The 117,952-nt window shown below is 39.7% G+C and overlaps 10 protein-coding genes and 1 pseudogene across 10 annotated transcripts; 6 read left to right on the top strand and 5 right to left on the bottom strand.

The window, feature by feature from the left end:
- The first annotated feature begins 28,715 nt into the window (after positions 1–28,715).
- LOC149109492 (G2/M phase-specific E3 ubiquitin-protein ligase-like) lies at positions 28,716–30,849 on the top strand. The gene has a single exon (XM_089294338.1). It carries the CDS (start codon positions 28,828–28,830, stop codon positions 30,103–30,105), a length of 1,278 nt encoding a protein of 425 aa, XP_089150464.1. The 5' UTR covers positions 28,716–28,827; the 3' UTR covers positions 30,106–30,849.
- Positions 30,850–38,051: 7,202 nt separating this feature from the next.
- LOC149109491 (proto-oncogene tyrosine-protein kinase receptor Ret-like) lies at positions 38,052–45,601 on the bottom strand. Its single transcript, XM_089294457.1, has 9 exons — positions 45,361–45,601; positions 44,764–44,874; positions 44,254–44,444; positions 43,875–43,997; positions 42,527–42,597; positions 41,312–41,352; positions 40,802–40,898; positions 39,941–40,040; positions 38,052–39,305 (listed from the first exon to the last, which is right to left on the bottom strand). The coding sequence occupies exons 1-9, from the start codon at positions 45,584–45,586 to the stop codon at positions 39,237–39,239; spliced, it is 1,029 nt and encodes a 342-aa protein (XP_089150583.1). The 5' UTR covers positions 45,587–45,601; the 3' UTR covers positions 38,052–39,236.
- A 6,133-nt stretch (positions 45,602–51,734) lies between these two features.
- Positions 51,735–52,656, top strand: LOC149109490 (uncharacterized). The gene is made up of 2 exons (XM_089294642.1): positions 51,735–52,129; positions 52,215–52,656. Exons 1-2 carry the CDS (start codon positions 51,735–51,737, stop codon positions 52,654–52,656), a joined length of 837 nt encoding a protein of 278 aa, XP_089150768.1.
- Positions 52,657–52,676: 20 nt separating this feature from the next.
- On the top strand, positions 52,677–53,606 carry LOC149109489 (uncharacterized; annotated as a pseudogene).
- A 936-nt stretch (positions 53,607–54,542) lies between these two features.
- LOC149109488 (cell adhesion molecule CEACAM5-like) lies at positions 54,543–57,901 on the bottom strand. The gene is made up of 3 exons (XM_089293719.1): positions 57,868–57,901; positions 56,767–57,045; positions 54,543–54,811 (listed from the first exon to the last, which is right to left on the bottom strand). The coding sequence occupies exons 1-3, from the start codon at positions 57,899–57,901 to the stop codon at positions 54,543–54,545; spliced, it is 582 nt and encodes a 193-aa protein (XP_089149845.1).
- Positions 57,902–58,498: 597 nt separating this feature from the next.
- On the bottom strand, positions 58,499–65,580 carry LOC149109487 (opioid-binding protein/cell adhesion molecule homolog). Its single transcript, XM_089294641.1, has 4 exons — positions 65,186–65,580; positions 62,699–62,938; positions 61,242–61,520; positions 58,499–58,767 (listed from the first exon to the last, which is right to left on the bottom strand). The coding sequence occupies exons 1-4, from the start codon at positions 65,571–65,573 to the stop codon at positions 58,499–58,501; spliced, it is 1,176 nt and encodes a 391-aa protein (XP_089150767.1). The 5' UTR covers positions 65,574–65,580.
- A 17,496-nt stretch (positions 65,581–83,076) lies between these two features.
- On the bottom strand, positions 83,077–90,372 carry LOC149109486 (proto-oncogene tyrosine-protein kinase receptor Ret-like). The gene is made up of 12 exons (XM_089294399.1): positions 90,265–90,372; positions 90,137–90,155; positions 89,749–89,779; positions 88,416–88,719; positions 87,822–87,932; positions 87,298–87,488; positions 86,919–87,041; positions 86,271–86,341; positions 85,878–85,918; positions 85,219–85,315; positions 84,745–84,844; positions 83,077–83,472 (listed from the first exon to the last, which is right to left on the bottom strand). Exons 4-12 carry the CDS (start codon positions 88,642–88,644, stop codon positions 83,404–83,406), a joined length of 1,032 nt encoding a protein of 343 aa, XP_089150525.1. The 5' UTR covers positions 88,645–88,719; positions 89,749–89,779; positions 90,137–90,155; positions 90,265–90,372; the 3' UTR covers positions 83,077–83,403.
- LOC149109484 (uncharacterized) lies at positions 89,740–96,975 on the bottom strand. The gene is made up of 8 exons (XM_089294640.1): positions 96,630–96,975; positions 92,919–93,170; positions 92,246–92,340; positions 91,697–91,767; positions 90,757–90,950; positions 90,265–90,378; positions 90,137–90,155; positions 89,740–89,779 (listed from the first exon to the last, which is right to left on the bottom strand). Exons 1-8 carry the CDS (start codon positions 96,973–96,975, stop codon positions 89,740–89,742), a joined length of 1,131 nt encoding a protein of 376 aa, XP_089150766.1.
- Positions 93,749–96,497, top strand: LOC149109485 (uncharacterized). Its single transcript, XM_089293718.1, has 3 exons — positions 93,749–94,062; positions 94,754–95,429; positions 96,459–96,497. Exons 1-3 carry the CDS (start codon positions 93,749–93,751, stop codon positions 96,495–96,497), a joined length of 1,029 nt encoding a protein of 342 aa, XP_089149844.1.
- Positions 96,976–102,558: 5,583 nt separating the features above from the next.
- On the top strand, positions 102,559–104,361 carry LOC149109483 (uncharacterized). Its single transcript, XM_089294639.1, has 3 exons — positions 102,559–102,693; positions 103,273–103,478; positions 103,609–104,361. Exons 1-3 carry the CDS (start codon positions 102,559–102,561, stop codon positions 104,285–104,287), a joined length of 1,020 nt encoding a protein of 339 aa, XP_089150765.1. The 3' UTR covers positions 104,288–104,361.
- A 629-nt stretch (positions 104,362–104,990) lies between these two features.
- LOC149109482 (uncharacterized) lies at positions 104,991–105,459 on the top strand. The gene has a single exon (XM_089294442.1). It carries the CDS (start codon positions 105,006–105,008, stop codon positions 105,417–105,419), a length of 414 nt encoding a protein of 137 aa, XP_089150568.1. The 5' UTR covers positions 104,991–105,005; the 3' UTR covers positions 105,420–105,459.
- The last annotated feature ends 12,493 nt before the right edge of the window (positions 105,460–117,952 follow it).

The raw sequence follows: 117,952 nt of genomic DNA, 5'->3' as shown, positions 1-117,952 counted from the left end.
GGTATGTTTTGAAAAGTACATGAATACACTAATCTTAATAACAGACTAAGTGATGAGGAAAATAGATTGCAAACACTTTTCCCTTTTTTGATCTATAGAAGAAAACACGTGGACTGAAACTAATTTACACCTAAAGTTTTAACCCACCCATGAGCATGACAAGGGAGAGCAAGCAGCTAATACTTCCAAAAAGAAATGCGCGGTCTACAAACCGAATGACACTAAATTACAAATTACAGCTAGGTGGGTAGATAACTTACTGTACTAGACCTAGCTAGTTTCCTCCGTTATCCCACCCAAATTTGGTGAATTTTTTGTCCCTGAGAAGCCAAACGTTTGGGCACGTACACGATGTTTGCTGACCGTTCAGGTACGTATGACACAAGTAGCTCAGAGCGGCTCAAAGGTCTCGGTTACACAAAGTTTATCCTGAGGTCCAATTATCGAAGCAAACCCTCTAGTTACAAAAAGAGATGGCAAGAACTTAGCAAAGCTATAAACTCTTAACGGACCTCAGCAAAGAAGGAGCGACAAGAAAGCTGGGAAAAATTTCAGGAGACCATGTGCTGCAAAAGTTAGGTTAGATTCTCAATAATAGGGTCGTGGAAGAACGTCCTTCAGCCCAAGCAGTGGTAGACGCTGTGGGGGCAATATATAGTAAAAATAAATGAAAGGGTCGGGGAGGGCGCATTCAATCCATGTGACTGCGGAAGCCAGTTAACACTTGCATTTGAGAAACAGCTAAGAAGAATTAAAATCAGTGCAGATAACATTGGTGGCCACGAGGACCATTATCAGCTGGATTGCAAAAATATAAACAGTATTAGTTCTCAACAACGTTTTGAGCATATTGCGATCCTGACACGTGAAATGTACGTGTTGTATTTTAGTTATTTGAACGCCTGTGTAACATTCATTGTCTATCTAGCTTATAAAATAATTATGCAATCGCTGCTATAAATCAAGTGACATTGTAATTACAATTCGATTTACACTCGGGTCTACCCTGAGTCTACTCTTGGATGTACACTTAAATTTTTCTCAAGAACAGGAATAATGGTACGTTAAAGTGAAGCTTCGTGTGAGTCCTTGGTCTGTCCGAGTTCCGGTTGCCGCAGATCCTGGTATCCACAAATTTTTGACGGATTTCTACCCTCAAGATAACCAAGCGAATTGTTCAGAGTTTAGTTCCCCAAACTGTGTTCACTTGTCGTTGTCCAGTTCCATTTACATTTTCCGTTTCCACGAGTGAAAAGTCGAGCGTCACAAAATCTACAATTACGATATGGACGGATAGCCTGTGTCACAGACAGTCTACACCACCGGTAAAGGCTATATCGTGGGTTTGCACCGCAGGCTATCGCAAGAAAACAAGAACAAAACATGGCATATCGTTAGGAGGCTGCGGAATACCTGGGGAAAGAGCTAGAACGCTAGCGTAACCGAACGGCCAAAAGAAGGAAATTGATCTATATAGTCTGAGTGCCTGGGTGTGGGTAATCCTCAAAAGAACTGTTGTTTTCGATTCACCTCTACGAATTAAATAATTTATAACATAGTGGGCAAAATTACTGAATTCTCATTGACTGAGACAGTTAACAAATTCCATGCATCTGTCCCGTTATTGATCATGAATTTCGTCATAACATTGTCAAAGTAGATGTGGATCCACAAGGCGATAGCCGAGTGGATCCGCAGACTACTTTGAAAATGTTATGACGAAATTCATTGTCTATAACAAGACAGACGCAATAAAAACTGACGTCAATGTGTTTTTTACGATAACAAATTGTCCGCTCTCGTTCGTTACATTGACGCGTCGCAATTATAAATTCATGTGTCTGTCCGCTTATTGACAATGAAAACTTGCCAATGAGTGCGGGAGAATTTCTGCAGTTATCGTAAAAAATACCATCGATACTATAATAACGAAAATAAAGAAGATATCGTTGCTTAAAGAAGTCTGACCTGAAAAGAAAATTTCTCGCCACGACACCAAAAAGATCGCGGTGAAAAATCTAAAACGTTCCGTTGCGAAATAAAGAAAATCACGGACCTCACAACTCGATCACTCGAACTCAACAAAGACGACGAAAAAAACAAATGATTTCCAGAACATTTGGTCGTTGAATTCTAAAATTAATCCAATAATTGTCTTGATTCACTTGTGCACACCAGTCATCGAAATTTCTTAAAGCAATGATCACCAAACGTCAGCGGAGCTACAAGCTAAGCGTGCTTCATAAAAACGCATCTTTCAGTCTGATTCCCAGCCCATTTCCTAACGCAAAGAGTGCGTTTGAGTTTTGGTAGGTTTGGTATGTTAAAAAAGCACAAATTCTTGGAACAGCATTGTGAGCCTGAGCTGTTAGGTAGACGTGAAATTGGCCTTCCTCCAGCAGGGGAAAAAACAAATGAATTGATCGAAAAGCACGTGCATACGAGAGGGTTTGTTTATATATGTATTACGTAATATTAGTTGCAACCGGTCAGTATAAAACACGAACTGCAGTCCGTAGGCCGTATTTAGTCCACAGTGCGCGTTTTGCACCTGAGTTCTCGTTTTATACTCAGTCCGTGATGCTTAGTCTGCTTAGTTTCCATAGAAGGATACATACAGGAAAACTCGATTTTCCTCCATTACCCGATTAGAACTGCGTTCTGCCGCAATAAAGTAGTATATCAAACGCGAAAGACCATGTTTGACCTTATTTACAAACACCGAGAAGAGAGTTGAAAATACGATGCGAAACGAAGACGCTGACCTTCTCAATCGAAAAAAAAAAACTAAGCAGAAAAAGGAGAACTCAAATCGTAAAAATCTTTCCTACCGTAAGTGTCATTGTCAAAGAAAACCGGGCAGTACCAAAAGATCGAGGTCGGCCCTTTACCTTCATCTTTTCACAGTATAAAACCTATCCAAAAAGATTAACAACCGTGACATTTGCCGAGGAAGGCATTCGTTTTTCTTCCAGATGTCACCACATCATGATTTTGGTCTCACAAGCGGTCTAAAATGGCCGAAATTTTGGGCAACTTTAGGTGAGCCTAAAAGATACTACGTACAAATTCCAGAAACTCTTATTTTCGTGCCCAGACTTGTGTGCAGAATTCGAGGCAAAAAAGAAACAGCAGCTTGTATGGGGCAAGTAGAGTAGGCGTACGCCAGGGGCTGTTCAAACTCGAATGTGAAGGCAGCAGGATGATTGCACTATGTTCCAAGTGTTACTATGTTAGCTTATGTTGATGAACAATACAGCCAAAAAAAAGAAGTTCAGCACGAGGGGAATGTCGAAGAGGCGGAATAACATTGCTTGGCAGCGTTCCAAAGCGGCGCTCAATGGCAGTATTGATAGAGCATAAAATAGAGGATTTCGTATGGTTCACGGCAGGATGGCCACTTATGAGCAGCAGAAGCTGAGTTTGAGCGCTTGTTATGATAAACGCTGGGTGCTGCCGGACGGGATTCACACAGAGCCGATTGAGTTTCACACGACATAAGCAGGCGGCAGCTACATGTTTGGCGGCACAACCAACAGTTCTTCGCGGACAAAGCCGCGTTTAAGCCCATCGTGCAAATAATAGATGATAGGCTGGTTCGGCTTGGTTACAGCTCTTTCAAAGACCAGATTGGATCTGTAGCCCTTTTACTCCCACCTTCAAGTTCACCGGCCTTGTAAAGAGACCGAACATTCACGTTGGAGGTGAGCTTTTTTCCGTTTACACCAACAGGCCTTGAGTATAGAGTGGAAGGTTTTGCCGCAACATTTTCCTCTTTTATGGCGACAACAGGCTTTTTCCCTGTCAGGCGAGTGACCTCATTGTTAAGAGCGCTAACAACGTCGGGAAGCCTTTAGACCCGCGCGGTGACCGCTGGCCAGAAGGCAGGAGCATTTCCACGCATTCTGATGACCGAACAAGCGCTCGGCGAGAGTGCGGTTAAGCCGCTCACTGATACCTTGATCTCTGTGAATGTCAGGGCGGCCACGGCGAATATATGTTTTGTGGTTTGCCATTTCTTTGGTCACACTTCCCATGAACTCACGCCCAAGATCAACCTGGAGGCCACGTCAAAAGGCTGCCCTTGTAAATCGATTGGAAAGCCTCAGCTTCTTTGTAACGGCTGGCTACGTCGACAACAGTCAGCGCGTATTTGTACACTTTGCGGCCACGCGGAAACTTCTCATGTGGCAGAAAAAGAAGGTTCGCTTGGTGGACCGCCTTAGGGGACAATACGTCGAATTTTGGGCGAGGAATGTAGCGCGGCGCGGGGAGATAGACCTGCCAGAGAGCGTTTTTGATAAGTCACTGCTTGGCCGTTTCTTCAGGTACTTTCGCAGTGTCCGCTAACTTTTTGATAGCAGCGACGCCTTTCCAGTAGCCCTTGGGCCGTAGTAGACTTTGGAGAGCTTGAAGTCCATTCTACAGCAAGACTCCGAAAATTAAAGTTAAAAAAAAAAACGAAAAGCTGCATAGCCGAGAGCGAGCGCGCTGCCGCCCACAAAAAGCAACTCGCCTTGTTTCTGCAGCTCACTGGGTTGATAAAAGTCAGAGAATTGGGGTGTTATTTGCCTGTCCTGGTGTATCTGGTTATAGAGTTTGAACGCGTAATCGGTGTTCGCGAAGTTCTGCTTCGCCTGTTCTTTGATTTCCCTGTTGGTTTCCAATCAAGAAGCTTGGTGCGGTCACGTGTGTACTTGGCCATAGCAGCCTGATAAGCTTCGAGAGCTTGCCATGCCGCATTTTCTCTTCTAACGCAACTTTCCGCTGCCGCCGGACAAATATTTAGCAAGACAGTTGCCACCGGTGAAAGCAGCGGCGTTAAGAACGGCGCCTCCCATCATCATTGCAATGCTGGCCATCGTGTTTCTCTTTCGGTATAGCAATATGCTATTTTTTTCAATTTGTCGGAAGAATCTTCTGGTCTTCGAGATACTGTTTCCGCGCGACACTGCCAGCCATGACAGCTCTGAACTTTGCATAGTTTATGGCGTTGCTGCTGGGGTCAGCGGTGAAGTTCCCTTTCACCACCTTTTTCGCAATCCATCCGATGCCAGCGGCTAAGCCGGTCAGAGTGGCGGCATCCATGATCGTTTTCACGAGCTTGTTGTCAGACATGTCTGTTCTTCGAACAAGTATGATAGGCGTTTTTATTTTTTCAAATGAAACTTACTGAGGCGCAATGGCGTCGATGACTTCGTCATAAAGCGCCTCTTCTTCAGAAACACAGAATCTTGCCAACTGAACGGTGCAGGGGCGTTTTGAAGTTAACCTAAAGCAGCCCTATTCCAAAAATGGCAGCAGTGCTGATAAAAACTTGTTGGACGTCAACTTTTGGTTTCTTTTTTTTTTTTTCCTCTTTCTTTCCTTTCTTCTTTCATAGGCCTTCTTTGGGAGTTGACTCTGATGTTTAGCATGGCGTCTGTGTCTTTTTTTTAATTTAACCACTTCAGAACGAGACACGTGGTCTTATGCAAACTCCTTGCCACTGGAGTAAACGCTGTGCGCCTCGTTTGCTAGCGTCTTGCCGCCGATCATTTTCTACTCGAGCTAAATGTTGGTCAGCTTGTATTTCAGCTTTGTTGGGTCAGAGCGTTTGACCGCTTGTGAAAGCTTGCGCAAGGGTTATTTCGAATACGGGGTCATTGTAAAGGGCCTGGGAATAGAAAACGCCATGGTCTGCCAGGATATCATAGTCAAGCCTGATGCGATACTTGCTCTGGTAAACTTCGTTCAGTTTGTTTTCAGCGACGACGCCCAAGGTTTTCTTGTCCCCCGCGTTCGAGCGGATCTTGAATAAGTCCTCGCTCTGAATCCCCTCCAGCAGCATGTTGTCTCGCTTTTCCTGAGAAAGGAAAGGTCCTGGAAGATTTTGTAGATGTCGTAACCAAGCGTGCCTTACAGGATAGTGCCCGCAAACTTCACAGCCACCTTGTCAACAAGCATCCACGTGACGTTTAGCACAAGAAAGTTATTCGCGTGCCCTCCAGAAAAGTCGATGTCAAAGCGACGCGCAAGCGAGCCAGGTTGAAGAACCTCGTTCTCATTTAGCTTGGGCACTGAAACATACAGCGTCTCGAAAAAATCAGGGCTTCAACGGGATTCAAACCCGTGACCTCCGCGATGCCAGTGCGATGTTCTACCAGAGCATCGCACCGGTATCGCGGAGGTCATGGGTTCGAATCCAGTTGAAGCCCTGATTTTTTCAGGCTTCTTGTTTCCAATTGCTTAAATTGGAAAACTCACTGCGATGATCGTTCTTCACTTTCTTTTAAACATAAATTAAATTATATATTGTAATGGCGGAAGGTGGTAATGAGAATCCAGACCTTGATTGGAGGCTTGACCACGACGACGATGATGATGATGATGACGATGATGATGATGATGATAAACAAGAGGTTCACATAACCCAACCTTTTCAGCCAGGCGCTGCATCCCCTACTTACCACAGCTGCGAAGAAATAGAAATGCAAACGAGGCAACACAAGCAGACCGGGCTGCCTGCCACTTCTTATGAGAAAACCCCTTTGTTAGGCGCGCAATGTGAAATCTAATGGATGCTTTAACGGGGCAGTTTCCTGAGGCAAGCGCAACAAACCTGGAAGCTTCTCACAGCAAGAGCCGCCGACTACAAATCAACATATCTGGCCTCGGAAAAAAAAAAAAAAAAACTTTATTACCTGATCACCCGAGATAGTTAGACGGGCAAGCAAAAGCTAAACCCTGTACTTCCAAAAGAAATCAAAACCTCTCTTGGTCCAATGGCACAAGAACGTATTGATCAAGAAAATGAGAGCATAAGAAGCGAACGCTAAAATTAAGGGAAGCCGAAAAACAATTAAAACAGGGAGAGACACTTACTGCGGAAAGGGAAAAAAACTCGCAAGAAGTAGAAGAGCTTAGACAACGAATCCAGAGAACTCAAGCCCTAATTGATGGCGTTCAAGAAGAACAAGGGTCCAATCTTGAAAGTGACGCAGAACTGCGCAGGCTGAAGCAACTTAAAAAGAATTATCAAACCGATTTTGAAAACGCAAAAAAAAAAAAAAATTGGCCGCGCTTGAAAAACAAGTAAAACACAAAGAAAAAGAGCAATAAAAGGTCGACAGACTTATAGCAAGCATCGCTGCAAAAGAAAGTGATAGAAACGAACGGCACAAAACCGTTAGATGACCTGAAAGAGCGAGAAAGCGAGCTTCAACACCTCACCCTCAGACAAAGAAGCCGCAGAGCCCAGAGTGGCAGAAAAAAACGAGGAGCTCGGACATTTTGTAAACTCGGGTTTTGGAAAGAGAAAGGGCGCGGCCTCTCTCGAAAAGAATCAAAGAGATCGTAAATAAATATGGCGTGACGTTGACTGCTATTTTTCTCGCCGCGGGAATTACAATCGGGGCTGTCGTTGGCGCTCTCACTCTCGTTGGCGCTCTCGCAACGGCAAGTCTTTGGGAAACGGTCTTAAGAATGCGGGTGTGAAAATTGGTTCTACGCTGCCCGGGCTGATTGGATCGATTATGAGCTTCCTTTTCAAAACAGCCGGACTAGTGGCAAGCTATCTTGCAGAGCACACCTGCAGGCTCTTGATTTTGGCAGCGATATTCTTCCTGTTTGAAAACTACATTGACAAGCGGCGTTAACGCCACGCAATAAACAGCAAAGCCGCGACCCCTATGGCGCCTAAAAGGACAGCTGTTTTGTTTATTTCGTGTTGCAAAGCAGTAGGCTCTATTTTTTGCACCGTTGATTATGCTTGTGTGGGTGCTTAGGGCTCGCACTTTCAGGGCATCGCCTCTTTCGAAGCGTCTTTTGATTCGGCTTGCTTCGAAGAAGCGGTTGCGGCCTTGTGGATGGGGTTTGAAGGGTGGCTGTTTGATGGATTAATTTTTGAGGGCACTCCCTCCGTTGGTTTAAGGCCAGCTTTTTTTGTCAGGATTCGCCTCATTGTTGACCCTAAATTTCATTCCAGAAACTGCCTGTTTCAGTTTATTTTTGTAACCAACTGTGCTTTCTGTGTTTATAATCATTCTCGCAGGCATTAGCCACGTACGGAGGCACACAGCAAGATTAAGGTTAACCTTCGCTTGATCAACCGCTAGCTGGTAGCGCTGCACGCTCTTGGCCAGGTCTGGTTGTCTTTACGGCAGAGTTAGACCGCTATCGAAGATTTCGCGAGAAATTCCACAATTCTCTGTCGTGCTAAAAACAGCAAAGTTGAGTTGTTGAGGCCGATATTTCATGTGTGGGCCGCCGAACCACCATTTTGATTCTGCCGCATTAGTGTGTTTGAGTGTGGTTTTTTGGAATATGTCGCGGAATTTTGTCACGAAGTAGCCGTCTGGGGTCACGTAGATTTTAAGTTCACCGTTAAATATATTTTTAAAGCTTGGGGCTCTTTCTGTGAAATTTACGGCTGGTATTGGCAACGCTGTGTTTGTTTTCTGTCAGAGCTAAAAACGCTCTGCAATGAAGTAGGGCTGTCTTTGAAAAATATTTCTGCGCTGACGTTATTTTTTTCACCAAATTCAATTTGAGCAACGAAATTTTTTCTATCCGCGTTCGGAAACTGCTCCTCAAACCGGGCCCATGCATCCGCCTTCGCAAAGCTTGCTTTCATTTTCACCTCTGGCGTTTGTATCCATTTTTGAAATTTCTTGTAGATTTCCATTTTGAATATGTTATATTTGTAAAATATATCTTCTTTGAAGAAGAAAAATGGTTGTGACTACGATTGTCACGCAAAAGAACGGAGAAACTGTCTTCTTTGACGAGCCGATCTCAAAAGTACATTTCATGAAACTCGTATCTTGCAGCTAGTTTATTCAATTCCTGGCGCACTCTGAAAAACGAAGGTTCAGCTGGGTTGGGAGACGAAAAAAAGGATCCATCTGTGTCAATTTGTAAAATCCACCCAGGGCATTACACTTTAGAGAGTTTGGCGAAAGAAAGACAGATTGTTCGACAAATATAAATATCGCCGATTAGAAACAGGAACAAATCAACCTGTTGGTCAGCTTGTAATAAAACATTTTGGGGCAACACCAATTACCCTTGATCGTGATTTAGCCAATTTGCTTGGTATTGGGCGGAATTTAAAACTTATAACATACGTAAAAGGTCCTCCAACAACATACTTCGTTCTTTGTGATTTGATCGACAAAGAACAAAATTTTTTCAAAAGAAAAAGTCAGACGTCTTAGCTCGGTTTGATGTCAGGGGAAACCATTTCAAAAAGTAAGCTATAATTCTCCTCCGCAACAAAGTTCGTCTCCACAGACGCCTTTGTAAATAGCATTACACTTAGTGTCAACGATGAAAATGGCGAACTCTTTGATTTCAATGGCTTCCCTCTCATCGGGGGAGAGAAGAAAAAAAGAGACGAAAGCCCTTGGTAAGTTTCATCCCCTGTCTCTTTTCTCTTTTAACGCGCGGCTGTTATGAAACCTGAGAATCTCTCCCCTCGATGAAAGTTAAAAGTCCCTGTCCATAAATATGGAAAATTACCCGGCAAGGGTCGAAGATTCGATTTGCTCATATTCTTATGGTAGATAGGCTAGGGCATGACAAAAACTACTGGATAGTTTTTTTGGCAAAATATCCTTTTATTTCAAAGAAATATGCAAATTACCAAATTCCGTTAAAATCATCATTTGACGCACCATTTTATTAAAAAAGTTTCAAAGCCTCGCATGGAAAACCACATCATTCTTCCGTCTTTACAACACTCGAATATTTCGGTGCAATGTTTAAACGTGTACTGGGTTGATTTTAGGGAATGTTGCGATTTTGGGAGTGCAAAAAAATTAAATTTCGAAGACATGTATTTCATTCATTTAAAAAAACTTTGTAAAAATAATTGATTTTTGCCATGTGCGAAACGTTAAACCTTCAAATGGATTAAGCTTCTGGTGGTTGAATGCAGAAGGTATATGGTATACAGATTCCTGTAAAAATTTCTTTGGACAAATGATTGTGAGCGACGCGAGAGCCTTTCAAAGTACGTTAAAAATGCAAAAATTGTCCCTTCTTCGTCCAATTTCAATTTACGGGTTAGACATAAATTTTAGCATGCGCCACATGACTTGGCCTATATTAATTTGAACTAGACACAGAGCTGATAATTTCGAGATCTTCTATCCTTGTTTGCTGTAAAAGGCAGGTTCGGAAGCCGATTTGACGTGTTTCTATAACCATTCGTCACACATAAAGCAGAAGTTTGCTTTTGTTTACACAACGTCCGATGTACATCGCCAACTGTTAACTTATTTAATGGTCGAATACCATGAATCTGTGACCCTCTTTCGACACATGAGATCACCACTGCATCTAAGTCAAAAACGGCTAAGGCATTTGTAGATAGTTGCTTGCTTTGCACTAAACCAAATTGCAAAATACTACGTTTGATCATCGTTTGATCCATTGCTGCTTGAATCCTTTGCTTGCGGCGGTTTCTTCTTTGTTCGTCACTTACTGCTGTCATCCCATTTTAGGGGGTAGGGGTAGGACAATTTGTATCCTAATAAGTAAGGCTCCGTAAGGCTTGGAACCACAGGGAGCACACAATCTTGTTGAGTGGGAAGGGATTAAATTAAGAAATGAAAAGAATGAATAGTTAACCATTGCCCGTGTTGTCATCTTTTACTAGACCACCGCTACCTACATGCCCTGCCTAATACTGTAATGCTAAACTCGTCCCTAGGTCTTTTCGCGCTGTGTAATTAGTTTTAGCTTACATATAACACAGTGGGCTACCCTTGAGGAAATGAAAGATGGCCGCTCAATAAGGGTTGGCCGCTTAATAGAGGTTGGTGTATCTTGAATATTTTTTCACTATCGGGTTATAAATTTCTTAGTGAACATGGAGTCAATTCAGGACAATCATGATAGACGTGTGTTTGAATTATCACTCGTCGCCTTCAATTTCAGACTCTCATCTGCCATCGCCTTTTCCAAAACAAAGTTTTTAAATTTTGGGTGGCCGCTTAATAAGGGTAGAGACAATAGAGAAACCCTTATCGGAACGACCAAATGGTGGCCGCGGCCGCTTAATAGAGGAAACTGGTCAATAAGGATTTTATGTACAGTATTTTACTGACAATAATTTTGGATTGTATTTACAAGGGAGGCAAGTGAGCCACTCCAGACATTTTGAACGCAATCCAAAAATTCGGTCGGTCTCTAAATTTCACAGCTATCAGCCCAAACGACCTCCTAAGATTTCTTTTACAACTTGGCCGAACTTGTTTTCGAACAATTTTACGACAATCGCAGAATTTTAGCTTCTTTTGCAAAGTTTTTTCTCAAATCGCCCTTCGCAACGTGATGGTACCGTTACCTACCGTAATATCCTCGAATTAGCGCCTACCTCGAATAAGCGCCCCTTTTATCGGCCAAAATTTAAAATAAGCGCCCCGCCCCCCCTCGAACAAGCGTCCCCTCCCCTCCCCTCCCTCCATTTTGCGGACGAGTATTGAGACAACAAAGGATGTATAGTTTTCGTCGTGTATTATTAGATTTGTGCATTGTTTCAAATTGTGAACACGTTAAGTTTGGAAAAAATTACAAATAATAACGGTGCCGCGATTTAAAGTTTAGGACAAGCTTTTTATGTAGATAAGCAGCTTATGTTGTTGTTTATGCGCAAATGATGTATTTAAAAAATGATCATGTCAGGATACGATTTGGGAAAAATTAAATAAGCGCGTCCCCCTCGATTAAGCGCCCCAGTCCTCTCCTAAATTTGAATAAGCGCCCCAAGCGCTAGTTCGAGGATTTACGGTAATCCCAAACGCGTCATCCAACGCGCGCTCGCACTTCCCTCCCTCTCCCACACATGCTTTTTTAATTTTTGGCACGACAATTCTTCGCAAACCCCTCCTCGGTTCGCAGTTTTTCTTACGTGTCCGATGTCGCCCGATTTCCACATGGAAACAAAATGTCGAAATTGAGGCCTGAAGCGTTTACGTGAGATTCAGCGATAACAACTGAGAGCTGGGGAAGGATTTTTTTTGTAAAGATTTGTCACGCGAACGAATTCATTTTGCGTAAAATTACCTCTAACTCCTTCTTTCCCAACCCTCTTTCACCTTTTAGACACGGTCCTTTGCCTTTACAATGGCCGGAAATTCCTTCCAGAACCCTGCACCTGCTGCTGGACCACGCGGGGGAACTCCCATATAAAAATGACGGGGTTGCTCGTCACAACTTTAGGAGTTAAAAACGCGGTTTGATGCCTTTTAGGGTGCTTAGTGTCAAAAAGTCCACAGCGGGAGCTTTTACAATACCTTTTAGGGTATTGAGCCGAAAAAATATGACTTGAGATTATGTGTTATGTAAGAATTAGTGCAAATGAATGCATGAAATATCAATTTTGAACTGCGGAGAAAGAGATCAAGACATTATTGATCATCACAGTTATACACACAACTTAAGCAGTTGTGAAATTACGGCCTAATTTTTTTTTTTTTTTTTTTTCAGGCTTTAATTTCACAACTGCTTAAGTTGTGTGTATAACTGCGATGATCAGTCATGTCTCTGTAAGAATCAGTACCTCTAAGGGGAGGGAAAAAGCCACGCCCACAAAACAGGATCCCCGTCTTATATACGGCAGCAGCCCCGTCTTTTATACGGGAATCCTCCCCCCCCCCCCCCCCCACGGGTGCTGAACCTTCTGCCCCGCCCTAAGTTTTGAGCGATGGTTAGGACATATCGTCACATGATGCGAAAACTTTCGCTTTTGGTAAAGCTTCGCTGCTCGGAATAAAATCAGCTCAACTCGGTTAATTTAATAGTAAACTTAAGATTGTTGATATCTTTATTGCATGGAACAATTTCAGTTTTACGCTTTCGATCTTTAGTTTTATAGCTACAAACTCCACCAATATAGCTTTTAAAAGAACAACAGTCCTATATTTTCTGTTACGAACATATCAATGCCTAGCCACTAAGCAAACAAAATACGCCCAGAGTTTGTTTACTAAGCAAATTAGGCCCAGTTCGCACTAAGACGAAAATTTGAGTTTAGCGTTTGCAAAAAAACTGAAATTTTTGTAATCACCAATTTTTTGTTTTCGTAATCCTGTTCGCACATGAAAATGCGAAATTTTTTTAGTGACGGAAGTCAGTTAGTAATTTGATCAATTTACCATCAAGATGTCGTGACATGTCTTAAAGGGGACGGTTTCATACTTGGTGTTTTTTCTCTTTGTTCCCTTTTTCGTGTCTTCTGTGCTTCCAGTAGCTACAGCAGTCGTCTGATCTTCAGTAGATGTTACGGATGTGGATGCTGTGTTCAGCGGATGTGGATGCATCGTGAATCCGCTCGAGTTTGCTGCGATGGAAACTATAAGAAGTACTGCTGTTGCTTAGCGATTTGGAAATCGCAATAACTTTGATTACCCTGATCTTGATCTTGGTAGCATTGCGAGCCATAATAATTGAAGTACCATGGATCGATCTTGCTTCTGTGCGGATCCATCTAGCTCAATTAAAATGGTGGGAAGTCATATGGTCACGTTCGCTTCGTAATCCATATGTTGCGAAATTTGATGACCCAATGACGGATGGATGTCAAGTAACAAAGGATTTTCTCGCCTAACAAAATTTTTACGGCCCCCAAAAGCTAGTCGACGGAATCTTTGAAGTTTCGTTGGGCTTGCAAAAATTTTGGTGGGTTCAAAAAATCGTTCGCACTAGAAATGGCTGCGTGTTTACAGATTTTTTGGCAAATCAAAGAAAATTTCGAGTAGTGCGAACAGGCCCTACTAATTAAATTTAGTCTGTTTTTCTCACGAACAAGACGCCCAAAGACGATTCCGTGGGATGCTTTGGCTAGGGAACGTAGCATTGGAATGAATTGTGAAGTTACAGTAAAGTGCACGATTAAGCAGTTAGATCGGCCATAGAAATCACTGTAGAAAGTCTTGAAAAAACGGTCACTGCGTTTGTAGTGGAAAAAAGGGTAGGTGGAAAATTACTGTGCGAAAGAGGCCTTCTTCCCCCACTCCTCAGCTACTTCTTCTTTCCGGGTGATCTACAAGATGGAACGAGAGTGTGCATGGTGTTGAACTGAAATAATATTGCAACGTGGAAAATGGAATTTGGTTCCTTTTTTTATTATTAATGAGGCCATATCACTTACGTTGAAAACTGCCAGAAAATCTTGAGACATGAATGCTAACTCGACATTTTAATTATTTGAAGACTAAAATATCGTGAAGGGCTGTATTGCCGTCAATGAACGTAACAAATCTACTAAAATATTAACAGGCTAAAGTACTGATTGTCTGTTATATAATTAGAAGCTCTTTTGTGTGAGCGAAGAACTGAAGCACATTAATAAAAAAAAAATGATTTCCTTAGAGGCTCACTTGTGTGAGAGAAAAACGTAACGCAAAGTAATGCAACTAATGTGTGCTTGTTTGTTGGAGATAACGAAAGGATTAAAGCTTCCATGAGAAGCATGAGGAATTCTTCTTAAAAAATCTTTCCCTTTGTATTTATAAATGTGAACAGTGGAACACTGAAAATAAATAAACATCGACCGGAATAAACCTTCTCGGAAACACTATTTACATGCATGCGTTCTGGTAAACAGGTACGCTCAATGTCAGCAAGAATACACAAAACCTTAAACATACACGTGGCATGATTGTCGACTAATGGATTGAACTGTGAAAGTCTCGATAGAGTAAAACTCTCGAGGCTTAAATATGTTCAATTGCAAACCAACAAATATTTGAGCGAATTTTTGAAATGGTTGGCGCCGATGTTTACTGTGATGGACTCCTTGAGTTTTGAATACGCTGATTCAATGAATATCTTGCGTGAATATCGTGCGAATATCATATGAATATCGTATGAATATCGTGTGTCAATGTGTTACTTGTTTAGACTTAGCGTCAGGAACGTAGGTCGAATGAACAAGCAGGTTCGGTTGCTGAACTCGTTGTTTCGTTTGGCAGGCCGAGTGAACAGTGAACTCGTTGGTTCGATCCGTAACACGGAACGGATGATCCGCGAACTCTATGCAATTTTCACTGTTCAATTCAATACACAAAGTCGAAACACTTTCTAAAATGTCTTACCTTCTGTTTATTTCCTGAATACGTAAACGTTGCTTCGAGCTCTACACTGTCTACACAAGCTACTCCTTACCAGAATCGCATAATCCTTCGAAATTAGTTCCAGCTGTGACGTGGATTTCATTGTCAATCAAATTTGTCGTTTTGCGTCGACAATGAAAAGGAACCCCTGGCAAACCTCACCGTGGCCTGCCACAGGCATCCCACGGAATTAGACACGTTGTGATTTCCTATTTTTATTTCAGCTAGTTCTTGCTTCATTGGTCTATAATTTGTTTATGCCGTTTTTTTTTTTTTTGTTTTTTTGTTTTTTTTTATTGTAGTAAGTACAGGCACAGCTTTATCAGTTGTTGTCTGAAACATCAGAAAGTACAACAAACGTGATTTGGACCGAGGCCACGTACACTATAGAATAAGATTATATAAATATACACATATTATCATATATATGAACAGATAAACAATGAATAAATTGCTTCACTTATCCCAAGAATGCTCTATACAAAATAGATCAAAATGTGCATCATATGCCGTGACAGCATTGCATGACGAACAAATAACGGCTGTAAGATTGTGTTGCGCCGACAGCAGAAAAAAATTTTGGGACCACTTTTCCACCGAGCTTTGTAACTGTCCACAAATATGACGGTCGAGACCTGGGTTCCACTTCACTAAAAATGGCGGCGGTTTCAACTCTGAATAGCGCGGTGAAATATGTTTATCCAAATCGACATTTTGTAGGGGGAAAGCGAACAAATATGCTTTACAATGGCAAGAACACATGTGTGCCGAAGCAAGAGATGTTACAGTTATTCTAGAAACTTGAAGAAGATACTGATGTGGTCAAGAAAAAAATATGGTCCCAAAACATGTTGAAACAAGAGCGAGCGATATTTTGGGACCACTTTGGAGTCATGATCAGAAATTCAATTAAGGAGTTAAAGTGCCACTGAAACGAAATTTTCGTACTCTCTTTTATTAGCCCAATTTGTAGTTTCAAACGTGCTTAAAATAATGGTGAACTTTATTTCTGTCAAATCCTAACGAAAAGTGCTTTTTTTAGCTGCTGAAATCGACTTTTTGGAGCAAAACTGTGTCCGGGCTCTGGAACTGAGTTTAAGGATCTTATGACGTCACTGGTTGTATTCACGCAAGAAGCGCTATAGACTCTCTCTTATTTTCATTTGATTTATTCAAGTTTATTCTTCATAATTATTGTCGATACCTGCTAGTTTTCTACCTTGTGATTTCTGTCCAGTCTCGACAGGAAATACATATCATGAACGTTGGAGGGCGCCAAAGAGTGTAGATTCACCAAAATAAACGCTACAGATTAGAACAGCTCAGTTACTTTTCGAACATCTTGAGTACTCGATTGGAGATTTCGAAGACGAGTGTGGCAACTTTTATATTACGTCCTGAAGCCTAAACACGATATTTCGTCGTCTGTTTTCAGCCTGGTTCTGAAATTTGGATTCTCACGTTTATCTAAGGTCTATTACACAAGGTTCGAATATATCCTCGGCAACTTTACTGCAGTAAAGCGCATCAGCCATCCGCACAATCACGAAGTTATTAACGGTCCACAAGCTTTGAGTCGAGCACTTCTTTGCACACAGAGGGCATCTTTTTATGATATTAATAAGTGAGAGTTCTTGTGGTAGACAAAATGTATCTTTGAAAATTGTGATCCACAGCAGGGTTTGCTTTATTGCCGCATACGTATCAGTGTAAACAAAGCGGGAATTTCGCTTCTCTTTTACACGTATCTCCCAATTGCAATATTTCACGGTGATGGATTACTTTGAGTTCTTTAGCGCATACTTATGTCTATGATCTTCATTTAATAGTATCCAAATTCAAAGCAATTCGTTAAAACGTCACTAGTTTACACTCCTTTCGAAGGTTTATTAAACAGAATTTGAACTAATTTGCATATATCACCTTTCGCCGCCGACATTGTCACGTTTCCTGAAAACATACCTGAAGGGTCATGGCAGCTTAGTTTACCTTTATAGTTTAAATTCGCTCCCTCATATAAAAGAAGAGGGTTTCTCAAATTGTTGCTGTTTTGATAACTTGTAGGCTGTAGCAGATACAACTGGACTAAAGGTCACTGTAGCACAATCTCGTCCGCGGTGAAACTCACAAAGCGTCCGCTTTCCTCGAAGCGAAGCGACTCGAAACGCGAAGCGTTGTTGCTGCGATTCGTGCAGCAGCAGTTCGGATAATATTTTAAAAAGCCGCTTTCTCTTGTTTTCATGTCTTTTTTACTTTATGAGTGTAGATATTGTTTAACTGAGTGGTGGTCATTTCACCAAGAGTCCCGATCATTTTGCGATCTAAGAACTCCTGCTCGTTTGCTTGCTTACATAAGATATCCTGCAAATTAAATATCCAATTAAAGAGACTGAAAAGCCCCAGGATCGACTCTCCACCTCTTCATGTCTAAGGCTACTGTTATTATCTGCTCTGCTTTATGTCTGAGATGTCCTTAAGATGTTTTTTGGGGGGCTTCGAACAATATTCTCTTCTCCCATAATCACTCTAAATTTTCAGCGCGGCATGAAAATAATACAACCAGTGACGTCACTAGGCTGTTTTGGCCGCGCCAAGATGGCCGCCAATTTTGGGCTTAACCAGCCAACTTCGAACGGCTGAAAAAGCAGTTTTCGCTTACCGCATGCGAAAAAAAAAGTCTTCAGTGTTTCCAAGTAAGGTTGAAACTTTATTACTAAGCAAAAATCTCACATACGAAAATTTCGTTTCAGTGGCACTTTAAGGTAAGAACTATCGTGTCAGAATCGAGCATTTATTTCAGTAAACTGTCCAATGCAATTAAACCTGCCAGCTGTACATGTTACTGGCGTTTAATACTAATAGATTTAATTAATATAATGCGATTACGCAGTGGCTATTCGTACGGCACCCGTACGGAGACTTGTATTTGCTATTCGTACGGGAGTCAGAAGATTTCATTGAATTTTTCATTGAATATCCATACCCGTCCCAAGGAGGGCTACTGGAAATTCCACACAGAAGGAAGGGGGGTGGTCTCAAAAGCACAAAGGGAAGTATGAACCAAATCTGGAATTTCCACAGAGATTAGGGGGAAGGGTTCAGATCAAATACCCCTCTAAGGGATCAGTATGGATATTCTCTGGAACACATTTTTAGTGGTAAGTACATGTTGTTCATTTTCAAAAACGTAATTATCACCTAGAAAGACAAAAATTACAGCAATATTTAAGTTTAGATGGTTAAAGATTAAGAATAACTTTACATTTTGTTCTACAAACAACAAACATGTCCAAGGATCAGGGGCCTTACTACCTGAACTAAAATGAACCAAGGGTATAGCACCTTTTTAAACCCATTGATTGGAGCTGGTAGCATATTGTTCTTGAGAGATGTGATGTTGTGAGAGATGTTCTTGATGACATGCTTATTGGTGTGAGAGAGCAAACAGAACAAAACTGACTTAATAGGCCACTTTCAATATATTAAAATTTAGCTTGATAGCGAGGCCTAGAGGCCACAAACAAAGGAAATTGAATAACCATGTTTATTCATTTCTTTTGTTTGTGTCCTCTAAGCCTCACTATCAAGCTGAATTCTAAGATATCGAAAGTGGCCTATTGACTCTTCTGTCTTGTTTAACTTGGGTGTATTTCTTATACTTAGCAAAAAATCTTCTGAATTCTAAAATATCCAGGATAAGACTCCTAAACATAGGACAAAAAAGGAAAAAGAGGGGGGAGGGTGGTGGTAATCATATACAACTTCTCAGCTGTTCTTTTAGCCGAAAACTTATCTCTGTTATGTTGGATGCTTTCAAGACCCTTTGAAAACCTTTCTGATGAAAGCCAAGCTTGCAATCACTATGTGCAAAGCAAGTATTGTTTAAATTCTGAATGCCTCGTGGAGTCAGATACATCTTCAATGCAGCCAGTTATTCCAACGGGAGAAGGTGAAACACAAAGAGCCGCTTGAACGAGTGATAAAATTAGCAAGCTAAAACAGGGAGACGTTCTGTATAAATGGAGAACTTTGAGCGCGCGAAATTCCCGCCAGAAATTAAGCTCACGTTACGTCCCGAGCCTAACTTATAGCTATTTGCCATTAAATTGAGATAAACCATTTATCAAATTTCACTCCAAAGTGCACCCAAAATATCGCTCGCTTTTTTGTTAACATGTTTTGGGACCATTTTTTCGTGACCACATCAGTATCTTCTTCAAGTTTCTAGAACAACTGTAACATCTCTTGCTTCGGCACACATGTTTTCTTGCCATTTTGAAGCTTATTTGTTCGCTTTCCCCCAACAAAATGTCGATCTGGATAAACATATTTCACCGCGCTATTCAGAGTTGAAACCGCCGCCATTTTTACTGAAGTGGAACCCAGGTCTCGACCGTCATATTTGTGGACAGTTACAAAGCTCGGTCGAAAAGTGGTCCCAAATTTTTTTTTCTGCGCGCCGACACGCTTATCAGCAATGGTCAGCAATTGATCAAACGTAAATTATCAGCTATGTGTCAATTTCAACTTAATATAGGTCAAGTCATGTGGCGCATTCTAAAATCTATGTCTAACCCGTAAATTGAAATTGGACGACGGAGGATCAAATATTTGCATTTTTAACGTACTTTGAAAAGCTCTCGCGTCGGTCACAATCATTTGCCCAAAGAAGTTTTTACAGGAATCTGTAGACCTTCCTTCTGCGATTCAACCACCAGAAGCCTAATCCATTTGAAGGTTTCGCACATGGTAAAAAATAATTGTATTCACGAAGTACTTTTAAGTGAATGTCTTCGAAATTGAATTCTTTTGCACCCAAAAAGACAACGCAGCATTCCCTAAAATCTACCCACTGCACATTTATACATTGCACAAAAATATTGAGTGTTTTAAAGACAGAAGAATGATGTGGTTTTCCATCCGAGGCTCTCAGATTTGTTTAATAAAATGGTGCGTCAAATGATGATTTTAACGGAATTTGGTAATTTGTATATTTCTTTGGAATAAAGGATATTTTGCCAAGAAAACTATCCAGTAGTTTTTGTCATGCCCTAGCCCATCTACCATAAGAATTTGGGCGAAATCGAATTTTCGATCCTTGCGCGAAATTAAGAATTTGCCTAATTTTTACAGACAGGCACTCTTAAAAGTTAACGACGATAATTAAAACTTGAGACGTAATCGGAGCGTCGTAATTACAAAGTGACAGACGATATAATATTCGGAAGTATAAAATGCCTTCGCTTCAATCAAATCTCTTCTAAACGACTCGAAAAATAAAGGGAAAACAGGTAAATAACGGTACATTTAGTTTCAGTGCTGATATAGTCTTCGGGACCCCTGTCCCGATACTAGCAGTCTTTAATCTTTAATCTTTAATAAGTATACTCCTGAAACAGTGGAACTATACTAGTAGTTGAAAATAACATAATAAAAGCACGTAATAAATAATTACAATATGTATATATACAGTAAAAATTATAAGTTGGTAAGAAATAAAATAAAATAGATTAAGTATAATCTCTTCGAGATAGGTTAGGACGTCTGAATATAAATTATACAAAATATTTAATGGCTGCAAGAGCAATAGTCTTAAAATGATTTATATTAACATTTTCATAAATAGGTAAATTGTTCCATGCTACTATTGTCCTTGGATAAAAGGAAAACTTATAGACATCATTTGATACACGGATTTGTTGGAAAGGACGACTGTTCGGTAATCTGGTGGCCCTTGTTATTTCGTGGACTTCAGGAGGAAGGCTAATACCAACATGTCCCATGCAGTATACATGCATGCCCAACTAAAAAAGTAGTCAGTCCCCTGTAGTTCTGGGATCTTGGATCCTGTTCTCCTTTTGGGTTCCGCTCCTAGTTCGCTTGATAGTTGAGTTGCCGTATAGTTGCCGTAGTTGAGTTGCCTGTATCGCAGGGGTGAACAGAAGTCTTGATGGGTTACGTTCCCGGGGGGAGGGCGGTACTCCCAGAAAAATCGGGTGGGGGTGTGCGGCCCGCTTCCCAAAACCCTTATCGTATTTATAACCAAAATCTGCGATATTCCCTACCCTATTTATGACCTGACCTACAATTCGAAACCCTATTTATGACCTAACCCTCAAATCAAAACCTTGTTTCAGACCTGCGTTTTCTATCGAGTTCTAGTATAAATCAACTAACGTTCTATCACGAATGCCGTTCCTGATTGGCTACGCTACTCACTATCTATTCTGTGATAGATAGTGAGTAGCGTAGCAGTGTGCGCTTGGTTACAAAATGACGGCAGCTTCTTGGCGTTTTCGAAGCGTATTTGAAGAGGATTTAGATAAAGTTTTGAGCGACTAGTAGATTTATACTAAAACAATTAGATTATTCGCTCTCTATTTCTATGCGTGATAGTTGACGAGGGCTGCGCCCTCGTCAGCTATCACGCAATAGAAATGTCGAGCTCATAATCTAATTGGTTAATAGAAACACGATTTTTAACCAATCAGCGCGAGTGAATAGTTAGGGCTGTTTTCTAAACTCTGATAAAACATGGATTTTTGACCAATCAGAGCGCGCACAGGGTCCTATCTATTTAACAAGCTGACGTCAGTTTTTTATGCGTCTGTCCTCTTATTGATGATAAATTGCGTCATAACATTGTCAAAGTGGCTGTGAAACCACAAGCCGCAAGCGAATGCCGTCCGCAGTAAACTTTGACAAAGTTATGACGAAATTTATTATCAATCAGAGGGCAGACGCATAAAACACTGACGTCAATTTGTTTTTTACAACAACAAGACCCCAAAATGGTCAAATGCCGGGAATAAATAGGGGGAAAAGACGCCGTAAACTTGCCGTAAACAAAGAGAAGTGAATTTTATTTAAAATGACGCGAACGTTGTCAATAGCTTTTCTCGCTCTTTGATTGGCTACTTAAAAAAGTTCATAAAATCTCATTGGTTAAAACGTTGACATTTTGACAGCTGAAAGTCGAGCTTGAAAGCTTGCATAGATTAAAATTTTATCCGTCTGTACTGTTATTGATGATAAAAATGAGCCAATCAGTGCGCGACATTTATTGTAAAAAAATTATAATGGGAATTAGGTAGGACCAGCACGCGCTTTATTACAATGAATTGTTCTTCATAGCTTAGCACAATATACATTACAATGCTCACCTGTTACACTGAATGACTCGTATTCTGTATTTCCATTGGTTTAAATCTGATGTAAGCTCGCATTGGTAAACTGCTTCTTCTGTTTCAGTGACTTTGTTTTATTATCAAGGTGGCCAGTTCACTTCCACTAATATCAAAACGTGTTCTGTAATCATTCTTGTTAAATACTATAGGATTACCACCAGTTATCGTTCCAATACCATCGAAGCTGCCATCATTCAATCTTACAGAAAATGTAGTTGTTATCAGTGAACCAGCTGACAGAGTGTAATTCCACCTCAGAGGCACCTGAATACTTCCATTTAGCACCTCAAAATCAACTTTTCTGATGTCAGTTGCATCCGTTTGAGTCCACTGAGAAGGAGGTGCTGTCCATGTTACTGAGGTCGCTAAAAAATAAAATAACACTTAAAAATTTATTTTGTCTCCTCGATTTTTTAACTACACTTTAAAAGCTAGCATTACGAATGACACGCTTCATTGATTATTCTCCGGGATAGCAGTCAGAACGAATCATTACTCCACCTCAGAACATTATTCTGAGCATCCTTTACAAATTCTGTGACCAACGTTTAATTCCATCATGCTCCTAGTACACCGCCAAACGATCGAATAACTTCCACTGAAAAGATAACAACATGACATGACTCTTAGGGTAAGCTCGACAGACGACTTGATATGAGGAACTTGTTCGGATTGAACTACAACAAAAAGTACGTTAGAAACGTTTATTCTACCTCGAGTACCGCCGTATAATTTTAACGCTAAACAAAAACATGAATTTAGTTAAACATGAAAGTTAAAAGAAAAATCGCGAAAGGCAAGATATGTCATCATCGATTCGAAAATACGTAAATGTAGTTTCTTATCTCATGCTTTGCAACGAGCGAAGTACGAGTGATCTACTTTCCATGGGAATAATTCTACTAGCGTTCTATCACGAATGCCGATCTCTTATTGGCTACGCTACTATACTCACTCTTTAGTCTGTTGTAGATAGTGAGTAGTCTAGCGGTGTGCGGATTTTAAAAGAAGTGGCGGTCGCTTCTTTGCGTTTTCCAAGTGTCTGTGGAAGGGATTTTGATAGTTTACTAATCGACCAGTAGATTTATACTAACGCTGCACCTTCGTCAAATATCACGCGATAGAAATCTCAAGTTCACAACTGATCTAATTGTTAAGAAGAATCTTCGATCATTTCCATTCCTCTTAATCTTAAAATCATGGTGAACTTCATGCACCTAATATCCTAAGAACAAGACAGGACACACCTGTCAGTTGCACATGCGTCTAAAAGAATCGATGAACGTTTTTGAAAACAGCATTGAACGTTATCAGACTTCTTGATGTCATATCTGCAAACTTTGCAGGTAAATCTCCATGTCATTGGGAAATGATTAGTTTTTCATACATAGTGACAACGAAAACTCTTAGGCCTCGTCCACACTAGACCACACTACGCTGGGGAAATATCAAAACGTAGCTTTATTTCAGCGGTTAGGCCTGCCGTCAACACTAATCCGTCACGAAAACGGAACTTTTCAAAAACGCTCTTAGCTGCTCTTCAAACCGGAGGACAGTACTGTTGAAATTAGAGGCAACACCCAATTCCAGACCTATGACATTTGTGTTTAGTGAAGACATTGAAGAACCCTTGACCCCTTTGCACTTATTGCGGGGGAGACGTGTATTGGCGATGCCAGAACAAAAAGAAATAGAAGTCAGCCAAGTTGAATGTGAAGACTTTAGAGGCAGAGTAGCCTTGCTTGAGAGATTGAAAGAACATTTCTCGACGCGGTGGGGGAAAGAATATCTTCTTGAATTAAGAAATTCCTACCGACTTGAAATGAAAAAGGACCAGGTTAAACTAGTGATATAGGTGACATTGATATTGGTCACGAGGATGGTCTACAAGGAGGACTCTGCAAACTTTTAGAAGTAGAAAGAATCATCACAGGCGTGGAGAGGTTTTCCGCGGAGCAGTGGTGTAGTCAACCACACGCAAGAAGGGGACATAGTCAATGTTTAAACGTCCACTGCAAGAGCTGCGCACATTGGAACTCGATACCCTTTCTCAAGGGAATTCAACGGCAGACAACTCAAATGTGCCTGCCAGAATGGTCCAGACGGGAAGCAGCGCGTAGAGCAGACAGGGAATGGATAGCATTGATCAAAAATCAATCGGTTTGGGAACACTGCACGTATACCTTTTGAAGTTTATATTTAAAGTTTTAAGTTTTCTCGCTTTAAAAGAAGTGAACTCTAATAATATGTAAGAACAATAAACGTTTCCTTTAAGTGTAAAGAACATTTGCTTCAAGAGTGGTGAACACGCCAGTTACAGATAAGTTTAATTCGACGATTTATGAAAAACTGCTCAACAATGGACAGAGGGGGAGCGAAGTGTCAGAGATTTCCCATAGGGCCATTCGGTCATAGGCCTCTCACGGAGAGAAAAATGTACGCGATCGTTTTGGGTTGTGTGCTTGTTGCTGTTGAGTTAAAATGAACTTTGCTTCTCTCTGTAGTAGCAAAAAACTCAGGATAAAGTTGACAGGAGTTCATTTTAAACAAAGAAAGGGTTTTCTTTCCACTACGTATAAGAGAGTTGCTACTCTACGGAAATCCACAAAAACAAAATTATAGTAATTGTGAGTACAGCCATTGCGAGAAAAAGAGGCATTTTTCTTTTATTATGAGTGTAATTAGGCTTAGAAATGAATTAATGAACAAACAAATTAAAAAAACGAGGAAACAAAAAAGAAAACGCACGATTAAACTAGCAGACCAACAGCCATGTTTTGCGTTTTGAAAACTTCGTAGATTCCTTGCCATGTTCTCCATCAGACTAATCACCTTAATTTGCTCCCTGCTACTAGAAAGGTTTTTAAGTGCAGTAAGAACAACTGAAAGAATACGTTTCCCAAACAGGATGTTCAGAGAAATACAACCGATAAAATAATACTTAATTAAGCACAGCGTAACAGATATGTCGCGAGAAATAGACAACTGCTCATGCGTGACGCTAAAGCACGAACGCCTCCTTTGAGTACAAATGAGAATACAATCAAAGAAGATTAGAAATGAACACAGGGTCTTATTACCACTGTGTGAAACTACACACAGCCTCCCTAGCAGCCATGAAGGAAAAACATGGGAAACCAACCACGTCAGGGCCGCGTTAGAAGCTAACGGCTACCCATTGGCTGTTATTTCTAACATTCTCAATAAGAAGCAACCCTCACCTACAGTTCCTCCACCAGGAGAACTGGTTTCTATGTTTTTCAAATGGGCCGAGCCATCGGATCGTATCAGGGTTTTGCATGCCTCCCTTGCATCAGCGGCCTAACCGAGCCTCTTACGAGATTACTCCGTAACAATGAAATACGCGTGGTCAACAAACCATTCAAAACCCTTCAACAAGAATTCCCGTCTCCGAAGTTCAGACAACCTTCAGATCTCCAATGTAATGTTGTTTATAGAATCCCATGTAAAGACTGTCCTTGGAACTACATAGGAGAAACCGGAAGATGCTTCCAAACCCGAAAAAAGGAACATCAACGAAATTTGAAGAACTATACAAAGGGCTCAAATGTTGCAAACCATGCGTGGCAAAACAACCACTCCATTGACTTCGATAATGCTTGTGTTATTGACAAAGGCAATTAACGCGTTGGAAAAACACTGAATCCTGGCACACAGCTAAAACCGTCGACGCGGAAAATAACTCAAAACCGTTGCCTAGGTAATACTCCATTTTACTGTAATTAATTAGATCGGCCTTATTTACATTTTTATTATTTTTTTTAGCTTTTTTCACACTTCTTTTTGTATTCTATTTTTATAAAATTTTTCGCACCCCTTTTCGTATATATTCCGTTCCGAAAGGTTTAATTTCTTATTCAAATGTAAAATTTAGTCTTGTCGTTTGGGAACACACTTAATAGTATATCGGCACAAGTCGGTTTACGTGATAAACCCAGAGTCATCATTTGAAGGCAGCAGCCCCCACTACTTTTTCTGTTTCTTCTGGCTTTGTTCAAGAGCTGCTTTACGTCCGCGTCCCATGTTTATACTGGTAGCTCACAAATATTTAAATGGCTTAAGCCGGCCGCCCTCTCGGTTTTGGGCATCCGTTTTTTGCATGACTATAAATCGTCGTTTTGCTTACCATTTTACCACATTTTGGGCATTCTTCTTTTGGAATTCTTTGTGTTTCTAATACTTTACAATGGTATTTATTACGAGTGTGAAGAGTGCGACATTGCGTAAACGTTTTGCCACAAGCTTCACAAAGATAATCACGAAAAGACCAAATGCTTGGTGACTTTTTAAATGTTTTGCCGTCAATAAAAGGGTATTTTTTTTTTCCCATCCTCTTCACAGCAGGTCGGTTCTTCGCGACTTATTGATTCAGCCATGCTTTTGTAACAGTCTTCTCTTCAAGACCCCGTTTACATGTACTCCGCAGATGTTTAAATGAGAATTTTGTGCCTCGAGTAGCGAGCCAAACAAATACTGGCAAATTTTGTGCCCCGCTCGCCAGCAAGGTTTTGGTAGTAGGTAGGGGATGGAATGAATACTGGCAAATTTTTGTGTCCCCATTGACCCCGTCTCGGTGGTGAAGCTTCTGAGCCAGCGAGACGGTCTCAAGGGGACACAAAAATTTTCCGGTATTCATTCAATTCCCTACCTACTACTTAAGGTGTCAAACTTAATGATAGCCATACCATTTTACTCTATACGTTGTGACATCTGCCCAACGAACGCCATTCACCAAAATCTCGCATAGAAATTTATTTCTAGACAACTTTGGACTGAAGAGTGCGGATATAAGTTCAACTGAGCCATATTTAACTTATAAAATGGCGTGATTAGTTAAAGAAACACAGTTTTTTTTTCTCAGCGTTCGTTTTGTACCGAGTCTGCAATGTGCCTTTAAAAAAGCTATTAAGAGAATGAGATATGTACATAAAATTGGTAAAAAAAGGAGCATATAGAAATATTACTAGTTTTCAGAATGTTGTTCAGACAGTAAATAAAGTTTCAGATGTTTCGAGAAGTTGAAGGTATTGAGATCTATTAGATGAGTAAGAATATTGTCCCAGAGAATGGTCGCTGTATAAGCAATTGTTTGTTTACCAGAATTGCTACGCACTTTAGAAATGCATAGATTTTGTCTAGATTTTGTCTAGTTTAGAAGATTAGCATATGCAGTAATGGCCGACGGCCACGCGTTCTACCCGCTCCTTCAAAACGACGCTATGGTTACAAAGGAAGAGATCCAGAAACTCTTAAGAGAAGCAATAACACCCCTAGAAGAAAAATTTGACAATTTAAACAATACTTTTAAAAATTTGAAGATGGGAGTCGATTTTTTGAATGAGAAGAGCGACGATGTATTATCGCAGCTTCGCAGACCAACGAGAAGGTACACCTTCAAGCAACGAGCTTGCGACAAGTGCAAAAACATCTTGATAATGTCAAGAAAGAATCCTGTGAAGCGACCATGGGCTTTGAAAACCTCGCGCAGTATCTGAGAACGGACTGTCTTAAGATTTCGGGTATGCATCCCACTGAAAATTGCACCAGCAACGACATCGTTATTGCGGTTGGTCGAGCTATCGATGTCCCGGTTAAACAGGATATATCTACTTCCCACCCTTTACCGTCCTGCAACTCGGATACTCCAACGAGAATCATAGTGAAATTCACTCGGCGTGATACGAGCAAAAGGGTTACATTACGACATATGCTAATCTTGTCTTGTCTTGTCGACATATGCTAGTCTTGTCTAAACTCAACCGTAAACGGAATCGTCGCGCAATTTTGACCATGGAAACTAAAAGAGATCAAGCACTATGGGGTGCCATTTCCGCCAAAATTATTGTTTTATTATTATTAGGCACAATGTTTTATTATTAGGCACCAGTTAATTATTATTAGGCACAATGTTTTATTATTAGGCACCAGTTTATTATTATTAGGCACAATGTTTTATTATTAGGCACAATCTCTTATTATTAGGCACTATTTTATTATTGTTTGGCATTATTTTCTATTATTATTTCATCTTTATTATTAGGCACTGTTTCGTATTATTTTCGTACCTTACTATCTCCAAGTAGTCAGCGGTTTTACACATGAGAACAGCATGGCAGACATTGCGAATGATCAAGGGATAGACATCTTGACTTTGTAGGCCCAGAAAAAGCAAAATGTAGCTGAGTATGTAGAAGCAATTTATCCTCGAAGTATAAAACGATGGCAACTAACACTATTTCCGACTTAAGGCATGAAGTTACCTCCCGATTACAAGAGATTGTTGCTTGTGTTGGTGTGTCTCATGACAGTGACTTAGTGGAGGAGCTTGAAGAAATTCAAAAGCATGTGAATCTCCTTGATTCAGTGACAAGAATACCAGGCAGAAGGCAAGTAAAGCATAGCCGAGGCAACAGAATAAGTCAAGTGAACCTTTACCAAGGGAACAGAGTGAACCGGGGGAACCATTACCAAGGGAACAGAGTGAACAGGGAGAACCATTATCAAGTATCTCTAGCATAATGCCATTGGAAGAAACAGGCAACACTGATTTTTTCTATGGCTCCTTATTTAAGGATGAAATTGCTATAGAATTGGACTCTGATAATGAGCAAGCCTCAGTTGAGGTGGCAAATGTGGAAGTAATAAATGTAACTCCTGTCTTGTCGTTAGAAGACATTTTGTCAGAGTTAGCTGAAGCAGTCAATGAAAACAAAATTTCAAAATTTAATATCTGTAGAAAGGATATCTGGGAGGGCACAAAAAGGGGTTTGACAAGGAAATCGTTTTCTCCCGGTAACAAGATATCCGTGAGATTCAGTGACGATTCTGGGACATCTGAGGGTGCTGTGGATTTGGGAGGGCCAACACGTGAATTTTTAACTCTTGTTGTAGAGCGGCTGGCCAATTCGCAGTTGTTCCGTGGTCCAAAGGAAGCACTGTTCCTGTCATGCAATGCTTCATGTTTAGCAAACTCAGAATACCTGTATGCAGGGAAAATAACTGCTCTGTCCCTTGTCCATGGGGGCCCTGGGCTTTGCTTTTTATCTCCTGTTCAGTATGATGCTTTGATCTATGGTCCAGATAAAGTACAGGTAGCTGTTGAGGATATATATGAACCTGAACTTAAGACCTCTCTGCAACAACTTTCTAGGGCTCAGTCAGTTCAAGAAGGAAATGAAGTTATGTCACGTAATAATCTGGACACGGTTTTGGAATTAGGGGGTACCCTTCAACAAATTAAGTCCATTAAGGACATTGACAACATTGTAAAACGAACAGCTCATTGGCTCACATTGGGGAGGGCGTGGCCAGCCCCGGAACAATTCAAACAGGGTTTATCAGACTTGGGTGTCTTGAAGGCAATTACAAACAATCCTGATGTTTTTCATGAAGCTTTTTGCTACAGTCCAGTCGAATTAGATGCCGATTCATTCAAGAATTTGTTTACTATTCTTCAGAGTGAAGAAGGCTCAAACAACAGAGCATTAGAAAATGTAATTATTTCTCACTGGTGCGACTATTTACAAGATGTAGAAGAAGGGGAAACAACGATCACCTTAAGTGATCTGCTATTTTTTACTTGCGGGTGTAAACAATTACCACCACTACGGGTCGGTTGGGATTTAACTCTTGGGTTCCTTCATGATCCTGACAAAGATGGTAATTTATCCCCCTTTCCCAAGGCCAATACATGTGGGCCTATGTTGCACCTTCCAACTGTTCACAAAACATGTGTCGCATTTAGAGATGCAATGACGTTTGCAATCAGGAACAGCAAAGGGTTTGGCTATGCTTAGGGAAAACAGAATATTGTCTGTGCAGACATTTACATTTTATAGCCATGTATGAAGATTACAAAATTGGGAACCTGTGACTTTTATAATATTATATCAAAATGAAAACATCTTGATAGCAGTAGAATACTGTAATGTTCAAGAGAGGGCCACCCATTTTACATTAAAGTTGCCATACTATTACTTGGGAAACCTGTAAGAGTGGATACAGTTAAGCATAAAGTTCACACTGTTTATCAATATGACTGATTACTGTTTCAGAAAATTGAAGAGCCCTGAGAAAAATGTCCTAAGTGACTTTAATTTTAAGACCATTTTGTTTACAGAATTCTGGGTTTGGGTGGTTAATTGGAGTTGCAGGCACATCCCTGAACCCGAAAATATTGACAAGAAAGTTCTTTTATTGATGCAAAAAAGCAAGATTCGCTTGGGAGTACATTCTTGCTTTGGGCTCTTTAATTATGTTTTTACATATTAATTGAAATATATGCAGTTCTTCCTTGCATGCAAGTTATAAACAACATATATAATACGACCATGCCCAATTTTATAGACCTTTATAGGTTTGCTGTATGGACAAAATTAATAGGAAACGTTATAGGAGAATCCTACACTAAAGTAAGCTTAGTTTCATAGTGCTTATATTAGTCCAATATTATTACTCAGTGGTTGTGTTAAACAAGTTCAAGTTCAACATTTTGTTATTGCAGGGTTACATTTAGGTGAATAAAGAATTTCAATTTAAAATTCTTGTTGTTTTATAGCGTCCATATTAAAAACCAGGAGGGGGGGGGGGGGGGAGGAAAATGAGGGGGGATATGTCTAGCCTTTTTCTGTACTCCAGAAGGGGGATGTTAATTCTCAGAGCAATTTTCAGGGGGATGTTTATTTTTTTAGACATCAAATATATACAGAATAATGGTAATATTTTTAAGTGTGATTTTTGCAAAGTGCATCCATATCAGCTTATAAGGAAGGGCCCAAAATTTTTTTCCAGCCCTTTGGGCCTTAGGTTAAGGTGGAGGCCCAAAGATTTTCCCCACACGAGGGACCCTAGATACGCCACTGATTACAAAGTGAAAGAACAAAGCATGCTTTAACATTAAGTTGGGACTCAAGTTTCCTGACATGAAGCTGTTAGGGGGGATACAAATTTTTTCCAAGCAGGTAAGGGGGGATGCGTAATTTTGTACCGTTTTCAGGGGGGATGTTAAAAATACAGTACTCTATACAATTTCCTCCCCCCTCCTGCTTTTTAATGAATGCAGCCTTAAGGACAGAGTAAACAACCATGTGTGAACAAATTATGTATGAATGGGTGGGAGAAACTTGTGATTTTTCTAATGGAGCTGAAGTCATATAGTAACTATAATTTATGGGCATACAACAGACCATCAAAATAATCATTACTGATTGAACATCAAAGGTGAAGCTGGGTACCCTAGGCTCCTCTCTTGCATGTATGTCTGCCATTGGTTTGAGACACACATTCAGGTATCAGTAAGAAGTCATTCATTTAAACATTCCAGAGTGGATTGTTACTTCAACTTAATGCTGCTCAAGAAATTCCTTGGCAAGTTTGTAAAGTTTAATTTTATCATCTGTTATTGAAGACTCTCGAAGTAACTCAGTTCTTGACTCAAGGTCAGCAACTTGCTCATCTGTCAGAGCTTGAGAAGTAGGTGGAATTTCCACAGTGTCCTCATCAAGGGGAACAGGACCATTCCAATCAATGCCATATTCATCAGTAACATCAACCGGGTCTGTATTGTTTTCTGCAGAATTCAGTGAACCTTTGATCCAAAGTTGAAGAGGTGTGTTGTTGTTGGCTGTAGACAAGGGATGTCTCAGCCAGGCAGCAGACCATTCATGTAAACGATAGTTTATGTGATGAAGGAATGCATAATGAAGGCACCATAAATCACACTCAGATAAAGGGTCAAAGATACCCAGTTCCTCCATCAGAGAAAACAACTCGTAGAAATTTGCCAAAACATCTTCAAACACGTCCCGCCACATTCGCTCAATTCTTTGATTGTGCACACTTTTACCAACCAGAGCTGAGCCTCTCCCTGTTCCTTGAGTACTCAACATATATTTGACAACATCCACATTTTCAGATCCCTGATCACATCTGACTCTTGAGGGCAATCCCCAGTCTTGTACCGCTTTGATAAAAAGTGAGTACACAGTAACCGCTTTGTTGTTTGTGCTGCATGATAAAAAAACTGGGATTCGACTGAAGCCATCCACACAGCCATGGACAACAAAACGCCACTTCACAAGTTTGTGATTTCCATCAAAGTGCCAGAGACCAAGTGGCCTGCTCACATTATACACGCGCCGTTTTATTGCTTTGCAGCGTCTTGCAGCAACTGCAAGAGGGTCCACCCTAGAAAGTGACTCCCTTATCCGACGTCTAGGCAGAAATATACCCCTTGCACCAAAGTACCCAGCCAACATTTTTGACCCACAGCTTGGGTTCCCTCTTTTTATATCCCTCACTATGTCATCCAACTGACTATCCTGCATTTCGGTGTATAAAGCACGTACTGAGAGGCCATGTTCTTGCATTCGTCGTTCTATGGTCCTTGAACTGACGTGCAAAAGGTCTGCAATAGATCGGACACTAAATCTAGCTCTTAGAAGCATCTCAAGTTGTTCCTTCCTGATGTCATAAGCTGGCCTACCAGGAGTACCACTACGAACAACACTTGCTCTTTCCTCATTCTGCTGTAAAAGTGATCGTGCGCTACTCAACAAATTAAACAACTCTTCAGGTATTCTTGTCACTGAATCAAGGAGATTCACATGCTTTTGAATTTCTTCAAGCTCCTCCACTAAGTCACTGTCATGAGACACACCAACACAAGCAACAATCTCTTGTAATCGGGAGGTAACTTCATGCCTTAAGTCGGAAATAGTGTTAGTTGCCATCGTTTTATACTTCGAGGATAAATTGCTTCTACATACTCAGCTACATTTTGCTTTTTCTGGGCCTACAAAGTCAAGATGTCTATCCCTTGATCATTCGCAATGTCTGCCATGCTGTTCTCATGTGTAAAACCGCTGACTACTTGGAGATAGTAAGGTACGAAAATAATACGAAACAGTGCCTAATAATAAAGATGAAATAATAATAGAAAATAATGCCAAACAATAATAAAATAGTGCCTAATAATAAGAGATTGTGCCTAATAATAAAACATTGTGCCTAATAATAATAAACTGGTGCCTAATAATAAAACATTGTGCCTAATAATAATTAACTGGTGCCTAATAATAAAACATTGTGCCTAATAATAATAAAACAATAATTTTGGCGGAAATGGCACCCCATAAAGCACTTAGATCGCGACCGAATTCTGGTCCTGTTTTTCTTACAAATTTCTATGGATATGTTGAATTCAAAGATATTTGTGATATTGATATCTTAGCCAGTGAAAGCCGAAAATATATATAAAGCTTATGTTTCCGCTAGTGTTCTGAGTTCTCTAGTTCTCAAGTGGCGCTGCGTATCGTGTTTACCGGTGCAATAAACGATAGGGTTTTGATCGAACAGAGAGCGCGTAGTATGTCTGTTATTTTATAATAATCAATAAATAATAAATGGACTTCTGACCAATGATGCATTGCAAAGCTCGACAACTCAAAGCAATTAATGTGCAGTTATGTCACTTTTCTTCCATCAAAAGTAGATTGAGATATTAGCAATAATACTTTAGGATATTAGCACTATAATAGGTTTTGTTTGAGCGGAAGAAAAACGTGATATGAACAAAACATACCTCATAAAAGATTTCAGAGTCAATCGACTGTTGATGTACGTCTGGCAAAGTTGAAAGCGATACACTGACGATATGATTTTTACAATTCGATCGACTTTCAACGCGTATTGGCCTTAAATTACATAACCAGATACTATCGATTGACCCACTACGTATCTATATACACAGACAAGTAGAGCTATTACATTTAAAGTCAAACGGTTAAGCTACAGTTAATACCTGTTACGTCCAGTTGAGAAAATAATATTCCATAGGCAAGTAACTTGCACAAATAGTCTTTACAAGCCTGAATCGTCATGTTCGCTGATGTTCATCAAGAAAACAGCAACACGGAAGTGATTGTGTCCCTACGGCAGCCTTTGTTCTCTATATTTAGCTGCAAGAGGAAATGAGAGGCTCCGAAAGATCATCAGTAGCCATTTTGTATCAGGGCATCCAGGAAGCAAAGGCCTGCGTGACAAGCTACTGAATAATAATGCAGCCCGTGACAATGACACATGTAAAGACAAAACAACAACGCAACGTTTCGCACGACTGATCCATGAATTCGTTAGGAACAAAATGCTAAATGGTGAATGAGTTGAGACAGCTTCCACCAAGTTGGTTATAACCTAAAGTAACTTCATTATTTGAAGTCATTAGAGTTTCGATAGGAGCTTCCTTTTTTTCGGCCAGTGATACACAGTTGTTAGTAGACCATTGAAGGAAAAATTCCATGGGGTAAACTCACTACTAAGAATGAAGTGGCTATTTTTGCTATTGTATTAATTTATTTCGGTATAGCGGTTATTTGGAGTTCCAATTCAAAACTATAGCGATAAGGTTTACCTTCGTTATTCAGTTATGATTGATTCTCAGGTATTAACTGACAAAGACGCAAAAGAATACCAAAAACAGCAACTCAGAAGTAGTAGTCTTCTTTCTCCTTATTTAGCAACAAGAGTGCTTGAGACAGTAGTCTTGGCTTCTCCTTTCTTACGCGTTCCTTCTCCATCTGTTTTAAGCCTGCTACCGACGCAAGCTAGAATCAGAGCATCCGAGAAGCAGAGACCTGCGTGAATAACAACTGTCAACAATACAAAAGCACTTAAGGTGGCTCCCTAGTCTATTTACGCACACCCTCCCTATAGAGCGCGAGTTAGAAAATAAAAACTTAGTTAATTTCTCTTAAAGTTTTCCCCGTGAAGATTTACCAGTATGGGTACTGTTAAAATAACGCTTACTTTTTGGATTAAGGCCGTTACCATGGCAACATCTCATCTAATGACAGGCAGATATATTCCTCATTTTAGCCTAAACTCCATAATATTTATACTTCCCTTTGGTGAAATTTTTTCATACTTTGCCAAATCATGGAAATGATATTGCCTGACATTTTGAATTGTTAAAAAGTCAAGGCTGTTCAGACGGTTTTTCCAATATTCTGTAATTTGTCATTCTTCTAAATATATTAGATAAGCTCTGACAGATTTTCACAAAATAGGGTTTTTATAGGAATTGTATGTGGTCACAACTGAGCCAAATTTTAAAAAAATCACCGAAGGAAACGCTTTTTGTGCTCATGTTGACGTCATAAAAATCGAAAAAACACTGACGTTTTCTTTTGAGCGCGCGCAGATTACCTGAGCTTTCGTCCTATGGACGCGTGCAATCGTAAAACTATAGGGAGCCACCTTAACAATGACATACTGATTTCACGAGACTAATCAACAATAATTCTGTCGGAACGTAAATAACCAACAAGAAATGGGACGGGAAAAGGAGGAAGGGTAGGCGATCAAAAAGGAAATCAACAAATGAAGCAAATCAAAAGTAGGAGCGGTCGAGTCAATGGATTTCAGTATTTGCCTGTAATAGTGCGGTCTTTTCACGGGATAAGATTGTTTCCAGTTTTCTAGCCTCGATTTCAGTTCTCCTTGGTGTAGGCGTTCTCCTCTGCCACCGAGGTTTTAGTAAAATGGCTTCAAGGAATGATGCAAATATTGAAAATCATCGATCAAAGATTCCCCCTTGCCACCCATAATTCGCTTATCCAGAAGTATCAGAAGTGTTTTCTACCATGATGTCTAACAAACGTTTATTAATTTCGCGTGAAAATACTTGGACGTCCGAAGAACGGCAAAGCGCTGCTGCACGTTGCTGCACGCGCTACACTCATACTTGGCCGGGCTTTTGGCACAGGCTTTTACGCATTAATTGAGTATAGGAACTTAGTTTGTCTACTAACAATATCAGGATTGTACGTTTCCTGGCGTTTCGTAGCTTGTTCTTTTGCATATGTGGCTCGGCTGTGCTTATCTTACGCATCATTTTTATCATCTTGGGACTTTTAAAAGCTCACCTGTTTCTTGAATTATATTTATTTCAGATGCTACTATTACATGGACCCTTCCTCCTCGACAACGTGGCCCACTGCAAACAAACGACACCTCAGTTCAAACAACGATCCAGCAAGTAATAAACGGTTCATCTGAGGCACGTTTGACATGGAACTTCACTTCAGCCGGTCAAATATTTGATCGCGTGATATTCGAAATAGGTAATGTCCGAATTGACAAGACATCTTCAGGGATAGTTTCTATAGATCCGACAACCAATTAACGTGGCGTTTGTAGTTTAAATGATGGCATTGCATCCCTACTTCTTACTAAATCTGCTGTTTTAATTTAAATTTTTTCAGACCCGCAGCAAAATATTAACCAAGCACCATTTGTCGCACTCATTTTCCATATACGGTCAAACACAGGTGAGTTGGCTGGAGACCTAGATTTAGTGAACCGATTAATCAGAAAGCTAGAAATGCATTATACTAGGTTTTGAATTTACCAAGTATTGATATACTCCACATCGTATACTTACAATATGCGACTTGTTGCCGAGCCAAAAGAGAACATTGGTGTGCGTCAATTTCCAAACCGCATGTGTGAATAGTCACAACCGACCAATCACAGAAAAGAGAGGAAATAATGCAATGAACCAATCAGAATGAAATATAGAAACCCAGGGCGGTGCCAAGTGTAGAAAGTCACGCTAAACTCACCATCTTGATTTTGACCGAAATGTGCTGACAGAAAAACACTGAAAAGGCAGTGTTACTGGAGGATTGTTTTTATGTGCAACATGTCACGCAGTTTTGTTGTACCGCAAGTTCAATCATTTAAAAAAGCAATTGATGGTCTCTTACGCCATAGTTAAATCAGGGGAATGGTTATGAAGGCTGGCTAACTTACAAGGAACGAAACAAGATCCAAGAATAATACTGAAATTAAAGGTCCACGACCGTGTACGGCCTTTTTCTTTGCGCTCATACACTAATTGGTTGGTTCTTTAGACAGAAGTAAACAACTCAGTAGATTCAAGTTTTGAGCACGATTAGGGCCAAATACTGAAGATAAAACTTACAACGAAAAACGCTATTATCGATGTCGTGCTGAACAAAACGAGTTCAACCGTGGATTTGTTGTTTGTTTGTTTGTTTTTTTTTTTGTGCTCACACCGTGATGTGCGAGTGTCTTGGAACCACCTAAGAAGTTGCACGCCAAACAATCGTTGCTTTAAGAACGTCTTATAGTTTATTTGTTGGCCGTGAAAAAATATGACACATGTAAACTTACTTAACATAGCGTTTGCATTAACAGCTTTGTTGTGCAGCCAAGAAATTAATAGCCTGTGAATACAGCGAACGTCTCATCATTTTAGGCCGCTTTCGCGTTTAAAGGATTATTTCAAAGTAGTCAAGCTATGTACATTTTTCAGGGGCAAAGACACGCTTTTTGTAAGGAGGGATTACGTCTCGTACGAAATCAAATAAAGTTTGATCATAAAGCCCTGCAGAATGCATGCGCGTGTCACGTTTAAGAAGGAAAATAACCCTAACCCTAACCCTAACCCTAAGTACAAACTACACTTGTGTAAAATAATACCAACTTTTCCACGTATCTTCTTGTAGGCTTATAGACTTGTAGTCGATGTCGTAGTCTCAATTGCACGTACTGTCTTAGAATATGGGGGTAGCACATTTTGGTCTCACTTACAAAAACGAAATTTGTCAAATAGACCTTATTGGAAAAATTTGAAAATCGCACAGGGAGGACCCGTAACACTTCCCTGGGTACACCCCTGGTTACCACTGCGTCGCAATCCAAAAGTAAATAAAAACGATTCCAATGACATGACTAGTGTAACTGCAATTGAAACAAGTCATTACATAGAGGAGTACTTTTGTTTGCAATATTTGCCTCACAAGCATAAGCGATACATTTTCTGATGGAGCAAAAAAAGCATTACTTTTGAACATTGAAAGAGCACAGCACGATTAACTGTCCCAACGAATGCCTGCTGTATTGAATACTTTTTGTGCGACGCGGGTTTAATAACTCAAAATTTTACAGAGAATATAAGAGCTCATTAGCACTTTTGCTACCAAGAAATTGTGCAGATTTTGAAAGCCAATTTCTTTTCGAATATTAGACCCAACGAGCCAAAACATTTACCAATTACTTAAATTCACAAGCTCTTTAAATGTTTGTAGTCATTTCGTGTGACGTCTTTCTGCGCAAAGTCGTATGTAACCAGGCTTCTTTTAATTACGTACGACGTTCCTATGCACTAAATTGCATGAGAATCTTTAAAAAATTACTTGTAAAAATATATAGTACACACGTATCTTTAGACTGCTGATCAACAGTAATGACCTATTTAAAACTTAGAATGTTAAAAATACAAATCTACTGAGCTTTTGTAAAGCGTTTGGTAGCTTTTTTTTCAAAAGGTCGAATATTTTTCCTTGAAAATACAAGTCTAGAGCCATAACTAATACGGCAACATCAACAAAAGGATGTTTCTATGCCTAAAAATCCTAAGAACCCATAATCTCTGTTAACTCCCAGTATTTTACCAAGAAACTGCCTTACTTGCGTTTTCCTTTTTCGCTTCTTTTATCCTATTTCCTCATTTACATGCCTGTTTACTCTTTCTTTTTAAATGAAAGTTGCGCGAGAGGAATTTTCCAGTGACTTTGAAACGACCTTTTTGCTGCACAACTTCAGCTGGTTCTGCTTGGTTTTGTCAGTTGAGAAAGGTCTCAGTTGCTAAACTTTTTGCACTTAAATTGACAGTGGTATCAGTCACTGAGTGAATTGAAGGCATGAAAATCGATGATGTCACAGCCTATCGAGATACGTAGATACTTGGGAATAAAAAGGGTAACAAGTAAAGCAACTTAACTTAGTAGCTTAAGACTAATGTAATAGTTTATCCATTTTCGAACAAAACACTACTCTAAGAAAACTGATAGCGAGATCAATGAATATTTGCTGCTTGGGCAGTGATGAAACTTCTGCTGGTTTACACGACCAAGTCCTCGGCGTTTGCGTATAACTGCGTGTTGTCGAACATCTTCATGTTGATCAGCCGCTTAAGATGAAAAAATAGTTAAATTATCAGTATGACAAGTTAACTTACAGCTACACCACACAAATAGAGGTAACCAGGTATAGTCTGGTTGAAACATCATTCAGCAGCTGAGTCAGCCTGCGAGTCCAATAATTATGAGCATGCCCTGTGCATTATGTCGATTTCAGAGAAACCTTCTTTACAATCAAAAGCGATACCCTTCCGAAAGTTTGAGACCAAAGTTGAAAGGTTCAAGACTCAAGTCTGGAGTCGATGTGCTACATATAACTGGAGACGTTGCATTTTTTACAACGGTTCCCAAAATACTATCCAAATGCAATTTCCTTTTGAAAAGAAGTGTTATATTACCAGCAGCTGCACGACCATATTGTGTATTTATTTACTGCAATCTTTCACATGCATTTTTGTACCTCAGCCCTAAGTCACCTTCGATGACCTTAAATACTTTGCAATTGGCTACCACTTGTTGGGCCAAAACTGTCACATACTCCGATGAACTCCGCATCAACCACAGGCCGACAGAACTCGCTACTTTAACCATTTAGGAAGCAAATGTAAACGTACATTTCTTTTTTATAGTGGTTCAATAGACGTTCTCGATAAAACGAGTTAAAAACAATGTGCCTTTGTCTTACCTTGTGTTGGTTCTCGATATCCTTAAGCTGGTTTTTCAAATCAGTGAATGTTGGTCTTTTATCCGGGTCATTTTCCCAGCATTTCATCATTATCTGATACTTGGGATAAACAAGAACTTCTGATGGACTGTTTCGATAAATTTCGATGTCACGCGTAGTTCCAAATACCAATCACGTTTGCTTAAATTGCTTTCGGAAAGAATTTCCCTTTTCCCCTTAGCAAGAACGAATGTTATGAAATGTGAGTGTACCCCAAGAGGTACTTCATCACAGCAGTGTTGGGAGGTGCGAATCGTCAGACTCAAAAGGCCACATCAGGCTAAAATTCCCCTCCCCCTTCAACAAACAAAGAAAAAAATATAATAAAACAAATCACTGGCCCAGAACGCAAACCGAAAAAGGTTGTTTTCTTTTGCATAAAAATAACTAATTAAAAAACAAAATATCAAAAGTATTACAGACAGATTTTGCACTAATCTTTTTTTATTCATTACATATATCTTAATCTTTTTGGCAGACAGCAGTCATTTCTAAATCGCTAAGAAAGGAGTCTGCTTGCCATTTGTATGCAGTCTATGTCTGTCCAATCTAGCCCCAGCACTATCATACATGTAGCTGAGTAGTCCTCCCCACCCTACCCTATTAACATGTAGCTTGCACGAGATAGTCAGCTCCAATTCTGAGAGAACGAATAACAGCGATTGCCAACAAGTGCGAGGTTAGGTTCCAATTCGCGATCTACGATTACATAATTGCATAACTGACCATATCTCGACGTATCAAAATTGCGATAACATGTGCACTGCAGCCATCTATAAAGCGCTGCCACTGCTGGTTTGATTTTCAAGATACAAAACTTACAATTTGTCATCCACATGTTGTGGTTTAGGCATTCGTTTTCTCTCCTGAAGCAGGCTTGCAATTTTTCTGCCATCCATTCGTGGGTACGGTGAGCCACCTATAAAAAAGTAACAATGTCTCGCGTTTATCGGTAAAACCAGAGGAACGTTGGACTTTGTTTGTCGGAATCGTGATTGCCGCCTCCATCGCAAACGGAGTAATGGAATGTATTAATGAAATAGGTACGCATTACGCAATCACTTCTTCGATTGTTCAAATCAATTTACAAAAGCCGTTTAAAAAGAGAAAACTATTTATTTTGTATTTCTATGGAATAGTGGGAGAACATTTTCATCTAAAACACGCCTACGTTTCGCGTTTTCGCTGTTTTGTTTGTTTGTTTGTTTGTTTGTTTGTTTTTCTTAAACATCTTCTCCTGTTAAAGTAACTCATTTTCTGGAAAATTTCTGTTTCAGCTTTTCCCGAACTGTGCAGAAAACCCTTGAAAGTAATGTATACTTAAGATGTTACCTATCGTAAAAATCTCGTAAAGGACAACTCCATAGCTCCATCTGTGAATAAATAAAATGAATAACTGAACATTAAGACAATGACAATCACAATTAATATACATCAAATTTGGTTGAATGTGTATTTTCATAGTCACGTTATGCAATTAGGTTTTGGTCTAGTAAATAATAATTATACCATTCATTTCTCAAACAGCAAGCTTCATGGATCGAGCATAAAACTTGCAATCCTCGTTCAATACCGTGATCGTCTGTCGCTTATCGGGATTGGCAAGAATAGGCTTACAGAAGGTTCAGTGGTCTGCGTTTAATCAATGTGTGTTGCATATACAAGATCGCCTCAACAATAAACTGCACACACACAAAAAAAAACAATGAGAGAGCAGAGATGACAGATATTGTTTAAATTTTTACGCTTTTAATACAGTAATTTAATTCATAAATTTTCTTGTTCTTAGGCCATTTCAATTTCAGAGGGAAGAGAAAACAAACAGCGGTTACAAACATGACAAAGAGACAATGTATGACGTAGAAAACTAAATGTAATAACTTGACGTTTCGTATGTTACAACATACATATTCAGAAGTGACGGTTATAACCATAACAAAATATTATGAATTAAAAAAGAAAGCAAGGCACTGGTGACAAGCTAAACAAATAACAGAATTGAGACTTGCAATGTAAAATAAAAGAAACGCTATTGATCAGTGACATAAAGCCCTCACTTAATGAAAACGTTGGCAGTGGGAAGCTGTTTCTTTATTAACCTTTGCCGGAAGTATCAACTACCGGAAGTCTCAATTTTGTTTTTTTGTTTTTTTGCATGTCACCAGTGCCTCGCTTTATTTTTAAATTTTTATTATTTTGTAATAGTTATAACCGTCACTTCTAAAGATGTATGTTGTAACATACAAAACGTCAAGTTAATGCATTCAGTTTTTTGGATCATGCGTTGTCTATCGGTAATGTTTGAAAGCCGCTGTTTGCTTTCGTTTCCTTCTGAAATAGTATCTTAATATTCCATCTGATCCCGCGATTTTTAAATCTTCGCGTCAATCTTGAGATCTTCGTTTTTTCATCAATAATCGTCTAGTCTTCGATTTCTTCAGGAATAGCACCCATAGAAAGGCTATAACTTCGGACATAAAGATAACTGTTGGTAGCTTTCTGTGGTTCTTATGGAACGAATGGCCAATCGTGAGTGGATGTACTTACACATCACTTTTGGTGGTGTAGGTGCCATACAACAGAGCTTCATAAGCAGTCCATTTAACTGGAAGTCGGCCCTAAAGATTAAAGAATTTTCCAAACAATTCAATTTCAGTGTAAGCTAGATTCACATTTCCAGCAGATCCTCGTCAAGGCATAGGCTTGCGTACGCAAACAAATAGCCGCCTGTCTGCGTCTATAATGGTTCCCCTGTGTAAGTTTTAGTGTTGTAACAGCAGCGAGAGTCTCTCGTTCAGTAGCTACAAGTTATAACAAGAGAGGATCATCAAATTGGTCGCCTTGTTAAGTCTGGGTTTTATCCCTTAAATCAAAGTTTAACCATTTTGTGCATTTTTAGTTTCCGTATATTTTTGCAGCCTAATGAAAAGGAGAAGGAAAGACTCCTTGCAGATTCCCACGCGGACCGAGTGCGCCACGTAATCTCATTCTTGCGGCCACATACACTCGCCTTAAGTATGAACGTAAACTTGGGGCTGCCCCAATGGCCTCCAAGCGGAGCCCCATAACCATAAAAAGCTGTGAAAAGATAGTTTTTCTCATGGTAAAAATGGCTAGCGGTGCTGCTCGTGGGCGCGTACGCACGACAACGACGACGGTGACAATGACGTCGTACAACATGGCGGCCATACCCAAGCTAATAGGACATGCGGCCTTGGTTTACAGCGTACACCTTTGATATTGGACATCATTCTCTGGTTAATTGACACCTGTCAAAACAAGGTATCCGCTGACCAGTATCACGTGACCATACTACTGGCTCAAGTTTTGAGCTAATTTTAATTGGATTACGGGCCCAAACCAGGCTAACTTACTGTAATCAGGGCCGGATTGTTCGGAATTGAGTCGGTTAACGCGAACCCAGGATTAAAATTTAACCAAAGAACGTATAAGTATAAGTTTTTCTTGTATATAAATGTTTTTCACTATTTATGTTACGTGTAGTTTGAGATCATTCAAACTTAGAATGCCAAACAATATAAACAGAAAACCTCACCACCAACTTAAAAAAAAAAAATCAAAACTCTGACTTATCCTGGGTTAGCTTAGCTCAGGCTTTAAATAACCCGGCCCAGGAGCTCCGCTTTTAGGTTTGGCTAAATCTGCGCTCTTGGGCCAATAATTTTATCCTACCACGCCAATATTAGTTAGAATATTAGTATGTTGTTGATGCTTTTAAAATAAGAAATGAAGGCCGTTATAAATTTATGCACAGCGAGTGTGGAATTGTGGAACCACAGCCAGCGGGTCGGGTAGCAGCTCTCGAAGGGCTTGGTACTCTTTGACAGGACTAATGAACAAACAACAGAAACAATTCTCTTCTTAGGTTTTCTACCTTTGTCTTTCTTTCGTAAATGTTGTCCTGCTGAACTTCTCTAGCCATTCCAAAGTCCGTCACTTTACACGTTTCTCGTTCACCAACCAACACATTACGAGCTGCCAGGTCTCGGTGGATAATCTGTTATAACGGATATTAAATTACTCAAAACGTCTGAAAATCAGGCGTATAAGCAAAAACAAATAAATAACTCATTACTACAGGGGAAAATCTGCCATTGTTGTAACCTATCAATAATTTGTCTCTTGCACTTCAAATTCAACCTCAAAGAAGTCGTTTCGTTCGTCTCATAATTTCACAATTCCTGTTGAGAAGAGGTTTGTCTCCTTATGTTGGAAAGAGCTGGCAAAAGATCATACTGAGATATGTTACATACAGATTTTGAAGACAGGTAACTCATGCCATCAGCGATTTGCCAAGCAAACTTCATCAACTGTTGTGATGTCAGACTTGTTTGTGGTTTGATATCCGGGTCTTTGTAATAAGTGTCATTCAGTCCACGGCTCTTTCTCAGGTATCCCAGCAGATCTCCATAAGGTACATACTCGATTATCACCAGTAGTGGCTCTACGAAATACATTTAGAAATAACTCTTCCAAACCTTGGACTTAGTTCCTGCTGACCTCGAAAAGGCAGTTTAATCTTAACTTCGTCATGCTAGATTCTTCACACATGACAATAAACAAAATAAATCAGTGATGAAATAATGATGCTTAATGTTAAACATTATATAAACTGAAATTCGACAAAAATAAAGCGCATAAACGATAATACGTGAATTTATCTAATGCAAAATTTAATGAATGGTGTTCTTTGACAGAATTTACCGTCAATCTCCAGTTAAAGGGCACGATATGGCTATTTCAATTTAAATTCAACACTTTACCAGTTTCTGTGACACATCCCAGTAGTTTGATGACGTGAGGATGTGGTTTAAGTTGCTTCATTGTGTCAAGTTCTCTCAGCAAATCACTCCTGTCTGATTCGGGAGAATTGACTGCAAAAGGAAAAAAAAAATGAATTAGGCCAAAAGTATATACTATAGCTGTGTTCCATAGTTGTAACAAGCACTCGCCATGTTATCCCGTGTGACGATTTTTAATCTACGATGTGAACGTCATTATTGCGTCTCAACAGCTCTTTTATGTTTTATTACTGACACTCCAACAACAACAGTGACAATGACTACAGCAACAACAAACACTAAACTAACAAACATTGGTAGATTTAAATGAATTTTCAAAGAAACCACAACTGTAAGTAGCTAACTGTACAGTGTTTTCAGTGAAAGATTGCCGGATCACTGCTCTTCAGCAAATATTTGTTGAAACGGTTGACGAGTCCTAAGCACCAACAAACCATCAAGACACCGACTTGAACGTAGGTTGAAAATGTCGGTCAGCTGAAATATACGGAACTTGGAAATAAATGAAGCATTTTCTAGTTCAGGGGGACTTGGAAGTAACAGCAGAACAAAAATTACATTTAAGCATTTTAACAGCAACTGTCGTCTTTCCAGGCCTGCTTCGAAGTCCCATTGCCGTTCCCTTAGCAACCTGACCAAAAGCACCTTTACCAATTGTCTTTTCTATAGTGACGTATTGCCTTGCAACTTCCCAAGAACGTGTTGATGGATGAAGAGGCGCGTAATCAGCACTTTGAGCAACACGTTTTTCGGAGTTGTCTGTGGTTGCTTCTGTTAAGTCCATGTACTCTGAGCGAGGCTGGGTGGAGTTAGTGGAAACAGGACTATTTGGCTCAACTTCACTCAATGCTATTTCATTCTGATGAACAAGATATGATGAATATTGTTTTCAACTACCTTGACAACTTTTTACATAGTGGTATTGAGTACTAGGACATCTTACAGATAGTTTGATCTTAACCCTTGGATGTAAAAAGGGGAGGGGAGGAGGGATTACAGTCCGTCGAGGTTTTCCGCAATTTTGTGTATGACGCCGGAACTTCCAGTTAGTAGCTGTTCATTTATCCTATGCCAAAATTTTGATGTGTCTGCTGCTGTTTCTCTCGTTGCCATGGCGAAGGCATTTTGGAAGAACGCTCAAGCCAAATTTCACCTTTATTGACTGCAGACTCAGTACTTTTTCACACATCATAACTGTCTTATATCCCATTTGAGGCCGTAACAGCCAAAGAATATCTCATCTTATACAGCAAGTTGAGTGCTATCTACTGAGCTCAAAACGATTTTAGTTCCTTATTATAAAGGAAATCGTTGGAAGAAATGGATTTCCTTGTAAATCAAAGAGATGAAATCTGAACCTGACTGTTAAAGTGCCTGAAATTCCCCAGTATTAAGTTTTATCATGCTGTCCTTCTGCTGCGAGAATGGTGTGAGGTATTTTTAGATGTAATTAGCTGTGAATGTAAAACAAACTTGTGCAATAAAGTAAAACGAAGCAAACTAGTAACCCTGAAATAACAAATAGATTGTCTTACATCATAAACTCCTCTGTTGTCTTCATATTGCCTGAAGATGTAAGAAAGATAACACCGAAAGTCAATTTGGCTAAGTTTTCAGAATCGGCTACCTTATGTCATATTCTTTAAGTCAAAAACCAATGACCTTTTACTCTCGTAATAGTCATCTCCAGAATAAAGGCCGGCATACGGTTCGTTGACACAAAAGTTTGGATAAACATAAACAATTATAATTATTGTTTAGTCTTATTTGATTAGGAATGACTGGACTGCGATCAATCCAGTGCCAAAAGACTCTAACATATTATAAGTAAGTTTTAACAGATACTCTTTCACGACTAGAGTGAGAGGTTTATTAATCAGAGATGTGTTGTCATGTCGTAACTAGAAAGGTACACAGTCTCACCGTTTTGTTCCTGCTTTACCTAAGAAACAAAAGAAGAGACTGTTACATGTATTCTAAGCATTTAGTAAGGAGAAACAGAAACCTGTAAAAAACAAAATAGCTCCTCAAAAAAGAAATTACTTTAATACCTTTCTTGTGCAGCCACAACACGTAGATAATGAGAAGAATTATTATAAGAACAAGAATTCCAATTATAGCTCCAAACAAGGCATCTTTACACGAGCATTCGCATTTTTTATCGCCTATGAAAAAGGAAAGAGAAAGTTCATTTCAAAAGCAACATCATATAGACTGAATCATAATGAACTTCGCTGAGATACATTTGATTCCCAACATCGTACAGTTTGGACAAGATCACTTAAAAACAGAGAGATTTTGTACTCCTGCTTAATAAAGGATATAAAAGTTACAATATTTTACTCTTAGAAACCTGTCTTGCAACAAGTGTTGTGTATGTTCGTCCAAGGGAAAGAAATCTTTCAAAAAAAAAAAATAATAATGCGAATAAAACAATGACCAGTAGCATGGCTCATACTTCCTGTCAAACGGAAACAGAGTATATGAGCTGCTGAAAAGCGAAACATTGAGAAAAAGAAATTAGCTCTTTCGCGTACGTGTTGGTTCTTGTGTACTGATTGGTGAATCGCTAGGTAGCTGGTCATCAGAAATTGCTTGTATGGATCCCGGATCAACTTGGAAGTCACCAAAACCGTCGCCTTCTCCTGATATTTTCAGAACAGAGAGAACGTCGGGGATGTTTACACTTTGAGTGAAATCCAGGGATAAATAAGCAGTCACGCTGCCACACCTAATAACAACAGAAATGAGTCTATTACATTCTAAAGAAACTGTTGGGCTGCGTCCTCGGCAAGAGAAACACAGGTGTCTATTAACTTGAAGTTGATAAAGGTTAATTTATCAGTTGCCACAGTGTGAAAGTGAAGCCGACTATTCTAGCGTTAGCCCTTCGTCCTTGCTCTGACAGAGATAACGCTTGAATGTCAGGTTCACAAACTTGTCGCGGTGATAATCCTTTAACAACTTGATGTTGATTTAAAAAAAAAAAAAAAAAAAAACTATGCGTTTAAAAAAAGGATAAAAAAGACATTCCTCTAGTCCAAAAAAACTTTCGTATTCCTTACAAAAGACTTTCCCTATAATATAACTGAACAATGGCAATAAGAAATTTCCAATTTATGTTATGCCGGTAATCCAAATGATCTGCTATTAATCTGTTATAACTTACATCTCAAAACAGAGGAACTAATGACCAATCAATGAAAATCGCGATTGAAAATCTGGCCATCAATCAATATCAATCAGTAACTGTTAGCTATCAAATTTCCTTAAGAAATAAACTTTAACGGCGATAAACCGAAACGTTGGGGGCTTCCTGGGCTTCCCCTCCTCCATTAACCGCCTTTTATTAATTTTTCCCTCTTTCAGTACTCTTCAAGGGACAATCCTCATTTAACCCGTAACGGTTAACAAAAATGACATAAAAAAAAAGATTTCATACTTGCAGTTTTTCACTTCTACAGTTTTGAATATATTATCAAGAGCGCCTTCACGTTTGATCTGTCCATTGACCTAATAACGTAAACACATTTGACGCTAACAGAAAGGCATATAATTTTATTATTTCAGAACTATGGCTGATTTGGAGGTACACAGCACTCCATTCATCTTACACTGTGAGATATATACGACTTTAACAACCTTATAATTACTTATCAATTATTTGCCAAATCACGATATTCACAACCTCGTCCAATAACTGTTAAATGTTTTTAATGTCACTTCTGTAATGGGGCGAATTGGTAGGGGTCGCTTAATATTTGATAGTGGGCGCTAAATCAAATCATTACGGTATAGTGCAGACACTTCAACGTTTTAGGTATATCAGTGATCAGTTAGTTAAAGCAAAAAGAAATGGCTGCAAGAAAGTTCGAATTTAAGCTGGAGGTCTAAGCAAAAATTCCATATCCAACGAAGTAGCAGCTAATTTGACAATCTGATAAGAAACTCTAAGTAGTAGTTAATTGGTGAGTAAAAGAGATTTACATTTCACTTACCATTTCACCTATCTGTTGGCAGATGTCTGAAGGGTTATCGTCACAGCCCTTGTTTGAAACGGTTAACTTTATTAGAATGGTTTTAGCTCCGTCAACTAAACGGGAAAAGAAGTGCTAATATCACGTTTAAGTATTCAACACAACTAAACCGTCCAATCGCTGAAAAAAGAGAGAAGGAAGGAAGGAGGTAGACAAGGTGGGAGGGAAAGAAGGACGAAACAATGGGTCACAGATGGATGACGCGAAGGACCGACTAATGAACAGAATTCCAAGGAGAGTGCAGAATACAGTACACTGGGCCGCATAAGCTTTGAACATCGCCACTAGTTGTTTTGCTTTTAAAAACAAAACCAATTAAAATACATATCGAATAATGAAAGGAACGGTTTCTCAGTTTACGAGATATGTGAAGAGTAAGGAGCGCTGCTTGACGTATCAAAGTTGCGATCGAATTTGTAACTCGGCGCCATAGAGTCTACAGGAACAATTGAAGAGTTTCCATTCCGCGAAGCTTTAGAACATATTGGGCAAATATGAAAGGCCTCATCCTTTCTCTTTACCTGCTTTAACTTTCCTCTTTAAATGAGATTATCAATAATCAGAGTTAAATGGGAGATCTGCTCTTGGCCAGTAGATGATCGCTGCAGGCATGCGTAGTTGTGCCATTGCTGTGCAATTTCGTCCTCGTAGTTATGCTCTGCCTTGCCTTGTCGCTTTCCCTTTGGTTTGATTAACACCACTTTTTCGCCGATTTATTCCTTTGCTTCTAGTTCAAGAGTGCTCTGGTGTTTCGCTCCGTGTTTCTTTCACTCCTTTGCAGTCTCTTCGGCCGTCATGCTTCCCCAACGTACGAGAAATAGCTAGGAGAGCTCTGTGCCGGATGTGTGTTCGTCTCCAGCGTCCACCGTTTCTGTCTCAACTAATGCCGTTTCGACATCCGTGCTAGCATCTGGTACTCCTGCTAGTGCTTCCATATCGCCAGAAGTTTTAGCCTCTGAGATTCAGGCCATCCAAACTTCGATTTTAGCTATCGCCAAAAAGTCGTTATCTGCTGTGGTCGGCGCTCATTCAGTTTCTCAAGGCCTTTCCGCAATTGCCGCCCAAGATTCTTTCCTTGCTACTCGTACAACACACTTGGACGCATGTGGCTTTCATCAACCTTGGTCTTCATCGGTTCCTGCTGGGTTTTTGCCGTCGCCTTCTTCGTCCAGTACCGTCCTCCAGTACGAGTGGCTACGCAAGCGAACGTATCGACAGGAATGTTTTCGTCTCTTGTTGTACCATCTTTCGTTCTTGTATTTTCCTCGGCTACTTTGTCTTCCATAGCACCTTGTTCTTCGGCGCTTTACAGCCTACCAGCTACAGTTAATTCTGCCTTTGCTTCTCAACCAACTACGGCGGTTCCTTCGCTGACAGCCTTACCTCTTCAACAGCCTTTCGTGGTCGGCCCCGGCTACTCACCAGTACCTTTCAAGGTTGTTTGTCAAATCACTGCGGGAAAGTTCGTGAATCTGGAAGATTTATTAGCAGAAATATTACCATTTCCGAGCAAGAGCTGCAACTTTGGTTCAATGGCCACTTAGTGTTGTCGCACACGCCTAAAAACCGGAAGCGCCCAATTACGGACATCGCTTCGTTGATGGAAGCCTTTTCCATTTTTTATCTCATTCTCTGCTCGTCTTTCCCGCACCGATGGAGAGATCTGACAAGCTACAAGCTTTTAATACTCCGAACATATCGTCAATTTAGCGGGTTTTGCTAGCTGAACTACGACCGGGCCTTCAGGAAGCACACGGCTGCAGAAAACGTCACCGACTGGTCTAAGATGCATATTTAGCTTTTCAACTACCATACAGCTGGCGCTCAAGGTCGCACTCGCCCAGCCTCATCCCGTGTTGTCTCGTCTCAGGCAGAGGCCTCCGGTAATGCTTCTAGTAAAGTCATTTGCCAATCTTGGAATGCTGTCCACTGCACTGCAGTTAATCCACAGTGTCGGTTTCGCTGGGGCAGTCATCGTGCTACTTCTTGTACTTCTTCGCCGTCTTCTCGTGCTCGCTCGCCGGATCCTGAGGAGCCAAAGCGTCGCGAACGCCATTAACTGTCTTGCCCTTGTTGTTCCCCCGTTAAAGACTGAGTTGAATTAATTACTGTTGTCGTTCTTTAGTTGTGTTAGCTTTTTTGATACTATTTGTGCCTCTATCCTTTTTGAACGGATCCTTTGTCGTATTTCTAGTCTACTTTAATACTAGAATTTGTTATTATTACTATTTTCATCCTAGGCTCCTCTTTGACATTGCTCCTCTTTGACATATCCCGATAGGGCAAAGGCAAACTTTGTCCTCCTTCAGGGTGTCAAGGAAGGCTGTAGACTTGGTTGCGATAAACCTCTAACTTTGAAATCAGCTAGAAGAAATAAACTGTCCGCTTACCATCATTCTGGGGTGATCGACGTTTATTTAGCTAACGAGGTCAGGCTAGGCCGTATAGTGGGTTCTTTGATGCCCCACCAGTGCAAAACTTTCACGTAAGCAGTTTTGGGGTGATTCCTAAGAAAGGGCAGCCGCGCAAATGGCGCCTTATTGTAGACCTATCCTCGCCGCAAGGCCACAGCGTCAACGATGGAATCGATCCAGATCCTGGCATCTCCAGTACATCAAAATGGATGACATTATTAAGATGGTTTCTAAATTTGGACCGGGTGCGCTCATGGCTAAATTTGACATTTAATCTGCATACCGGAACATTGCTATTCATCCTTCGGACCGCCATCTATTGGGCCTGAAGTGGCGCAGTGCTTATTACATAGATCTCGCCTTACCATTTGGGCTTCGCTCAGCTCCAGCTATTTTCAACTCAGTTGCAGAATTGGTCGAGTGGATTTTGGTCCATAACTACGGCATTGAGGACTTGTTGCATTATTTAGATGATTTCATCATGGCAGCTCCAGCAAACTCAGTGGTCTGTGCTTCCAACCTTCAAGTAGCCGTAGCAGTGGTTGCCAGATCGGGTGTTCCTTTGCACCCTCAGAAATGCTTGGGTCCAGCCTCCTGCATGGTTCTCCTGGGAATTGAATTAGATACAGCAGCTCAGATTGCACGCCTTCCAGCTGATAAGCTTTTTGCTTTGCAAGAAGCTTTCTCCTATTGGTCAACCCGCAAATGTTGTACTAAAAAAGATCTTCAATCATTGATTGGTCGGTTGCATCATGGTTGCATGGTGGTTTGGCCAGGTCGCACCTTTCTTCTCCGAATGATTGATCTATTGTCCTGTTTCCGCAATGATTCTCATCCAATACGTCTTAACGTGGAGTTTCGAAAGAACTTGGCCTGGTGGGTAAAATGTTTTGGTCAATGCAAATGGAATATCCTTTTTCCTTTTTCCCACCCTTGAGCCTTTGCCTGATTTTTCTGTCAGTTCTGATGCATCTGGTGCTATTGGTTATGGTGCTTTTATGGACAACGAATGGTTCAATGGTCGGTGGTCTACTCTCCAATTTCCACTGTCCATTACTTACAAAGAACTTTTTCCTGTTGTTTTGGCAGCCCATGCTTGGGGTCATGGTTGGTCCCGCAGGCGTATCTTGTTTCACGTCAGTAACGAAGCTGTTGTTCACATTCTTAACTTGCTGACGTCTCCAGACCCAAACATTAAGCATTTGTTGCGTAGCTTACTCAAAGCTGCAGCCTTCTTCAGTTTTACATTTGCTGCGATTCATGTTCCAGGAAGAAATAACGGCATAGCTGACGCCTTGTCTCGCTTCTATTTTCAGGCCTTTCATTCTCAAGCGCCACATGCCAAGAAGTTTCCAATCCGCATCCCTCCTCAGCTCTTAGCCCATCTTTCCGTAGTCATTTAGAAGCTCGCTGCCTTTCGTTCATGTATCAAGGTCTTGCTTCTTCAATGCGCCGCAGCTATTCTTCTGCCCAGGAAACGTTTGTAAATTTCTGCGTCATGATTGGACATCTCAGCCCCTATGGTTCTCCATGCCCAGCCTCGGAATGGACCCTCTGTCTTTTTGCCACGTACCTAACCGGCTCCCTACGACACTATTCTATAAAAGTGTACCTATCTGCGGTGCGTCCTTTTCATGTCGATCAAGGATTCCCTGACCCCTTGGAGAACTGCCTTCGGCTTCAAAGAGTTCTTAGAGGAATCAAGCGTTCTCAGGCTACCCTACCTTCCAGGCCACGCCTACAAGTTTCCAGTAACATTCTTCGCATAATTTACTCTGCCCTCGATCTCAATTCTTTTGACGATGTTATGTTTTGGGCCGCCTGTCTTTTGGCTCATTTTGGTTTTTTGCGGTCTGCCAAGTTCACTGTCCCCAGCTTATCAGCCTTCAACCCGTGCGTCCATTTGTCCGAGTCCGATGTTTTTGCGGACGTTCCTCTCGATCCATGTTGCCTTCAAGTTTTTATCAAAGCTTCTAAAACCGACCCCTTTCGAAAAGTGTGAAACATTTTGATTGGACTGGATTCGCCGCTTTTGTGCACTGTCCAAGCTGTGGTCTCCTACTTGGAACGTCGCGGTCACTGTCCTGGCCCCTTGTTCCTTTTAGAAAATGGTCTTCCACTAACTCGCTCATTGGTAGAAGACAGGTTGAGAGCCATTCTTCTTTCTGCTGGTCTCCCTGGTGATTTTTCCAGCCACAGTTTTCGAATTGGGGCAGCCAAATCCGCAGCGAGGGCCGGTGTTCCAGACCACCTTATCCAGGTCTTAGGCCGGTGGAAAAGTGATGCTTAGAAACAATATATTAGAACCCCACCGGATCTTATAACTCGCGCAGCCAAATCATTGGTTGAATAGTTTGGTTAGTCTCGTTTAATTTAGTTGCATCTGTGAATTTTTCCCTCTTGCTTCCATAAGCGTATTTGCTCGTCGCTTAGTAGCCTGGTTTTTTTGTTTGTTTGTTTGTTAGTTAGTTTGCTTGTTTTTCTTGTTTTTTTGGGGGGGGCTGCTTTCTTTTTCAACGGGGGGCGTTAATTGCTTTTGCCCCATTGCTCTCCCACTGTTAGCATTTGCCTTGCTTGGAGGGGGTGCCTCCCCGCAGTTACGTACTTGGAGATTCATTGTTTGGAGGGTCGACCCCCATGGCTGCCTCCTCCCATCGGTCCTCCGTTTTATAAGTACTTACATCTCTCTTGGAGTTCCTTTATTTTTGGAGGTGACCCGTGGGAGGTTGCCATGGATCCCCCTGTTTATTTGCATTTTGCCCTCACTTGCTCATTGCCTGCTTTGCTGTCAATTGGCACCTACTTTCCATTTTGAATATTGCTTATCGACAAATTAGATGAGATTAGCAATAATCAGAGTTAACGGGGAGATCTGCTCTTGGCCAGCGGATGATCGCTTCGGACTTGCGTAGTTGTGCCGTTGCTGTGCAGTTTCTCCCTCGTGGTTTTGCTCTGCCTTGCCTTGTCGCTTTGCCTTTGGTGTGCCCCATCTTACCCGCCTCTTGATTCATGGAGAGCCCTTGTGTCTAGGTAAGTATACTTATTCTCCACTGAGAATTCAGTGTGACAGGTGCCAGGGGAAGATGACCCGTGGGAGGTTGCCATGGATACCCCCCCCCCCTTTATTTGCAATATTGCCCACATTTGCTCATTGCCTGCTTTGCTGTCAATTGGCACCTACACTCAATTTTGAATATTGCTTATTGACATGTTAACATCCCTAAAAGACAAATGTGTTCCAAGTTGTCCTCGAACCCTAATCAGAAAACAGGAGGTAATTTTTATTGTATTACGTGGATGTTAACTTACCAACAGTGACGCTGACAGCATTGCCTCCTGTGCCAACTGTGTTTACAGGAACACAAGTGTACACTCCATCTGCTTCAACTGTGACATTAAACACACCTGAGGCACTTTTACCAACAGAGTTGCCATTAAAGTAGAAATGATACTCAGCTTCAGGACTGGCGTCTGTTTGGCAATTCAAAATCATAATACTGTCATGAAGTAATGTTGTGTTACTAGGAACTGTAGTGAGGGTTGTTGCATCAGGTGCATCTTGAAAAAGAAAAAACTAACCTTAAAAGACATCATTCATTAATCAATGTTAATGCATCTTGGGATATTTGTTAGATAGTAGTGTAGTCTCACTGGAAAATGCAAGAGTCGTGTTTTGGTCTGTGCAACTCGAACGCAAAAATATCCTGTAACTCGATCATTCAGATTGAAGATCAATAATCCGATAGACAAAATAGTTTCAATTAAATATACGGAGCTGTGTTTTCTTAGTTTAACAAGAGGTTCCACGTAGCCTATACTCATGTGCAAGAGAATACAAGTTATATAAAATAAATACGCAATGCGTACATAGTCATATATATATATATATATATATATATGTATATATCCTTACACATGTTGCTAAAAATGTACTGTTTCAATAATTAATACAAAACACAAGGTGTATTAGACTAACCAAGAAGCAGAAAAAGAAAAAGGAAAAAAAACGTAAACACACAAGTGTTTTATTACCTGACATTGCTCGTCACATTCTTCTTAACTTGACTAGAGCAATTTCAGTTCTCAAAGGACACAAACCTTGTACCAGAATAACTTTAAGTATATTACAGTCCTTTTTGCATTTTCTAAAAGCTAAAGATATAAAAAGTTGTCTGAAATAACACCAAAAACACTTTCTCATGGGAACTCGAGCAAGTAAATTTCAAAGTTCAGAGGACTTGTCAGGTAAAACACAGGTAAAATTTCATCATCAGTTTCACTTCAGCAGTACTTTCAAGTGTTTCATATATTACTTCAAAATTTATTTTCTACATTTGGTGCTGTTAGAAATGATTTCTTTTGAGGAGATATTTAAAAGAGTCGCACAGACGTTTCCAGTAACCTCGGTTAAAAGTTTTAGCCCACTTGTTACTTGAACTTTTGGTGGATTCCTTCTTAACACATAGGCTAGTATACAACAATAACTGAACTGAACAACTTTAATCTGCATTTGATAATGGTGACAAGATAACGCCGAAACGTCAAGTTATAGCACGCATTTTTCTTTCAAAATATTTTTTTTTGTAATCGAGTATCTATTGGAATTTGAGGGGCAAAAGAAACTTGAAACTTTTGTCCTGAAATCCTCGGAGGCATGCTGGAATATTCATATACGGTATATCGAACGTGGCCTATTACCTGTTTTGTTGAATACGTCCATTTACACGAGCAGGAAGCATTTTTTGACCAAAAGGTTAAGTATACAGAGCACGTTCTTAGTAAATGATTCTTCTAAATATGTCCTTGAATCTCCAAAACCCTAATAAATTTGAGACTTGTCATATTGTCAGATAGCGTTTGACATAAACAATGGCTTACCTCCCCAGAAACACTTTCTTGCTGTTCATGTATGCTCACATGCCAGTTCAGAATCTTAACAACGAACTAAAGTACTGATAGGTACTTTCACATCGTATCAAATTGGGGAAAAAGCACAACGTTTGCGAAAAACAGCACCTTCTTGAAGAATCCAATATGGCGGACGGAGCTTCAAAGACCGTGGTAAACGTATGCTCGCATAAATTTGCATGCACAAATGTAACACCAAAACGGAGAAACGGAGCCCAATCCTTAACTCATGCGCCATACTGCGCATAAGTAAATAGGCAGTAGTGTAGTCCTATTGAGAAAATGCCAGAGTTGTTCTGTGCATCTCAAACACAAAAATAAAATGTAATTTGTCGTTTAGAACGCAACAGCAATGAGGATTATTAGGAAATTCATTAAAAAGGCGTATAAGCAAGATATTTCTAATTATAAAGGTGCTGTGTTTGTTTTGTCACAACTACGACAGCGCTCATTAGTTAATTCAACAATATTGATTTCTTTAAGCTCTTATACGGAGAAATCTTGTGAGGAAATGAATCATCCAGTAATACTCGGGATTATAGGAAGATTGTCGAGTGAAGGTAGTCAACTACAGAAAGAGGATAGCAATTATGTTGTACACTTACATAACACTGTAACAGTTATAACTTCTGTAAGTCCATCACCAAAGTCATTGAACGGAGTGCAACGATAATTCACTTGATTCACCCTTTCATTGAAAGACGTTGTGATCACCGAGACGTCACTGCCAGTTGTGTCATTAACAAAACTGTCCTGGTCTTTGTAGAATCGATACTTTGCAGGTGGGTTGGCCTTTGAGATGCACGTGATGCTGAAGGATGTATTAACTACAACTGACCTGTGACTCAAAGAAGTCCTCAGATTTGTGCCTATTGGACGATAGTCTAAAGTCAAAGAGAAAAAATGTAATTGTTACTTATGTACACGTAACTTATGCCATCCTGTAGAAATGTCATGTAGTTCAATTTTATATATTTGAAGTCAATTATACTGTGCGCAAGACTACAGTGTAATCAAAACACTAGATTGTAGCGTTTCGGCTCTGTGAAAATTTGAAAAGGGTTCTATGATCTTATGATGATATTAACCTCTCAACTCGACTAATGGACCTCAACATAGACAGGCTTAATTTTCGGTCAAGGGAAATAAAAACCAGTGCAAAAAGTAGATGGTTAGGAATAACCGAGTTCAGATAAGCAAGTCCAACCGCGTCTCCTCAGTTTTCTACCTAGACGTATGTGACATAGATCGAGGAGCGCTTTTTAGCACTAAAAAGTAAGAAACCAACGCAACAATTTGGAGTGCCTAATCTACAGAGTTCATGTAAATAAATAATAGTGGATTTATAGGGAGGATATGCACAAGCTCTGATCCCTTTAAAAGAATAGGTGGGTATTGCAGACAGAAATCTTCAAGTAGTGATTTTGTTAGAAACCATAGGTTGAATGGTCCCTATTTAAAAGCTTGGATAATGTATAAAGACAAACATTGGCTCACATGTAAAGGCAACACTTTAAAACACCCAAACTGGAAAATATTACATAAATACTCCCCAAAAATAACTAATGTGAAATGACGAGATTTTTTTCCTTTTGTGCGCTTGTTTCGTCCTGTCGATAGTTTGTCGTAAAGAGGGAAATCAAAAGGACTGCTTCGAAAGAATTACAAGGAGTACACTTATGGGGGTGCATAACACTCTAGCTTACTGTCATCTGATCTGTTGCTGTATTTTATAAGCATGCAAAAGTTTCAGAAAGATAATAATAATGTGTCGTGTCATAAAATAATCCTGCGAACTGCAAAACTATACAATAATTAAAATACCTACTATTTGATCATGGGTAAAGGTAAAGTCTGCATACGAACCTAGTAGCCCACCAGGTCGGAGCTTATCCCGGTTTCTGTAGCATGAAGCGACTAGGAGTATTTCTACTCCCCCCTAGATGGGACGCTCGTCCATCGCAGGGTTACCCCCAGCATTAAGTTCGCCGGTACCCATTTATACACCTGGGTGGAGAGAGGCACTGTGAGAGTAAAGTGTCTTGCCCCAGAACACAACGCAATGTCCCCGGCCAGGGCTCGAACCCGGACCGCTCGATCCGGAGACAAGCGCAGTAACCATAAGCCCGCCGCGCCTCCACACTATTTGATCATGACAAGAGTACGACTTTGTGTGAACCTGTCATTAAATTAAGCATCAGTGGGAATTTGAAGTTTTGGGGGATCTTGTGTCTTCTAAAGGGTCAGGACGTATTTAAAGGATAAATTGTTGAAAGCATCACTACTACTTCAATATAACTCTTAACGTCAAATAACTTGTGCTCCATAAATTTCTTGTTAAATCAAAATTTTTGTAGACCTACATTGAACGTTAATGAATGTAACAACACTGTCTGGACTCCCTACGCCATTGTCAGCAGTACACCTGTAGCCTCCTTCATCCTGTTTACCAGAGATGGTCAAAGGAAAGGACACAGAACTGTTGTCAGAAACTCTTGTCCAGGTAATATTTGGTGTTGGATTACCATCCGCTGTACATGCTAGAGTCACTGAGTCACTTTCATTCACTGTGTTATTGCTAGAGATGTTGATGACGGTCGGAGCATCTATGCCAGAGATAAAGACAATAAGGGTGATATCAAAAATATTAATAAATGTGAAGAATGATCATCGCAGTAAATTTTCCAATTTAAGCAATTGGAAAGAAGAAGCCTGAAAAAATCAGGGCTTCAACGGGATTCGAACCCGTGACCTCCGCGATACCGGTGCGATGCTCTACCAAATGAGCTATGAAGCCACACATTGGGAGCGAGGTCAATTAATTGAGTTCATATCTTCCCGTGAGGAGTGAAATGATGAGAAGTATATATGTGAAATAATTCACATTTAAACTGGGGTAGTAGATGAATGGGAAGAATGATCATCGCCCTGATTTTTGCAGGCTTCTTCTTTCCAATTGCTTAAATTGGAAAATTGACTGCGATGATCATTCTTCCCATTCATTTACTACCGCAGTTCAAATATCAATTATTTCATATATACATCACATCAAAAATATCAATACTCGCACAAATTATTTTAAACAATGTGCATCTTTTAAAATTGCTATTTGGAGAACTTGAGAGGATTTCAAATTTGATAATTACTCTTTCTCTGAATGACTTAAAGATAGAAACGTTGTAGACTAGTTTTACAGGTTACAAGCCGTGAGACCAGTGTTATCAAAAGGAAAAGGCAAGCAGAAAAAACTTTTATTAAACATCGTCATAATAATCACATAAAGAGAAACACTAGCGGAAAAGATAAATTATACGTCTGACAATTCACAAGCGTACCAAGGTTTCAGGAGAAACAACAAGATGGTAGGAGTAACGGTATATGAACGTTTTAAAGTATAAAGTGCTATGGAAGCTCTAAAATATGAAGAAACATCGAAAAGATAACACCACAGAGTAAGACCAAAAACGTTCAAATTTTCCAAAATATGGAAAGACGCCTGATCAAAACAGCCCAAAACTTAAGAACAGACCAAAATAAGAGAATAAACATCGATAAGAAAGGACTAATATATCATAACATAGGCCAAGAATAACGAAATAAACATATAGACTGGAAGTGCGAAAAACACTACTGCTGACAGGATGTAACGCAATGTACATGCAATAACTGGAGAAGCACTGGAAATACAAGCTGAGAAGGGTAGATCTATTTACAACGGAAAGCCAAAACAGGAAAACGAAAAGAATTGACAAAATAGTGAAATAAATCTGTCAGACTACAAAGTATCTGAACGAGATTCATATCTACCACAGTACGGACGGCCTGAAGTTGAGAATTTCTTTTTTTGTTCGGAGGGTACAAGTACAAAATCTTCTTTTTGGCAAGCAAAATATGGCTTTGTTTGTAGTATACCTACCTTGATAGGATATTCTTACATCCAAGAATCGTGGCAAAATATATTTTAATCTCCTTAATCTCAAATCTTGTATTGTTAGCGAAACACATTTTTATTACACTAGTAACTTACGACAGTTACGATTTACAGTAAACTAAGCTTGCTGAAGTTTAGTAACGCCAATGCATGTGGCTATGACATCTCCACCAGGCATTTAAATTACCTTTTCAATACGACCGTCTACGAGCTTAAACACCAATTCCTAAACGCGAGCCAACTAGGTGGGTTCTGAAGGTATGCTCTCCCAGAAAATCTTTGATTTCAATTCCTATTAAAGGGAGAGGGAAATTGCATACCGTCCTAAAGCTCACTCTTAAATCATGCATGATACAAAAGTAAGGCATGTACTCCACTTCGTTAAACTTTTAATAGACAAGAGATCAACAAATGTACAAATATTATGTGGTCAAGAGCTTTAGCCATCGTGTCAGTGGATGCATAGCATATTTGCCTGCAGTAGTTTAGTCTTTTCATGGGAACTGATTGTTCTCCAGTCTCAATTTCAATTCCTTCATGTTCGCGTTTTCCGTGTCAGCGCTGTTCCTGCCACTGAGTTTTTACTAAAGTCGGGTCGAAGAATGATTTGAAATTTACGTCGCTTCCTGCATTTTCGCCATGACATTAACATCCAGTTTACCACTATCAGTTTACATTCTTGTCTTCTTTACTAGGAATTTTATCTTTGTGGGAAAGCAGCCGCTCTACGATTAAAAATTCTAAATCAGTCGATGCATTTCGGACTTTAGTTTCCCGACAAGGTAAGTTATCCATTCCAGAAGAAGATCTGCGTAGTTCTTTAAGAAGTTTTTTTTTTTTTTGTATTTATCTAAAGGTAAAGTCCCCAGCCCCTCCTCCAGCGCGGTCACTGCTGAAAAACTTTGGAAACTGTCGTCAGCCAACTAAAACAGTATTGAACTTAACGCTTTAGCAAAAGCGTTTGCAGGCTGCATTGCAATTGTAGCTAACTGCGTAATCACGCAAATGAGTTTATCCAACAGTTCTGACCCTTAGAAGTCAAGTGACGGTGAATTTCTTTGCTGAAGTAAATTACTTTCCTGAGCTGGCTTATATGATATTTTGGTAAAAACATACAACGTGGGATAGCTACAGATACTACATACTTACATAACACAGTCAGAGTTAACCCATCTCTAGGTCCATCACCAAAATCATTAAATGGAGTGCAGCTGTAGTTCACCTGCTTTCTTCTTTCACTCACTGAAGTTGCAATAACTGAGACATCACTTCCAGTTGTGTCATTAACAAAATTGTCCTGGTTTTTGTAGAATCGATACTTTGCAGGTGGGTTGGCCTTTGAGCTGCACGTGATGCTGAAGGATTTATTCAATACAACTGACCTGTCGCTCAAAGAAGTCCTCAGATTTGTGTCTATTGGATGATAGTCTAAACTCAGAGAGAAATAATCATGTAAGTATAACTTATGTTCATGTAACTTATGCCATCCTGTAGTTCAATTATATTTATTTAAAGTTTAACAGTAAGTGTACTGTCATTTCGGTTATTGAACCAAACTAAAAGGGAGAATAGTACAAACAAGACGCCAGGAGAATGATAGTAAAACGACAGAGAGGGAGAAAAAGAACGACTTATGTTTTTTAAGACCAACACAAATAAGCGTAGCAAAAACAGCTTTGGACAAAACTTTTAGAATGAAAAGAATGACGGTTTGTGACCCAAAAAACGGATCTGGCCGCGGGAAGACAGCTCACCCTTAAGCAGCCGCGTTATTAGGAGTAACGGAACATTCAACCAAAAAATTTGGTGAGCAAGCCGACCAGAAACATTATCACGAAACGACGCTTTTGGGACCTACTCATTAAAGGCCGTTGTTTTGGTTAGAGTGTGTAGTTTCGCTGATATCGTCACTCCATAAGTCCTTTTTCAAAGGTGCATGACAAAGATTTTGACATATTTAGCAGAAATATATAATAAGGCAACTTGTCATAAAGCTGCCTAAGAAGAATCTATATAAATGTTAACAAATATTAGGAATCTCCTCTTTACCCCTTTTTCGATAGGATTACATTCTGTTATCTATATTATGTTCCAGACATGACGACGTCAGTTTTGTTTCACTCCAGATAATATTCAAGTAAAACTGTTCCAACATTATTTTTTTCTGTAATTTATTCTAAACTGAGATTAAACTACCCACAACCAGTGGTAATCAGAAATCAAAATGTGTAAAACAAATTAGATTCTATTAAATTGAAATAGGTGTATGACAATATATTCTGGAGCTAAGGTAGGTCCGTAGAGAAAAATTTAGGTCGAGTTATTGAGCTTCAGGTCCCTCTTGATGTTCTTCACTTCAGTTTTGGCCAGGAAGCTACTAAATGGCTGATTTCTTAAACATGCACACGTAATCGATGCCGGATGAAAAAACATTCACCTGTACCTTAAAGAATAAAAAATGGGAAGAACGGAAGTGAAATGTTGTTGTTGTTGTTGTTTGTACCGTAGATCAATGCACTGAAAGTAAATTTTATCAAAAAAACAAAAAGTTATGTTAACTGCTATTTTTATTTTTATGTGTGGATTAAAAAAAACGTTTTACTCACTTTCAACAATAACGTAGACCACTTGGCTTGCTGGATTACCAATACCATCGTCAGCAGTACATCTGTAGCCTCCATCTTGTTTACCAGTGATGGTTAAAGGAAAGGACACAGGACTGTTGTCAGAAACTCTTGTCCAGGCAATGCTTGGTGTTGGCATACCTTTTGCTGAACAGTTGAGTGTCACTTCCTCATTTTCATTCACTGTTTGGTTTCCTGAGATATGAGTGATGTCTGCTGGGTCTAACAGGACAATGTACTGAGGGTTCATCTTATTAAAGGGTAAAGTTATTTTTATTAATTATTTACTTAGTTAATAATCAGCTCTTATTAACCGAGGAGGAGGTCTGTATGGGGGAATCTTGACCGAGGTCGTGAGTACAGACCGAACGCAGTGAGGTCTGTACACACGACCGAGGTCAAGATTCTCCCATACAGACCTACATGTACTAAGCTCGGTTAATAAAATGTTTATTATATGGCAAACAAGAACAATTTAATTCGTTTAATGTAACTGGTTTGTGTTAACTGACATTTTGATTGCAAACGGCGATGAGCAAAGTTTGCTCGTCCTCTTTAATTTTTTTGTATCAGGCTTCTTATTGTTAGAAGAAAATGGACATTAATGATTTTGCATTTTAGCTTGCAATGCTTTCACTGCAAAACATTACGGGTCCAGATGCCGGTCTAGATGGGAAAACCTAGACCGCTTTCAACATCGATTTCAGCCAATCATATTGGTAAATTTGTTAGTACCCAGTCCTTGTGAGACAGAGCCAGATAACAACACTATTTGTAATTTTTGTTTCCACATAAGCCAAAACATGAAAAACATCATTTTTGGAGGTTTTGGGACAAAGGGACGTTAATTCTCTCGCATAACAGAAATGCCGAGAGATTTGGTTAATACTTATTTTCACAGTCTGCCGTTGAGAAACACAAGACAATAGAGAGTTTATGTTCAATTCGGAGTATAACACTCAATCCACTCATTGCTTACATAAAGGACAATGCTTGATGCTATTGCTTGCGTGGAGCTAAGTGTTTGATATCTACGCTTAGATGATCAAGGAGGTCTCAGCCATTGTTTACACCTGAAATAACAGTCTAAATAGATCTAAGGAAAGCTAAAGATACTGGTAAGGATAGTCATGGTTTCCTTCATCGATGTTTCACTTCCAACACTCAAAAACGATTATAATTTCAAATCGATGTCAAAAGTAATAGTTTTCACATCTTCGTCGTGGAGATTCATTTGTCCCTCTCCTTTTAAATAAAATCATTCGTAGGCGGAAGGATCAAAGAAGTGACAATGAGAGGGAGAGAGACATAATAAGAACCATAAGTTCGGCGGACGAGTAGGACTTGGAGCTCAGCTTTTCAATTCTAGTGCTTGCGCTTTCAATAACACCAATCTCGTACATATAGTCCATCGTTCAGCTGGCCAACAACAACGGGGAGGTGTGAAAGATTTGAAAACATAACTGGATTGAAATTTGAAGCAGTATGTACTCAATCTTGACGATTTCCAGAATCTTTGTTAGATGAATGCTACCTCTTTTTTTCAGTTGATGCCATAATAGTGGTATCAGATAAATGCCCAGTCATTGGTAAACAACTTAGGACAACTTTTGTGACACAAACCGTTACCAAAGCAACAGCACAACACATCTTACACCCTTAATTTTAGCTTTAAATGCTTGAAACTCAAAAACGAGTCCGGTAAGCTCGTTTTGTATTAACTAAAGGTTGTTATAGATCGTACTTTTCCGTGGTGACTTGTAAAAAAACAATGAAAGGTAGCGAAACAGGGCGCTACCTTACTATAAGAGGTCTACTAACTCCTTCCCCTTAAGGACAGCGACTAATTAGTGCAAAGGTCTTTTCCGCGATTTAGGACTAGGTGGAAAACGAATATTATAACAAGAGTTATTGCAATTAAAAAAAAAATGATGGGTAAGCGCGCATTTATCAGAGATGATGGTTTTAAAGGCGAAAAATATATGTTTTAATTCAAAAATATTCCAAGAAAAAGTTGCAAAATTGTGGCAGTAGACAAGTTTCTTTGTGTCTCATAGAATTAGTTGTAGATTTATAAATAACCCGGGAAATAATGATGAAGTCTAAATCTGGTGAATGTTTCTGGATAACCAGATAAATGTTATTATGACAACAGTCGAACGTAATTTTGAAGACTACATTTTAACGTTGCGTGATTTGTCTTTTCTTGAAAGTTAGTTAGCTCTGTTACTGTATTTTACTTTCCTAAATAAAGGAGTAGAAACCTGACTCCTTCTAGAATTTCTCACGTATTTGGCTAAAAGCCTTATGCGTAGGACTATTTTTAGTATAGTGCATAAGCTCGCCTCTGATTAAGGCTTTCTTGTCCCTCGCGGGATAAAAACACTCCAAAGGAATGTATGTGGATTAAAGAAAACCAACTACATGTATTTTAATTAATGGCACAAGAATCCTACTGTAAATTCTTACCTGTGACCTCAACTCGTATGTTGTATGCCCAGAAATCCCCATCCACTACCAGCTTGCACTGAAAAGTAGCATTCTCCTGTTCAGTCACCTTGTTTATTGTCAAACTGGAAAACTGACTCGTGCTGTAAATGCTGAAAAGATCTCTGTATTTGCTACTGGGGTTTCCAGAAGGGCCCGGACTGATTACAAGTCCAATGTCATCCTGACTGCTGCCATCACCAATGGAAAACGTGGTCAGTGTTAATGATTGACCGGGTAGCAATGTGTAATTCCACCTTAGAAGCACATTAGTACTTCCATTCCGCACTAGAAAAACAGCAGTTTGAATGTCAGCTAGGCTAGTCCCCGCGTTAGTTTGATTCCAAGCTGGAGGAGGAGCTGTCCACATCAAAATAGCCTCTACAAGAAATTGTACGTTTCAGTGTTAGTATTTGACCTTTATTGATACAAAAGTATGATGCATGATTTAAGCTAGATAATTTCAAGGGTTCGTACGTTGTTCTTGGCTTATTTATCAAATGTGAAACGCCATTATATCCTCTCGGGAATCGCATGGGAGGGAGTTCTTTGTAATGTTTATGTAAAAGCGCTATATTTGTTACATATTCCAAGAATCGAGTAGAACTTAAGATCTTGGGGTCCAACAGTAATCCCCTTTCGATACAATCTATCATTCCTTGTGAAATCAAAATGAAATAATAAAAAACATAAGGCTGTCCCAAACAGTTTGTAAACAAGAAACAAGAGTCTATTTTTAAAAGCCTCTAAACCGGAAGCATTACATCCTTTCCAAGCCTAAGGCAAAATGATGCCCTATTTACTAGTAAGGATCAAGAAACACAAAAACCATACCCTATCCTGCGGTACATGCCGATATAGCCTATATATGGGAGTATCCGCCCCCGGAAAAAATGTTGGGACAACTACTGTCTCCGTTAGCATTTGCTGTCTGAAATATCAGATAGGTGTGAAAATTTGCGCTTTTGTTGGAAGGATTAAAATTCTCGCTTTTGAAGATTACCTATTTTAAAGATTCCTTATGTTAAAAATTCTCCATTCCAAATGTTCCCTATTTTAGAGATTCACCATTTTTAGACTTGTACGTATTAATTTTATCATGATAAAATAATTGCGTTCGACGATAGGAGAACGCATACTAATCGGGTCATTCCCGCGGGTTTATGTCCCGCGATTTTCCGCGATGCCAGATGATTTTAGAGTTTGAACGCCATTTTGGACTGGCTTTGTGGCACACATAGCCTCGGTCTGATGTGATGCCCCCGTTTGAATAATAGTGAGGTCTTACATGAAGTGGTGTCCGTCCATTTCCATGTGCTTTTCTTCGTTCGTTGTTCTACGTAGGAATCGTCGCAGTTTTCCCCAAGGTTAGTGAAGTTGTGTTGATTTATTTGAACTATTACTAGCTAAAATGCCTAAAGGTACTTATCTAAGCACCAGAAAGCTGTGTAGCGCTGTATTTTCTCCGAAACCGCGTGGGTAACATATCGATTTGTGATCTGTGTCGCCCTTCAGGAGTCAGCTGCTTTTCTGGGCCATTGACTTCTCTGTGAAGATGAAGTTGCAAGGCTCAACCGTAATAGCTCGAATAACTCAACACAACTTCATTGACCGTGGGAAAGACAGCAAATATCCCAACGTAGCACAGCAAACGACGAAAAAGAAATGGCCACGCACACCACTCAAGGGTTTTCACTGCAGGGGTGCAAGCTTGCATGTAAACTTAAGTGAAAAACGTTCATGTTTGGAAATAAAGTTTCATGTACTGTTATTCTTTTCTATTGTTATACACAGTACCAGAAACATATTTAACCTTATTAAACGATGCGCCGGCTAGAGTGATGTGACATGTAATGCCAATAAAGGACACAAGAGTTCAACAACACCCTGAAAAATACACAACTTGGAAAACCCTGGAGAGAGAATGACATAAATGGGCTTTAGTATACGCTGCTGTCAAGGGTATGCTTTTCCAGCAGTCTGCTTTGGGTACAGGAACCAGGATCTGGCAAAACAATCAGGGATCTTGATATAAAAAGAACTGGGTTTCTGATTTCTTTTATTAAGTATAGTACGAAATTTTATTTAGTATGAACTATTAATAGAGAAGGTATTTCTGGTACTCAGCCTACAATCAGATGTCCAAATGAGTAATGAGTAATGAGTAATCAATGGATAATCAGTGGCATCAATGAGTAATGAATGGCAGCAATGAGCAATTATTCTCCATAAAATACTTGTTCATTAATATCTAATCATAGATGTTATCGATCACTGATTAGTTATGTCTGGCTTATATAACCAGCCTTATAAATTTCCAGTGACCTGAGATGCTTCACCTGGTCTTCAAAAATATGATATAAGAGGCGAAAAACAACCAAATGATTAGTAGGGAATTCATAAGCTTCCGCATTTAAGGAATTCAATACTCTATAGGCAACAGTTGGAAGGTTAAACTATTTCCGTAACCCTTCGGTAATTGCTGAAAACATCTCTTCTCACCATATTTTTCTCAATAATAAATAAACCGTTGCTCCGCTTTCAAATCGACCACAGGAAACAAAGAAAAGATTTATTCAGGACCTGTTGGAATTTACGCCCAACACGATATTGGTATAAGTATTTTTGGTTTAGCGCGAAAGTAAGAGGGTGCGTACAGTGCAGCTGGCCGATTGTCCCCACTTTCAGTCGACGTAGTTATGTGGCTCGTGCAACAGAAATTCGCACATTGTAGAAATTTTTTAGGAAGTTTTAGAAGTCGTTCAATATAATATCAGGATTAGAATTTTAGATTTAGGATCTTGGACATTTTATTATTGGTTAAAGAAAGAAAGATCGTGGAAAAATATATTAAGTTGTGTACTCGACTAGTTTCGCGCGGCACCAACAATATTGAAGAAATCGTATACATTAGCGATATAAATTTACGATATACTTTCGATCAGTCCGCCGGGAAAATTGATCGACGAATATTGTTCCCTTGCGCCCATGTTACAGCTTGTGATTTCCACGGCTTCGTTGAATCTTTTTTCCTGGATCTCTACACAAGAATCTTCCCGGGCCAAGATCGATGAAGAAAACCACTTCGTGTACGAAGGCGACAGAGCCACCCGGCTGGATCTCCTCGCTGATTGGCCAGAAAAATATTTCTCTGGCCAATCACAGAGACGGAATTCGAACACTTCTGGAAGTGGTTCGGCAAGAATAAGTGCCCAGAGGTCTGCTTTTGGAGAAAACATTCGCCCAAAAATATCGCTCGCCCGAAAATATCGCATCGTCCCGACTAGCAGCCCCTGGGTCTGCAAGTATGGTTGAATTCAGACAAGTCTGCGACATGGTTATGTCCCTATTAGATCGGGGCTTGTCGGGCGACATCTCGCAGTGCTAGACCTCAAAACGTTGTATCGGGGCTTGTCGGCTAGTGAGCAGTGGACCAAGACAGTTTGTCGCCTCAATCAATTAGGAAATGTCATGAGAGTCACGTCAGTGCAATTAGGCGCCATCTTGATATTGGATGACTCGGCCCCAAGCCTCAAAGCGGTTAGTCGCGACAAAAAAATCGGCGAGTGTGCGGCAAGCTGATGGACCGACCAATTTTAACCCGATTTGAACCCGACAAAAAATCCGCAGTTCTAGGACAAAAAATCGGCTAGTGTGCGGTAACCTTAGGTTCTCGATTTCCTCCGCTTGCTCGAGTCCAGTTTACGTTCCTTCCCGAGGAGCGCGGACTCTTTTCTTGAAAAGCAGCTGGTTATCGAGCCTATGTTATAGGGTTATTTTTCAAATCCACTATAGAAAATTTATCAGCGCTTGTTTTGACTTTTGTCACTCTTTTCATGATAATTAGTTTTTATTCTAACTACAAGTTTAACTTGAAAACCACATATGTACACACTGTGGACCAGTCTCTATTGTTAGCTGATTATAACCCACGTGAGTCCGAGTTAAGCAGGCATGACAAACAGGCTACACTATTAAAAAAAATGATAATAAGCAGCCAAGTTTACGCTTTGACGACGAGTAATGGAGACAGACACCGCCTCATGTCACACTGAACGTATGAGTACAGTAAAATTCGAGATTTGTGGGCGTTCTATGAATCTCTCTTTAATATACGAATAACCATTTTTGTCTGAACGAAAGAAGGCGACATAGCAGGATGCCATGGTAGCGGAGCACCATTACCATAGGAACAGAACGACATGCATGCGTAGAAATAGAAAACCTGCATCTCTTTTCTCATGGTCAGCATTTCTAGCGGCATGGATTGCCGACGCAGGCGCAATACGACGACGACGACGTCGCCAACATGGTGGCCATACTCCAGCTAAAGGCTGACCGAGGTCACACAGGTCACCCAAGCGTAATACACATGTATAAGAGTTTGTATGGAGATTAGGGGATGACACTGGAGTCGATCAATGTATGTGTAATTCCCCGAATAAAGACACTCGAACATTCAATGGTGTCATTCCTTCTTATCCTGGGGTGTTTAAAAACAAGATTTGAGCGAATGTTGATAAATTATCCTACGGTGTTATTTACCACAAGAGACAACGTAGGAAACTTTGGCGAGTTTGGCATGTACTCACAATATTACTCGCCGCTGAACTCACGAAAAGGAAGGCCTACAGCTCTCTTTGTGCAATCCAATTAAGCATATATTCCGTTTTCACCGCGTTAGCTGGTTGAAAAGTTAAAATATCAACCGCTCGGCCGACACTGGGAACCTGCTCAAATTATGGTCCCAAGGTTAGAGGGTACGAGAGTTTGGATCCTACAATCGTTCTCTGACTACAGCAGGCTGCTTCAGAGTCGACGGCTTTATAGTAAACTTTTGCAAACTTTTTTTTATAATTTTGGATGATCTTCGACATCGATCAGTTGTTTAGTTTCTGGCCCAAGGAAAACAAATGCTTTTTGTCCTCTATGGTTAACTTATTGAAATTAATTAGGAACGCCACTTTTAGAGTTGGCTACGTTTAAAAACCATCTCAGTCTTTGGAAAATATGATATCATCATACCTTTGTCTTAGTTTCATACGTGATGGAGTAGAGGCTATGAAAACAAATTACAACCTTTTTAGGTGGTGGTCAAGACTAGAAGCTAAGTGTAGTGTGTATTTTTATTGAACGTGCGATATTCGTGAGAATTGTTTCGAACGTAGCTGCGTTGAGATGGGTGTAGAAGGCGTTAAGATGAACTTAGAAGACAGTAAGCTTTAAAATGACGTTATGCTGGTGTAAATGCTGCCGCATTAGTATTACGTACTGGTATACCTACGTACAAGGCGACAGTTTTTCTTGGAACAGGAGTCATGTGTTCACTAGCGAGTCATGCGCTTTATTGTTACAAGAGAGAATAAACTGGGTAAGAGCGTTAATCCCCATATAGGCCTTGTTCTCGAGGTAATCCCTCTAAGGCTATTTTTAGACATATTGTCCTGTCGTCACGGGTAAAATGTCAGCAGGTGCATTGTGTAAATGTTATCATGGAAGATAAAATTCGTGTAGAGCCGCTTGGGCTGTTCACGTGAGGAAAATCTGCGACACAGAATGAGCTCTAAAATGATGTCAAATATGTCAATTAGAAAAGCCTGGTAAAAAGTTAAGCCTAGTTCAGACTAGCGACATAAAAACGTAACGACATAATCGCCTTGTGCCAGAAATGTGAACGTCGACATAATGACATAAGGCTAGGTGAACAATGGAGCAGGAGACACTTGCCGCAATTCTTGCTCAGTCGCCGACATTTTGAAAATAGTGCTGGTGGCAAACTGGGTTCGGCAATTCTTGCGCCGCTCTGATTGGTTCTTTGTTATGTTGTTGTGTCGATAATATTCACACTTGTTTTGTCAGAGACAAAGAAAAGATCATCGTTTTCTTTATGTCGTTGAGTTCATATCGTTATGTTGCTATTATGTTGTTATGCCAGGATGTTCACACTGCCAACATAACGACATAACCAGTGGCAGATCTAAGGGAGGGGCCCGGGCAAGCCGCCCCCCCCCCCCCACCCCCTTATTTTTTTTAGATCACGAAGGAATGTTACACACATATAGATCGGAATATTTGAGCATAATTTGTTTTAGATCGGGATTTTGTAACGCAGCTTTTTCGTGGGTTGGAGCGCGTACTTCATCGATAAATTTAAAAGTGTTCCAGTCTATCAATGCTAATGAAACTTTGGAATAAAATTGTTAACATTATCAGGCATACATAGTTAATTTTTTCAAATAATCTATCCCGCAATTTTTTAAGATTTTCGGAAAAGCGCGTAAAATCGAAAATTGTTTTGAATCTGTTGTGGAAGTGATCTTGAGAAAAAGTCTTGTTCTCAAGGTCAAGGGAACACAAACCAACGAAACTTTCGAATTCACGGTTTCAAAACATAACTTCAAGAAACATTTTGGTGTCTTTTGGAGCAATTTCATTAAAATAGTGTCCTTCCTTCAGTCCATTTAATTTCATTAAACAGAAAGCATGGTTTGAAATGATTTCGCGATTTATTCAAAATCAAACATACGGACTTTTTTTCGTTATAGCATATTCCCCTTGCCATACATCGTAATTTTACAAATTGGTATCAGATTTGCTATAACAGATCTGGTTCTTACAAAATTTATGCTTTATCGATTTTCAATTTTTCGTTTATCGTTTCCATGGAAATATCGATTAAAAAACACATTCAACCAAACTTCAATCTTTTTCCAAAAACTGGTGTAGTTTCCACATCGATCAGAGTAAGGGAAGGTTGGGAAAACGACCATTGAAAATGCTAGGTGTGGTGCAGAAAAAACTGTATCGAACCGCCTTAATAGTGTGACGTAAATGAACTGTTGTTTTTATTTTGAAGGGTCAAAGGTTTGAGATCTGATCATGCATAACGCTTAGTGTATCGTGAAGGCCTCCTTTGAGTCAAAATTAGGAATATGTGTCAAACGAATATGGATCATCTAGATCTCATTATCAGTTCCTCGCGTGAGACATAGTCGGGGATATGTATGGTTATATGAAGGCTTTTCAATTCGTTTTCGATCGATTTACTTACCCATATTAGCTTGAAGCAATTCGGTGAAACGAAATATGCAAAATTCAGAAGTGTGGATGCAGCAAGGCAATCGCGCTGATGCCTTGATAATAATGAAATTGAAGTGAAGTAGATATTTTATCACAAGATTCATTTAAACATCTACATTCCTTTTACGGTTGACTAAACCATTAAATGTGAACTAAATTTAAATCTTGGATAATCATCGGCTATAACAATTCAGGTGCTGTGTGAGCCTTGAGCATTACATCGTTGACGGTTAGAAACTATATTGTGGATAATAACTGGTAATAAATACAATTTGTGGGTAATAACTGAGCCTAGCTATCTGCAATCTGACAGAACATACTGTGGTATACCATCCTTACCTGTTAGGGGAATAAGGACTAGAGCAACTGAAAGGAACCAGACATTATTTGCAGTGACTTCCGCCATTGCTAATATTCGGCCGATAATTTAGATAATTTATTCAATGCCTGAACGTGTGTATGCGCAGAGTTCTAAAAATAACTTTTGTTTAAAAAAAACTACTTCCTTTTGTTCTGTGATGTATGCTGTCAGATCGTTTGACATTTCCCTGAATTTCTTTTGACATAACCACGAGTGTTAAACAACAGCGAGAATTGCTGTAAAAGCGGAAACTGTAAAGCTCTTTTTAAAATTCGTGCTACTGTGTTAACTGATCTTTGGGTAACCGTTTGGCACATTTTTCTGTGTTCGTAGGCTATGCAGACAGTGACAAAAAGTGGTGTAAGAAGTAAGGTGACGTGACTGTTTGTACCAAGTTACTGATGTACAACGCAGTCGCACGACATATTCAATCAAGAGTGTGATGCTGCTATAAAAAGCGAATGCAAATCGTACAAGAATTTTTATTGCCATGCTACCTCTCTATTGCACACGCGGAGATACTAAGATATTGGCGAAAATAATTTCCGCGCGTGCCAAGAAGTGCAGCAGTATGGAGGAAAAGCCCCTGTGCACTTATTCTTAACGAACCAGTTCCAGAAGCGTTTGAATTCCTTACCCGCTGATTGGCCATTAAAATATTTTTCTGGACCAATCAGCGGGTAGGAATTTAAACGCTTCTGGAACTGGTCCGGAAAGATTTAGTGCACAGGGCCTCTCCCGCTAATGATGGAAATTTCCGCCCGCCCGAAAACATCGCGTCGTCCAAACTAACTACCTCTGGGTCTCCGAGGATGAGTTTGCAATGTTCGGCAATTTCCTTCAATATTAGCGTCTACTACAAGATTGTAAGCGGCATATTCGCTCGTTTTAGTCGCTTTGAGTGTCGAGGAAAAGTTAATAAAACACTGAACCCCAGTCAATTGATTTCCTACGCAATTTTCCCTTTCGTCAAAGGTCAACGCTATTTTTATTAGTCGATTCCATATAACACAACAGTTCAAGCTCGATTCCGTATATCTTAAAAGTCGATGCCATCTGTAACAATCTTTGCCATCACCGCTCTCTAAGTTTTGTGAAAATCCCGTGAGTTTATACCGAGTTTGCCTTGTAGGTAATCACGCTTAAGCTGAGGGGAACTCTGGGAATGCTTGCTCATAATGGCGAACGAACATACGGACGTACACTCTCTCAAAGATCTGATCAAATCTGTACAATAAGAGTGACAGGTCTACACGACTCCCTAGCTGGTATTGTGTTACTGAAGGCAAGATTTGTTTGTTTTCCTTTGGTTTTGTAAGAGAGTGCTAGCTTCCTGTTTTCGTACTATACTTCTAAGGGGGTCATTTGAACAAAATTCTCCGGATGGCCTCTCTCACGTGCGTAGGGGTGATCTGAAGTTTTGGATTTTCCCTTCAAAAGCTTTATTAGAAGAGTTTGTTCTGCATACATTAAGTATTCCCTCCTCTTGTGGTATGTTTGTGTAAAGGCTCGTTACGTCTATTTTAACAAGTGTAGTATCCACTGGGACTTTCGTTGTTTCAATGAAATTAAGGAAGTCAGCAGTATCTTTGAGGCATTTTGCGCTATCTAAAGCAGTTTAAGGCCTGAGTCGACAGGAATGTAAAGTTGAATTATTTTTGGGCAGCTGTATCTCTTGTCCTATTTGTTTCACAAAGCTGATTTTTTTTCTGACTATAAAAAGAAACGTCCTCCCTTGCCTTAACATATTATTTTGATGACGTGACATGCAACGCGCTCACTTTGTTAACATTTGGTAAATAGACGAATTGGTAGCGAATTTTTATTGTATCGATCAATAAATAAATGAGCGTTTTCGATACAAATTTAAACTATCTACCTTGCTACGTTTGGAATGATCTTCCTTGATTTCGTTTTTAGAAGATAAAAATGATCAAAAGTCGAATTTTCTTGAAAAAATGACCTTAAAGCCTATTAATTTTTTTTCTGCGAAAAGAGGAACGTTGGATGGAGGATGGAAACAATTGACCTGCATCTGAAACCCGTTCTTTTTTTGATATTTCTAAAACCACCAATTCCTCAAATAATGGCTATTTTCGTCTGTTTTGTTAGAAGGCATCGACCGTTAAAAATAGCATCAACCATTTGCGAAAGAGAAAACTGCGTGCGCGTCATATGATTGCCTGGCTAGCACGGAAGAGAAAATACCCTTAGGTTGGAAAATTAGGAATACTGGAATTCGAAACCGGAACCGGAACATTCGGAATGCACGAAATACCCGGAATCCTCTGAATGACCAAAAAATCAATCAATCTAATGAATAAATAAACGAAAGCCACAAAAATAAATACAAAATTTTCCCACGATAAATAAGGGTAGCTAGCATAGAAAAAGTTCAAACCTTGAAATGCAGGGAACAACGTGAAACTAATAACTACCTATGGAACTGTTCATCACTGACCATGGGAAAAGTCTGTCTGTGAGAAAATTTATTGCACATTGTGATCAAGTTGTTTATTCTCATCAAATTCACAAGATGAAGCGACAAACCAATCACAGCGACTGAAAGTATGAAGGCACAGACTCGGCGCCGGTCACAAAGCCGTAATGCAAAGCGACCAAAACATTTCGCCCTGAACTGAGAAATGAGAGGAAGAGATTTAATATCGGTGGAAGCTAGAAGTATATTAATCAATTCAAAAGTATTCTGACGGGTAAATGCAGGGATTCGTAAGCGGAATCGGTCATCGCGAAAGTAAAACACTGTACGAAACTTTTGCAAGTACTGTAGTGCAAACTTAAAACACTTGGCGAAGTGATTCAACGATTACTTTCCAAAGTGTTGCGGATATAACAAAAGGCAGTCGAAAACTGCGTGTGGATGCCGGTAGTGATAGGGAGATTGAAAGAATTATTAGGAAACTGTAAGTGCAAAAACAACTTTACTTTAGAGTACAGTAAAAAAAAAAAAAAAAAAAAAAAAAAAAAAAGAATACTACCTGCTAAGTAAACATCAACTTTTTTCTTCATAAACTCAAGTACAATGAATTGTAATATTGTAACAGTTTTTGGGTTTTTAATAAAAGCAGCTCAAAATTATACAAGATGTGATGTTCACGTTCAGAGCGGAAAAACGTAATAAGCATGCGCGAGTCTTGGCTGCGCGCCAGTCTCTCAAGTTTGAAAAAATTGCGGGGAATTTCGTCGATCTTGTAAACTAAAGTTTCTTTGCTTTTGTAATTTTCCCGGTAAGCAGCAATATTCTAACGTCACTAATGGAAAGCTGGTGTATTGTTTTCGTGGAGATTCAATTTTTTTCGGACAAATTTAACCTAGAGAAGGTTTCCGAACCCTTTATTTACCCGCGGTACACAAGAAATTTCGATACGAAGACACATTTTCCTTAAACCCACTTTTCATATTGCGTCCATATAAGCCAACAACTGAATATATTAGCGCGGAGCTTCTCAGCAGACAAGGGGGTACTTTTTTTTTAACAGTGAAATGCCGAATTAAATTTATGCTTGCCTAAGTAGAAATAAATCAACCGAGCGATATCCTCGCGTACCTTATTACGTTCCGCCGCTCTTTCCGATCATTGGGAAATCATTGCAGCTTGTATATTATCTGAGCCCGCAAGTAGAGGTAGGAATGCGCAGAAAGCTGTGCAGTTCGTTTTTCTGCTCTGACATGTTCACGCAATACTAGTAGTAATTAAAGATTATGAGAGTGCGCTCGACGCCTTCACCTTTTTTTTTTTTATTAGGGAATAGCTGACTTTAAACTCCTGTCCATTGCTAAAATCAACATTTTTATATCAACAACCGGAGGTTTAGACCAATATAGCAAGAATAATTACAAAGTCCAGTTTTTTTCCAGCGGTTTTCTGGTCCTCTCTATACATGTAAAATACGATTTGTCGATACGATGCGTTACGGCGACAGTTTCTGTCAACTCTAACAAACTAAAATAAATGCATTCGCCTTCACATTGCATGTGTGGTTCCAGAAAAATATCCTTACCTCCCACGGAGGGTTAGGATTATTATTTTTATTTTATTTTTCAAAATGCCTGATTTTGCCGGTGCTGATACCTTAATGACGTTTGAAAAATGCAAGTGTTTGTATGGAATCTAGAACGGACACTTTCTACTTTAAGGGTGGACCATTTGACTTTTGAGGGGGGTGGCGCTGGGTGATTTGGTACATGCTTAAATTTCTTAACCCTTTCATGCACGAGAAGACGTGTGTATGCTTGATATTTTTTCTTCGTGTAACATGCCTTTCTTCGCCTCACTGAATGTGCGTGAGTGTTTTTTGGTAGTGACCTTTCACTCAGACTTCCGTAGGAATGCCTGAGTCATAAAATGCAAGCGTTTTGGTCGTCAAAAAGGGGTCATGGTCCCAGGTGTTCCTAACGTAGACCGCGAAAACTGGGGATAAGAGTGCGACAGTTCGTGTTGTCCCCAAGTTTGTACTAGCTCTTCGTGGACAACGTAATTTACAGAATGTTGTGTTTTGTGAAGAAAATCTTGGAAATAATCACGCTTTACACGTTTATCTCACATACAAAGATGTCGATCGTTTTCGGAACGGTCCACGAATTAAAGTGCTTGAAAGCCTGCCAAATAAGCAATGTTCAGGTTCGCTCTCACGAGATAATTACTTTTAAGGCCATACATGGCCAGGCACCGGACTATATTTGTAATCTTATTCGTGTTAAAAATCCCTCCCGGTATGGTCTACGCTCTAATTCTCACGTTTTATTAGTACCACCATCCATGAAAACGAAGAAAACACTTGGTGACAGGGCATTTACTGCTGCTGCACCATCACTTTGGAACAAATTGCCCTGTACAATAACAGAGGAGGACAATTTTAACCATTTTAAGTCCAAACTGAAGACATTTTTATTTAGAAAAGCGTTTGAATAGCTCTTGATGTTTTCTATACATTTTTACTAGATCCCTTGTTTTTAATATTTTAATTTTTAGCTCGTTACCTTAGCCTAATGTACATAACTATTGTAAATAATTAGTTTAAATTAATCACACTATTCATAGCATATCGTTTAATTTATATTACTCATATGGTTTGTTAGGCGCATTTGATCATATTCACATGTTAATTTGAGCCTTAGAAATAGTAAATATTATTATTATTATTATTATTATTATTATTATTATTATTATGACAAGTGAGCCATTTAGGAGTTCAAACTACGAAACACTGACAAAAACCTACGACTATCGACTTCAAAACAAACTATTATGCCGAGACAAACACCTCAGATGTTGAAAAAATCAAGAATCGTCGCGAACAGAACTTCTAAGATGAACTGAGCAAACAACATGCAATTGGATAAAGAGGATACTCAACGAAGCAACCTGAATAATAAACATTTGAGCGTACCTATTGTGTTGAAATATCCTGATTCTTTTATTTGTTTTTATTGTGTTCAATAAGGTTACTTGTAAAGTACAATCTTACGTTACGAAGCCCGATGAAAGGCTTTTAGAGCGTCTAGTATGGTACAATAATGCTGGCAGAATTTTTTTTCCAAATTCCCCCCCCCCCAAAAAAAAATAATAAATAAATAAATAAATAAATAAATAAATAAATAAATAAATAGATAAAATAAAAGGTCAGATGGTCCACCGGGCTCGATTTCCAGCCGTTTTGTCAGCCCGAGTTCCTTGCCCCACACCACGGCTAGATCACTGGTCTACCCATTGAATTTTTGGACCAATCACAACCAAGCCTGCTCGAATCGAGCAGGTTTCCCTGTGATTGGTCAATTCTGTCACTCGTCTATCTAACATGGCGGATGTCAGTGCTGATGAGTTTCTTGTACTGCAAAGTGTGTTTTAGAGCGCATTCATATCTAGAAATTTAGGGGAACACAACAGGATGCTATTTTAAATTTGTAGAACGGAAAAGATGTTTTAGTGTCACAGCCAACGGCCTCAGAGAAATTCGTGATTTTTCAGTCCTTCCCGATCATCGTCGATGTTGCGTAGATGAGTCCGATTTACTAGTTGTGTTTTGGCTACTCCTTTGTTTAACTCGCTTAAGCAGGACCGAGCCAGGTTCCTTACTTCACCAGGGGACGAACAAAATGACGAAAGCGTTACACCCAAAAGAGGAGTTGAGGGCGGTTATTTCATGTCGTGCTAAGGAACTCGGAGTCGTTCATGGATGTCACCGATGGCGATCCATATTTACAAGTGCAACTTATATAGAAAGGCTTCGGCTGAGTTCCATTAACGAAGCCCATTGTATCCGACACTGATAAGAATTAGAATGATTTGTTTGAAATGTTTGTTGTAGTTGATTCCAAATTAAACTTAAGAAAACGCTGATTGTACTGGATACATGAAATGTGGGTTTGTCAAATCAAGTTCTGACCGCTCACCAAATTCACACTTAAAATAATTGTGTAACACTTTCTGCTGGTTGAAATAAAGGCCCATTGATTTTAATGTTTATATTGTCTTTTGATATTGCAGAGATTCATGTATATAAATAACAAGTACATGTTAGAAATGTACAATTTAGTTTTGGGCCTTAATTTCTTTAACAATACAATCAAAGTTATCCTATACTATTATGGTATTATACAGTATCAATTGAAATTGTTACAATTCTTTTTTTTTTTCTTGTGATTAGGTAGTCCTTTCAGCATTCTTTGTAGCTTTATGTAATTTCTAGTAACTACAGATATCAAACCATTAAGTGGCCCTTCGAAAATAATTCTTTTCACCAAAAAATTGACAGCTGATGAAATTTGTACAGGGGGGTTTCAGCCAACAAAAGAGAGCAAGCATTCTCCAAATATTTTTCAAGAATAAGTGAAATATGTTCTCTTGTTAAAGGGGTCTCCTTTTATTTGTTGAGTTCACCACAAAAGCAGCTAAGGAAACCAAAGACAAGATTATTTTAGCCTTGGAGATGGAAGAGTTTGTCATTTTTTATCAGATTCCCAATCAAAAGAACATTGTATTTTCTGTCCAAGTTGTCGGTGGTGGTGCAAACCTCACCTTTGCCCTTTTGCCTAACTCTGATTATATATTTATTATTCACTGTCAGATGAAACAAGTTGTCTTGCTCAAGCATGTTAAGGCATGGCTTATATCCGGTGCAGAACACCGGAGGAATAAAACCGTTGTTTTAATCCCAGAGGGAGCCAAAAACTTACCGCAAACAAAATTTGGCATCCTTAAACTCCTTAAGGTATAGTTATGGTGATCACGTGATTCGTGACATCACAGGCTTGCTCAAGATGATTTCTAAATAGGCCAAGGATAGCGAGCTATCACGAAAAGCTAACAATAAGAAATTTTTAACCACTTTCTAAGGCAACCATTTCTGTCCTGGATGGATGAACTCCTCAATTATTCAAGGCTATGTATGTGAAAACAGAAGGTCACGTGACCTCTTTTACGTAATAACTTCTAAACTAGTTATTTTAGTCGGCCACTCAAGACAGATTCTTGCAGAGACCATTAGGACAGTTATAAAAATACTAAATTTGACAGTGATTGTGTGTCGTCTAGGCGGCCCATTTACAGTTGTTTTTCCAAAAAAGAAAGCAATTAATTATTGTCACGTGACTTATTTTATCAGATTTTATTAATCTTATATATTAAGGTCGTCGAGATTGGCCAGGCTGCCAGTTCTTCAAAGATTAAACCAAATCCTGGCAGAATAATTACTGCTTTTCGGAACTTATGCAAATTAGGCTTGAGCCATGCCTTAACATGCTTGAGTTGAATGATACAGGGAGATCCGAATAGTATATAATGGAGATGCATCATTCAAGGCAGAATTGATAAACTAAATCAGGAGAACATTCTTAGTGATTTAACCAAAATCAGACGGCAACATAAAAATTTTACTAGCGACAATCACATATGAAATGGCAGTTTATAATCAAGGGGTTAAAGTCATAATCCATTACCGTCCTTCAAGAAAAATTAAAGCATACCACCATAAGAATGGCAGGAGAGGGAGAAGCATACCTGACCTGTGCACTGTAGTAATACTCCATTCCAGTTTCAAGTATTGTTGTGACAATTGGGAATGTACGCACAACAATGCCATAGCAAGGGCTTACTTTGGCATTTTGATGCAGATTTAAAGGACTTGGAGAAATCTGAAATTTGCAAGCCTCATAACTTTTGTAACGTAAGTGAAATGGTGATACATGTACTTTTGTCTACTTTCCTTTAATCGAGTCCTCATCTGTCATACAACGAGGGAGGGGGTTACTTTTATTCATTATTATCCAAGAACCATCTGCTCTAGTGAGCACACCCAAAAGAACAGACAAGTAAGTTTTCCATGCATGTATGGCCGCTGTATTGTGGTGTTTATAGTTTTCGCTGAAACACGGCATTATTTACAGATGCGGACCACCGAGGAAACGCGAGTCTCTCAATATACACCTTTGCCTGAAAGAAGGTTATTTTAGGGCGATTTTTACTTGTAGATCAAACTGATTTTGAATGTTGATTATTTGTAATAGCAATTTTCGATCATTTCAAAAACGTAGGCCTAGAACTAAACCATGAGCTATAGGAGACGAGTTTTATTACCGGCGTGTGTTTACCCGAATATGACACGCAATTTCGTTCACTTTCTGGTCGGATCACTAAAATCGGGATAGGAACTAGCACACAGTGATTTGTGACAATCGTTGCAAAGTCGAGATTCTTGCTGGCTACGATTTCTTGTAGCTTTGAAGCAAGTTTCTGTTTTAGTTTTATGCTCACCCTTCAATTATCCAAAACATTTCCACATAGAACACATCTTTGCAAACAGGTTTAATTTTTTGCGTGGTAACAAACTCCGCCATTTTTGTTCCCGCGCTGCCCGCATGGCGCCCGCATTGTAACTTGCTTAAAAAGCGAATGTCATGTCACGGACAAGCGCTATGGACCAGTGATCCAGCCGTTCATTGGGGGAAGGAGAAACAACCGGACTTCCAAAACGGCTGGAAATCGAGCCTAATGGTCCACCCGTTAATGTTATTCTTCAAAATTGCATTGCGCATCCCTACTACGTACGATTTAGTTCGCGTCATTAGCGCGCGCTCACGAGCGCGTGCATATAAACAACATAGACAAAATGGTGGCTTTTGCTAAACGGCCTTGCTTGCAAGAGACAAATCATGTTTTTTTTTTTTTTTCGCGGAAACGAGTTCCGGGACCCAACGATTTTTTTTTATTATTATTATTTAGATTGAATGCAATGATCACCTTCTTTCTATACAGTGAATATAGACCAATTTCTATTGCAGGGTAAAAAACTATCGCTGAAAAAAAAGTATGAGAAATTTGCTAGTTTTCGGAAAAGATAATGTGTGCTCTCAAGAACACTGCGAGCAAGGGACATATTGAATGACTGTCGGCTATGTATGGGTGCCTTTATCATAAAACGCATATGTAATTGCTTCTTAATATTGATGCAATACATCCATTAATGTTTTCTCACTTAACTTTCTCCCTTTTTTTCTGTTCTCACAAAGCGTTAAGTGCATAGTTCAATATAAACGTTTCTCAAAGCAGACAATTTAAAGAATTTTGGGGCTTATTGAAGGTCCTCATGCTCTTAAACGAATACCGGGACCCCCTTATTTATTTCAAAATTTAAGTTCTCTTGAAATAAGCAGCCGACAGGTAAAGTTTGAAAGAAAATCCTTTGTGAGTTCTATTTCGATGGAATTACGTCATATAATCGCGAATTAAAGTTCACGAAACTATCTCTCGTGTTGGGTTCTGTCGCCAGTACATGTACGATACGCAGTTTGAACGATTTTTGTTTAATTTATCCTACCATGTATTATACACAAGAAGCCTCGCTTGAAAGTATTAAAGAACACGATTTGTTTGGAATTGTTTTATTACTTGTTTACAAAAGTAAAGATTGCTGAAAACTAACACAGACAATTAGTCTTTATACTGTTTATCAACAGTAGCAATTTAAAAAATAGAAATGTAAAAAATGCTAAGCTTTAATCCAACGTGTGGCAAATTCCTTCTGAACATTGAAAATACTTCTTTTAAAGAACAAACATAGAGCTTGACTAACGGGATGACGTGCGATAACATTAGGAATTAAAATGGACTGACATTCTAAGAAACTAAATACAATTACATTTAAAAAAACTAAGTTCTTTATATAAACAGCTATCGTTTCTAGTAACAACAAAGACTAGAAATCCCCTTAAAACCTTGCTTGTACTTTGTCTAATTTTTGCTTCTTTTATTTCCTCATTCACGTTGCCTGTCTATTGCAGGGGCGGATCCAGGATCTTTCTTAGGAGGGGGTGAACCACTAAGGAATAGCGTAACTGACTGGTGAGTTAAACAAATTTTAAAGCAGCACGTCATCTCAGGGAGGTCGGTGCGCACCCCCTGCACCCCCCCCCCCCCCCCCTAGATCCGTCCCTGTATTCGTTTCATTTTTGTTGAAAAAAAAATGCATAACTCCAGCGGAATTTGTTTGCCTTTATCAACTGAGACACTTTTCAACATACACTATCTCTCCTTTTTGTGTGAAATTTGACAGGGCATGTTACAGTAATTTTATGACGTACAAATAACGATGTTATGGCGCCTCGCTTCGGAGTAAAGGGGTAAACTAACGAAACACTCATGTTAACATCTTAGCTTAATTAGTGGCATTAATACTACTGGAAAGGGTATTTTCCATTAAAACACTACTGAACAAAAACAAAGTTATTTATCTTCGCCCGTTCACACCACCAAGTCCTCGACGTTTGCATATAACTGCCTGTCATCGTACATTTTCATATTGATCAGCCGCTACGGAGAGGAGAAAATACCTCTGGTGATTAAGCGTAAAAATTATCACATGAACGGTACACAATCATCAAAAGGTTGAACACCACAACTCTCTAAATACAACAGGCCATGTTGTTCAACAATGGCTAACAAAAAATTCAGCAAATGACTGTGGTTCCTGCTCATGCGTATGACATAGAAATCACGTAAACGAACACGGATGACTCTCTTTCAAGGGACGGTTATGACATCTTTACATCAGGAAAATCAAAGCGATTCATCTCCTGTGTGCCATACAGGTTTATGGAAACCATACAGTGTCCCGATTCTTAGCAGAGTCGATAAAAAAATCTGAAAGTCCTGGATTCCTTACTGAGCTTGCAGAACTGGGCCCAGTTTTTCAAAGGGTGAAAAACGCTATCCACTGGATAAATCGCTATCCTCTGGATAGGTATTGGCAAAACAAATTACAACTAGTAGACTGTTCACTGGGTAGTGACTTATCAGGAGGACAGCGCTGCCCACCCTTTGAACAGCTCCCCTGCTTTTTCGATCGTCCCCGGCCACCCGTTGACCGAGAGCCTGGAGCAGGGCTAGATGGCTATACAACTGTAGTTTAGTCGTCATATTTGTCTTCCTTGTTGGGTAAGAATTTATTCCAGGAAGAAAGTTTGTTCACAGTTTTCTCCAGTCCTCCTCCTCTTGTACCGAAAAGGAAAGGCAGCATAAAAATAGATAGATCGATCATAATGCCCGCGAGGAAAACTTTCTCAAGCAGCTACCTTCGCCACCAACAGTCTCCAGAACTCTAAGGATGATTAACTAGACTCTTACATGTATACTTCTAGGACCAGCAATGTCGAAAGCACGTGTTATTTCCTTTTTCGACAGATTGCCTCTCGAGACACGAGAACGCCTATTGATAAGAAGTAATTGAAGTATCGCCTAGAAACTGCGTTTGCTCATCCTCATTGAACTCAAACTCTAATCCTATACCACAATTTTGTATGTTTAGAGAAACTTTCAATCAACCAAACGCTGAATGAACCTTTACCGTTTTTAAGAAGGACCGTTATATTAGTGGTTAACGGAAACGTCAGCTAGTAAACATTAAAGCGGCGATTGCCATACTCGACGACACATAACTTAACGAGGTTTTGGGGTCAGTGACTCTACCCTGTTCGATGGCACACCAAAAATGTTTGTTCATTTAACTTCCCGTTAGTAACTCTAACCTTTCTTGATGAAAAACATAAAGGTAATCGTTCAATAGGTGCTTTCTACTTGTCTTACCCTGTGTTGGTTCTCCATATCTTTCAGCTGGGTTTTCAAATCAGTGAATGTTGGTCTTGCATCCGGGCCATTTTGCCAGCATTTCAACATTATCTCATGCCTAGGATAAACAAGAACTTAAAATGGATGAAATTATTTTTTCTCATGAAAATTGTCTCCAAAATATCAATTACCACTGCTACTGAATCAGTTTAAGCGTGTAGAGTGCCATTAATCCATCTACAACTACTTCGTTCGAAGTTGACGTGAAATTTCAGAGACTGACCATTACATTTTTGAGCCGAGCGCGGGAAGGATTAAACAATCGTTATGTCATGCAAGAGCTTTTACTTCGATTTTTGACATATTCTTAATTTATTTTGCTTCGCGCACTTTGCCTCTTTTTTTATAATGATCCATCGCTTCCATAGATGTCACAGACGCCAGTAAAAGGGTAATCATTGCCAGTTTAATCTCTCCAAGCGCAAAACTTACAATTTATCATCCACGTGTTGTGGTTTAGGCATTCGGTATCCTTCCTGAAGCAGGCTTGCAATTCTTTTGCCATTCATTCGTGGATACGGTGATCCACCTGAAATCAAAAACAAAAAAACAAACAAAAAAAAACACAGCAGCAACGTCTGGAGTCTACTGATAAAAGCACAAGGACATTCGACAGCGTTTGAAGGAACCTCAACTTAAACAGGGTATTACATAATCAGTCAAATTACGTTCGAAATTTGCCTGTTTCTTACTTAGTCTATGATCAATTGGAACACAGACGTCTGCTACAGATGGCGTCATAACCAGTTTTTGTTTCTCTATAGATTCATTCCATATTGCCGTGTGTCTGTTCAGTAATTGTTCACAGAAGACGTCGAAATGTGGTTAGGATATCAGTGAGACACTCAGCTATCGCCTCGTGTGTATTCCTTCCTCCATGCAATGAATTGTGAACATGCAGAAAAGGAGAAGTTAAGACAGCTGCATAAGCACGATTACAACTCTCGTTTTCGCTGCTTTCTTTTTCTCGTTAACATCTTTTTGTGTTGCAGTAATAATTCAGTTCATGGCAAAGAAAACAGAGTTCTTCTCTAATATTTTTCACAAAACTACCGGTCGAGGATATTTTCTACATAAGATGTCTAATGTACCTATCGTGAAAATCTCGTAAAGGACAACTCCATAACTCCACCTGTTGCAAAATGAAATAAATGATTAATGAACGTTAAAATAACATTTGATGACCTATTTCTTTAACACAAACATTTGAAAAACAAAAGCAGCGCCAGCGGATGTCAAAAATTGCTTGCTTGACCTTCTGCTCACTAAGTAGCCTGTAACCAGACTTGATCTGTAAGTAACTGGAGGATACAGACGAGAGCAATTTATCAGAGGATAAAGAAGACCACCTAGGACAATGAACGTAGTTCTATCGTTAAAGAAACATTTTATTCTAGTAGCCAAAATAGTATTTCAACCATCAACTTTTTATATAAACGTAATGACAAACATAGCGATAACGAGGCGTCACCGAATTTACTTACACATCACTTTTGGTGGTGTACGTTCCATACAACAGCGCTTCATAAGCAGTCCATTTGACTGGAAGACGGCCCTAAAGATTAATGAATTTCATGAAACGATTCAATGTGATTTAGGTCAATTTTGCGCACGCATAGGGTGTGTGCAGACAGATTTCTTGTCTACATGCGCGTATAATTTTCTCTCGGTCAATGGTCTAGTAGTGTAACAGCAACATTCGTACCTTATCCAATAACTATATGTTTTAAACGAATTGGCCGACCTAGGAGGTCTGGGTATCATACTAACCGTAGATCAAATTTTAAGCCTTTCCTTCTCTTCATTTTCGGTCTTCATTTTGCCGGTTTAGTAAAAAAAAAAAAGAAGGCAATAAAGACTCCTGACAGATTCGGACTTGGACCGACAGTCTCCACAAGATCAAAAAGTGAAAACCTTATCATTATTTTGGCAAGAAGTGCGCTGCGTAATGGGACAAACATTCTTTGCCTAGCAGACGATTTGCAAGGAATATTCGTGGTTTACACTTTAACATTAGGAATAGACAAGAGGTAACGATGTAATGCACATAAAGTGTGGCACTGTTGAAGGTTCAGATATCTGATCAAGGAGCTATTTCATTATTTATATTTTATCATTCTTTATTTCCTTACCTTTGTCTTTCTTTCATAAGTGTTCTCCTGCTGAACATCTCTAGCCATTCCAAAGTCTGTTACTTTACACGTTTCTCTTTCACCAACCAACACATTTCGAGCTGCCAGGTCTCGGTGGATAATCTGTTATAAAGGATATCAAATCATTCAAAAATTCTGAAAATCAGACGTATAAGCAAACACAAATAAATAACGTATAAATTACGTAAGAAAATCTGGCATTCTTGTAACCTGTCAATAACTTATCTCTTGCAGTTGAAATTCCACCTTGAAAAAGTCGTTTCGTTCTTTTCATAATTCCACAATTCCTGTTGTGAACAGATTTTTCCCCTAATGCTGGAAAGTGCTGCTAAAAAATTGTAGAAAATATCTAACTTACAGATTTTGAAGACAGGTAACTCATGCCATCAGCGATTTGCCAAGCAAACTTCATCAGCTGTTGTGACGTCAGACTTGTTTGTGGTTTGATATCCGGGTCTTTGTAATAAGTGTCATTCAGTCCACGGCTCTTTCTCAGGTATCCCAGCAGGTCTCCATAAGGTACATACTCGATCAACACCAGTAGTGGCTCTAGGGAATACATTTAGAAATAAATCTTCCAAACCTTGGACTCAGTTCCTGTTGACCTCGAAAAGGCACTTTTATCTTAACTTCGTCGTGCTAGATTCTTTACACATGACAATAAACAAAACTGTTCGAGTAGTATAAATCCACGACGAAATAATGATGCTTAATGTAAAACATTATATAAACTGAAATTCAACAGAAATACAGCGCATAAACGATAGTAGGTGAATTTATCTAGTGTAAAATCTAATGAATGGTGTTCTTTGACAGAACATACCGTCAATCTCTAATTCACGTGCACGATATGGCTATTTCAATTTAAATTCAACACTTCACCAGTTTCTGTGACACATCCCAGTAGTTTGATGACATGAGGATGTGGTTTGAGCTGCTTCATTGTGTCAAGTTCTCTCAGCAAATCTCTCCTGTCTGATTCGGGAGAATTGACTGCAAAAGGAAAAAAAATGAATTAGGCCAAAAGTATACACTATAGCTGTGTTCCATAGTTGTAACAAGCACTCGCCATGTTATCCGGTGTGACGATTTTTAATCGACGATATGAACGTCATTATTGCGTCTCAAAAACTCTTGTATGTTTTATTACTGACACTCCAACAACAACAGCAACAATGACTACAGCAACAACAAACACCAAACTAACAAACATTGGTAGATTTAAATGAATTTCAAAGAAACGATAACTGTAAGTAGGTAACTGTACAGTGTTTTCAGTGAAAGATTGCCGGATCACTGGTGTTCAGCAAATATTTGTTGAAACGGTTGACGAGTACTAAGCACCAGCAAACCATTAAGACACCGACTTGAACGTAGGTTGAAAATGTCGGTCAGCTGAAATATAGGAAACTTGGAAATAAATGAAGAATTTTCTAGTTTAGGGGGACTTGGAAGTAACAGCAGAACAAAATTTACATTTAAGCATTTTAACAGCAACTGTCGTCTTTCCAGGCCTGCCTCGAAGTCCCATTGCCGTTCCCTTGGAAACCTGACCAAAAGCACCTTTACCAATTGTCTTTTCTATAGTGACGTGTTGCCTTGCAACTTCCCAAGAACGTGTTGATGGATGAAGAGGCGCGTAATCAGCACTTTGAACAACATGTTGTTCTTTGGAGTTGTCTGTCGTTGCTTCTGTTAAGTCCATGTATTCTGAGCGAGGCTGGGTGGAGTTAGTGGAAACAGGACTACTTGGCTCAACTTCACTCAATGCTATTTCATTCTGATGAACAAGAGATGATGAATATTGTTTTCAACTACCTAGACAACTTCATATATAGTGGTATTGAGTACAAGGACATTTTACAGATAGTTTGATCTTAACCCTTGGATGTACAAAGGGGAGGGGAGAAGAGATTACCGCCCGTCGAGGTTTTCACAATTTTGGCTGCCTTTAGCTCGTGCTTCGCACAAGCCACAATTGCACAAGATATCACTGTGTTAAAGCGTGATCGGCCGAGAACCTCAAACAGCGCTATTTTTGATTTTAGGAAAGTTTTCTGACATTTCTCGGAGCTCAGCTACCAGGAGCTTGCCATTTTCTCACAATTTCTTGCTTGGCAGCTTGAAATAACTTTCTTTGGTCTACCTTGTGACCTTCAGTAGTAGCATCACAACGTAAATGTTTGTTTCTCTAAACCGCTGATGTATTGTAGGATTATAGTGCTGTTTAGATGGATATCGCTCCTTCTTCATAACATCTCGTCTAATTCATGAAAAAATTCCACAAACACGCAACGATGTTCTTCGCACAATAACACTGATCTAACACTACCATGTCAATGTAAACTATGACTATTTTTTTTTCTCAGAAATCGCACAATTTTCCGTACTTTTGTTATTCATTCCGCAAATTTAGATTCTCTCAAGTCTTCCATGTGTGATCGATATGAAAATAAATTTACATGTGTGGAATTTAATAAAGTTTAAGACACTCACAGAATTATTTGCATCACTTTGCTTGTTTTAATTTTTTGTCTTAAAACGTTGATCCAGAACAGTCCAGCGTACTATTATAAAGAAAATCGTAGGAAGAAATCAATTTGCTTGTACATCAAAGAGACGAAGTCTGAACCTGACTCTTAAAGTGCCTGAAATTCCCCAGTATTACGTTTTATTATGCTGTCCTCCTGCTGCGAGAATGGTGTGAAGTATTTCTAGATGTAATTAGTTGTGAATGTAAAACAAACTTGTGCAATAAAGTAAAACGAAAAAAACTAGTAACCCTGAAACAACAAATAGATTATCTTACATCATATACTCCTCTGTTGTCTTCATATTGCCTGAAAATGTAAGAAAGATAACACCGAAAGTCAATTTGGCTAAGTTTCCATAATCGGATACCTGATGTCATATTCTTTCAGTCAAAAACCAATAACCTTTTAGTCTCGTAATAATCATCTCCAGAATAAAGGCCGGCATACGGTTTGTTTACACAAAAGTCTGGATAAACAGAAACAATTATAATTATTGTTTAGTATTATTTGATTAGGAATGACTGGACTGGGATCAATCCAGTTCCAAAAGTCACTAACATATTACAAAAAGGTTTTACCAGGTACTCTTTCACGACTAAAGTGAGAGGTTTATTAATTAGGGATGTGCCGTTATATCGTAAATAAAAGGGTACACAGTCTTACCGTTTTGTTCCTGCTGCACCTAAGGAACAAAAGAAGAGACTGTTACATGTATTCTAAGCATTTAATGAGGAGACACACAAACCTGTAATAAATAAAACAGCTCCTCAAAAAAGAAATTACTTTATTACCTTTCTTGTGCAGCCACACCACGTAGATAATGAGGAGAATTATTATAAGAACAAGAATTCCAATTATAGCTCCAAACAAGACATCTTTACAAGAGCATTCGCATTTTTTATCGCCTATGAAAAAGGAAAGAGAAAGTCCATTTCAAAAACAACATCATATAGACTGAATCATAAATGAGCTTCGCTGAGATGCATTTGATTCACAACATGGTACAGTTTGGACAAGATCACTTAAAAACAGAGAGATTTTACACTCCTGCTCAGTAAAGGATATAAAAAATAAAATACTTTACTCTCAGAAATCTGTCTTGCAACGAGTGTTGTGTATGTTCGTCCAAGGGTAAGAATTCTTTCCAAACACACTGCGAATAAAAGCTGCCCCAAAGAACAATGACCAGTAGCATGGCTCATACTTCCTGTCAAACGGCAGCAGAGAATATGAGCTGCTGAAAAGCAAAATATTGACAAAAAAAAAATAGCTCTTTCGCGTACTTGTTGGTTGTTGTGTACTGATTGGAGAATCGGTAGGAAGCTGTTCATCAGTAATTGCTTGTATGGATTCTGGATCAATTTGGAAGTCACCAAAACCGTCGCCCTCTGCTGCTATTTTCAGAACAGAGAGAACGTCGAGGATGTTTACACTTTGAGTGAAATCCAAGGATAAATAAGCAGTCACGCTGCCACACCTAATAACAGAAATGAAGCTATCAAGTTACATTGCTTTGAATATGTTTTAGACAAATTCAATGCACAAAGGTAATACATTCTAAAGAATCTGTTGAGCTGCGTCCTCGGCAAGAGAAACACAGGTGTCTATGAACTTGAAGTTGATAAAGGTTAATTTACTGCCATAGTGTGAAAGTGAAACCAACTATTCTAGCGTTAGCCCATCGTCCTTGCTCTGACAAAGAGATAACGAGTGAATGTCAGGTTCACAAACTTGCTGCGGTGATTATCCTTTAATAACTTGATGTTGATAAAACAAAATAACAGCTATGCGTTTAAAAAAAGATAAAAAAGACATTCCGCTAGTCCAAAAACAAAAAAACTTTCGTATTCCTTACAAAAAACGTTCCCTATCATATAACTGAACAATGACAATAAGTAATTTCCAATTTATGTTATGCTGGTAATCCAAATGATCTGCTATTAATCTGTTATAACTTACATCTGAAAACAGAGGAACTAATGACCAATCAATGAAAATCGTGATTGGAAATCACTTCAATCAATATTAATCAGTAACTGTTAGCTATCAAATTTCCTTAAGAAATAAACTTTAACTGCGATAAACCGAAACGTTGGTGGCTTCCTGTGCTTCCCCTCCTCCATTTACCGCATTTTATTTCCCTCTTTTAGCAATTTTCAAGGTACAATCCTCATTTAACCCTTAACGGTTAACAAAAATGACATAAAAAGGAAGATTTCATACTTGCAGTTTTTGACTTCTACAGTTTTGAATATTTTTTCAAGAGCACCTTCACGTTTGATCTGTCCATTGACCTAATAACATAAGCACATTTGACACTAACAGAAAGGCATATAGTTTTATTATTTCAGAACTATGGCGGATTTGGACGTACACAGCACTCCATTCATCTTACACTGTGAGATATTTACGACTTTTACAGCCTTACAATTACTTTTCAATTATTTGCCAAATCACGATATTCTGCTTAACCTTGTCCAATAATTGTTAAATTTCTCTAAAGTCACTTCCATAATGGGGCGAATTAGTAGGGGTCGCTTTATATTCAATAGAGGACGCTAAATCGAATCATGACGGTATAGTGCAGACACGTTTTAGGTATATGATCAGTTAGTTGAAGCAAAAAGAAATGGCTGCAAGAAAGTTCGAATTTAAGCTGGAGGCCTAAGTAAAAATTCCATATCTAACGAAGTAGCAGCTAATTTGAAAATCTGATAAGAAACTCTATGTAGCAGTTTATTGGTGAGTAAAAGAGATTTACATTTTACTTACCATTTCACCTATCTGTTCGCAGGTGTCTGAAGGGTTATCGTCACAGCCCTTGTTTGTAACGGTTAACTTTATTAGAATGGTTTTAGCTCCCACAACTAAACGGAAAAAGAAGTGCTAAGATCACGTTAAAGTATTCAACAGAACTAAACCGTTCCATCGCTGAAAAAAGAGAGAAGAAAGCAAGGAACTAGACAGGGTGGGAGGGAAAGAAGGAAGAAACAAATGGTCACAGATGGATGACGGGGAGGACCGACTAATGAACAGAATTCTAAGAATAGTGTAGAATACAGTGCACTCGGCCGCATAAGCTTTGAACATCGCCATTAGTTGTTTTGCTTTTAAAAACAAAACCAGTTACAATACATATCGAATAATAAAAGGAACGGTTTCTCAGTTTACGAGATATGTAAAGAGTAAGAAGTGCTGCTTGACGCATCAAAGTTGCGATCGAAGTTGTAACTTAAAGCCATAGAGTTCACAAGAACACTTAAAGAGTGTCCATTCCGCAAAGCTTTAGAAGATATTGGGCAAATATGAAAGGCCTCATCGTTCCTCTTTACGTGCTTCAACTTTCCTCTTTAACATGCCTAAAATATAAAAGTGTTCCAAGTTGTCGTCGAACCCTAATCAAAGAAAAGATAATTTTTATTGTATTACATAAATGCTAGCTTACCAACAGTGACGCTGACAGTAGCATTGCCTCCTGTGCCAACTGTGTTTACAGGAACACAAGTGTACACTCCGTCGGCTTCAACTGTGACATTTAACACACCTGAAGCACTGTTACCAACAAACTTGCCATTAAAGTAGAAATGATACTCAGCTCCAGGACTGGCGTCTGTTTTGCAATTCAAAGTCATTATACCGTCATGAAGTAATGTAGTGTTACTAGGAACTGTTGTGAGGGTTGTTGCATCAGGTGCATCTTCAAAAAGATAACATTAACCTTAAAAGACATCATTCATTAATCAATGTTAATGTATTTCGATATATTTGTTAGGTAGTAGTGTAATCTCACTGGAAATTGCAAGAGTCTTGTTTTGGTCTGTGCAACTCGAAAGCAAAAATATACTGTAACTCGATCCTTGAGATTAAAGATCCATAATCTGATAAACAAACTATTTTAAATGATAAAGAGCATTATCGTTTGTCTCACGATGTAGTCACTTGAGATGTAGATCGCGACGTTTCGACTGCTTACTGCTAGTCTTCTTCAGGCGATAAGGTCGACTCATTGCACGGTATCATTTATATCACAAAGGTCGGCTGTGATTGGTGCATTTCGATCCTCCTATTGTTCCATTGTTCTGGCGAGTAGCTGTTCCCTCAGTGGTCCGCTGTTGTACCGTTCTCCTGTTGTTGTGTTTTTTGATCGTGGGCGTCCATGCTCAGGAATTTCAATTCCACTATCCCTGTTGATGTTATTAGGGTGAAGTCTTATGTGAATAGCTTCCTTGACCCTACGTGTGTACCAGTGAGGATCTCAATCAATAAATCGCATGGATGCTTGCTCAGCGACTCTGTGTGCGCCTCTGGTGGGAACTGGCGGCCGAACTAGCATCCATGAGATTCCCGAGGGAAAGAATCAGACTGACGCAGAGAGCTAAGGGAGATACGAAGAAAGAACCCGAATCAACAGCACAGAGCATAACATCTACTCTTTCTGCGGATGACGCTGCAGAGGTACTCGACGAGGTTAAATCCACTATCCAGCGACTCTTTAATACCACCAAAGACCGTCAACAGCGCAATTTTGAGAAAATTTTGCTGGAGAAACAGTTTTCCGTTTCTGCTACAACTTTTGTTGACAAAACGAGGTGGGTTATCAACCTGTCATCCAGGACCCTTAACGAAGCTGAGGTGTCCTTACTGAAGAAAGGTCTAAATTTCGCCGTGACTCCTACAAGCGTCCCAGCCACCGAGATCATCGCCAAGATTGAGTCAGCAGTCAGGCCACTGGATGCAGAGCGAGCAGACACAGTCAGGAGATCTGTCAACACCATCCTTCAACAGGCACAACCACCCACGCCCAACATCACGAAGGAACAGCAGGAGGCTCTTAAAAGCCTAAAAGAGGACAACTCCATCATGGTCCTTCCAGCTGATAAATGTCGCGCCAGCGTAATCCTGGACGCTGACGCATACCACGCAAAAATGTCAGCGTTAATTGATTCCGGACCATACCAGCTGCTCAACAAAGATCCGACAGACCGCTTGACCCGGAATCTGAGAAGCTGCTAACTCTGAAACGGAATGGACACATATCACAGGCGGTTCAACCACCTAGGATCTATGGTTTGCCGAAGATCCATAAGACCGCCACACTGCTTAGGCCAATTGTGTCGTGTGTCAATACCTTTGCATACGACCTGTCTGCTTTCTTGGTTAACTTATTATCTCCTCTTGCAGGTAACTCGAACTTCACAGTGAAAAACTCAACTGACTTCGCCCCCATCATCGCCAGTGAAGAGATCCAAGACCACGAGATCATGGTGTCTTTCGAGCTAGAATCACTGTTTACCAACGTACCGATCGAGGGCGCTGTACAAGCCGCGCTACAAAAAATGGAGAACGACGAAGGCCTGCTGACCGCACGACACTTACACCAGTTCAAATCGCGGACCTCTTGGATTTTGTATTAAGATCTACGTACTTCCAGTACAACGGATCGATTTACGAACAACGAGACGGCGCAGCCATGGGGAGCCCTGTATCCACGGTTATTGCTAATCTCTATATGCTCTACATGGAGATATTGCAAGAACCAGCAATAGAGTCAACACCTTGCAAGCCTAAGATCTGGAAACGCTACGTAAATGATACTTTCAACATCCTGGATCGGGATAGAGTTGCCGACTTCCTGCAACACCTAAACAGTCAACAACGATCAATCCGTTTCATCACGGAGATCGAAAATAACAGCAAGATCGCCATTCTCGACACGTCAGTTTGTAGAGAACCTGATGGCCGCCTTACCACCAGCGTCTACAGGAAACCAACACATACTGATCAGTACCTAGTGTATGATTCACACCACCCTCAGTCAGTAAGGCGCCGTATTGTGAAGTGTCTGTGCGACCGGGCTAAACGTCTCGTGACCAAACCATCAGTAATCGCTGGAGAAAAAAAAAAGAAAAAACATCTGTCATCTGTAGTTGTTTCTAACGGATATCCCTCCTCTTTTGTACAGAAGATCACAAAGGCACGAACAACCCCAAGAAGAGAGCCCGTCGCGGAATTTAAATCCACCGCCGTTTTACCTTATGTCCAAGGAGTTTCGGAGTCTCTCCGCCGCTGCCTAGAACAACAAGGCATTCGCACCGTCTTTAAGTCCGACACGACGCTTCGGTCACACTTAGTGCGACCAAAGGACACCGTCAACCCGGCTAAACAAGGTGTTGTCTACAGGATTCCCTGTGAGTGCGGCAAAGTCTACATCGGGGAAACAGGGAGATCTATGCAGGAGAGGATCAAAGAACACGACAGGATATACGACTCGCCCGTACTCAGACCTCCGCCGTTTCTGAACACACCCACGAGACCGGCCACTATCCTATCTGGAATGAGTTCAAGTTTATTGATCGAGATCCTCACTGGTACACACGTAAGGTCAAGGAAGCTATTCACATAAGACTTCACCCTAATAACATCAACAGGGATAGTGGAATTGAAGTTCCTGAAGCATGGATGCCCACGATCAAAAAACACAACAACAGGAGAACGGTACAACAGCGGACCACTGAGGGAACAGCTACTCGCCAGAACAATGGAACAATAGGAGGATCGAAATGCACCAATCACAGCCGACCTTTGTGATATAAATGATACCGTGCAATGAGTCGACCTTATCGCCTGAAGAAGACTAGCAGTAAGCAGTCGAAACGTAGCGGTCTACATCTCAAGTGACTACATCGTGAGACAAACGATAATACACTTTATTATTGCATCTACCACGATATATAACAAAAACTTTTTCCTCGACGTAAAGTATTTCTATTAAATGGAGTTATGTTTTCTTAGTTTAAATAGGCAGTAGTGTAGTCCTATTGGGAAAATGCCAGAGTTGTTCTGTGTATCTCAAACACAAAAGTAAAGTGTAATTTTTCTTTTAGAACTTTACAGAAATGAAGACTATTAGGAAATTCATTAACAAGGCGTGCAATGTATTAGTAAGATATTTGTAATTATAAAGGTGTTTTGTTTGTTTTGTCAGAACTACGACAGCGCTCACTGGTTAATTCAACAACATTGATTTCTTTAAGATATTATAAGGAGAAATCTTGTGAGGAAATAAATCATCCAGTAATACCCAGGATTATAGGAAGGTTGTTGAGTGACGGTAGTCAACGACAGAAAGAGGATAGCAATTATGTTGTGTACTTACATAACACTGTAACAGTTATAACTTCTGCAGGTCCATCACCAAAGTCATTGAACGGAATGCAACGATAGTTCACCTGCTTCACTCTTTCATTGAAAGACGTTGCGATCACCGAGACGTCACTGCCAGTTGTGTCATTAACAAAATTGTCCTGATCTTTGTAGAATCGATACTTTGCAGGTGGGTTGGCCTTTGAGCTGCAAGTGATGCTGAAGGATGTATTCACTACAACTGACCTGTCGCTCAAAGAAGTCCTCAGATTTGCGTCTATTGGACGATAGTCTAAATTCAAAGAGAAAAATGTGTCACTTATGTACACGTAACTTATGCCATCCTGTAGAAATTTCATGTAGTTCAGTTTTATTAATTTGAAGTTTAACAGTAAGTGCACTTTCATTTTGCTTATATAAACTAACCAAAAGCGAAAATAGTTCAAAGAAGAAGGCCCATAACCAAGAGCAATGAGTCACCATTAAACATAAGAAAAACAATAATTTCGTAATTACATAATCAACATAAGAGCAGGAAATGTAGCTTTTTATCGACTTGGCGCCAGAGGAGAACATCCAGGGACGAGGTCAGTTATACTGCGCGCAAGACTACAGTGTAATCAAAACACCAGATTGTAGCGTTTCGACTCTGTGAAAATGTGAAAAGGGTTGCATGATGTTTTGATGATGTCAACCTTTCATCTCGACCAATGGACCTCGAAATAGACAGGCTTAATTTTAGGTCAAGGGAAACAAAAACCAGTGAAAAAAGGTAGATGGTTAGGAATAACCGAGTTCGAATAAGCGGAGTCCAACCCGTCTCGTTAGTTTTCTTGCTAGACGTATGTGACATAGATCACGGAGGCCTTCTTGCCCCTAAAAAAAATCACAAGTAAGAAACCCAAGCAATAGTTTGGAGTGTTTAGTGTACGGAATTAATGTAAATAAATAATAGTGTATTTATATGCAGGATATGCATCACTTCTGACCCCTCATTAAAAAAAAATAATAAAACGTATGTAAAGTTTGACCTCTTACTATTTAACAATTATTCGCCAAAGGCGAAGTGAATATTCACCAATGTTCAGTGAGCCTAAGGCGAATAATTGTTTTAGTATAAATTTCAGAGGTGAATATCAAGGACTACAAAATAACGGACTACAACATAATAATACTACTTTATTCAAATACAGAGTACAAAGAGTATTTGAAAAGGAGGACCATGAGGTTATCCCTATTTAGGTCCCCTAACTAAAATTACAATCTAAAATTTAAAATTTTAAAATATCTATTACGTAAATAATTAACAATTTAAAATTTAAAAATTTGAAATATCTGCTAAGTAAAGAATTGACAATCTAAAATTTAAAGATTTGAAATATCTATTATGTAAGTAATTAACAGTCCAAAATTTAAAATCTAAAATATCTATGATATCTATGATATTAGGTACTGTGGCATATAATTAATGAATATTCATCCACTTTTTAAGGCTTGATTTGAACCTGTTTGCATTAATGTCGTTGATGTCGTGTCCGAACAAGTGGTTTGGCAAATTATTCCATTCCTTAATAATTCTAACAAAGAAGGAATACTTGAAGGCGTTAATTCTTGCTGATTTCGTTTGGATCTTAAATGGATGGTTAGCTCTAGTACTTTTGCTTCTACAACACTCAAAATAATCGTTGAAGTCTAAACCATTTAATCCGAACACTGTTTTATAACATTCTACTAAGGACAGGTACTCTCGTCGATGCTGAAGTGAGTTCCAATTTAGTAATTTGCATCGTTCTTCGTATGGCATCTCACGGGGTTTTTGCCCAAGAGCAATTCTTGATGCTCTTCGTTGTACTTTTTCAATAGCTAGTAGATCTTTGACTAGGTGCGGTGACCATACAGGACATGCATATTCTAGGATCGGTCTCACCAATGACTTGTAAAGCATAGAGAAAATTTCTTTGTTCTTACTGCCAACTGTACGCTTTAACAAGCCCAGCACTTTGTTTGCTTTGTTCACAATTACGTCCACGTGATTCGACCAGGATAAATCTCTTGACATGTTAACACCTAGGTCTTTATATGAGTCAACAAATCTTAATTCTTTATTTGACAGGTAATAAGGATGTGTACTTTTGTCCTGCTTATGCGTTATTCTCATTACTTCGCATTTCTCAGAGTTGAACTTAACTTGCCAACTCTTTGTCCAGTTTTCTAGAGAATCCAGGTCAGACTGTAGTGCAAACGTATCATCGACAATGTTGAGTTCACGGTAGATAAAAACACAGACGCAATTGTTCGTGTGCATACACGTATGCAGCCGTAGTTTTAATAATAAGCTTACATGTACATCGATTGTCAATCAATGTATTCATCGAGTTCGACAGTAAAACAAACGAGCGAAACACTACGAAAAATAAATTCATCCGGTACCTTTGTTTTGTCGTTGCTGACTTCATTCACAGATGTCATCATCGCCTTAAAATGAGTAGCTTTAGTTTGAAGAAAAATACATTTCGGTCAATCGATCTGACCTGCTGCCGATCAACGCAACCACTGTGTTTACGATACTTGAATCAATCTCGTTCCCAGAGTCTTCGTTCCCTTAACCAGCGGTCGGAAAACGAGAGCTCTGGGAGCAACCATTTTGAAATAACCGAATTCTGGTGATTCTGCCTATCCGGTTTCACTGCGCAGTCTGCATCTATGACGCATGCCTGAAACGGTTGCTCCCAGAGCACTCGTTTTTCGACCGCTGGTCAAGGGGAACGAAGACTCTGGGAACGAGATTGGCCTTGAATACGAGTTCTTGAAAAGATTTTTGGTCCAAGGGCGAAAGCAGTATTTTGAAAATTCTCCATCCTTTCAAATATCCTGGACTTCGAGTGATGTCTTTCGAATAAATGAAAACTTCATTCAGCAACTGTCCGCCATATTTACTTGCCGAGATGGCAAAGAGGGAGAGCTTAGTAGCCAAGCTCTAGCGGGGTGAATAAAGCGTCATATGATGACCTTTCGACCAATCAGAATGTCCAGTTCTTATATTCACCTCTAGAAATTATACTTAAATGTGATATATAGATTTAGGCCAGCCTAAAAACGTAGCTCCTGGGCCGGGTTGTTCAGAACCCGATTAAGCTAACCCAGGATAAGGAAGAATTTTGATCTGAGTTTTGTGACTTTGCGGTGAGATTTTCTGTATAATGTTTGGCCTTCTGTTTTGAGTTTCAATAATCACAAAATACACAAAACAGAAGCAGCGAAAAACATTTGTATAGAAGAAAAAGTTATTAAAAAATTATTATTCGGTTAACTTTTAACCCTAGATTAGCGTTAACCGGCTCCCAAACAACCCGGCCTGCCCTGCTTTCAACAAGTTAACCTGACATGAGCCCGCGATTCAATCGGAAAACCAGCACTTGATCAGCGGTCAACTTCAAAAAAACACGTAACCTCGATGAGCTATAAACTTGAGCCCGCGATATGGTCACGTGGTACAGGTTAGCGGATACCTTGATTTGAGAAGTGTCAATTGGTCATAGCACGTAGGTCAAATATCAAAGAAGTACGACTTTGCATTTAGTGCACCAGTTTTTCTCAGGTTTGTAGTTTAGAAAAGATTTTCCCACCTGGTCAAAGACCAGCTACAGGCGGTTTGGGATCGGTATTTTGGCCAGCTATGCCCCCATGCCGATGGACATGAACGTCGTTTGTCGTTTCGATTCATCTCGTTCCTGTGCTTCAGACAAATCAAGGATCCGGATGGAAACCCCACAGTCCTTGCCAAAATATTTCCAGCTCGTCTGAGCGAAGCCGAATCACTGCAATTGTCTTTTTCTTCTCCCATTTTTCCTTCTTTTACACATCGTTTGTCGTCCGTTTCCGGCGTCACGCATCGTATGATCGTATGAAATAAAAATATACTACGCCGTCGGCTCGTAGCATGACACGGGTTTTAAGACTTGTAAACTTTTTTGGTAAAGCTCAAAACAAAATGGTAAATCAACAGAATACCGGTAACTTAAGAGTCAATGTCAGTAATTTTCAACTGTGGCCGTGCAATAGCGAAAAAACGAAAACTCTGAAAAAAATTCTCACGAAAGCCCTTAGTAAACTACTTCTAAAAATATATATTTTACCTCGATCCGATAAATATTTTGGACGTACGGAGATAAACTTGGTTTCGCAGCTCTCAGACCAGATTTTAGGCGTCTGATACCGAACACCGCTAAGACCTCCTTTGAAAATCAAAACACCTTTTCCACGAAACAGCAAGTAACTAATCAAATAAAGCAGACGATAATACACATTTTGCGTGGTTATTTTCTCAGTTTAAATTAAAACTGAATTTTTGACAAATTTTCCAGTATTTACAATAATTCGAGCGATTTTTCGCTCCCAAAAATTCACAAAATTAAGGGCCTAAAATCATTGACTGGTACCTCGCCTTGTGTATCGAGACTTATTCCACGTGAAAGAGCACTATTTCTTCTTGCAGAATCCATTGTCAAAACCGTGAGCTACTTAAAATAAAATTACTGAGGTCGAAAAATACACGAAGTACTTTCGAGAAATTTGAGCTCTTTGATAGTGGCGTAACAATGTCGAAAGGTGACACAAACATAACGATAATATATTTTCGAAACTCAGCGCTTTAACAATATTTGCTGTCACTCACAAAGTAATGTTTACAAGACTATTTTACGTGATTTGCCATCTCTTTTGAGGAAAAATTAAAGAATTTGGCCGTTTATTTTGATCTCGCGTTCCTAAGTGTACACGGGTCACGTCATGTTTGTCAAGGGTTGAAGGTGAGGCACTCGTTATCAAATCAAATTGAAACATTTTCCAGACAGAAATTGCTCACTAACACACACAGTAATAACTTGAAATGGATGGCTCTTCATACCTTTCGACGGACTTTCTGGACATTGAAGAAATCCTGGACTTAAAAGTCGTAAACCACACCTCCGACGAATTCAAAGCAACGGATTACAGTTGATTGCGTTACAATTCACAAGGAGACCGCTGGTCAAAGAAATATAAGGTCGATCAAGCCAAGGAAATTAAAGAAATATTTTGAAAAAGTATAAATTTTGACACGAGCCGCTACCACTTTAAAAGGTGCATGAAGACGACGTTACTGTTGTAGTTATAATTAATTTTTCGAGGGAAAAAAAACTGTAGGTTTGGCGCGGGTGGGCGGAGAGAAACGAAACGTTTCCTTATATGGTGACAAAGATAATCCTTCACTGTGCAAACTTGGGGTTAGAACATCATCTCATTTATTGAGATATTTACTGGATTAAATGTGCTCTCATTTTGAACCCCTTTTACTTTACCTTATTGGGATTATGATATCGAAAAATACCCGCGTCACTGTGAATTCAGAGTGCTACAGAGTCGTCTGTTACGCTGTGTTAGTTGCTGTTGTTGTTGTTCTGAATTCGTATTGACTTTCAACAAGAGAAATATTGGGGTATCGTGTTTTATCGGGATATCGTGGTTTAAGTATATGTGTTGAATGGCACTGTGTGAATACGCTGCTCAAGTTGGCGGACAATGCGGAGCTAGCGCAGAAAACCCAGGCAGCTCTCAATGTATCTCAATCGCAAAATGTGACAAGCACATAAGAATTCACCGGAGGTCTTTTGGTGCTGGTTTTGCGGATTCAAACGTAAAGACTGAGGCAGGACTTCTCGCCAGGGCAGGTATGCATTAACGTAACTCTTTGGAAATGTGAACTTGGCAGGCTTTCTGTTCAAGTGTAAGGGGATTGGGGGAGGGAGGCGGAGTTAATCATGTACCGATACACCTAAGAGAAGTAATCATAACCCTAATTTGAAACATTGCAGTGGGATAGAATGTTTTTTTAGAGCAAAATTGTGGCACAGTATACTCAGTACTGTAGGGAAGTCAACTTTACGACGTTCAGCAGATCAACCATGCTGCGTGTCTTGTCCTCTTGTGCTGCAACGGTACGAAAATCACTTCACGGGCTCGATTACATAGCGGCAGACGGCGGGAAGGCTTTCGACGAAGTGATTGAAATGGTACTAAAGCTGAGTAATGACGACAGGGTATGAGTAAGCCGCTTGCAGAAGGTGCTGAAGGAAGCAAAGCAGTACATCACAGGCGATTATAAGGTATGGAGGAGGGCGATATTATAACCTCATAGTCCCTGTCCAAACTTTTAGAAAAAATATTTCGAAAGTGTGTAGATATTTGTATGTATTTTGAGGAAGAATTTGAGCGATGAGATAATTAAGCGCAGAAAAATATGCGCAGTCATTACCATGATAGACATGTACATATGCGTTTAACCCTGCCTTGAACACAACGGGCAGGGATTCCGCTTGTGGTGCAGAGGGAGAGGGGTATGTGATGGAAAGCAACTTCCAAAATATTCAAAATCTAAGAAATGTAGGGTTTATTGAAAGTTAGTTTCTCAGCCGGTCAGGCAGCCAGCCAGCCAGTCAGTCAGTCAGTCAGTCAGTCAGTCAGTCAGTCAGTCAGTCAGTAAGGAGGTTATCTTTTTTATTATTATTATCTTGTATGTATCGTTATTATAAGTTTATGCTTTCCGTTGATCTTTGAATGATGCCATGACGATGACGTAATTTGTTAATACCATACACCGACATACCCTCTTACTGCAGGTGCATGGTTCAACTCATGCAACCACACCCGACCACTGTAGCAGTTACGCCCTAAGCGACCCCAAAGACCAAGCTTTTCGATCGGATTGTGCCCACTGTCAGGAAGACAGGTGCCTTTCGTGTGAGATGCTTAAGGGTGCTCTAAAGGAGATTGGAAATGTTGTAGCTGAGTCCCCACTGACGGAAGATGAACGGGATGACATGCAGTATACTTTCCGCCATGGAGTGCAGGCTATAGAGTCTTGGAAAGCGCACCAACTTCGGTCTTTGCAACAAGACAAGGCAAGAACCACTGCTCTAGAAAGTCTGGATGAGTCATCGGTACTAATAACCCAGGACTGGGCTGCTGAAGTGGCTACCACAAAGATACCGGAAGACTCCAGTTGACTGGTTCGGCAAGAGTGGTATCTCGTGGCATGTCAGCGTATTAGTTCGGAGGTTGGCCGGTCAACTGCAGCAGCAGACCTTTGTCCACATTTTAGAAAAGTCCAGTCAGGACGCTGATGCTGTTGTCCGAGTTCTCCAACACACACTGAGGTCACTGAAAGTGGAACATCCCGATATAAAATTTGCGGCACTTAGACAAGACAACGCTGGGTGCTACCACAGTGTGGCGATGCTATCAGCATGCCGTCTAATGGGGACAGCAACTGGAATCCATGTCAAAAGGATCGACTTTAGTGACCCTCAAGGAGGTAAAGGCCCTTGCGACAGGAAAGCCGCTACCATCAAGACTCACGTGCGACAATACATTAACGAAAGCCACGCTGTGCTGACAGCGCACGACTTTAAAGAAGCCATGCTGTGTCATGGAAGGATTAATGGTGTTCGTGTAACCTTAGTCACTGACGTCCTCGAGAAGCCACAACAGGAGATGACAGGCCGCTGGGAGGGAATCAGTAGCTTGAACAACTTCTTCTACCATGAAGACTGTGTCACCGTATGGAAAGCATACAACATTGGAGAGGGAAAGAGTATATCATGGTCTCAATTACAAGGTAACAACTACAACTGAACAAAAAAGATCTAATCGTAGCAACTCTTATTCTTCGGCCATTTCAGCTTGAGTAAAAATAAAAAAAAAACAAATTGCGGTCACAAATATTACAAAACAACGCATGTGGTAAAAAAACCTTGATTTGGGAACTTAACGTTTCGTATTCTTCTACATACATCATCAGGAAGTATAAAACGGTTAGCTGCATTACAATAAATTTAAACGAGAAGACTAGTACCCAATATTGAAAACCAATACCTAATAAGGAAAGAAATGACAATGGATATAAATGAAAATAAACAGACTTGAAATCTGCTGAAAACTGCATGCATGCACGGATGAGGAGGCAGAAGAAGATGGCGAAGGGGCGGATGCAAGCTCGCCGTTGTCATGTCCTGTTGAGGGATGCAAACGCACCTATCAGAAGTACCAAAACCTGGAGCGCCATTTGCTCATCGGGAAGTGCAGGCTCGTTTCAGAGAAGTATATCCTTTTAGATACCGCTAAATTGGCATACGCTGAGAGAGGTCACGAGGGCTCCACTATTCAGCTAACATTAGCTGCCCCGATCACCACTGAAGTCTCTTCAGAATGTCCCTTGGTGCAAGGCTGGGCTCTAAAAGGCACGAAAAAGGCCACCCGTTTTAACGAGAATCAGCGTCAGTATCTCGATAACAAGTTCCGGATTGGACAAGAGAGTGGCCATAAAGCCGACCTTTAGAAGGTGTCACGGGACATGCGCTATGCTAGGAGGAACAACGATGAGCGGCGCCTCGACGTGGAAGAGTTCTTGACTGCACAGCAGATTCAGAGCTACTTTTCACGTACTGCTGCAAAATTGAAGCATGCAGTTACCGCTCAGCCAGGGCATGACTCCATTGACGATAACGATAGCCAGGCGGCCCGAGAACAGGAAGCTTTTTCTTCCGCCCGCTTAGCTTTCCTTCACCAATGCGAGCTGTTGCATCCCATTGTCTTTGACACGCTGATCATATGTTCTTTGTACAGCAGCATCAAGCTGACCAAGCTCAGTGTTGCACAACTGAGGCTTTTCTGTAGCTACTTCAACATGGACATAGAGGAACAACAATCAAGGCGAAAAGCGCCTTACATTACTTTTATCTCGGAACTTGTCGGGTCCTGTTTTTAAGAGTGCTTGCGATGTTATCAGAATGTAAAATATCCTCTGATAATATTACCTGTCCCATTTGTTATATTTTGTTTTCATGCAAACCCATACTGATGTTGTTAATATCGGAATTATTCCATCTCTTGTACCGTTCATTCCGTTCCTGAAAAATTTATTTCAAGTGCGTTATGTTGAAGTTATAAATAATCGTATATTTAGGGCCGGGTAGAAAGGGAAAAACAACAACAACAACAACAACAAAAATCCGCGCCCACAATCAAAGTATCTGTCAGCGGTCTCATGTAACAGAGACTGTAACGCATATTTTTGCCGTTGACAGTGAATTGAATTCTGTAACCTTCGAGAATGCTGATCCGGCAGCAGATTTTTCAAGCCTGATGCAAGGTATGGAAGATGCTGTTCTCATTTTAAGTGTTAGAAAGCAATGTTGGAATGAGAAATGTTCCGATTTGATTTAATTAAGCGTGCTTTGACCTTGATGAACATATCGTGACCAGTTTACACGTTACGACTCGTGCTCTATAAAACCGGTAAACTCTCAAATTTTTCCTTAAAAGTTATAGCAATCAAGCAGAATAGTCTTGGAAACATTACTTTGTGAGCGACAGCAAATATTGTTAAAGCGCTGAGTTTCGAAAATATATTATCGTTATGTTTGTGTCACCTTTCGACATCGGTATGCCATTCTCGAAGAGCTCAAATTTCACGAAAGTACTGCGTGTATTTTTCGACCTCAAAAATTTTATTTTAAGTAGCCCATGGTTTTGAAAATGGATTTTGCAAGAAGAAATAGTGTTCTTTCACGTGGAATAAGTCTCGATACACAAGGCGAGGTACCAGTCAATGATTTTATGCCCTTAATTTTGTGAATTTTGCGGAGCGAAAAATCGCTCGAATTACTGTAAATACTGGAAAATTTGTCAAAAATTCAGTTTTAATTTAAAGTGAGAAAATAACCACTCAGAATGTGTATTATCGTCTGCTTTATTTGATTAGTTACTTGCTGTTTCGTGAAAAATGTGTTTTGATTATCAAAGGAGGTCTCAGCGGTGTTCGGTATCAGACGCCAAAAACCTGGTCTGAGAGCTGCGAAACCAAGTTTATCTCCGTACGTCCAAAATATTTATCGGATCGAGGTAAAAAATATATTTTTAGAGGTAGTTCACTAAGGGCTTTCGTGAGAATTTTTTTCAGAGTTTTCGTTTTTTCGCTATTGCACGGCCCCAGTTGAAAATTACTGACATTGACTCTTAATAAACTTTGTGTCTGAAAAGTCTTAAGTTTTCCTTTTACCTGCTTTCTTTTCCTTTTACAGATTTCTATGAACTTTTCAATTTTTTTTCGTAAATTTTGCGTGACACCGGTTGTTTCCCAGTTTTCCTTGAAATTTTTGCGCGGGAAATTGGCGCGCGGCTGCCAAAAAATGTACCAATTTGCGCATGCCCGACGTTTGACCGCTGTGTTGCCGTCGTCATCGTCGTCGTCGTCGTCGTGCGTACGCGCCCACGAGCAATACCGCTAGCCATGTTAACCACGAGAAAATCAACTCATGGGTTTCCTTTTCTTTCCTATATGAGTATGGAGCTCCGCTAATATAATACATATTCCCTAGTACGGCTCGAGCTAGCTAGGTTAGTAAGTAGTTTATTATATGGATATTGCGCCATGCTTCTTTATTTTCTATTAGAACGCCCTTCCGGTGACATGAATTCAAAGGGCTTCCGCCGTAACGTGGTTTTCATGACGCGAGAAACTCAGAAAGAACAAGCTACCACGAGTTTGAAAACAACGTAAATCGTGTTGAGTATAAACTATAAAGACTTCAAGACGATTTTATAGACCAACAGAAAAGTGCAAACACGCAGAATTCTCCCCTTTCAAAAAGAGCATCTTAGCGGCTTGCGGCTTGTTCAGTTCCTTTGCCGTGCTAGAGAACCAGCAACTTGCGCTTCGCAGCTAGTACGCTTCTCGAATTTTCAAACTCGTTGTCCGTGAGTATGTTGAATGGAATTTGGAAATTGTTGCTTGCTCGTACTCTTCTCCATTTTTCCTGCGTGTGGTCAAGGTGGTCAAGCTCCGACGCAGGTAGGCTTTCAATTCTTTCATTTGTCATACGTTAGCTTCCACGTAGAAGAGAAGAGTGTTCATATCAGTAGTCGTCTTCTTATTTGTATTTGCACTTTTCTGTTTGTTCACATGAAAATTGTCTATGGCCTCCTGACTTTCGCTGATGCCTGTTTCAGTGTCTACATCAGACATTTCCAGATCTTGAGGATAATAAAATTCGCTTGGTAAATATTCGTCTTCTTCGTCCATGTTGTAAGCTCCAGCTCTGCAAAATATCAGTCATTTAGGTAGTTTCTTCGCGAAGAATGACAGTATTTACACGTTTCCTTTTCGTAGTTTTAGCTGCCAATTTTGAATTTGCCGGCTTTCGAAAACAAAAATACACAGCTTATGCCCGTTTCCATGGAAACGGTCGGTATGGCGAAATCCTGACGGAGAAAGAACCAATCAGAAGGCTGGGATTTACCTCAAGACTACCTTGCCATATAATAAAACAGTTTAATACCCCTAAACCTGAAAATATTACACAAACACTATCTCTTTTTTTCGGTCCCGTTCATAGTTTGTCATAAACAAGGAAAACAAAATGCATGTTTGCTTCGAAAGGATGACAAGCAGAACACTTCTGTGTTACATAGAGACTGTAGCTTACCGTCATCTGATCTATCACATAGGTTAACCTCTCTTTTAACCGCGTTTTATAAGGATGGAAAAGTTTTAGAAAGAAAAATAATGTGCCATATCGGTGTTTGATTTGGTTCCATTGCCGAACTCAATCGAACTCGCATAGTCAATCGAACTCAATCCATGGATTGAGTTCGATTGACTATGCCTGGTCTGAATCAACTTGATTTCTTCTTGGCAGCTCATACTGTCTCAGCCCTCTCACATTGATGGAAATCCCATGGCATTGTTCCAGAAAGCGAACAATGGTCTCGTAACGAAATACCCTTTCAACCTGTTCAAAGTAATGATCTATGGCGAATCTCTCGTCTGCGGAACTGAACAACATACTTCCATCTTTAGCGTCGACGGCAGAATTTCTCAGTGCCTCGAAATTCGCTTCCACATTTAAGCTTATAGCAGAACATCGTACTATTCTAAGCTCTTTTCTCGCTTTCGTCAATAATTTTGGAATAGCAAACCTCAGACGCTGACTGACTGCTGGCGCAAACAGCACGTGAAAAAAATATATTTTCCGATGTCAAAAATGTATTTCTGGATTTGACGACGATCTTTGGATTTTAGAACTAATTTCGGATTTGTGGAAAGTTATTTTTGGATCCAAACTTTTATTAAGATTTTCAACAAAGATTTTCAAAAGAAATTGCTTTTTTAAATATTTTTTTCGTATTTGAAAAATATTTTGGAATTGTCCCTTATCGGCTTCCGTACACTTTAATCAATCAATCAATCAATCAATCAATCACCCTAGTCTTTTCAGTTAGACGCTTTCCGTGTGTGTTTAGTAGCTAACAAAGTGCCGGAAAAGAGGTGGTTAGGCCACGTCTTCAGAATTAATCTAGTTTGCTAAAGAATGTCATTGGGGGAAGAACACTCGTAAAACGACAACGAGGGGGAAAAGAACGAAAAAAATTTTTAAGAGCAAAAACTCAAATAAGCACACAGTAACATGTTTTCGCCATTCCGCAAAAACAGCTTTAGCCAAAAGTCTAAGATGGATGGTCTGTGACCCATGAAAAACGGATCTGGCCGCGGGAAGACAACTCACCCACAAGCAGCCGCGTTATTAGGAGTAACAGAAGAAAAAACAAAAGAATTTCGTGACCAAGCCAGCAAGAAACATAATCACGACATCTATTTTACCTTAATTATGCTCAGAGAGTTTTTAACCGCGACGCTCTTGGGACGGCCGTTGTTTTGGTAGTAAACAGCAGCTGTCTAAGAAGTATTTATGGATGGGAATAAATATTATCAATCTCCGCTTTACCCGTTTTTCGAAAGGATGCATTGTGTTCTCTATCCGTTATATCCCAGACATGACGATGTCAGTTTTATCCCATTCCACATAATATTTTACTGGAACTGTTTCAACATTCATTGTTCTGTAATTTTTTAAACTACCTATACAGCCAGTGATAGAGTGAAAGCATTTACACATCGACGCTATTAAACTGAAGTAGGTGTATGATAATGCTCCACAGCTGAAGAAGATCCTATCGGGAATTTTGAACAAGTTACTGAATTTCAGGTTCATCTTGATGTTATTCACGGTTTGGAGATAAGGCGCATTGAGGACAATGCGTTTATGGAACCTTTCGTTATTTTAAGACAATCTTAGTTTACGACTATCAACAATATTAGTGAAAGTTATATTATAAGTGATATAAATTAAATATTTGACTTAAGAGTCGCCCTCTGTAATTATCAACTATAGTCATTTGGACGAGAAAAAAATCAAATTCCTCAAACGTTCTCAGATGAATGGTCTAGATAAGCGATTCACAAAAATATTTCAGTTCAATTCGATCGGTATTTTAATGCTGGGGCGACCATCTTGGTTTTGCCCATCTGAGAGCGCTTTCTGCGGCCATTTTAGGGCACATTTTAAACAATTTGTCATACAAAGAATACGTTATAAAAATCTTTATTCGGGAAAAAATACTTTATTCGAGACAAGCAAATGTTTCTTGTTACGTTGAGAGGCTGTTTTGGCAATTTGAACAACATCTGATTTTTTTACAGAATTTTAAATTCTTCCCTTTCGAACTACTCATGAAGCGCCATAAAATAGGCGAAATTTAAAGGAAAATATCGCCAAAAGTACATCACTTTAGATCCCAAAACTACCCTCCACTTAAAGATCAATGTCTCACCTGTAAAAATATGCAGTAACATTTTGGGGCAGTTGAAACTGTAAAATGTTAGAAGAAGAAGTTTAAGCTGTGCTTTTGTAAACAAAGACCGCCGTGGTAATTAGCATAATGACGTGAAAATAACGACGCACAAAGAAAATAATGATATATTCCACTTACCTCGCGACATGTCGACAACTGGGTGTTCCACGATACCTCATGTTATATTATCAGTAGGTTTTAGCCGCGTTTTCAATGATTAATGTAGGAAATCACTCTGAGACATCGCAGCGGTAAAGCAGATTTCAACTCTCCGAAGCCTGCGTCATAACGTCTATCAATATTATTTGTCTTTCGTCTCACAAGCCGCCGTTTACAAGAAGTTTAACAATTTGCTGAGATCCTAACTGACCCAAAAGTCTGTTAGCAGCCTTTAAAATCTTCCTTTCAGTCAAGGATTCTCATCAAGAACTCGTTTAAGCTCAGTTCTGTTTCAATCTGTTGAGCACTCGCCATTATTCCACAGATTGCGTTACACAAAACAAGTGCACATTCCAATGGGTAGGGGTAGGGTGGGTAGGAAGTGAAAATGTAATAACCCGCTTCAGAGCCATTTTACGCATTTCAGTGGCTAAACAAGTAACTGGCTTTCCCGGAATGATTTGAATTTGAACTTATGCTTGGAAATTTGAGTCATTTTGTAGGTTATGTTTTGTGGGGTGAGGGGGGAGGGGGTGGGGCGTGCATTGTATTAAAACAGGAGCCATAATCGGGGACGGAGACTGTAAGTCTCGGGATTCGCGCGCAACTATGATATGGGACAATTTTTCTATTTTTAGAACAAATTGCGCGATCCTGACGTCATATATCCGCGCGGATTCAAGCACATGTCGGGGGCTCTCGCGTGGATGTTGTCACGTTGCCTGATCAAATGGTGAGAGTTGAGAGATTCTCTTGCGTATTTTTCCCAGCGATGGCAGGGAATAAGGCAGGGAATACGAACCAGGGCGCTTATATGTAGTTTTATGCTCTAAGCTAACGGAAAAGGTGGGTTTTTCAGGGTCGAAAACAAGACTTCAATCTCGCGCTGGGTATGAATAATAAGATCTGCTCACGCTAGTTGTAAACTTACGCGTATGTTTTTGCGTTTGTTCTGACTTAAGAATATAGCAAGAAGGCTCACTACTCTGGTATCGAGTTAATTTGTGAGTTTCTCAGACACTGGTTCGTCATAACAAAAACCTGTTTTGATGGTTTCTTATTGTTTCTGCTTGTTTGGTGAGTTTGCAAAAGTTTTTGAAAGGAAAGTCTGACGCGTACAATAAGCTCATTTGCATAGTGCAGCAGTCCGAGTCGGTGTTTTCAATTGTCAACAAATCTTGACAAAGATTTCTTTCGTTATCTTTTGTGCTGAGATGCTGTAACAAATTTCACGAACGCAAGAAAGGCTGCTAACATCGTGTGTTTCTTCAACATAAGCATAGTGAAGTTTTACACTGCGAAAATGAAAATAGACGAGGAGTTTTGATAACTCGATCAACCAAATCGAAATCGTTATTCCAAGTTGATTAAAGAAAGCGTCATCGTAACTTTACTGTTTATTTCTGCTTTATTCACATATTTTCAGCTTAGCTTTTAATATGTTCTCAAACATTTATCAATCTTGAACATATTTAAAAACTGTAGAGTTATTGTTTGAGTTCGATGTACGCTTTCACACGAAAGTGCAGCGGAAGTACAATTTGTCATGTTTACTGACTGTACAAACCACGCATCGCCGGGCGCTCTCATTCATCGACAACAGAGAATTTACTGGATTTTTTACACGAATAAAACTGAGCAGTATCTACGGACGTAAAGTTATTGGGCCTTGATGAAACATCAAGCATTGCTTACAATTCAAGCGAAACTCAAACTAGCAATTATTTTGTTTTACTTTTCGGTCGCGATAGACTGACAAATTCCTCGCAAGCATGTGGCAAGAGGAACTAGGAAACTATGAAGTCCTGAAGCTCTGCTATATCTAAATATATCCAGCTAGTTTTTTGCTGTATAATGGAAAAGCGGTTAATCTTCAACATATGTGAAATTTAAAGTGGAGTAATATACAGCTCATGTAAAAGAAGCATCCGTCGGAACACAACTTGGTCAGCGATATATATAAGCTTACAGTGGAACATACCTAAATTCGACACTGTCTTACTTCACTCAAACTGGAGCAGCTTACGACGAAAATACTTAAGCAAAATTCCAACAGACGTAAACGCGTTGAGTTGTAGGCCAAAAACATGAAAAATTTCGGGAATTTCAGACGCCATTTCCCCCGCGCGACATCCGCAAAAATCCTCGCAGCATGTACGCGCGTGTGCCGCAGGCGATGGCGCAATTTGTTCTAAAAATAGAATTATTGTCCCATATCATGGGGACAACCCCAAAACTAGAAATGGCGCGCGCTTACGGTCTCCGTCCCCGATTATGGCTCCTGATTAAAAAGAGAAAAAACCGATAGACAGTATCAAGCTCTTGATCAGGTGTACCAGTTCATCAATGAGGCCTTGTTAGGTAGGGGTTTTCAGGATACTGGATATTTGGGTAAAAAAAATTGACAGGAAACGCGAAATTTAGGGGAAAAAATTAATGGGGGAGTGCATGTTTAGATCAGATAAAACGGGACACTTGTGTCTTTCGCTGCTTGAAATGCCATCAAAGTTTGCGAAAGGCGGCAACATACTGACAAAGAGTGCGCAGGAAGTAATGCTAAGCGGCGTTTTATTGAAACTCCTTATATTTTCTTAGACGTTTCACTTTTGCATCAGAAAAGGAAATGCTCAGAAAATTACTGACGGGCAGTTAAGGACGGTGCTTTCTTTTTTGTGGCACGCGGTTTGTGCATCATATAAGGCATGATTTAAACGCCAGGCGCGAGCTTGGTTTCAAATAATCAACTACGCTACCAAGCGCGCTGAAGCAAATATCGCAGTAAAATTACGGACCTGTACTAGAACCAGGAACACCAGAAAAGTAGCATATCGCTAAGCACTGACCGTTAAGGGATTCCAGCTGAAAAACTAGCTGTTATCGATCGCACCCGTAAACGAAATCATATCCAACTGCAGATGGCATATGCCTGCACCAAACAGGTGTGAGAGACGTCAATGTTTGACTTCCTAGGGAGGTAACAGGAGAAAATGTAACGGGCGACTAACAAAGTTTTCGAATGGATGAAACAACTTATTTAACTTTTGAAAACGTGTGATTACCGCTGCATTATATGGTATGAAATGGAAGTGGCAAGCCTATTTTACACGTGAATAGTTTTTGGCTGTGAGGAAAAACTACTATGTAGACTGCATTTTGGCTAAGCCAGAGGAGAGCTGTCCAGGGATGCTAAAAGCGCTGTTGCGACGATTTTGTTGTTAAAACATACCAAAAGTTGTTTTTATGTAACCATTTACCGTGTAGTTTAAGATGTTCATAAAGGCGAACTCAAGGAAAATCTGTGCAGAAATATCCTTTTTTTTTTCTGAAAAATGCTAACGTCAGCAGTTTTCTTCCAAATTCAAGGCTAATTATCTCGGAAAAATTAATGGCTACCCCCAGTTTTCTTTGTGGATCCAATAACCCTAGCTAAGATCTACTTTTTCCACGTTTTCCTCATCTGGCGGAAACACGTTTATATTTAGTAGACACCGTTCTTTATGAACCTGAGACACCCCTCAGCCACTAACGTAGTCCAGTTCTGTGATGGAGCACAGCTGCATGTCTGCACAAGACTAGTCTTCAACTCTATGTAGGGCGCTTTACGCGATCTTGGGATGTTGCAAACATCTAGATCAAAATACTCGCATATCAAGCGAAACATGTTGACGCTTAGCTTTTTAAAACCATTATAGATGGATTAGATGCGTTTAAGGCACACAAGCTGAATGAGGCATAAGTAGTTGGATGAGTTAACTGACACTTGTAAAGAATATCTGCAGCTTGATTCTCAGCGGGCTGTTGTGTCTCCTTCGAGGACCTCCTCCTGCCTGTCTCTGAGCTTCGCAGCCATTCTGGAGAAGAAGGATTGAACGTGGCAAGAAGTCAGGAACTCAACTAAGGCGAACCGCTTTAACTCTGTCCTTATCTTTTGCGTACCTCATCTTTTGTGATAGAGAAACTTCTTCGACTTCATGGCCGTCTCCTGACCTAAGAAAACTTTTCTTGAAAGTAGTTTTTTTGTTTTTCATTGAAACGAGTGGCCTTTTTCGTCACTTTCAGGGCCCAGCCTTTAGGTTTAATTTCTTTAGCAGGGACTGGAAGTGCAGAACTTGCTAGGACCGTGTGAATACCACAATTGTCGCTATATCATATTTTGGCCTTGTCAAATAGGTTTTCTCTTTAAGGAACAAGTCAACATGAACCGTACTGTAAATGGCTCTTCAGTAATTATCTTAGCATTTCCTTGTCTGATGCAAAAGTGGAACGGCTTAGAAAATATAAGGAGTTTCAATAAAACGCCGCTTACCATTACTTCTTGCGCGCTGCTTGTCACTCATTACTTACTGTGTTGCCTTTCTCAGCATTTGATGGCATTTCGGGCAGCGAAAGACACAAGTATAATGCTGAACAAAAAAACAAGTAAGAGGCTTTTTATTGGAATTCTATCCCCAGTTTATTTGTTGTCTTATAAATTTTTGGCCTAGATATCTTGTATCCTGTTAATTGCAGCTTAACGATTTCCTACTCAATTAATGTCCCCTTTTATCTGATCTAAACATGCACTCCCCTATTAATTTTTCCCCTAAATTTCGCGTTTCCTGTCATTTTTTTACCCAAATATCCAGAATCCTGAAAACCCTAATTAGGCCTCATTGACGAACTGGTACACCTGATTAAGAGCCTGATACTGTCTATCCGTTTTTTTGTTTTGTTTTGTTTTGTTTTTTTTGCTCTTTTAATACAATGCATACCTCTCCCTACCCCTTACTTGTTTAACCACGGAAATGCCTAAAATGGCTCTGAAGCGGGTTATTACATTTTCACTTCCTACCCACCCTACCCCTACCCATTGGAATGTGCACTTGTTTTGTGTAACGCAATCTGTGGAATAATGGCGAGTGCTCAACAGATTGAAACAGAACTGAGCTTAAACGAGTTCTTGATGAGAATCCTCGACTGAAAGGAAGATTTTAAAGGCTGCTAACAGACTTTTGGGTCAGTTAGGATCTCAGCAAATTGTTAAACTTCTTGTAAACGGCGGCTTGTGAGACGAAAGACAAATAATATTGATAGACGTTATGACGCAGGCTTCGGAGAGTTGAAATCTGCTTTACCGCTGCGATGTCTCAGAGTGATTTCCTACATTAATCATTGAAAACGCGGCTAAAACCTACTGATAATATAACATGAGGTATCGTGGAACACCCAGTTGTCGACATGTCGCGAGGTAAGTGGAATATATCATTATTTTCTTTGTGCGTCGTTATTTTCACGTCATTATGCTAATTACCACGGCGGTCTTTGTTTACAAAAGCACAGCTTAAACTTCTTCTTCTAACATTTTACAGTTTCAACTGCCCCAAAATGTTACTGCATATTTTTACAGGTGAGACATTGATCTTTAAGTAGAGGGTAGTTTTGGGATCTAAAGTGATGTACTTTTGGCGATATTTTCCTTTAAATTTCGCCTATTTTATGGCGCTTCATGAGTAGTTGAAAGGGAAGAAATTTAAAATTCTGTAAAAAAAAATCAGATGTTGTTCAAATTGCCAAAACAGCCTCTCAACGTAACAAGAAACATTTGCTTGTCTCGAATAAAGTATTTTTACCCGAATAAAATATTTTTATAACGTTTTCTTTGTACGGCAAATTGTTAAAAATGTGCCCTAAAATGGCCGCTGAAAGCGCTCTCAGATGGGCAAAACCAAGATGGTCGCCCCAGCGCTAAAAAACCGATCGAATTGAACTGAAAGTTATATTTTTGTGAATCGCTTATCTAGACCATCCATTTGAGAGAGTTTGAGGAATTTGTTTTTTTTCTCGTCCAAATGTCGATAGTTGATAATTACAGAGGGCGGCTCTTAAATATAACCGATCTGTAGGTTTTTGTTCTCTAAATTTTTGGTGGCAAGTGTCCACCTTCATCACAGTGAAAAATCCATGTTCTTTATAATTAGCAAATGGATATAAGCGCGAGGAAAAAGTTTTCTTCCATTCACCGCGTTTGCGTCCATTGTTGAGTGGCATGACTCTAAAAAGAGTCTCTTGGTGTAGCTAAAAGTATTTCCACGCGTTTATACTCTTTTGTTTCGAGTGTAAACTTTGCACACGTGTTCCAGGATGTAAAACGCGAGCTACGTTATAACGAACATCTATTTTTCACTTTGATCAGGGTGGGCAGATGCTACCGAAAATTCAGTGAACAAAAACCTACAGATCGAATATATTTAAGTCAAATAATCAAAGGATATTTTATCAGTGAAGTAAAGTCTACGAATTCTATGAAGTAAAATTTTGCAACTTTTGTCGTTCCTTGACGTAGAATAGGCCTTAAGAGTCCCTGTCCATAAAAATGGAAAATAACTCGCCAAGGGACGCAAATTTGATTTCGCTCATATTCTTGTGGTAGATAGGCTAGGGCATGACAAAAACTACTGGAGAGGTTTTTTGGCAAAATATCCTTTTATTTCAAAGAAATATGCAAATTTCCAACTTCTGTTAAAATCGTCATTTGACGCACCATTTTATTAAGCAAGTTTGCGAGCCTCGCATGCAAAACCACATCATTCTTCCGTCTTTAAAACACTCAAATATTTTTGTGCAATGTTTAAATGTGTACTGGGTTAGTTTTAGGAAATGTTGCGTTGTCTTTTTGGGTGCAAAATAATTAAATTTCGAAGACATGTATTTCATTCACTTAAAAGTACTTCGGGAATATAATTGATTTTCACCATGTGCGAAACCTTCAAATGGATTAAGCTTCTGGTGGTTGAATCGCAGAAGGATGATCTACAGATTCCTATAAAAATTTCTTTGGGCAAATGATTGTGAGCGACGCGAGAGCTTTTCAAAGTACGTCAAAAATGCAAATATTTGACCAGCCGTCCTCAAATTTCAATTTACGGGTTAGACGTATATTTAAGCATGCGCCACATGACTTGACCTATAATAAGTTGAAATAGACACAGAGCTGATAATTTCGACATGTTCTAACCTTAATTGTTGCAAAAGGCAGGTCCAAAGCCGATTTGACGTGTTTCTAGTCGATCTCTCACCATTCGTCGCACATAAAGCAGACGTTTGCTTTTGTTTACATAACGTCCGATGTGCATCGCCAACTTTCAACTTATTTAATGGTCGAATACCATGAATCTGTGACCATCTTTCTGCGCATATGAACATCATTGCATCTAAGTCAAAAACGGCTAAGTCATTTGTAGATAGTTGCTTGCTTTGCACTACACCAAAATATTACGTTTGATCATCATGGTTTGATGGCTTGAATCCTTGCTTGCAGCGGCTCCTTGCTCGTCACGCAATACTGTCATCCCATTTTAGGGGGTAGGGGTAGGACAATTTCTATCCTAATACATAAGGCTCCGTAAGGTTGGGAACCACTGGGAGCACACAATCGTGTTGAGTAGGAAGAGATTAAATTAAGAAATGAGA

Source organism: Orbicella faveolata, unplaced genomic scaffold, assembly GCF_042242905.1.
Source record: "Orbicella faveolata isolate gen_17 unplaced genomic scaffold, um_ofav_v1 contig_25, whole genome shotgun sequence".
Lineage (NCBI taxonomy): Eukaryota > Metazoa > Cnidaria > Anthozoa > Scleractinia > Merulinidae > Orbicella > Orbicella faveolata.
The sequence above is the reverse complement of the archived record's forward strand: the minus strand, read 5'-3'. Positions and strand labels throughout refer to the sequence as shown.

Excerpts from the sequence above, each read along its gene's own strand:
- LOC149109484 (XM_089294640.1), bottom strand. The coding sequence starts at position 96,975 with ATGAAATTTCTACAGGATGGCATAAGTTACGTGTACATAAGTGACACA. Across the intron at positions 93,171-96,629 it reads TATAACTGTTACAGTGTTAT|ATGCACCTGATGCAACAACC; the intron begins GTAAGTACACAA and ends ATCTTTTTGAAG. Across the intron at positions 92,341-92,918 it reads TACTGTCAGCGTCACTGTTG|TTGTGGGAGCTAAAACCATT; the intron begins GTAAGCTAGCAT and ends TTTTCCGTTTAG.
- LOC149109483 (XM_089294639.1), top strand. The coding sequence starts at position 102,559 with ATGCTGCGTGTCTTGTCCTCTTGTGCTGCAACGGTACGAAAATCACTT. Across the intron at positions 102,694-103,272 it reads AGCTGAGTAATGACGACAGG|GTGCATGGTTCAACTCATGC; the intron begins GTATGAGTAAGC and ends CTCTTACTGCAG. Across the intron at positions 103,479-103,608 it reads GATGAACGGGATGACATGCA|GACTGGGCTGCTGAAGTGGC; the intron begins GTATACTTTCCG and ends CTAATAACCCAG.
- LOC149109488 (XM_089293719.1), bottom strand. The coding sequence starts at position 57,901 with ATGCTTATAAAATACAGCAACAGATCAGATGACA. Across the intron at positions 57,046-57,867 it reads CAGCAACAGATCAGATGACA|ACTATCGTCCAATAGGCACA; the intron begins GTAAGCTAGAGT and ends CTTTGACTTTAG. Across the intron at positions 54,812-56,766 it reads TATAACTGTTACAGTGTTAT|ATGCACCTGATGCAACAACC; the intron begins GTAAGTGTACAA and ends TTCTTTTTCAAG.
- LOC149109485 (XM_089293718.1), top strand. The coding sequence starts at position 93,749 with ATGCTTGCTCAGCGACTCTGTGTGCGCCTCTGGTGGGAACTGGCGGCC. Across the intron at positions 94,063-94,753 it reads ACTTTTGTTGACAAAACGAG|AATCACTGTTTACCAACGTA; the intron begins GTGGGTTATCAA and ends CTTTCGAGCTAG. Across the intron at positions 95,430-96,458 it reads ACGGATATCCCTCCTCTTTT|AACTACGACAGCGCTCACTG; the intron begins GTACAGAAGATC and ends TTGTTTTGTCAG.
- LOC149109491 (XM_089294457.1), bottom strand. The coding sequence starts at position 45,586 with ATGGACTTAACAGAAGCAACCACAGACAACTCCGAAAAACGTGTTGCT. Across the intron at positions 44,445-44,763 it reads GGGATGTGTCACAGAAACTG|AGCCACTACTGGTGATAATC; the intron begins GTAAAGTGTTGA and ends TGTATTTCGTAG. Across the intron at positions 42,598-43,874 it reads TTTACGAAAGAAAGACAAAG|GGCCGACTTCCAGTTAAATG; the intron begins GTAGAAAACCTA and ends TTTAATCTTTAG.
- LOC149109486 (XM_089294399.1), bottom strand. The coding sequence starts at position 88,644 with ATGGACTTAACAGAAGCAACGACAGACAACTCCAAAGAACAACATGTT. Across the intron at positions 87,042-87,297 it reads GTTACCTGTCTTCAAAATCT|ATTATCCACCGAGACCTGGC; the intron begins GTAAGTTAGATA and ends CCTTTATAACAG. Across the intron at positions 85,316-85,877 it reads TTACGAGATTTTCACGATAG|GTGGATCACCGTATCCACGA; the intron begins GTACATTAGACA and ends TTTTGATTTCAG.
- LOC149109490 (XM_089294642.1), top strand. The coding sequence starts at position 51,735 with ATGGCAGCTCCAGCAAACTCAGTGGTCTGTGCTTCCAACCTTCAAGTA. Across the intron at positions 52,130-52,214 it reads TTTCGAAAGAACTTGGCCTG|TTCTGATGCATCTGGTGCTA; the intron begins GTGGGTAAAATG and ends TTTTTCTGTCAG.
- LOC149109492 (XM_089294338.1), top strand. The coding sequence starts at position 28,828 with ATGCCATTGGAAGAAACAGGCAACACTGATTTTTTCTATGGCTCCTTA.
- LOC149109487 (XM_089294641.1), bottom strand. The coding sequence starts at position 65,573 with ATGTGGACAGCTCCTCCTCCAGCTTGGAATCAAACTAACGCGGGGACT. Across the intron at positions 62,939-65,185 it reads CATACGAGTTGAGGTCACAG|ACCCAGCAGACATCACTCAT; the intron begins GTAAGAATTTAC and ends TTGTCCTGTTAG. Across the intron at positions 58,768-61,241 it reads GTTAACTCTGACTGTGTTAT|ATGCTCCGACCGTCATCAAC; the intron begins GTAAGTATGTAG and ends TCTCTGGCATAG.
- LOC149109482 (XM_089294442.1), top strand. The coding sequence starts at position 105,006 with ATGCGCTATGCTAGGAGGAACAACGATGAGCGGCGCCTCGACGTGGAA.